The sequence below is a fragment of the Cucumis sativus genome, chromosome 7, assembly GCF_000004075.3.
Source record: "Cucumis sativus cultivar 9930 chromosome 7, Cucumber_9930_V3, whole genome shotgun sequence".
NCBI lineage: Eukaryota > Viridiplantae > Streptophyta > Magnoliopsida > Cucurbitales > Cucurbitaceae > Cucumis > Cucumis sativus.
The window spans coordinates 18,029,087-18,142,272 of NC_026661.2; the positions used below are offsets into that span (position 1 = coordinate 18,029,087).

The following is a 113,186-nucleotide window of genomic DNA, read 5'->3' on the forward strand; positions in this document are numbered from 1 at the left end:
TAAGTTAAAAGAAAAGTGGAATGAAACTAATTTTAGGAAGAATTAAACTCAAGACATAAATGGTATAGTCTCCGTAGTGATAGAAAATTATAAGACCAATAATTCCTTTAAAGCATAAAAACTTAATTCTAAATAACCTCACCAAAAATTATTAATTTTCGTTAAGAATAAATAAGATATTTTAAATTTAGTAAAATAAATTAAAATATAATAAATAATAAAATTTATTATATTTTATAAAATATATTTAACAGTTTCATCCTTTATAATAATTTCAATAAAATAGATATTTTAAATTTTTTTAATGAAGGTAAAAAAATTTACATCTCGTATCTTTCAGACATTAGTATATATTATATGTTAGTTGAAGTATGTTAATTTTACACGATATTATATAATAAGTCAAATAACATGTGGCACGTTTGAAACTTATTGAATTAAAATTTAAACCATATATAAAGCCAAAAACAATTATTGGTGTAGACATAAAGCGACCTTGGCAAAATTATGTTAATAAATACAACTCGAAGCCTTTTCCTAGATCATTTGGCTAACCCTAGACGCTATTGCCATACTTCCTCTTGCTACCAAATGCTTTTAAAAAAAGTTATTGTTCATCTAATTCAAATTAATATTACACGATTTAATCTCTTACTTTTTTCAATAATTTTTTTTTATTTTAATTTTTACACTATTTAAAAGATATATGGATAAAGTACTATTCCTACTTCCACGTGTCGTACTAATCAATAAAGAACTTAACTCAATTAGTATTCGAGTGTACTAATAACCACAAAGTCCGTGTGTTTGAATCTCTCTACCTCTACCTCAATTGTAGTACTGAAAAAATTCTCTATTTGTCAAATGTTTTATTAACAATATTTCAACGTAAAATCAAGTTTAAAGTAGACTTCCATAAAATTAAAAATTAAAGGTCAAACTGTGTATTAAATATATTTATAGTCAAAGTTAGTTTTCACATTTTCACATTATGATTATGTTGACAACATTCATACAAACACCACTAATCAACTTACTTGAACTTTCAACCAAAAATTTCAAACTAATCATATACATATTTTGTGTGTAGCTAGTCAAGTTAATTAGCTCAATAATTTTGAAAGCCTATAAAATCAAAAGTAACATTATATTATACCATTTTGAGTTTTATAATAAATTCTATTTTTAAGTTTCCAAGTTTCTTTGATTCACATTTGACATTAAATTTGGTAGGACAATTTATATATAATGGCCTACCTAGTCCTCTAGGGAATTTTGAATGTGATGGTTGATTATTTAATAAACCCTAAAGATATTTAAGACCAATGTTTGAAAATTGAGGGCACCTACTTTAGTCTAAATTTTGATATTTTATCTTACCATATAAAATCTCTATTAGTGTTGTGTGTGCATTGTGCTAAAAGTTGTTAAAATATTAATAACAAATAAAAGCACTTTTGACAAACAGAAAAAAACACATATTTATTGTAGAAGTGATTTAATATCAAATAAGTAACCTATAGTTTGGAGATTTTTGTTATTAGCCTAAAATAGAAAAGATATGAGAAAAGTTTTCCTTATGCTAAAAGTTCTTTTTTTTTATTGATCTTTCAATGATGAACTTTCATGTGAAGTTACATATGTGCCCATATATATATTAATAACTTATTGATTAAATGGTCTCTTCTCCACTAGTTGTATATATATATAGTTGGTCCAATCTCAATCTCAATCTAGATTTTCTCTTTTCCCTTTTTGTAAATTTCATCAACCCATTGAAAGTTTAATTATTACTTCTCATATTTTCTTTGACAATATCATACCTTTAACACACACTCACTTTCTTTTTTTAATATGTATATCTTATAGATTGGTGACCGATTAATATCTTATAGATTGGTGACCGATTAATATCTTATAGATTGGTGACCGATTAATTTGAAGCTTCAACTTCAAAACGATATATGTTTTAACAAGTTGGATTATATATATTGATTAAGTTAAATGTTATAATAAGATCTATAAGTCTATATCTTAGATGAATTTTTTTCACTAGAAGAAAATGAGCCTCGTCTCATCTAACCTAAATGAGACAGCTTTTACAAAAGAAAAGAAAAGAAAAGAAAAGAAAGGAAAAAAATTTATGATTATATATTTTTTAATGATCTTGTGACCCAATGTGAAAAAGAAAGAAGGTTTTTTTCAAAGAAAATTAAATGGGATTGATGTTTCTAATTTCATTCACGGATAAGTTCGATTTAGGTCAAAGATGATGATTTCTTTACTACATATCAAAATGAAAGAGAATGAAATTATTTTAAAATTAAAATATTGTGCTTTGAATAATGATTTTAAAATGACTAAAATTACTTATTGTTTTTATTTTGAATCAATTTCTTATAAGCTTGGTTTTGGTCCACAAAATTCACCTAATAATTCAAAGCTCTACTTAGACACAAATATATGAAACTCCTAGTAATAAAATCGAAAGAAAACAAGTATAATTTTTAATATGCCAATTAAAAAAAAAAAAAACTTAAAGTGTTATTACAATAAACTTTTACATTATTATATTATAAAAGGAAAGAGTTAATGGTTTATTTATATGAATAATTTCTCCATCTTGTGATCCAAACATGACGAAAGAAAAAGAAAAATATGGTTGATGTTCCCATCTCAATCACGAGATTATTATTTGTTCACATCCCAATGTCTAAGATGATGAGTGTTGCCTCATGAATCAAGGGCAAAGATAACGACTTTATTTTTTTATAATTATAATCTTACTTAATTTGATCAATCAAATCCAATATTTTACCCCATTCAAAAACTATATTTACATGCTAAAACATAGTGATTAAAAATCTAACACTTAATTAAAAGTCTACACATGTTATAAGGATGATATAATACTACATTTACTTTCATGGTATCATGTCAAAATGTAAAGAGTGAGGTTAGAACTTTAACTTTAGAAAGAGTTAAAGAGATAGTTTTATTAATTATTAGACTAACATCTAGAATTAGTATTATTTCAATTTTTTGTGGTATAAATAGCATAAAGTTGACGAGGGATCGAGGTTCAAGGCTCGAGCTCTTGAACCTATATTAAATTTACTAATAATGTCACCGAAATTAAATTTCATCTAGGTAAGTCAAACTCTAACACACACCTAATTGTTGGTCTCCATCCCAAATCAATCTTCTTAAGTAATAAAATGAGATAATATACCTCTATTATCTGTGGAAATATTCAAATTAAAAATTAAAATGTAGTTTTAGAGTTATGTTGTTTTTCCATAATTTCAATTTTAAAGATGGCAAATTTTTTTAAAAAAAATTAATTAGAATAAAATGTGTACTAGTAAAAACGTAGATTGTTTTCAATTTAGGTTCAAGTTTTAATCATTTCTAAATATGTATTTTTTTTCATCCGTTCAATTTCAAAAGTATCGTATATGTTAAAAAGATAAAAGTATCGATTATTTTCAATTTTTGAAGAAAAAAACGAGAATAAAACTATATTGCATGATTTAAAAATATATATATAGCTAGTTTTCATGCAAAAGGTGAAAGTAATGAGTAAAGGTATATAATTAACGTGACATTAGGTATCTATACAATAAATAAGGAAAAAGAAGGAAGTTCACAACTAGAAAGCAACAAAAGGCTAAAAAAACTCAAAGTGAAATGACACATTCCAACATTTAGGTATAGATATTATATTTATATATACTTGTTCTAGATTTTAAAAATTTTGTGAAAATAAAATTAATAATCAAGTATTACTCTAACGAAAATATATATTTATAAATGGTTAGAGAAGAATCTATAATTGTGTTTTAGTCTTTAGTTCATTTTTTTTTTTATGAATATGCGTGTTTGGTCTCTAAATTTCTAAATTTTAAAATTTCATCGTGGGATGAGACATTTGATCTATTGAATTTTTAAAATGTAATTTTTTTAATTTCTAAATTTTTAATAGATTTAAAAAGTCTTAAATAACTTTATACTTTCATTTAAAATAAATATATATCATTTTAAATTAGGAAAATAATTTATAAGAATCTTATTATCTTTAAAAATATTTTTTTCTAATTTTAAATTTATAATTACTTTTTAAAAAATCAAACAAAATTTTTTTTTTTATCATCTTATAAACTTATTTTCTAAAAACTTACATTTTCAAAACTCTCCTTCACCAAATGGCCTATTTTTATATCAATTTCAAGCAACTATATATTTATTTATTTATATATATAGTTTTGGCTAATTTATCCACTAATTTTAACAATTAGAAAATCAAAATTAAATATCAACAAACTCATTAATTCCATAACATCAATTTTTCTAAACGGATTTTAGTTTAATTAGTGACAACAAAACTTTGATAAAACTCACCGATTTTCTTATTGAGCTCCATCAATTATAGTTCATTTAACCTATTTGAAAATACCTTTTTACAATGGCATGCGGAAATTTATATATTTTATTTTAAGGTTTAATGTTATAATTGGTCTAAAGTGAATACTGATTTAACTTGAGAGAAAAAAGAGTTCCCTTATACATTATCATCCAAATCCAAATTCCCTTATATAACTTTAACACATACCAAGAGAAATTAATTTGAACATAATTTCTAATATAATTGGTTAGAGTATAAATAACATTCCCTGAAAACTCAAACCATATTATAAGAGAAAAAAAAAACCATTAAATACAATTTTCTATTATTTTCATGTTGAAATTTTGCTATATTTGGAAAATATTTTTGATATTTTTTTTTTAATATTTTTCTAAATTTTAATAATCTACTATTGAATGAAAAGGTGACCGTAAAGATTAAAAAAAAAAATTATAAGAGAAGTTTTTATGAACTAAAATATAATAATTTATACAAAAAAAAGGAAGTCTTTGCTAATATTATTATTTTGGCTTGAAAACAAAACCACGTGACACTAAAAAATAATGGAAAAAAGGTAGAAAGAAACAAGAAAAAAATCAAAAGAAAAAGAAAACCAAAACAAACATTATATTGAATAATTTATAGCATATAGTTTGTAGTACTACACAACTACAATTTCATATACAACAATAAAATTAATTTGTGAATAACATGTGACTATTTTATGTGATAATTTTATGTAATGTCTTTTCTTATGGGACTTTTATTTTTTTAAATATATGCATTTAATTTATATGTGTGTTGTGTTAGGTCTATTATCGTTTTACCGAATTGATCGATTTTAGATTTAAATATATGTTGAAATTAAAAATCATGAACTGACTAGTTTTTCTATAATGATTATATGAAAGAAAAAAAAAATCTCAGGAAAGAAATTTAAACTACGTACCTTTGATCACTTTAATACATACTATGTCTGTGTGGACCAGGGTTAACGTTAACCATATATATGAATTGTATATGTTTGTTTTGACTAGTGATATAAATATTAATTATATATATATATCAGACACACATCTGGAAAACAAATTTCATAAACATATCGAAACTTTCAAATTTATATATTCGGCGTTTATTGTACTTAAAACATCTAGATCGGTATAAAATACATCTAAATATCTCTAATGGTATGTTGTATATAAAATGTGTTGCGAAGAGGGAATCTTTAGTGCCTACTATGCTTTTATATCTTTTTGCATTATTTTACAATTGTTCGGGTCAAAGTGGTTACATGTCAAATTGTGTATTATTTCATGTATAGTGTGATTTATACATAGATATGAAACATCACAATTTAATGGTAGAGTTGTGTTTTGAATAGACGTTTATGTTCTTTTTCTGATACAACTATATATTTTGATCACTTGAATTGGTTACTAGACGAAGTGATATATCCTTTAATATGTGGTGTGTGATCTAGAGACCGTATATATAAAACATCACGTTGAAACAGTGGAGATGCATTTGAGTCGACGACAATTACATTCTTTTTCTTATTTACATTAATCTAATTGAAGTGGGTATATCCCGTCTTATATGAGTAGGATTTAGACTATATATATTACCAAGCATCATATCACCCACGTAAAACAAATGTTGCATTAATCATTATATATATTTTAATTTTTTCAATATAATTGAAATAAAGTTAGACGAAAGTGAAAGGAATTGAAACTTACAAATGGAAATTGAGAGTATAAATTGATATTAGATAGTTAATTATTGGAAACGGAATAAAATTCTGTTTATTTAAAGTATAATTAATAAATAAAATTAAAAGTTAAAGTTAAATTAATCAAAATACAAAGATAAAACGAAAGTTTTGTTTTTCTTCCAAAAAGATCCCCAAGAAAGCATTTGTTAATAATTTTGGTGAAATGATTCGAAGGGGTAAAAAAGAATAACTTTATCCATTCAACATTACGTGTCAACCCATCTTTTGGGCTTCGAATTAAATTCCTTTTGAATCATATTCTATTCTCTTCTATTTCTTTTTTTTTTTCAATTTAATAAATAACCCATTTTTTCTCATCAAACTAATTTTAAAATTTTGTTAACATTGATAAACTTTTATTACTATTAATAATTTTTGTTATATTTTTATTCATTATGTTGCGTTTAAAAATGTCTCTTTATTCTATATTTATTTCAAACCTCTATCATGATTTAATGAATTTCTATAAATATTAAGTTCAAATCAATAGTAATGGAGGTATTCATATAAAAATTATTAAAAGTACAAAAAAATAAATATTTTGAAAATAGTTAAAAAATCAAAAGGTATTTTTTTTTTATATATAAAAAGAAAGTACAAATCATATCCCCAAAAGCTTGGCTTATGGTTTATATTAAATATTGATGTGTGACATATCTATCTAGATGGAAACTTTTACTCTTTAGGAAAAAGAATATGTTTTTATTACATTATCAAATATAGGGTAGTTATTTTTGTTCATAGGTTGCTTTCCAATTAACACATTACCCAAAAGAAAGAAATTAAAAAAAAAAAAAGAACTATATAACTAAAATAGTTTTCTATGAATAAAGTTAAATGAAGATGGAGATGCATAGTTCTATTTTGATAAGGTTGGAAAATGGAGATAGTGATCTATTCTTAATTAGAAAAAGGAATTCAATAATTTTTTAAAGATATTCATCAATACTTAAACGATACTGAAATTTGATTATATTTGTAAAAATTTAAAAATAAGTTTCTTTTTATAAAATAATAATTTTGGAAACATCTATTTTATTTTATGACTTTTTTATAATCAAATGTTTTATTGTTGGGTAAGATGATTTAAATTTTAAATTTTGTTCGTTTCATAATGATTTCATTTATTGACCATGTTTCTAGAATTAATGTACAAAATTCGACAATGTTGTTTTAATATAAATTAAATTTATGGCCTATCATGCTAATTTTCTTATTGCAAATATGGTATAGAAATAAAAATGAATGGATCAAAATTATTAAAATCAAAGAAAGTATTTAAAATCTAAAATTGTTTCAAGACCTAAGTCGATCATCATAGTAATTTTTATCTTCGTCACACATTAAAAATCGACTATCTTTATGTCCTTCCATTCTAGAAGTAAGAGGTTCAATCTCTTCCCGTCGTTGTACTAAAAAACGGACATTTTAAATAAAAAGATTTTTTTGTTGCTAGTGTTATGAACCTTCAAATAAAGGACCATTTCTTCTTCTCTCTTTATTGTTTTCATATTCTATTCTTTCATTTAAACATATATATATATAGATATATAGAATTAATCCCTTTAAAAACTAAAAGCATCTATTTTCTATTTTATTTTACCTTTTTCAAAAGATCAAAGAAACTTTTAAAAACTATATATTAATGAATACCAAACATAAAAGAATTCCAAGTGGAATTGTATTATTCACGAATGAAGGGTTTCAAAGATTGCTTTATATTATTTTTCAATCATTATTATTCATTTTCATGACTTACCCATATATAAATTTTTATAAACTATACATATATATTTGAGAAGTACTTTTTCTTTTTGTTAGCATAAAGGAATCCCCTTTGAGTTTAAAGATAGGACAGTCACTTTCCTTATTATTCTTTTGCTTCAAACCTAATTTTTTTTGTTACTAAAAAGATGATCAAACAAATCCATCTCTCTCCTCTCTCTCTCTCTCAAGAAAAGAAATTAAAATTAATAACAATATGACTTCAAAGTGGAAAGCATTATTAACCTAATGGACAAATAATATTAGGATCCAATAATCATATTATTTTATGAAAAAACTAGTTGAAGACCTTACATAAAGTTTTAAAATATACATTTTTAATATCGAACATTTTAAAGATATAGATACATATGAGTTTTCAAATATCTCATTTAGTAGTCAATTTTCAATATTATGTAAATTCAATCTCTTTTCTAAGTAATTAGAAAAAATAATTTAGAAAGGATCTCCTCTCAAATTTTGTTTTTTTATTTAAAATGTTATTTTAAATCTATTTTTACCAACTTTGAACTAAAAAGTTGCATTCTTGAAACTCGGATTAAAATGTTAAATTTTGAATAAACTCAAAGCTAAATGCACTTATTTTTAAAACTTTGATGACATAAAAATGTATATTTTGAAAAGTAAAGCAACCAAAGATACCTATCCTCAAATTTCGGATATGAAAAGAGTAATTTTTCTCAAAGGTGATGTATTTAATTAAATAGTATTAACACACCAAAGATGTTATAAAAAAAGCACACACAAAAGATGTTAAAGTGATAAATTAGAAAGATTATATGCATATCTTTAAAATTATTATCAATAATATAATATAATTGGTATATATTTTAGAACTTTAGAAAGCTTTTTAGGTTAGAAAGAATAAAGATATAGTTATAGAACAACATGAGATGTCAATAACAATAATTTAGATGAAAGATAATTGATATATGTTAGGCACAAGTAGATATAAATATAAACAATAATGTGTGCACAAGTTATAATATGACATACCCAACAAGAGAGAGACAATGGAATATATATATACACACTAACATATATTGGAGGGGCCATGGAAAATTAAATTGTTAAAGAAATTGGATTTATATATATTATTCTCTCTTCTAAAATTAATTAAAATACTTGTAAAGTTATTAAAATGGAAGTCTTTAATAAAGTCATATAAAGATATACCCAAATGAATCAAAATATAACAAAATTTTATGTCTTTAATTGATAGTTTGATTATGGTAGATATAAAACTTTATTATAATTTTAAAATATTTTTAACGTTTTTGTCATTTACGATAAATTTTAAAAAAATTAATTTTAATATACTTGAATGCTTCTTACTTATTATTTATGTTATTCCAAAAGATGATAAAATTGAATATAAAATGTGTTAAATGAGTTATGCAATAATCAACTTGTGAATTAATTATATTCCTTCACAGATTAAATTTTACCTCAGTTAAACTATGATGTGTTTTTTCTTCTTTCTTTTAATTGTCTGATTGATTGAACATTTTGCTTTTTAATTGAGAGTTTAAAATTTACGTGAGTTCGTTAAACTATGTTGAAGTGAACTCTATAGCACATAACTATTTTCAAATCGAGTAGAAAAATATTTGAGTGGATTTTTTTTTTTGTAATGAGTGACAAAAAGGCAAACAAGTTGAAATTTGTGGCTAAAACCATTGACACTTAGAGGCCAAGATGACCCCTCAAAATTGAAGCTGTTGAAAGAAAGAAAAAAAAAAGAAATTCAAATGGAACTCTTCAAACACAAAAAGCCATGATTCTTATTGCCCCTTTTTCCCTTTCATTTCATTTCAATTTCAATTGAATTGAACAACAATAAATAAATAAGTGAAGAGGTTGGTCATGGGAGGTCCATGTTAAAAGGCCAATGCACAACACAGAAACACCTATATATAAAATAAAAAGGTAATGTTGATTTGGATGGTGATGGCATGGGCATGCTCTCATGACATAAACTCACACACCCACTAAAACTAACCAATATTATTTCCCATTAGTTTCTTTTATAATATTATACCAAAGTCAAATTCCCATTATTTCAACCCCCCAAAAAAAAAAAGAAAGAAAGAAAAAGCTTTGCTTTTTGCTCCTCTCCATATTTAATTTTGTTTCTTTTTGTAGTTTTGGTGCTATGGTCCCTACTTCTTCTTATATGTCATTATTCATTGCATATTTCTACTATTCTTCCAATAGGGTTTTCTCTTATACTTTTAAGGCCAACTTCAAAACACACTATTAGGGTTTTAAACTATTGTGTTTGCATTCAAAAACTAGGTTATTTCATCTTAGATTTCATGTATTTTTGTATTGTCGAATCACAACTTTGCCATTGTCATGTAGGAAACGATTCTTACTTCTTTTTTAAAATATATTTTTGAATTATTGTTGTAAGTGATTCAAATGAGATGTACTCAAACATGCACGTAGACGGGTGCATTAGTAATAGTTGTTATCGATATTCCAATTCATTCAAGTTTTTTTCTTTTTTTTCTTTTTTTTTTTTGGAAGGGGGAAGAGAGATGGTTTGATATATTCTTAATCCTTGCTATTTAAGATCCCCATCTTATCTTATCATTATTTATTGGTCTAAATTGTGTTTAACTTTGCTATCACATTCTAGAAATTTGTGCATTTCATGTTGAGATAAAAGGGGCATGACTTAGTGGCAGTTATATGTCTCCTTTAGTGGAAATATTTTAAAGTGCTAACAAAATTAAAATATAATAATTTACAATTTATAAAAAATAATAATAAGTTGTTTTCAATATCTATCAGAGATAGATACTATTAAAAAAAACATTTTCTTTCCACTACTCTAAATTATCTGTCGACGAATGATATATTCAAAAACTAGAGAATTCAGTATCGATATCAAAATTTAATGGATATCTTCGAAATCTATATTAAAAAATATATCATCTAACTATTAATCGCCAGTGTAAGTATGAATATAACTTATTTATATATTTAGAGAATGAAAGCATAATATAACTGTTAATTTAACTCAATCATTTTTATAAATGATTTGATTTACATTATCTATTAAATTAAAAGCAAAGGCAAAGGGGAAGGCAATGATATCCTTAAACATACATATGAAGATCAAAGAAACAAGGTGAAAGTGACAAATCACCATCACAATGCCCATTCTTATTAGATAGACAAAATATAGATAGCAATTACAAAAGAAAAACAATGTGAACTTCAAGAAACAATTTATTTGAAAGAAGAAAAAACTACTCTCAAAACATGAATCATTTGAGTATACAAGTGGGAAGTTTTTTGTCACATTGATGAAAAAAATTGAACCTTGGCCCAAAACAAAACCATACTTCTTTGTATCTATTCCCTCAAAAACCTAACTAGGAATCTTGGCAAAAACAATACACCAAGAATGGATCTTTTTTAAAAAAGAAAATTTCAAAATTTTAAAAAGTACATATTGTTCTTTCTCTCTCTTTCTCTCAAAGTGCTTTTTACAAACTTTATGTGAGCTAGTGAGTATTGGAGGGTAGGAAAAGCATCTAAGAAAGAAAGGTTGAAAGAGATAAATTATTTTGAGCCATCCAAAGTGAGTGGAAGCGTTATATACCACTTTATGCTACAAACTATTGAAACAAGTCATGTGAATTCATCCACACCGTTGAACATGAAATGAAAAAATAATAATAACAAAACAAAACAAAAAAAAAGTACAAAGATTTGTATTCCTTTGCATGATGGTGTAGAAGTTGCTTGAAAGGGAAGTTTAACCATATTTGGTTTCAATTTCAATCGGTATTTGATTTCTCTTCTTTTTCTTATATCCTTTCTTAAAACATCTCTCTCGAATACTCTATGTTTCTTCCCTGTAGCTAATATGTATTGTTTTCTTTTAGTTTTTAAATCATATTATAGAAGAAATAAGAGGGTGAAGATTCAAACATACGACTTACAGAAAGAAGCAGGACAACAAAATTAATGTGCTTATATAAAGATGTTAGAACGTTCTATACAGGGTTCAAGAAAGTTCTTTTTAATGATTTTGGAATGTTAATCTAATGGAAAAGTAAAGTCATGTCATAAAGCACTTTTTTTCCCCTCTACTAGTTGCATATTTTGAAATATCTCATCTCATTCAAAAGACTAGCTTTGTACTTAAAAGCTACTATTGTAATATCAGTGAGGACACTTTTTGTCTTATAATAATAATTTGTGCAAATTTAACACTCCTCCATTTCCATTATTTCTACGTTACCCTACTTTTAAAGTAACAAAGAAGGACTTAAAATTGATAGTCAAAGTAAGCTCGACTAAGTGATAGTCGATATTTTACAATAATGAAGTCAAATGTTCAGTCTCCTATCCTGCCGATATTGAATTAGATAAATAAATTTAAAAAAAAAAACCTAAGAATTGTTAACTATTTAATTTCATTTTTCCATTTTTAAAAGATAGGTACATATATAATAAATTATAAATAAACCCTAAAAAAACAAACAGAAAAATATTATATCTCTTGTTAAGGTTTATTAAACACAAAACCGAATAATGAAAGCAAAATTGCAATAAAACCAATTGTAAGACACCCAAAGTAATTCGTTTTAACTAACATTAAAATATAAACAAAATCACGATAAAACCCGACTCTGAACAACCTAAAGTTGTTCCATAATTTGAAGGTGAGTCCTACACCCTATTGTTCAACCCCTTTGTCCCTCAATAAACCTGTTCTAGAAAGGGAATGAAAAGTGGAAGAGATAAAAAAGGAACAAATCCTTATTGATCTGCCTGTGTCTATCTCACATCTAATTTGATGGGCCTTAGATGCCACCAACCAACCAATGAAGCCTAAAGAAATGTACCTAACATTATGCAATAATAAACACTTTTGACATTATCTCTAATGATTTCATGTTGCATCATACTCTGTGTAAAATCATGTAAACAATAATAAACAATTGATAGAAAAATAATATATAATTCCACTTCATCGAAGATTCAACTTCAATATTTAAAATGTTTTTATATTTTTTTTAAAAAAACATGAAGTGGATGGCCATCATTATGTGCTAGGTGACAAATATTGACTAAAAGAGGAACTAAGAAAATGGAAAATGAAAACCAGGAAAAGACATCCCTTCTGTCTTCTTTGTACACCTCTACAATGATTCAATAATTCAACAACATTTTTATAAATGAAAATCCTGAGTATTGTGATAGAGACTATAGGTTTGATTACAGATATACAACACATCAATGGAAAACAAAGTTTATTTGTTCATGCTGATGAAATGAATCAGCATGCATTTTTTAACTTTGAAAAGTGTACAATTCTAACTATGAAAGCCACAATAACATAAGAAAACCAAATAAAAAAGATAACTTCCACTCTAATTTATATTTTCTAAGCTCTGGCTAAATATTCTATTTTGCCCCTAAAGTTTCTATCTATCTATTTTAATATCTAAAATAGTCTTTTAGGCACTTTTTCAAGATCAAAGCTGAAATTTAAAGTAGAGAGATTAAAATAGAAGAATTAGAAGTTTAGGGACCAAAATGAAATAGGTGGTAGGAAAGCCGAATGAGTTCTTTTTTTTTGTTACTCCTAATGGATCCATATGGGAATAGTATACTAATATACATATAGACGGCCGGTTCCATTTACAATTTTACGAAGGAAGTTAGTACAGAGCAATTATGTTTAATTACCTTCTGAAGGAAGCTTTCAACTTCTTTTCGGTTGCAAATATAATTGGCTAGTGAGATTCTTGCACCATGTGACAAATGCCTTCGTGAAGATAACGATATGATAGCTTTTCAGATTTTTTAGTTCAGCTCCAAACATACAGAATTGTTCATGAAGGTTAATGAAAATGAGTCCTCAAAGCTGCACTCAATGGCGGAAGGTCTTAACTACCAGCTCAATTCGTCGACGACAGAGTGGACAGTTTGTTAAATGTGAACAACATGCTACACAACAGCACATATGGCCGCACCTGCAATCACAGCCAGTAGCCAGTTTTTTTTTAATTAAATTTTATTTAGGACAGATAAGGTAGAACAAAGGCGTATAAGTTCCTTCAAGTCTGATATGCTGTACAGGTTCAGTAGATATACACCATTAGGAAAAGAAAACTAAATGCATTCTATAATAAGAAAATAGAGGTATCGAGTAGATTCCATTATACATTAAAGGATAATTGAGTACTTAAAAAATTATCATTTATAGAACGAATTACAACGAACAAAAGAAGGGAAGAAAGGACTCATGATCATGTTTCCACAAAATATCAAAGAAAGAAGAGCCAGGAGCGGAAACATAAGCCAAGAGGACGGCCGATTAAAAAATTAAGAGAACTTTTCAGAAAAGTAAGCATAGTTTAAAAAAATGGGCTTGCAACATGGTAAAGGTAAAACTAGAAGTTGATGGTTTGGTGACATTCATGGGAAAGAGACACAAGTGTGCTTAGTCATGCTTTCATACAACAGTGGCCCCAATAAAGAAAACGAGGTGTATAATTCTAGTGCAATTAAGAGTGGACTTCCACTCTCGCACTAAAAACATCAAAACCCGGCGTATTACACATTGGGATATATTCTGATTCCATTTCCAAATTCCAATTACCACCTCCCACCAAAAGGAGACCAATTTTTTCTAAGATATCTTCAAAATTCACTCGCTTCTCAAAATATTGAGGCAGTGTTTCCGATAGTTGTTGGAACTAGTAAAGAGTATTTAGATAATTTCACTCCATCTACATCTCTAAGCATGTAATGTGTGTGTTTTAGGGGAATGGAGAGAAAAAGTTCTTACGGGACAAAAACAGCATTGTAGTCTCTCTCGAGACATATTACACAAAGATCTGGCATTGACCGGTCTCTCTTTGTACCATCTGTTCCATTGCTGGCCTTTTCAATTTCCCCTGAAGCAATATAATTTTAGTCTCATCCATGTGTATATTTACTTCTAGAGGCTGCCTATCAAAAACTTGGGATTCTACCTTCATTTTCTTGGCTTGATCTTTTGGCAGCTGCAGCGAGGACCCTGTACAGTCATAATATTTCTCAGCTAGCTCATAGAAAAATGAAAATAATAATAATTATTAATAAAAACATGGGGAAGAAAGAGACAGGAGAGATAATCCATAAGGTTGAATGGTATAAGCATAAAGTTGGTCCTTGGTCCTCTCTTAAAATGATAAAAATTATACAAACTACAAGTGCTTTCTGGATATTACTATACATCACCTCTGTTTCCATTCTACATTCAAATATCACAGATAAAAAGATCAAATGAAACAAATCTTAGTAAGTAAATAAACTAAGCACACCTTTTCTGCAATTCCCAGCGACGCCTTCTCTCCATGAGATAAAGAATGACATGCTTTGTAACCAGATACAAACCAAATATACTCAAGCCCATGGAAGCATACTTGTACCACCTGGTAAGTAGCCGTGTCATAACAAAGCATAGAGAAAGAAATGCCCAGCATATACATACATTATGGGAAAACAAAGAGATTAAAATATCTATAAAGATAAGAGGACATGACCAACCTGGCCCACTTCCCAAGATTGCTTATGAGTTGATCAATGGTTTTTGGGGAGACATAAAATGGTCCCTTGTGTGGACGTTGAATTCTGATTGTACCAATGTCATCTTTGGCTGCCTGATTACAAATTCAAGATCAAACACAAGAATCATAAGCAATTCAGAAGATAACCACGGTACTCATGCATTTAAAATAATCTAAGCAGACTCCAGAGAAACCCCTCTCTACCCCACTAAACTAAGTTTATCACTGCACTTGGGAAACCCCGTATTCTTAATCAACATTCATCAAAGTCACGTTCAACATTCTTCCTATTGAGAGAAGAGGAACCAAAGATTTTGGAGAATTAATTTTTCTTATTATTCAAAAGTCCAATCTGATGGTAAATATAAAATACAAGGAAAGAGCATTGAACTATCTAAGGTAACTATTTTTTAACTAAGTAAACCATTTCATTGATGTATGAAATTACAAAAGAGTGGAGGAGAGAAGCCTCAAACCAAAGGAAACAAAAGAAATCTCCAGTTGGTCAAAAGAGAATCGAAACTACAAGAATGGAATAATTTAGACAATTTACACCAAGAGATAGCAATGAAGATAACATGCTCTCTACAAAAAGGTAGAAGTGTTGAACTTGTCATTGAAGATATAGGCTATAGCTATTTCATTCAATCCAAACAGACCACAAAAAGGCTCAGTTGAGTTGCATCCAAAGGAGGCTCTTTCTACCTTTAAATGGATGACCCTTGATCATAAGAGATAGGAAGCTAGTGATATTCAGTGGAAAAACCACAGACCAATTTAGTGTAGAGAATGTGGTTCCAAAATGTGTTAAGAGAATGGGCAAGAGATGAATAGGTTCCTTTTGTGTCTCATTTCCTTCGTAAGTGTGCACCAGCTGGGGGAGATTGCCAAAGATGGTAATCGATGGTACAGCTAGTCATGTGTAACTTGTAAGAACACCCTTGTGTGGTAGCTCCCACAAAAAAAAATTAGTCTTTTTTGGGTATTGGGCTTTGGAAGGAACAACAAAAACATTGTTGATGTTAGTGATATATAATTAAATCTGTCTTCACCCACAAGCTTAAGCTTTTGCGTTGAGTTAGTGATTTAAGATGGTAATACAGTAGGTGGTCCAAGAAGGTCCTATGTCCAAGCACCTGCATTGTTGTTTCCTCCCCAATTATAATTGTTTTCCACTTGTTGGGCTTCAAGCCCACAAGTGTGAGGAATGTTAGTGATATATAATTAAATTTGCATTCATCTACAAACTTAAGCTCTTAGGTTGAGTTGTTAATGATGTTGATAATGTTGTGCTTGAGGGAAATCAAAGATTTTGTAGAGTAGATCCAGTTTGATAATTAATACCATTTGTCATCAGTTTGTTGAGGCTTTGTTAGAATAAGAACCTACTCACAAATTTGAGATTCCCACAAACCGTAAGGCCCCAACACCTCTACGTCACCTGCTAAAGATTAAAAATCGTTGCCTCCTTGGCAAGGGAGTGAGCAAATAAATTGAGGTAAGTCGTGTTTAAAGAATAGGAGCTCACCCAGGAATCAAGCGTCCGAATGTCCATTACCAAGAGTCACCACAACATGTTGATCTACCAGTGGTTGAAGGATAAAAATGGCCTTGCATGGGCCTTTGGAAATGGATAGAGAACAGGAGTCAGTTTTCGTATCACATATGGAGGAGCCAAATTTGGCAGCAATGACCCTTCTGCACAAAGCATGTATTTCCATAATGTATCTCCAGATCCATTTGGAGAGGAGATCCTTATTCCTCAGCTTTGGAGTAGTAAACCTCAGCCCACCAAAAAAGAGAAGAGAGATAACTTTATCCCAACTGACAAGGTGCATATTCCAAATCCTCCAAAGATGGAATGAGTTCGCAATGACAACCACAATCAAGACGCTAGCCCCTCGCATAAATTGCTTTGAATGGGTAAATCAATGAGCCATCCTCTTCCCTCTTCCAAAGAAAAGTTTGCTTTTCAATCAAAAGACTGATGCACAAAGTGTTGGAGATTATAAGCTAATAAGCCTCACCACTGGTTTATATGAAATCCTTGCTAAAGTTCTTTGCAAGCAGCTGAAGAGGGTCCTCCGATCAATAATTTTTTAAAACCAATTGGCCTTTTGCGAAGGGTAGACAAATTCTTGATGTTTCTTTTATCACCAATGAGCTTACTGACAAATGGAAGAGGAAGAAAAATAGAGGCATCATTGTCAGGTTTGACACCAAAAAAGCCTTTAATAATGCTGGTTGGTCTTTTCTTGATAAAGTTCTTGGGGCAAAAGACTTCGGGATCCATTGGAGGAAGTGGACATAGAGTGTATCTAGGCAACGAACAATTCAGTTATTATCAATAGTAGACTTCATTCGTTCAAGCAACTAGAGGTATAGGATAAGGTGATCCATTTGGTGCACTTGTGTCTAGAGCCAATCTAGAGAGGAAAATTAAAGGCTTCAAGGTGGGGCAAGACACCTTTTCTATTAGCCACCAACAATTCGTAGATGATATCGTTCTCTACTCCATTTTCAATGAGGAATCTATAAAAAACCTATTCAACACCATCAAGATCTTTGAGACATGCTCTGGACTTTCCATCAACAACCACGAATCAGAAATTCTGGGTATTGACCTTGAACAAAGTGCAGTACAGAAGGGAGCTGATTCAATAGATGCAAGGTTGGATTGTGGCCAAACTCCCCTAGGACTTGCTCTAAATGACAAGACAAGGGAATTTTCCTTTTGGCTTCTTATGTTTTTTCTTTTTCTTTTTTTTTTTTGGATAAAATAAACAATTTCATTAAAAGGAAAAGAAAAAACTGCATGGTCGACAATATGCAAGCCTTGAGAAAATCACGTTACAAAAAAGGATCCCAGCTAAGGTTAATAAGACCCAAAGAATAATTACAAAACGCTTTTGATAATGAAACCCAAAGTGAAACATGATAGTGAACGAGAGACCAAAGATCCTTAGGGTCCCTCTCTACACCTCTAAGAATCTTGTTATTCCATTCTCCCCATAAAGCCCACAAGATCACACAAACGGTAGCACTCCAAAGAAATTTGCCTTTCTCCCTAATGAGCGGATTGGGGAGGTATTCTTCAATCAAGTTACCAACTACTCTGGGGCGAGCAGTTTCCCTACCAGTCATCTGAGCAAAGTAATCACTAAATAGTCACATCTCCAAAGGAAATGGTCCTAATCCTCCGCTGCTTTACAGCATAGAGTACAGAAAAAAAGGCCAACTAACGAGGGTATGATCCTAGCGAGTTTGTCAAACCTATTGTTGCGACTGTGAATCACCTGCCAAGAAAAGAATCTCACCTTTCTAGAAATCTTAATCCTCCAGAGAGTTGAAAAGACTGACTCACTATAATGGGAAAGATCCACCAAGGTTTGAAAGAAATATTTGCAGGAAATAGCCATACACAGGGTTGGGACTCCAAATTCTAACATCCTTTTGGCTTCCTATGTTTGAAAATATTGAAAGAAGACTCGAGACTTGGTCCAGCTCATATATCTCAAAGGGAGTAGGCTAACTCTTATAAAAGCCACTTTGCATAATCTCCAAACTTATTGTTTAACCCTCCTCAAAATATCAAGCAAAGTGGCACAAATCATTGAAAAATTTTACAGGCTTCTACCAAAGGGAAGGAAGATGGATTGCATACATCTTTGTCTACTGGTGACCAAGTTATAAATCCTATCAGTCTGGGGGTTGGAGAAGAAGATGATGCACTCCTGGGCTACTAGCCAAGTGGGTTTGGAGGTTTCGGATAGAAAATTCTGCATTGTGGATACGATAAATAGTGGAACTATGGTTCTTCCAAACTGAAGACCAAAGTTGATAAACACTTCCTGCCCACTGGCAAAGAACCTCGGAATGCTATTTCTTTTTTCCAAAACAGGATGGATGAACGTGCTATCTGCAAATTGGGCAATGGGAAGGCAGCATAGCTTTCTGGCCCAAGGCCCCCAACTCTTATAGAGTAGGTGTGAACCAAACAACATCAGAATTACAATGCAGGCTTGCACTGATTTGCCTTTCTTTCCCTCACTCGCCAAAACTAAAACCATAAGGTCTCATTATACTAGTTTGAACAGAATGCAATATCATCCATTTACAATTCCCTCTAGTTACTTTGCAGCGTGTGTGGGCATGTGAATGTGTGTTCTCTCTCTATTAGACTCCATTACTAAAGTTGATGTCAAATAACATTCAGTTAGTTCTCCACATGGTAGACTAGACTTTTCATGGAGAAACTAGGAGCACAGGTGAAGGTGGTAAGTCTTGGACTGATAAATATGATACGTAATTGAAGCATCAAGATAATATGAATCAACATTGTACTCCCAAATATAAAATTGTCAGCTTCAGCTAGTTCTTGATTATAGCTTTTACACATATGAAAATGATAATGGCATACCTCACCAACAACAGTCAAGGAAGTACCGGTAGGTAGAACACGCTCAATTCGCTTAACTCCAAGCATCTTGAAAGAGAAATTACAAAATCAGTTCAATAAGACCACTGCAAGCACATTATACTAAATGCAACATTTTTTAACAAGACAAACCTTAAGACCTTGGAGATAATCTAAAGTGCCACGCATAAGGGATCTGCCAGATTCTTCAAATACCTCACTCACTACTGGTAATATAAAATTTGTGGCATTTCGAGCTCCCAGCACAAACGCACGACCAGTCCCATCATCCTGATAAAAAGAAGATGGCAACTTTATGGATCACACTGATCATCATACACGAAGGTTCAACTCAATCTATCAACTCTGTACACAGGTTGACCTATACGAAAATGGACTAAAAGAATTAGTATATCTCTAACCAGATACCAAGGAACTTCTTTGCTCATGGAGAGCATCAGTGCAGAATCCTGAATCCATGATCCTGCATCGTTGTGCTTTAGAAAATGTTGTTCTGCCTAAATAAAAACAAGCACACTTAAGTTAAATATCATGTTGAATGTACTCTAGCAAGGAAAATAACATCCATTACCGTTTCCTCCACAATTACACCCCTTAAACCACTAAATTCACAATTTATTGGTGTATCAGAGCTAACTCTTCCAGAAATTGCAACGACCAAAGGTAACAAATGTTCTGCCTCAAGCAATTGAGCTGAAATGGAAAGAGGTGTTTCTAAAATAAATAACACAAGTAGATAATGACAAATACCTTTAACAGCAAGACAATAGATGAGTATATAATATTAATATTAAATGTGCTCGGAACCTGCATCTGCGCTGAAACCTAGATTTTATTGATCTCAAGTGCTTACAATCAATGATCTCAAGTGAACAACTTCTGTAATATGCACATTTAGCCTGAGAATACAAAAGACTACCAAATTAACTGTCTGTGGTTGACTTCCCTTTTTTCCTTTAAATGATTGGTGTATCAAGGGGGAGGCCTTCTATTGTGCTAATTGTCATACCTCACGCCACTAATCCTTAACAGGCTTCACCATCCAAGGCCAACTCTGAGATGCAACAAGAGTCTTGACTTGTTATGTTCTCAACTTGAGGATTGACCAAGGCCTTTGAGGTTATCGCTAAACATCTCAAACCCTCACCATTCAGACACAACTCACCGTTGCTGATGATATACCCAACAGAAACACGAAGGGGAATGTAAAAAACAATAGAATAAAATTGTTATGGGGTTGTTTAGATTAAATAAAAGGCATCCAGCTAGACAAACTAGAGTCTAAGGCACAGTTACAAATTTAGTTTGAAACAGAAACTCAAAGGAGGCATTTGGGTGCCTGTAATGTAATGGGTTTGTGATGTAATGGTAATAAAAAAACCCAAGTTGTGATGGAGTGTTTTGGCCCAATTTATAATACCAAACTTATTTTGTAACCACGTTTTTCAATCCAATCCTCTTTTCCATGTTTTCATGCTTCACGGTCCCACATTTGTTATGCTCTTGATTTTTCAAGCATTCCAATTCCCAACACCTCTCTGATTTCCAGTAATCCTAATTACATTTTATCTCCTCAAATAGCCCCAAAAAGAAACATGATATCGTCGAGGAACCAAACCTCACCGAGATCCCTCCCAACTGTCAAAACACTTTGTTAGCATGTCAGCTCAAAACCCACAAATTTTTACACATCCCACCAAGCCACAAGAACTGATCTCTATCATGAAAAGGTAGATGGAGGAAGAACTCCTAGATCATAGCATGACAATCCCTATGTCAAGCCAACAAAAAGCCAAATATCAAGAAAAAAAGATTCCTAATGGATATTCTAAACTCATGTCTCCATGACAAACAAACAGTATTTCAGTCATTATGGGAGAGATAGCATTGCAACTAATCGAGCTCTTGTCTCCTCTTCCTATCCAACTCAGGATAGATGGATGTGATCCAAATCTTCCCCTGCCTTTCGACAGAGAATACAAGAAGACAGGCCCAACCAATGGAAACATCTTTCTTGCAAGCCAATCCAAAGTGTAAGGACGACCATTTAAGACTTGTCAGGTAAGGAACTTAACTTCCCTCAAAATCTCGATCCTCTAGAGAGTAGAAAAACCAACTCATTAATGGGAGTATGGTTCAACGAAAGACAAAAATGATTTACAAAAGAAGCCCTCCGAAGGGTTCAGGCTCCACAAGCAAATCCCTTCACCAAACCTAAACACAAATTCACCAATCAAAGTTTTCAAAAGTAAGAATATTGAAAAAGGGTCTCTAGTTCATGTTAGTTAGAGATTCAAAAAAATTATTAGAGAAAGAAAACCCTCCAAAACATGAATCCAGATCCTCAATGGCTTCTATACCAAAACATGCCAATATGAAAAACACAATGACCCAAGTCTCCCCAAGAACAAGATGCAAGGAGTTTTCGTTACTATTATCCACCAACCGAACAAAGAATTTACCCTTTCATGCAAAGTTACTTTCCAAAGCCACAACCCAAGAGAAAAATGACTTCCATAAAGGCTAAACAACCAAAACAGATGAAAATAGCACTATGAAGCAGTAGTTGGTCTAGTTTAGTTATTGTCTACACAACAAACAGAACGACCTTCTAGCCTTTATCAAATGCTCGTGATGAGTACCTTGAATCGTTAAATCATTAAGTCCTAATATTTTTAATGACTGAAAAAGGTCCCTGCCACTCTTAGGAAACATGATTCCAACATGAATATCGTCAACAAAACATGAACAAAAATGAAGAAACGACGGAAAAATCTAAAAGATAGTCGTACAGGGACTAAAATGAGAGACTAGGGCATCATTTTGAAATAACAACCGCATGGCGGACCCTGAACTTAATAGTATCTTACACCATAGAATTGATCTCTCTCAAACTAAAATTTTGGGAAATAGAAATCAAACCAAATCATAATTGAATCGATCCTATAATAGAGAATCACATACCCAATTCCTTCAACTGATTGACCCGCGTGACAGATTTCAGTAACTCCGCATCCCTATAACACCATAAAATAACAGCAACAAAAAAATGTGATGACTATATGCCAAAATTAAGAAGCCCGTGAGACTCGGATGAGTGTCTCTAACTTACAAATGAGTAATCTTTCCAATATGCAAACGCATAGAGCCCAAATTAAAGTTGAAAAAAGTAAAAAGCATACCGGCCACTACTCCTTCCAAGAAGATAAAGAGCAGCTGCACTCAAACAGCAGCTAATACCTCCCCACGGAAGCATTCTCAACAAGCAATAGCAGGTTCCAATTTCAGATTCCGAAGCCTGTACTCTACATAATACGTAAAAAACAATAGACTGAAATGGCAATTGGGTAGTTGGGAGTTGGAATTCTTGGTTGGGTTGTAGAATGAATGAAATCTGGTGAGGAAAATTGGAAGAAATGGGAAGGATTGAGATGAAAAAGGGGGAGAAGGAAGTGATGGAGTGAAGAGAACGGAGTAAAATATTATTCGATTGAGCTTGTTGCTGTTTGGTGCGGCAACTGGGGTGTCAATCGGGGTTTTTTTTACCTTACGGACTCCATTGATATTGCTGCAGCAAAACGTGTGGACGGTGACGATTAATGAGACCATCCGATCAAAGTAGACTTGGGTGTAATTTTTAAGCGGTAGTTCGGAGCCAACGCCAATTGATATCATCCAAACTATTTGAAGATCCTTTGGTTAGCAACAAAAATAAATAAATAATTCGAGATGGTAATATTTTTAGGAAAGTAAGTGCGGAAGTTGATAAGGATGTAAGAAATATTAGCATTTAGGTGAAATACCACTGTTGATAATAGTTGGAGATGGTAATATTTGTAGGAAAGTAATCGTCAACAACTCCAACTTCAACCCAAAAATTGTTTGCCAGATGGATCCAAAAATTTTATATAGAGCTATCGGACACTATATATTAAACATACTAAGTTTAAAAAAATATTTCGAAGTTCACTATGTTCCAATAACACTTTTTGTAAAATAAACATGTGAAATTTGAAAAATGCATGAAAAAAATAAAGAATAATACTTTTTATGGGTTTCAACTATTTATTGTTTATGTTATATTTCACATGAATGACATCTACTCGTTGTTCTTTTGTGTTTGTAGAATTTTTATGACATGGTAGAAATGGTGTTTCACCCCTCGTGTAATTTTGAACTAATTGAAATATATAAATGTCAATGTGTCAACAAAAATTCGATATTGTAGATTGTAACTATATTTATTTGGACACTATGAAACGGTGTAAAATGGAAAGTTTTGAGACTCAAGTTTGGATTTATGCATCAAATTGGCAGTTCTTTAAGTTTTTTTTTTTTTGTTCCTTTCGTTATTATAATTAAATAACAATTGTTTTTTAGTACTCAATCTGGGTAAATGATTTCAACCACAAATCTTGTAGTTATCATAACAATCCACTATCAATTAAATTAAGTTCATGTTAACATGTTGGTTTTCCTTGTGTTTATGTGATGTTCGACAAATTATACCATGCAATAGAGGAGGGGACGAAAAGTAAATACAATGATTTTTCAATTGACAGTATATTGATCTCCACGAACTTCCCATATGACGGTTTTCTAATTGCATTTAGATAGTCACTCAAATTCACTACAAACTTGCTAGAGTTGGCTTTTTATTACATTTAAAAGCATTATTTAAATTAACAAAAGATAATGCAAACAACGCTCATCCAATTCGTAAATGTAAAAAAAAGATAAAAAAGTTACAAATACTTTTCGTTATAATCTTAAACTTTTAATCTTTAAAAAACGAATCCATAAAGATAAAGATTGAAATATAAAACTTATATAATCATTATATTTTATAATTGGTGTAAGTTCCATTTTAAAATTTTAGATAATTTATACCATTTTTAATTATTTAAATTAAAGGCTATAATTGTTCTCATAATTATATAAAGGATAGTTACAAATTTAGTAATTAAATTTAAAATAATTAAGTATATAACAACATTTTTAAAAAATTATAAATATAACGAGACTTGTCAAATTCTATCGATGATAAAGTCTGTTTCTCGAAATGGTATAAAAGAAATGGATTGCGCTTATTTGGATCCATTTGGGCCTCAAAATTGGAATGGGCCGTCCAGACATAGAAAGTTAAGGCCCAAAAACTCTAAAACCCTCAGTCAGCTCGCAGAACAATCTCTTCCTAAAACCCCGAAAGAATTCCGCCAAACCCAACCAAGAAGCTTTGCTCTCATTTCTTCCACTGTCCACTTTCTTCTAGGGCTGCTTCCGGCGACGGCGAGCGATTTGAGTTCCGATGGCCTCGGTTGCACTCCGAAACTCCATTTCTAAGCGTCTCCTTGCTCACTCAGCTCCATTATCGTGGTGTTGCAGAGGATCCGTTTCTTCTCCTTCTTCCATCTCTGAATTGCTTTCCAGAAACGATGGAGCATCTAGTTCCACTCCTTCGTGGAGATCCATGGCTACTTTCACTCGCACGTAAGTAATTTCTATTTTTTCCTCCTTATTAATGCGAGCGACAGATCGCGGTATTAGTGGGGAGGATTTGTATTTAGTTGATGATTTTGTTCTTACTTGTTATATATATATATATATTGTTGATCATTACTATTTTTTGTTCATTTATCTCGCTTTACTTTCCTGCTGGACAGAAAGCCTCACGTGAACGTTGGGACAATTGGGCATGTTGACCATGGAAAGACTACACTGACTGCAGCTATTACGAAGGTTGGACGACAGATGCTTTTTGTTGATTGACCTAAGTGTTTACACACGTTTAATTGGCATTTCCAATGAAAACTACGACTTGTAGAAGGATCTATGTTTTGCTACTTGCAAATTACATGGTAAGGTTGTGTTATCTAATACTGGAGATGTCAAATTCCTTTAGGTATTGGCCGAGGAAGGGAAAGCTAAGGCTATAGCATTTGATGAAATTGATAAAGCCCCAGAAGAGAGAAAGAGAGGAATTACTATTGCAACGGTTGGATTTCAAATTTTCTTTTTGTTGGCCGCTTACTTCTCCATTTCCTCTATGGTTTATGTATTCCTCCCCCCTAACCATCACCTGACTTGGGTTAATGATACCTTTTAATTTTGCAGGCTCACGTAGAATATGAGACTGCTAAGAGACATTATGCTCATGTAGATTGCCCAGGACATGCAGATTATGTTAAAGTAAGCTTTGGATCGATACTTTTATATATTAGTGGAGTACAGTAATTTATCAAGTCAGGTCCATTGCATGCTAAATGCCATTTATTGGCGGACGGTGTACATATTGTTACATTTCTTTTATTGAGAAGAAAAGGTTTTCTAACTTCTATCACGGCGTTATAGATATACAATGTCAGTTTTTACATCCAACAGCAAGCCAATTACATCAATTGGGTTTTTTTTTTTTCTTTTTTACTTCTTCTTTTTCTGATTGTCTGAGAGTGAAGGATGATGGTAATTGGTGCAGAACATGATTACTGGAGCTGCTCAAATGGATGGCGGTATTCTTGTTGTTTCTGGTCCTGATGGGGCCATGCCTCAGACGAAAGAGCATATTCTACTTGCACGGCAGGTGTACATTTGTTCATTTGGAGCATATGAATTTTTTGCAGAGTTTAGCGTCATTTATGTGTGCTAAGATGTAATATTGATGCACTATAAATTTCTTTAATTGCATCAATCAGGTTGGTGTTCCATCACTCGTGTGCTTTTTGAATAAAGTTGACGCTGTTGATGATCTTGAACTGTTGGACCTTGTGGAAATGGAACTCCGTGGTATGATGATTGTGCAGTTGTATTTTGGTCTAGCTACTGTTTATAGGATGATAAATAATTGGGAATGTTTTCAATCTTGGTTTATATTTTTGGCAGAACTTCTCAGCTTCTACAAGTTCCCTGGCGATGACATTCCCATCATTAGAGGTTCTGCTTTGTCTGCATTACAGGGTACAAATGAAGAAATTGGTAAACAGGCTATTCTAAAGTTAATGGATGCTGTTGATGAATACATTCCTGACCCTGTTCGGCAGCTTGACAAACCTTTCCTGATGCCAATTGAAGATGTTTTCTCTATTCAGGTGTGGAAATTTTGCACTGGATTTTGTTGATGATAGATTTGTAGGAAATGGTTCGTTCTCTTGCCTCAATTTATTTTGGATGGTCAACTTTCTGTGAAATTTATTTTCTCTTAGTAAGAGGAATTGCCATCCTCTTATACTTCTTTCCTGTAACTATTTTCCTATGAACATGATCTTATAGACTTCAAGAAAATAAATTTAGAGTTTGCTCGTTAGACTTAGGCTGTATATCATCAAGTTTGATTTACAGCCAGTGAGTACTTAACATTTCTTTTGGGTGAAGACTGTAACATGTGTACCTACAGTTGTAATTATTATTATTGTTATTATTTAATTATTTTTTACTATGTCGTCCTTCATTTTATCTGAAAGATTGTCTAGTTTGCTTTACCAAGTCACAATGTGGAATACTTATACATTGAGTATGTGTCACTTTACTTCTGAATTTCAATATGATGCTGATGCTTTGCTGGTAAAGTACTTATGGGGAGCTATTATTTAAGTGTACTTTATACTTTCTCTTTGTTTTGAAGGGTCGTGGAACTGTTGCTACTGGCCGTGTTGAGCAGGGAACTATTAAAGTTGGTGAAGAAGTTGAAGTTCTAGGGTTATCTCAGGTAAAATGATGTTACGGTGTTCAATTTCTAACTACGTTGTGTGTGCGGGCATGTGCACTTGCACCTTGTGGCTCATTTGAGCCACTATTTAACATACACAACTAGCTCTGAATGATTACATTCATGGGGCTGGGTATTGTGTGTTGTCATTATGCTCCTTGTTTCTGAAAATTAAAGATTGTTTCAATAATATTTCTTCGTGATGTATTTTGCAGGGACCTCCTTTGAAAACTACTGTAACTGGTGTTGAGATGTTCAAGAAAATTTTGGATCAAGGACAAGTAATTGACCACTGTTTTCTTTTCTGACGAAAATAAAAGATTGTTGTTTTTTTGTACATTCCATATTTTTTCTTTTTAAGTAGGACAATAAAAGAAGTAAACTGCAAAGTCAAAGACAATATAAGCCAGAAAATTAGAAGCCACCTAAATGTGAATAACTTTTATGGGTTTTTATTCTAAATTAGCTAGGACCTATTTGTGTGCGTGTGTTTTTAATGTCTGAAATGAAATTTGATTTTAGAAATGGAACTAAAATATGAAAGAGCCTCCTTTTGGACTGGCCAGATGAGTTAATCTCTTAACAATATTTGTCTAATGTTAAGTTTGTGTGGTTTTATTAGGCTGGTGATAATGTGGGTCTCCTTCTCCGTGGTCTAAAAAGAGAAGAGATTCAACGTGGACAGGTATGTAGATTGGCTTCGCTCATGCTGAAATGAAAATTTTCGTCAAATATGGATTCCTTCACTTGAAAAATATCAATATCGAGAACATTATGACAATGAAGTTGAAGGTTTTTCCATTCTGCCAGTAACACACTCTCATGCTCATGCTTTTATCATTAGGCATCCAAACATTCTTATTTTGTAGATATTTGTATAATATCAGCTGGTTTGGTAAGTCAAAATGAGAAAATAATGCTGTGTACTACAAACTTATTTGAATAGAAACAGTGGTTTGACAAATAAAAACATTAGGAAAGCCTCTACTCCAAGCTAACTAGATTAAAAAAGTAATCTACGTCTCTATGCACAACATTGAAAATCATTCTATTCTCCTTTCCTTTAACTTCTGTACTTCCGCAGAAAAACATTTCGAAGGTGACTATCCTGTACCTGAGTATGGATGTTTGCAACTTTTCTTTCTTTCTTTATATGTAGGTCATTGCAAAGCCTGGAAGTCTAAAAACTTACAAGAAATTTGAGGCAGAAATATATGTTCTTACAAAAGAGGAAGGTGGTCGACATACTGCTTTTATGTCCAACTATAAGCCTCAATTTTACATGAGAACTGCAGATATCACTGGGAGGGTTGAATTACCTGAAAATGTTAAGATGGTCATGCCTGGTGACAATGTGACTGCAGGTTTTGAGTTGATTTTACCCGTTCCCCTTGAAAAAGGTGCGTCACAATTTAACTCTCTGGGAATATAAAGACTAAGCTAATAATTTCTTCTCTCTGTTTCTCTTTTACATCAATATATGATATTATCTCACTAGAGATTGAAAACAACAAAATATTACTATTTGAAAAATAACTTGAAGATAGTGTTGCCACTGAAAAGGAATATCACGAAGGGTTGGAAACAAGAAAATAGTACCATTAGAAAGAAAAAAAAAGACTATTTACACATGGATTTAAAGAACATGTAATAGAAGAAAGTCTTGAAGAATGAAAATAATCAGAAAGACTCTAATCCAACCATTTAACCTTGCAATTTATTTGGAGAATAAAATTTTCTATTCTCAGACTTCCCATAGATTTTGATGTTGATAGCGTTTTCTATTGAACTAAACAGAGTCTTCTTCTTCTTCTTCTTTTAGAAAAAATATTTAAAACTTTACTTAGTTCTTTTCATTTTATCAAATGTTGCGGGGGGTTAAGAAAGGTGTGCTAATTAGCCTGCCTAGGTTTCAAATTATTTACAGGCTTGATTTTTTACATGTAACCAACCATATCTGAATCTGAATCTGATGCTATTGGGTCACATCCATGGGTCACGGTGTTATGTTGTTTTGTTATCCAACAATACCCTCTAAAATCCCATGTTGTATTATTTACAGGACAAAGATTTGCCCTGAGGGAGGGTGGTAGAACAGTTGGTGCTGGAGTAGTTTCCAAAGTTATTAGCTGAGGGAGGTACTACATATCATTGTCCTTGAAAGCTCTTTCAATACCCATTGCAAAGGTGTGGCCAAACAATTTTTTGAAAGATCCTTGACAAAATGATGCTATTCGACATTATTTTACAGAGTCGGTGTTGATGAGTTTAACTTGTTTTAGGCACTTTGAGAGATTGTTAGAAATGTTTTGTAATCTGCAAAAATTATAAGGAAGTTCCATTTGTTGTTGTTGTTTAGAGCCCAAGCCGTTCAAGATGATCTTGGTCCTCATCTCTTTCTGCTTTCAAGTTGATCACCAATAATTTTAGAGTACATAAATGGGGATGGCATAATCAGTGCACGTTCAAGTTAACATCTTTTTCTTTGTTAGAAGATGTATTCAAACGGTTACATGTTTCACTTTTTTTTTTTAAATATAGTTCTTTGGGAATTCTATCATTCTTTTGTGAACACTTGTTTGTTAGTACATTAACTGGTCGAACTATATTTAGGTTAAGGCCCTCTGATTCATGAGGAGATTTTCTAGTTTCTAGATTTAGGCAAAGAACGTCGTCCCTTGTCTTCTTCGTTCACTCTTACAACGCTTTGTTTGGCTACTATGGAGGGTTTTCGCTACAGGTAGCAGGATTTCTAGCAACAATGGTTTTGGTTGGTGGGATTTTGATCCTATGCAATGAGGAAGGAGAATAGGGAAAGTGAGAGCGGGAAGTCTTGTGTCATTAAATCTTTTTTTGGACAATAAGTGGAGCGGTGAGTTATTTTCATTTTGGTGTGAACTATTTGGGAATTGTCCTAAAAGTAATATTATTACTATTAAAAAAAGACTCTATTTGTTAAGCACGAAATTAGTATTTTTATATGTAATATATTTAAAATAAGCTAACACATAATCTTAATTAATATCGAGAAGAAGTTATGCTTAATATTGTTTCAAGAAAATGCCGTACTTCAAATATTTAGAAATAAAAGCATATAGTTAGTTTCCAAAAGACTTTCGAACAACTCTTTGAGAATTTTGTTAATATACAATTTCTTGGATAGGGGTGGCAGATTCAAAGTTAAAAATTATTGTTGAAGTTAAACCATGTTTATCAGTTAGAAACATTAGTCACTAACCGATTATTACACTTAGGTTTATTTTAGTGATGCTTGATTTAATTGCAGAACATTGTTGAACATTGTTGATACATAGTTAACACAAAATTTTCAGAAAATCTTGTTTCTTTTAAAATAAATTTGTTTTGCGGAGTTGAAACTTGTGTTTATGTTGATTGGATGTCAACATATTCCCTAGAGTTTGAGTGGAAGAAGGTTTATATTTTCAAAAGAACTTCAATTTTTTGAGGTGATTGGAGTTAGGTAGTTTGACTCCTAAAAGAATACTTGTGGATTTTAAGTCTTATTTAGTATTTGAACTAAATTAAACTCATTTTTTTAACTCAATTGAACTCCAACTTAAATAAATAATAATTAATTATATCAAAATAACTAACTTGATTATAAAAACATGTGACTTGATTTAAGTCTTTGATTTCAATTTGTGGATGTGTGCATGGATCTTGCACATATGGATGCACACCCGCTCGCGCGACATACAGAATAGACTTCTTCTCGTTAACAATTGCTTTTTAACTTTTTAGTTAATGAAGTTTTCTTTTCAGTGATTTTGCACGGAACTAAAATACCAACCCTCTCTGTCTCTACCTCTTCGATTGTTTTATTACAACATCAAACTGTGCTTGACTTGTGTGTATTGTTTTGATGTTAAATTCACTTTAAAATTTCACCGGCAAGTCCACCACCAACTCGATGGAGATAAATGACAAAATTTCAAGCTATAACAAAAGATATATCAATCCCTCCCTAAATAAACAACACGTTTGTTATTTTAGTATCCTACTTATTCAGCTTATTTCTTAATCTCTATTATTTTTTCCCTTCAATTATATTTATTTCCTCTTTTATATATTTATTTCCATTGAAGGATTCACCCTCTTCTCATTAAACAAAGAAAGCATATATATAAACATACAAAATCAAATCATATCGATTGTTCTTCGACCTCAAAATAATCGCATATACAACTTTCCATAAATATATCTATATCTATATCTATATATATATGTGCTGTTTTTGCTCGATTTACATATATGTTTTCATTTTCATTGAGCAAAAGGGGGTATTTGGAGCTATTAATCACTTCCAATGGCGAACAATCAACAAAGCTCTTTTCCAGTAAGCACTTTTTCAATTCTTCTTCTTTTAGATTCTTTATATATATATATATATGTTCCAACTTCGTGGTTGTTATCTTTACATTTTTGTTCCCTTCAAAACAAAAGATGTTATATATATATATACAGATAGATATGTATATATATGTTATTTTTTAATTTAAAGATTATTCAAGGGGATAACATACTCAAATTTTAATAATGCTTACAAAAATAGTTTTTAAGTATTGGGAATGTGTGTTAATTTATGTTTACCTTTATGATCATATGAACCTTGATGGCTAAGTGGTCAAACACTTTGAATAATATCTTCTAACTAAGTGGCCTTACTTAACTAATTGTTTTCAAACCTACATTACTTGAGACGTAACCTTATGTTTACCTTATCATATGAGTGAGCAAAAGTTCAAATTTGGGGAGAATTTCTTTGAGTTTTTTCTTAAAAGAAAAATAAATCAGGGAGGGATTTGTTATATATAAAAAAAAAAACTAAAGAAAATTAAATTAGAGTAATGAAAGTATCCAATTAAATCTTACGTGTGTAACTTCATAAATCACAAATGGAAATTTCCAATTTCCACTTTTTTTTCCTATTAAAAAATATAATGTGTAGTATATATTAGAGTGAGTTTGAAAATATTGTTATATGGAAAATTAATCTCCATATATAAATCAGCAATTATTAGAAGAAGAGAAACCCTAATTACCAAATCTTCATTCTTCTTATTATGTTCTTGATTTTTTTTTTTTTTCATCAACATATGAATGTTCTTCTTTTTTGGGTATATAGATTTATGTTGTTGAAGTCAATAATCTTCATTGCTGCGATGCATGTCCCAAGAAAATAAGGAAGAAGCTTTTCAAAATTAAAGGTATTTTATTTTTCCTCAATTAGATATATGGATTGAAGTTAAAATATTCAATCATTTTATTTTCAGAAAAACTGTCATGAAAAATAGTTTTTCAATAATTTATAATATATGTACATATATTTCATGGATTGAATATTGTAAGAACTTGGTTTTGGGTGTTGTAATGGCTTCCAATGAAGGAGTTACTTCGGTAGAGATGAATATAGAAACAGGATTGGTAAAAATCAGTGGAGAAAAAAACTTCGATCCATTTATCTTTCTTAAAACAATTACAAAAGCCGGCAAAAAAGCTCAATTTCCGGCCATGCAGAACACAGCTGCACCGTCACCGATAGCCCAAAACCCACAATTTCCGACCAAGGAGAATATGACGTCGGCACCCGCACCGGCGCCGGCGGCCACCAGTAGTGACAATGCTTCGGGTCATCCTATTCATCACAGCCATTCTATTAATTCAAACAATCACTGTTGCAAAAGTGATGGAAATTCCGACGCCGGCAATTTTTCCGACCACCGTAGCTGGCCGGACAAGGTTCACATAAACGAGGCGGCATCCGTAAATCCGCCAGTGGCTCTGCCACTCCACAACCGAATGCTTATGCGACCGCCGATGCCCTCATTGCGACCCCCACCGCCACCGCAATATGGAGATCATATGGGTTTTCGTGGAAGTCATGGTTTTTGGCCTGGAATGTCGGAGCCATGGTCGTCACCGTCACACCCACCGCCGCCGCATAGCTATTATCGGTGGCCGGAACCCGTACCTTACTATTTGCAAGAGCAACAGCCACCGGTGGGGAATACGCCGAACCACTACGTATTCAACGACGAGAATACTGAAGGATGTATTATTGTTTAAGCAAAATATATTCTTATTTATTATTAGGGTTTTTCGAAAAATGTTTTGATTGTGTTGAAATTAAATTATTAGTTTATGACTCATAAGAGTCTATTAGAGAAATTATTTAATTATTTGTTACATTTGAACTTTATTTCAATTATTTATTAGATATTACTTTGGTTTGTTTTGAGAGGTTATGTGATGTTAAACATGTTTTGTAGTTCAATTGCTAAGACCAATATTGACATAGTTGAGAGTAATTCTTATAAAAGGATTAAGATCATTTTTAAAATCACTAATAAAAAATTGTTTTAATTGTTTAAAGCCATTTCTAATAATATAAAATTTGATTTAAAAGTAAAAAAATAAGTATTAAATTAATTTTAAACGATGTTTCGTACCGATTTTAAACATGACAAAAGTGATTTTGACAAATCTCAATATCGGTGTATATGTTTTATTCTATCAAAAGTAAGATATTAAAAAATAATAATAACAATAATAAATTAGATAATGGTCAAAAATAGTGAATTTAATCAAATAATTACGAGTTATATTCTATAAAAGTTTTGCTAATTTTAAAAATGTCTCAAATAAATTTCTTAATTTAAAATCAATTTTATAATTGGGTGAAATAAATTTCTCACCATAAATCCTCCGTCTCTACCTCAAGTATGGTAAGCACGAAAAAAAAGCACTTTCTATTGAGGAATTTTCAACCTCAAAGAATTCTCACACTACAAAATTTCCATACAAAGTCTCTCTTCATCTCTCTGTCTTTGCTGATTTTAATAAATCTCTTTTGTGTGGGAAAGTTTATTTTGAAGCTTTTAATCAGTTCCAATGGCGGATGATGAAACATCATCTTCCTCAGTAAGCAGTTTTCAGTTATCTGTTCTCTTAATTCTTCGCCCACCTTCTCTTTTATATATATTCTTCTTCAATTTGCAGATTTGTACCATAAAAATGAATATCAACTGCTGTCAAAAGTGCCCTTTAAAGCTAGAGAGGAAGCTCCTCAAATCAAATGGTAGGTTTCGTAAAGGGAAAATATTATTTTTGTCCTAGATTTTGAGTTTACTTCTTTTACACTTGGAATTTTGAATTCAACTTTTATTTGGTTGCTAGATTTCCGAATGCTACTGTTTGACCCGAGTTATGAATTTTGTTTTAATTTGATACTTATGTATGCTTCTACCCACCCTTCCAGTTTTAACCATGTACTTTCTTATTTAACTTAGGAGTAGAAATGTAATATTTTAAAGCATGAGATTACAAAGGTAACATTTTAAAATCAAATGGAAACTAAATTTAATGTGTTTTAAAACTATAGATCAAATGAAAACTAAACTAAAAAACGATTCTTTTTTTTTGTCAAGTTGCAAATTTGATGCTTATAGTTTAGAGAAAGTTAAAATTTAGTCTCTATGATTTGATAAAATCTTAACAATAGTCCCTATGGTTTAATAAAATCCTCTCAATTGATTCTCACACTTGGGACCAAATAAAACTTTTATCAAAATCATAGCGACTAAAATTTAATTATAAACCATTAGTACTAAATTTCAATTTTTTAGTTGGACAAGTCTACAATTTATCCTTTCTTTTGTTTCCTTTTTTAATAAGAATCGTTTCAATTTTCATCTCTTTCACCCTAATATAAAACTTGCATTTGTATTGAATTTATTCCCCCTTGCTGTGTGAATTTACTGTGGCAGGAGTGGAATCCGTTGCCATAAACCAACACAAAGGGCTGGTAACAGTGATAGGTGACATTGACCCTATTGTGCTCTTACAAAAAATACAAGCAATGGGCAAAGAAGCCAAGCTCTGGTTCTTTCAAAAGGAATCTGACCGCGACGACTGTTCGAAGAGTGCTTTGAAGATAGAACATGACAGCATTGAATCTGATAGTAACAATGAAGATGACAACAAACTGTTTGATTGGCATTCACAACACAAGTGTGTAACAGAAACAATACAAATGAAGGAAGCTACGTCTTCTGATGTTCATTCGTGTTCGTATTCACAGAGCCTGCCGCCTCCTTTGTTTTCTAATGTCCATGCATATCCGCATTCTCGGAGCTTGCTGCCTGCTATGTCTTCTAATGTTCATGTGTATTCGTATTCTCGGAGTTTGCCTCAATTTGGATACCAAACTGGGTGGCCATATCAGCAATCAGTTCCTGGCCATACATTCACACCTCACAGTTCCTACTTACAACCACATCCGCCGCCACCTGCTTATCATTATTTTCAGCATCGATCTCCCCCTCGAGATAATCCTATGGTGCATTATACTGACTACAGAGACAATTATAGGTTCTAGTTAAGTTCAAATGACATTATACTAAAGTTTTCCTCTTTGTTGCAAAACAAATGTCAGTCTAATGAAAGACAATCTTTTGATGGAAGAAACTTATGAAAATACATATATTTGGCTACAAGGAGTTGCCTTATGAATGATCCTTATTTGGCCACATTTGCTGTTTTATGTGTCTTATTATTCTACTTCGCTTGATATTCTCTATTAGTTACAATATGTGCATGATTTCAATCATTGGCACTTTTAGCCTCAAAAAGTGCACAACTGTGAGCTTGTATTTCGTAAGTAACAGATCCTGTCATTGGCACCAGCTCACCATCGGATGAGAAAAACCCGGGAAAAGGGAGAGCTGTGTCAACCACCCTAAACCAGGATGTACCTTCTAATGGTTCAGGTAAAGCAACACTTTCAGATTGGTCAGATGCATTGAACACCATGAATATGTTGCTTCGAGTCTTGGGATTCTCGGTGATTGATTCATTTTCCTCTTTATCAGCCCTCAGCATCACAGCCAGGAATTTGCAAGAAGCATCTTCCCATTGTGGTGGTGATTGGTTATTGTCAAACCAGTCTATGTTCTCTCCCTTCAGAAAGTTTCTGTTCTGGAAAAGGTCAAAACGCCTTGATCTAAATGAACTCAAAAATGCGATGAATTGTGTGGTTTGAGTACCGAAATCCGTTTTTAGTAAATCCCAATTGAATGACCTCTTATCATTGAATGCCACAGATCCCCCTGAAGATTGGCCACACTCGTCTCCCATGTTAAGAACAGGGACACCAAGTGAAACAAACAACACAAATATAAAATTACGAATTTGTTTGAGTCGTTTCTCTAGAACTTTAAGATTACTTGTCGGTCCTTCTTCCCCACAGTTCCAACTCAACTCTGAAGCTAAATTGCTGTTGCTAAAGCTCACAAGGTCGACAAGAGGAAGGCCAACGTTTCTAGCAATGAAATTGAAAGAGAATGCAGGGCCTCGGCCATCTGAGAATACATCTCCACTCCCACAAAGCCGGGTTGCAAGGCTACTAATAAGACCTTCTCCCCTGAAAAAGTCTCTTATATCACTACAGAACTTTGAATTCACCTCTGCCCATCTCTTCCAATGAGGGAAACGAGTTTCCTTTGATTCCAACTCCTGTGGATCCCAGAAGTCTGCAACTAGTTTAGTTTTTGATAAAAGGGGATCAAAAGCAATCGCTTCTACAAAAGGAGGGCGAGACAACAATTCGCCATGATGTCCTCGCAGCAAAAATGAAGCATTTACGAAACAAAAACCATCTACATGAAACTCAGTCACCCAATATCGAAGACTATCCAAAAGTAATTGCTGCACTATGGGATAATTGCAGTTCAGAGCACTTTTTTCTTCTAAATTTGCGACCCTATTGGTAAAATAGTAAGATGAGTCATCAATGCCTTGCAGGGCTCCATTCCCGGAAGTGTGAGTATAAACAACTTCCAAGATGACCTCTACTCCATTGGCATGCAGTTCTTTAACCATTTCCTTCATGGAGTTTATAGCAGAAATTGAAGCCCCAGAAGGACCATAATTGTTTGTCGGTGAAAAGAAGTGAAAGGGAAAATATGGTCCTTCTTTCTCATCAAATTGAAAGATTGGCTCTAGGAGAACTGCATTCACGCCCAAGTTTTTAAAATGCAACAACTTCTTGGTCAAACCAGAAAATGTACCGGCAATATCTGCTGGAAGCTGACTTGATTTGTCCATGGTAAAACGCTCCACATTTAACCGATAAACAAAAAGTTTTTCCATTGGCAAGTTAGGATGGACTTCACCATCCCAATCAAAAGTGGGAACTTTGGATATTTGCCCAAGAAATTTTGAAGGCAATCCAAGTCCCTGACCACTGGATTTAGGAATAGATGGTGCAAGGATCTTAGCATACGGATCCACGACAATCCGACTTACTTCAAGTCCATCTTGGTTTTCATGAGACTTCGACCCCTTGCATTGATAACCATAGCTTACAAATTTTGAGGCACCTTCAAATGAGGCATGCCAAATATTACCTGATCGGTTAATATATGGATCTAAATCTAGCTCTAATAGAGGTTTTTCTGATGTGCTATCATTGTACAGACATAAAACTAAACTTTCTGCACTGCTTGAGAAAATGGAAAAGTTTACAGAACCGTCACCAGAAATGGAAAGACCCAGCGGACTCGGATAACCTCGACCAAACCCAACAGGTACAGAAAAGCTAGTCTTCTTGTGACTTCTAATTTCGGAGCTGCCTGAATCAACACCCATTGGATATTTCAACACAAAAGAAAGGTAGAAAGGAGTGTGCTTAGCATCAAACTCCAATTCAACAGAAAATTTTCCTTCAGAAGTTTTTACAAAAGGGGTTTCAGTGGCTCCAGTTGTCTCATCTGGGGGTGAACTCTCAAAGTTGGGGGTTACAAGAGCTGAATCGGATCTATAAACCCCCCAACTAAGCAGTAGTGCTTCATCAATGCTCACTAGTTGCATGGAAGGAACTTCAATATTGACTGTAAAAGTAGACCCTTTCTTTCCAACAAAAACATTCACCAAATCCCCAAACTCTGTTCTAAATAGATAGGTTGCAACCCTTCTTTGTTCCTTACTTTTACCACCAATGCCCAATCTCTGCCCACTTTTCCCAACCGAAATTCCTGATTTAGCATATGTTTTACTAAGATTGCGATGTGAAGATTTCACAGCACCTACTTTATTTTCTCCATGAGCTAGCATTCTAGCCTCATCCATTTTTCCAAACTGATACTTTGTCTTCTGTCCATATGTAAGGTGATCACTTGCAGCAAGTTTTGGTGATTCAGTAACTCCACAATTATATACACAAAAGGGCTGTATGACAAGTGAAGACAGGAAAGTTGCCATCTATAACTGCACAACCATCTAAACCTGAAATTGTTCTGTGCCAAGCAAGAATAAACCATCAATTTTGTTTCCCGAAAACACCACAGCTCCTAGACTAAATACAACACTGTCCATCAAATAAACATAGAGAATCTGAGGATACATGTAAAATATTCAATACATTTTAATCTAACCAATCCTTTTTAGTAAGCTCATACCCTATCTCATTTTCTCCTCAACCAATGCTATCAGTTCATGATATTAAACTTCCATCTAACACGTTGACATTTGCATTGACATTTTCACATTTTCCATTGTATCGTGAAAAAACTTCATGAAATATAAAAGACAAGCAACAAAATGTTAAAATGTGAATATAACATAAATAACAAACATTTTAACTTGTTTAAAGAATATAAACTGTTTATTTACTAATTCCAATAGTTTATTTAAATTTCTTTTTTTTTTCAGAAATATCCCCAACATCGACATTTATCGATAATTTCATTAACATTTTCGCAAAACTAAGATCTCAACATCTCCACCAACATTGATACTTTTAAGCATTAATCAACATATACGTCGAATTTAGCCTAACCAACCCATTTTTGTGCGAATCAAAAGCTCATGACATAAGGAAAAAGTAAGCAAAAATCAAAATTGAGAAAAATCCAGATGGAAAAAGCTTCAAAACATTGAGAAATAAAAGCAGAATTGGAGAAATTGAACTTACAAGTCTTCGATTCTGCTGGGTGTGGTGAAGAACATAAAAGAAAAGAAATTGGAGACGAATGAGAGAAGAATATGGGCTTGTTGTTTATGGTAATGATAATAACAATCGAAATCAAAGGCTCCACAAATGAAAGGTAAGGCAATGGAGAGGGACAGGAGCGAAGGAGAGTGAGTTTCTGTAACTCAGCTTCGTCTTCTGGTGAGGAAGAGGAACCCACCAGCATTCCATCTTTTTAAGGTATTATTATTATTATTATCAGTATTCGTCGTTTTCTAATTTTTTAACTAAAAGAGTTCTTTTTCTTTTCAGATATTTTTTCCCCTAAGTTCAACCATTTTGAGCTCTAATCCAAACTTAGGTGAAAATTTACAATTTGAGAAAAACTTTGATGGATTGTACCAAATAGATGAATACATAATTAAATGACGTGTGAAATTAAAGACGTAAATGAAAACAGTAGTGTTATTCTTTGCAAAACTTACCTAATGAGTAATAATATCTTTTAATACTACGAAAGTATATTTTTCTTCTTCACCCTATGAATTTGTATCATTCTCTTACAAGGCTGTGGTTTTGTAGCATTTAGATATATGAGTTTTCAAACTCCACATTTTAACGTGAATGTTTGGATATATGAATTTTCATATTTAAAACTTCTTTTCCGTTATAGTGGGTTTGACTAGAAATTCATTGTTATTAATTTCTCACTAACGTGGCTAAAAATATATTATCCGTATATTTTAAATGGATGATTAAATAAAAACGTTGTTAATTATAATTTTCTTCTAAATTATAATCAAACTTATTACACATCATATCCTTTTAATTGTCCTTTTTGCTTTCTCCCTCACTCTTACAAACAACATATCACCACTCATCTTTCTTCAATTTTGGTGGTATGAAAATCATATTTAGAGTTGAAATATAACTCTACATTGATTTTGATAATGTGACCTTGTTCACTAGTGTCGATACGACATTCATTTCGGAGGTTCAATCTCTCACTCAATGGTTGATATACTAAAAAGGGATAAAAAAAACAATCTTAATAATATGAAAATTGCGTTTAAAAATGTAAAACTGCACTTTAAATTGACTTTGAGTGATAAAAAATGTCTTTAAATATATATTTCAAAGTGATTTTGAACCCAAAAAAAAGTAACTGAGAACAATGATTATAACCATCTCAATAAACATATCATAGCCTCCACTCTAAAAGGATAACATAATTTTGCGAGGCTCAAATCTCACAAGCAAAGAGGAAAAGCATATTGAACCTTTAAGAAGAACCATCACACAAATTGAACCACAAAGCGACACAAAGGCAAATTTAGATTTTGAGTAGACAATACATGATTTAAAACTTTCTATATGATTAGTGCAATTTCATGATTTCTAATGTTTGACCAAAGTCAGGCTACAACACACATCCAAAGAGCTCTAAAACGATATTTTTTCAGTTAAATATCAAGAATATGTATGTATATCTTAGCAACCTGCCTAAGCATTATCTGTCTCAGAGTTGTCTTCAGAAGGAAGTTTACTGCTTCTGTGAGAGTTTCTCTTTGTAGGAACCAAAGGATTGTTTTCTTCATCATCAATCAATGATTGTTGTTCTATTGAGCTGCTTTTGAAAACTGGGTGTACATAAGCATCCTTTAAATAGATTTTCAAGTCAAAATTTGGTTCTGTGGCCTTCTCCAATGTGTCCTTCACCATTGCATCCTGCCAATAGTAATCAACTTTATATGGATTTCACTCTATTGTGATAACCAATATGTATATCTAATATTCCCCTAAAAGAAACTATCTACTACTTCTTGTGGAGGATCGAATCTCAAACTTTGAGGTTGACTGCACTATAGTGACATCTTTTTTTTCTTTGATGATTTGTTAAGAAAAAATACTTGAATGTATCTTAGACAACACTTATGTTTTCATACTCTACCAAATTGTTCGATCATAATTTGTCATATGACAAGTTTTGTTTATTTATTTATTTTTTAAATATTTTAATAATTTTTATGTGAGTGATGAGAAGGGAGCACAACAATATGTGCACCATCTTGGTGCACCTTTTGTTAAGACAGTGTGTACATTGCATAAGGTTTTGGGTGTCTAATTCCCTAACATGCTGCCAGTAATACATTTTCTTGGCTTCATTTTGGGATTTTTAGAACACATGACATACTAATAAATCACAAAAATTCCAAACTCAAAATAAAGATAGTGTATATAATTTTTAAAAAATAAATATATATTATAAAAGGGAATAATCAATTGTGTTTCCCTTTCTCTCCACTTTGAGAGGAAAACATAAAAGAAAGAAACTGAAAATAGAGAACAAGAAATGACACCAAAATCTCTGACTATGCAATAATAATATGGCCATTGTGGTTTCATATTGAGTCATTGACCATGATGATACGTATACTGATTAAATAGGAAGGTTGACTGTTGCAAAAAATAAAATAAAACGTGTGAAATTAAATTGTTTTCAGAAAAACTTTGTATTAGAGTTTGTTCTGTGACTAATTAGTGGGAAAAAGAAGATTCGTTATGGTATATGAAAGATAAAGCCATAGTGTGGTTTCTCTAGGAAGTGGTTTGGTTTTATAACCCCTTTAAACGCAAGCATATTTTTCTGGGTAAAAGGCACTCGCAACATAATATATTCTGTGAGACCACTGACAGATATAGACGCATATCAAGAAAATTAGTAAGAGCTTAGTGGTAATTAAATGGGGGAGAATTGATAAAAAAAATAGAGGGAGTTTGAATATTTGGAGGGACAGGATCATTTGGTGGATTCGTCCATTGTGAAACTTAGGAGGGAGATAAGCCTCTCTATCTATATATTAGGTGAAATGCAAAATTGGTGCCGACCTAAATGCCATTGTGTCCTTCCTAATATTCCCAATATACCCCTATTAGTACTCTTCCAGATTTATTGCTACTATTTGGAGTTTCCTTATTGCATACCAATGGAAAAGCAAGATGGTCTCTCACAAAGATTGAGAACAGAATTAAAAGTGTTGTTAGTATTAACTAACCTGTAGAGGAAACCTGACAAAGGCAGATTCAAAACGCCCCTTGCAGAATTTGTGAACCCATATTGTCAAAATAGGCAATGCAACAAGAAACAGTGATGACTTCTCAGCCTCTCTCATGCTGAACAATCCCATCAGAAGAAGCTGGGCTAAAATTAAACCTATAATTACTCGACGATGAACATGCGGCCAAAAGGCTGCACCGCTCTCATACTTCTGATTGTATACATTAATAATCTGAAGAATATAAGCATCATAAGCACCATCAAACAGTAAAAATCCTTGAGCTATTATAGAGAAAACTTTGTAGTTTGTTCAAACTGTATTCAAAGTCCAAAAGTTATCAGAAGAGCAGGCACAACCTTTTAAGTATGTTTGTTCGATAATTCGTTTGTCAAACACAAGTATACTTAATTTCTTGTCATGAGTCATGACAAACGTAATATGGTTGAATAATTTGAACGCACGACCCTTCATGCATCTATAAAGCTCTTTAAAGTGAGTTCTCCAGAACTTCGAAGCCAAAAAGGAGTTAAAAACTATATGCTAAATCCCGAAAACCGTCATGAAGCAATGTTAATTGACAAGATGTAAAGTCTAATATTGCTGCTCTAGTTGACAATAAAAAACAAGAATATGATAGGCACCAATTCAGCAGACTCACCTGATGACGATAAACCAGGTAGGAGAAAGCAAAGAAGACAACGATGAAAGGGAGCAGTATAGGTGTGACAACAGAATACACAAACCCCAGCAAGATATAAAGCTGTATTCTAGGTTCAGATACGGGAAAGTCCAAGCAACCAGGATCCATTGCCTGATCCCTATCTTGGTCTGTCTTGACTAAAAATGTATTCTTCAGGTGGAATACGATCAGTGGAACCAACCTAAGAATCTCTGCAGCAATTCCAGCCCAGCCATCAACCATTATATAAGTAATGAAAAATGTAGCTTTCATTGGAATGGAGTCACCGACAGTTTTTGTGAACCTGAAAAAAGAGAATGAAACAATACATCATATTGGAGTATCCCCATGGTATAAGAAGTATTAAAAAAATATGTTCGCTCATCATCATTCCAAGTTGGGACCATGTCTCATACTTGACTACAAGAGTATAAGAAAAGGCCCAGATCTTCAAAGTGCAACAACTGAACGAGATTACTAATGTATTTATATCCCCTTCTTTCTTCTGTCCGGATATTAATTTTGATGTCTAGAAAGAATGTTCAATTTGAAAATAAACAAATAAGAATATAAAGTCCAAGACATGTATACTCAGCAATCTGGATAGCCATGTTTCCCTGCACATTCAATTCCTACATTTTAATTCTAAAAACCTTTGATAGATATCATAACTTTGAGTAGGCTCAATTTAAATGGCCTTACTGAATGACATTATACTTGATTTTAAATTTTGTCTTATTGACCAATTATCAAAATAACGTGTTTCCCTGGCTATAACACAGAATATTTTGTGGATTATTAACATACTTTCCCTAGGAATAAAAAAGAACATACTCTGTTGAGGGCTCGTGAAGGAATTTCTGAAGCTGCTGAAATGCTGTTCCTGTGATAACGCTTCCAAAAAATACATTGACCAGAATGAACATATGATACTTCTCAGCTGATCTCCTATCTAACGCTGAGAGGGATGTAAAACCTTCAATTTGCGACATGGTCATGAGAATTCTTGGGAGAAGAATTAGGAAAATCTTTAAAGCAATTCCTGGAAGAAATCCTTGGATGACAGACTTTATAACCTTCCTGCAACAAATGTTTCCAGTGTTTGAAACTGTAACTGTTAGGCCATAACTGCCACCACAATAGGATATCTACCTGTTGCACGAAGTTTAAGAGAAGGTAATAAATTGTCATATTGTTTTATATGCATGTTAAAGCCTATAGTTCATTGTAAACAATGGGGAACTTCCTGGCCTGGGTTATTATAAATTGCAGTTGCATTTTTTTTTACTCTGAGAAGCTTGAGTACTGAATAGTATTGAGAATTAGGCATATTAAACGGAAGAAACAAAAAAACTTAATATTGCTAGGAGGTAATAAAGGTAGAAAGAACTTACTTTTCAATAATGGGCTTCAAGAATGGAAAGACCTTCTCAATGCTCTCTATGTTCGCCAAGGATTGAACAAAAGCTATGGGTACCATAAAGCAAAAGGTGAGAAAAAATAAAGCAACTGCCATGATCAATTTTCGTATTGCAAGTTTTACATATGGAATAGCAAGATTATCCCAATAGATGTCACGTGGTTCAGGAGCCCATTCTGTCAACCAAATTGTAGGGTTACTGGACTGCTGTGTTTGAGCACATACAGCTGCTGCCCATCGTGTCTTAAATGACACAAATGCTGCTGGAATTATAGAATTGGGATCGCTTAAAACCTTCTCTCTTTCTACATCTTCCTGTACCGAAATAACACCTTAGACAATAACAAATTGTGTTATAAAAAGAAATTCGTATTCAAAGATGCAAAAAAATATGGCATCAATATTTTCTTCAAATTGGTACCACGTGTGGACGTTACTCAATCAAAGACAGGTTATTGATTACACGAGACTTGAAACATAAGTGCTTATGCAGGAAAAACGACGATTTAAGGAACATAAAGTTAACTACATCAGCTTTTCCTTTTTGCTTATGGGAATGGAAACGGGATGCTAAATAGACTGTGAAGTTTTTTCAAGATAAGTAGGTGTTCGGACTACTATCAGTTTGCATTCACGTTCCCTTTCTCTTATTACATGTGTGCGTTGTGTACAGTCTTTTCCTTGATTAACAAGTGTTGGTCATTGCCAAAATATGTTCCTTCTTATAAGAAAGGGCAAGTACTAGAAAATGGACCTACAAACCAAACACTAGCATTTTTGGCTACAGTCTGATGAAGAAAAGGTAACAACAAAAACATGGCAACAAAGGAAGTTTTGATGTGTTCAAAAGAAAGTTATACCAACCAGATATCAGATGAGGAATTGAAAGAAAGCTCGTTAAAATGTGATAAAAAAATACATGATTTGTTTACTCACTTCTGTACTTATCTTTTCCATCGCAGCTGTATAATAGTCAATTGCATCCACCGTGCTTCCCCAAAGTCCCCAGAAACCTGTCTATGAATACAATTCAATTCTTACAGGTTATTGAAAGTCTCGATGAGAAAATTCAGAAAGGCAAAGGACTTAAGTTTCTCGTGTGAAGAAAAATACCTTTGTAGTGGGCCTTTGTGACGGATTTCTCTCATACTTGTTCTCATAGTATACGAGCCAATTCTGTAGACCCTTTTTATTTTCAACCAGCTTCGCAAGATGGTTTGCATTATAAACAAGCTACAGTAAAGAAGACAAAAATAAATAAACAAAGTTGCTTTGACACTTGAAACCTCGGATGAGAGACAATCATATTTCTGAGATCCAGAAACGACCGTCCATCCAATATGACTAATATAGTTATTTTCTAAATTGGTATTGCAACATCATAGACTTATTTCCTTTGCAACGTAAAAAATTGATTGGAAATTTGCATTCTATTTATCTCGGTAAAAGTTTTCAAACCTGATGTGTCAGATAGCGATCGGGGTGATTTACACAAAAGAAATGCTCAATGTGCTCACTGATTGACTCGTCAGGATCTAGAGGAACATTCCTCAGAAGGACCTGTAAAGGAGCTTGAAACTAAGTTATCAACAATAAAAGTAATCAAATTACAGTTTAAAAACAAACATAATAATTTGATATTTGAAACTGATAATTTTAAAGGCTAGAAACAGTCATAATTCCCTTTGCCTTTCTTGTATAAAAGAAGGCAAAGGGAATTTCATGGAGGTCTAAACTCACTGAACTCTCTTTGCCTTTCTTGCATGAAATATAGAAAAGCTTAGAATCTGAACTCACTGAAAATTGATCTGGACGTCGTTTTTGAGCTGCTAAAAACCGTAGCCTCATGGAAGCTATAAGCTTGTACTCCTTGTATAGAACGTAATACGTCCAAAATGAGAAGACATAAAACATGACTATGTGCGCCCAAAATCTGGAAGAGAACGTTGTGTAAGAGTGAAAGAAACCTAAAATGATACTTACACCAAGGACTTCATTCAACGATTTATAAATACACTTCAAAAAACGTGCAACTACAAAATATTAATTTAGCATTACAAAGATACTATAAGCTAGAGTTTAAAACTGGAAATAACATTCAAGGAGCTTACAAGGACATGGAAAATAAAATTTCTCAAATAATGGATAAGGTTCTAGGTTGTTTCATAGAAAAAAAAAAGATAGTTTTGTCTTCAGGACAAATAAATTTTTTGACTTGTCTTAAAGTTGCTGTAAAGAATTCAAGAAAAATGATTATGGGGATTAATAACAATACTTGGGACTATTCACAGTAATTCTTACAATTTAGCTCATTTGGCACTTCAGAAAATGATGATTATTCTCTTGCAGAAACGGAAAAAGGGAAGTGGAAACAGATATGTCACAAACAAGAAGAGGAAAACCTTTTTGATGCTGGAGGAATGTTGGATAATGAGAGCTTGTCAATGTCACTGTATGCCAAGCCTTTTACATGTTCCAGAGTTTCTCCAGTCCAATTGACAGGCACCAGAACAGCAAAAGCAAGAAAAGTTATGGGAACAAATATCTTCAAGCTGCATATATGTTTTGTTAAATTCATTATCCTTCCACAATGTAAAATGTGATATATAAAATGAAGTTACAAACTAGATCGCATATAAGTTCCTCAAATGATCTATAAATGAATATCAGAATATACTTAAACTTTATAGTCTACTTAATGCACAGACCGAAATTCTACTGACCCAAGAAGGTAAATTCGAACAAACACAGCAGAATCAAGCCCTGCATGTTCGATGAGCTCAGGTTGTGGCATTTTCAATGCTGCAGGCATCCAATTGAGAAACCTAATATACATATTGAAGTCCAAGTTGACAACATTGTGCACATGTCCCGAACGTCTTGGACTGCCCCTTATTCCCTTAAGATACCATTTGGGAAAGTACACTCGATCATTGATTGGTTGAAGCCGTAAAAGTGCAAATGCTACGAGAAATGCCAGTGCGGAGAGAAGGTTGATTGTTGCAGAAACACCAATGTCTTGAAGATTGGCCATTATTTATCCCCTTGATCGTTGATCTCCTGAAAAAACACGATAAGGTTTAGTATGATAGTTCTGATGCTGGTTTATAAAATTATTCAGAGTAGAGAAACAAAGTGTCTTGCAATGTACAGTTCAAAGACATCCTGTCCCATCAGTTGTTTCTAATTTAGCAAACCAGATTAAAAATTGCCCTATACCCTAAACCAAGTTCCAGTGATTTTTTACTTTTACACTCATCTCCATGCCTTTTAATCTCAGATAATAAAGAATACGCAGGAAAAAAAGTATCATAAACATCATCTCAAGGTTGTTATCACAAGAATGATGGTGAGAAGTATTGGTCAGTTTAATTGACACAAGCCCAAATGGGAAAAGAAAATTAGTTCCAAGTTCTAATGGTCTTTCAACTAGAAAAAGAAAAAAATAACATAACAACAATATTCCCTTCTACATTTCAGTACTAAGAACCTAACCAAACAACAGTATCCTCTTCTCATCCAAATTTCATGAAATTAAACAGCAATATTCCAATCCCTCCAAGCATTTTCTCGGGGAACGGAAATGTTTGGTTAAAATGAATGCAAAATAAATTTCGAATTTACATAGCCCTGCACATTCAATTCCTACATTTTAATTCTAAAAACCTTAACCATACAACAGTATCGGTCTTCTCATCCAACTTCCATGCAATTAAACAGCAGTATTTCAATCCTTCCAAATATTTTATCGGGAAACAAACAGAAATATATGACTAAAACGAAACTGAGGAGAAAAAATAAGGATTTACATAGCCTGCACATTCACGACTACATTTCAATACTAGAACCTTAACGAAACAACAGTATCAGTCTTCTCGTCCAATCTCCATGCAATGAACAGCAATACCCCAATCCTTCCAAATATTTTCTCGGTAAACAAACAGAAATATTTGGCTAAACCAAATGCGAAAATTAGAAAAAGAAATTTAGGATTTACACATCCCCCCACACATTCACGTCCACATTTCAACACTGAGAACCAAACCAAACAACACTATCCGTCTTCTCGTCCAACTTTCATAAAATTAAACATCAATATTCCAATCCTTCCAAACATTTTCTCAAGAAACAAACGAAAAAAAAATGGCTAAAACGAATACAAAAACATGAAAAAATTTGCCGAAAGCAAACCTTTCAGCGTTGTAGAATTGAATATTGATTGATATTCTGAAGGAGCTCGATCAATTCGGGGGAGCTACGAAGAATCAAAACGATGAAATTGAGGAATTGCTTTTTGGGACAGAAATCAGCTCGAAATCCGAAGAGCGGTTATAATGGCTTCGAATCAACAGCTCGGAATCGGATCAGAGTGCGTCCGCATGAAATCGTTAAGCGCGCGCTATTTATATTATAACCGTTATGGACGTGACTAATTGTTTTGATTCGAATCGCATATATTACCATTTTGCCCTTATTCAACTTTATTGTTATTGTTATTATTTTTGTTTTTCCTTTCCTACATGAACTTTATTATTTTTTTCTATTTTAGTGATTCTATTTCTAGAATTGATTGCTTGATAATCAATTTGATAATCAATTTCCTAATCAAATTAATGATAACCGATTATAAATTATGTTTTACTAAAAAAAGTAAATTGTAAATGATGATTTGTTTTAGAAAAAATATATACTCTCCTGTTTTTTAAAAGTAAAAAATAAAGTTAATGCTATATGAATATGAATCGTTAATGTTGTGTGACTTCTCTTTTTTATTTTATTTTTCTATCTTTTCTTCGTCAAACAAGTTTATTTGATATTTTTAAATTATATTTTGAAGTTTAAAAGTATTTTTTTATACCAAATACAAATGACATTTTTTATAATTTAGCCTAATATTTGATTCAAATTAAAGTTGTAAAGCATATTTCGGTTAATAAAATCAGGGTTACAGGTGAGAACTTCTAGTTTAAAATGTCATCGAATTATAATTCAAAATAAAAAATTACTTAAATGACTTTTAAATTTATCATTTAAAACTTAGTGACCGGTATAGTATATTTTTTAAAACTTATGGAATACGACAAATTTTTTATGTTTTAAAATGTCTAGATGTAACACTCATTGTAGGTATAGTTTTAGATATAAGGACAAAATCATCATAAAAAGCCAGGTAGATAATAAAATGAGATGCTTGCAAAAATAGTAAAAAAGTTGATAATAGAGTTTATGTCATTACATTTTCTAAATTGCAAAAATAGCAAATTTAAAAGTCGATAACTCTTGGATAGTTGTCTGATATCACTGATTAATTGTTATATTTGCAAAAAAAAAAAAGTGCTACATGCGGTTTTTGTCTAAATGTTTTCTATCATCTAATGCAATTTTTCTAATAAAATAAATTGTGGAATGAAGACAATTGAAACTCCATTTGATGCTTGTGGCCGTAGAAAAACCAATAAAAAGGCTAAAAATGAGATGAAACTCATTCCAAGTGCCTCGTCCTTCTTTATTAAGGGTGTTTGTGGGTTAGGTCAAAGCACTACCCGACCCAGTTGTTTGGGTTATTAATTTATTCAACCCAAAAACACAGTTAATAAATAATGAACTCTACCTCACCCAACCATGAAAAATCTCGGGTTGGCGAGTTAGTTGGGGATATAAGAGTAGTTTGTTAAATTTTGTATTTTAAAATAAGTAAAATATTAATGTAAGGTTTTTCTTTTTTTACAAAATGAAATATATGATTGAACAACAACCAAGATAGATACCTCCAACCTAAGATCACAACGCAATCAAAGCACAATGAGATAAAACAACAGAACTACTTGACAATCGAATATACCTACTCACAACTCAAGGAAAAATGTCATAAGTAGAAAAGTCACATTGGTTCCTAAAGTAAAAATTCTTAACTACACTTAGAACTACATATAAAATATCTAGCTACTCACCGTGGGGAGGACTCAAAGACGCACCATTAATACGCGTACGGTGCTCACACTAAACATGTTAAAGAACATTGCACCAAATCCATACAATTTTGATTTATTTGAACACAAACCAACCTAAACAGATTTATAATCCAACTCATGTACGAATGGATTGAGTTGATTAAGTTTTTTTAAACAACCTAATATCCTATCATACTGGTTGGTTTAGTAAGTCTTACTCGTAGATAGACTCTAAAATAAAACCCTAAAAGAGATTTAGTTCACAGAATTATAAATAGGATTGAACAAATTATGCCTATTTGAATTAAGCATCTAAATGAATGTAATCCTTGTTACACCAATATTCATTACATTATTTTTACCTAACAAAAGAAAAAACAAATCTACCATATATGAATGACCAAATTTCCATAACACTTTTAAAATCTCCAGATTAAAAAGAAAAGGGCCAACTAGAATAATAACAATTTCAAAGTTGCCATTTTGAAAAATAGCAAATCCACTTTTTTTTTTTTTTTTTTTTTCATTTTGCAATACAATAAATAAGAATTTGTAAAAACCCTATATACACCTATATTCATTTTATAGATCCGTTGCAACGATCTTCATTTTTGTTTTTCGTTTTTCATCTTCTATTTTGAAAATCTTCCTTCATCTCCATTTTCCATTTTTATTTTTTGATCTCATATTCTTCGAGTGGGCAAACCCTAATCTTTCCACCTTGAAGCGGGCAAACCCCAATCTCTACCTTCTTCCATTTGAAGTTTGGGTTTCTTCTTCAACTCCATCATGCATTTTCAATAAGAATAATATACACATTTGAAGCATGCAAACACTGTCTTCATTTTCCATATTCCATCTTTGATTTTGAAGTCTACAACTTGCAATCTCAAACGCTTGGGTTGGAAGAACAAAAAAGTTATCTTCCTCGTCTCTTAGGAAAATTTTAGCTGATTTTTAAATATATATATATATTTTATATTAATTATTTAATAAAATGTAGATGAAATTTGGGAGATTTTATTCAAAAACATAATACCTTAGTCCATTTTATTGGAAAATTAAATTAAAATTTTAAAAATAAATTAATATCTAATTTTAATTTCTAAATTATTAAGGGATGAAAGATTAACTTATTTTGAAATAAAAAAAAGGTTGAGATTTAATTTTTAAATAAAAGAAGTTAAGATGTTAATACAAAAACTAATTTTAATTTTCAAATTCAAAATTGATCTAATATGAAAACTAATTTTAATTTAAAGTTATTAAAAGTTTATGAAAATATTCATCATATTTTGAAATAAAAAAGGTTGAGATTTATCTAACAAAAATTAATAATATAATTATGAAATAAAAAAAAAAGAAATTGTTAAAATCGAATGATGAAAAAAAATGAATAAAGTTGTTGATATTGAGATACTAGTAAGAGGTTTAAATTAATTACATACTTATAATTGCATGTTAAAAATTAATTATACTTAATTTTTTTTGATAAACTTAATATATCACAAATTAATTAAACATAAAATATTTTTTTTTCATAAGAACACAATATATTAAAATAATTACACTTTTAAACCATTATTGATATAAATTATAATTTAATCAATGTTATTAAGTCAAATAAACATGATTTAAAAGTTTTTAATTATATTTTAATTTTAATTCATTTACATAATTGTATATATATAATATATATACAATGATATATTTTTATAATAAGTTAATTATAATTTAATAAAAAACATACGGAAATAAACAAATAAACAACTTCTCACCTAAACAAAAAGACCCTAAGAAAATTTTAATTCAAAATAATAATTAAATATTTTTGTGATTCGACCAATTAATGTATTTTGATATAAAATTAATGGTTGAAATTCTCCTAAATTCAAAATAATAATTGGGTTATTTTGAAATCAATAGTTGAAATTATCCGATTTGAAAATTAATAATATAATTTGGTTATTTTGAATTTTATTTTAAAATAAAATTAGTGTTGAGATTATTCCAACTTCAAAATAATAATTTGGTTATCTCAATATTCAAGTCATTAATGTTATTTTGATAAAATAACAAGTTGATATTTTTTAATTTTAAAATTCAATTATGGTTATTTTGATTCAAAATCTTTCTTATTTTTACAATTTTAAAAATAATATTTTTTTTATTTAGAAATTTAAATTTAATTTAATTATTTTGAAATTAGTAAAATTGAATAAAGTTATTAAAATTTTGAATCAATTAGTTGAGTCCCGAGATATTAAAAGAAAATTATGATATGGATTGTTTTTTCTAGGTAAAAAATAATTAAAGATCGATACATGCCTAATAAATTAATTTGAAACCAAATAATTAAAGTTGAAGAAAGATGAAATATCATATACGTGTAAAAACAAAAGCTATTTGGTGAAATTCAAAAGAAGAAATAGTTTTGCCACCTTCTAAAATGACTACTAAAAATGTAGCTATATATCTTATTATTGGAAGAAGGGGTATGTTTCCCATCCAAATTCTCAATTGAAAATCCATGTGGGCCATAAATCATTAGGCATATTCCGGCCCACCCAAATCCCGGAAGAATGGGCCGAGCCGGAAGCGAATGATTGATTTGGTGGGTCACGTGTTATTTACATTTACACAGTATCCAAAAGCAAGATATTAATTCACACAAAAAAGCGCAGATTAGAATAATCAATGAAATTATTCCTTATTATACACAAAGCGTATTGTAGCATCTCGCCCACCTAACCAACTCATATCTCTCTGTGTGAAAGCGCTCCTTCCACGAACAAAAAAAAAAAAAACTCTACAGTCTGTTTTTTTCTTCGCCTCCTCTTTCTCCTCTTTCTCTCTCTTGCCGTGGAATTTTAGGGTTTTTTGGGGGGTCTTCTCACTCTTCTACTTCATCTTCCCATCACAACAACCTTCTTTTTTTCTGACGGGTTTTGCTTTCCAATGTCTGTTAATTACTTGAAGTTCTTCTGTCGGTGCAACAACTTCCAATTCTTCGGCCTATTTCTGCTGATTGGTGGTTTTGTGCTTTCAATTGAGTTGAAATAGTGGGGTTTCTTTCTTCAATCGAAGCCCTTTGTGCTTGTGGCCATGGCACCGAGTCGAAGAAAAGGTGCCGGTAAAGCCGCTATGGCTGCCGCCTCGCGCCGGCAGTGGAAAGTTGGGGATCTTGTACTGGCTAAAGTGAAAGGATTCCCTGCTTGGCCTGCTACGGTATGGTTTTAGTTTATTAAACTTTGTGTGTGTAGTTTTTTTTTGGATGGGGTAGTGTTTTCTTTTGTGCTTTAGCAAGGGTTTTGTATTGCATGTTTTTAGGGGTATTTGGGGTTTGGGGTGTTTAGTGGTATGGGAAGGTGTTGGAGATAGTTTAGCAAGACTGTGGTGGTTCTGATCGAGTAAAGGTTTTAACTTTATTGTTATTTAATGGGTTTTCAGTGCACAATTTGGGAGCTTTTGGAATTTTAGTTCACAGGTTTTGGGAAATACGATGGTTTTGTGGACTATATTTATTTGGATGGTTTATTGGGAAGTATGCTCACGATTATGGAACTGAATGGAATCTACAAAGTTTGGAAATTTCAGTTTTCTTCTTTGTTCTTCTTGTTGACTTTAATCTTTTTGCTGTTGGAAAGTAGTGGATGTACTGATAGTTGTGGCGACTTAAAATACACCATCAAGACAACAAACTTCTGGAAAATATTGGAACTGGAACAATCACATGCCACCCAATTTCATTATTTTTTGTCAATATTTCTAGATCAGATGTTCTCTAATCTTTCTTTCCATTTTTGGAAGACTAGATTAAGTTAGGAAAGACTGTAATTTTCTATTTTCACGTGCAAGCTGATTTTGATGACAGGTGAGCGAGCCAGAGAAATGGGGTTATTCAACCGATTGGAAGAAAGTCCTTGTCTATTTCTTTGGAACCCAGCAGATGTGAGTACTCGATTCATTTTCAATGCTTCTAACTTGAGTTATTTGGAACGTTAGTTTTATATTAGAAAAATTCCTTCCAACTTTGCTATCATTTGAAATTAACTTTTTTGGGGGAGTTTGTTGAATTTTTGTGTTTGCTTGTTGGCCTCACTATTTATGGTTTTCCGTTCTATTGCTATTCTTATTGGTACAAGTTATTATTAGCGATCATTTTTTATATGTTCACCATCAAATAATTTATGTTGACCCTTCACTTTCCTTTGATGTGGAACCCATCACATATTAATCGATTAGTAGGTTAAGACCAATGAACCTATGTGTCAAAAATTGAATGAATCAAACAAGCATAGGTTATAAAGGATAAGAGGAGGACATATTAGGCTCAAAGGGGAATATGAGTTTGTAGTTGATGGAGATGAGAAGATTTGGAGGTAGAAGTTTGGAGTGAAGTAAGTTCTTGAAGAAGGAGATTGTCATTTGTAGGAAGTTATTTTATGGGGTGTTTATTTTCTGGGGGTATGTTGAACTATATCTTGTTTCTTGTTACAGATGATGGACATGTTCTGTTGGGAATAGAGAGATGGAGTGAGTGATGATATTCTTTTTCTTCTTTGTGCATTCACAGGCTGTTCATCGACAGTTTAGAGTGGCTTGTTTAGTTAGGTAGCCTGCATTAGGGTGATGTGGGTACCAGATCTCGATACCTTTCACTTTGAAAGAGATTAAAGATGTGCTTAGTCTTAAGTTAAGACTGGTTCATTGGCATTCTCGACATTCATCAAGGATAATGGAATGTTATTTAGCTAAATTTGCTTTGGGTGTTTGCCCCCTACCCCTCCCATTAGTTCCTTGTTCAAAAAAATTTACTGAGTTGTTTGTAGTAGTGACACGTCTCTTTCTTTTTGTTGTCTATTGCTCTGAGTTAATTATACTCAAGGGAGGACAATTATAGAGGTGTTCCTGTCATTGAATCACAGGCTCAATAAGTTTCCAACTATTTATTATGCATATGCTCGACAAATTTTATTTGTTATTTGTGTTTTTGAGTGTTCAACACAAGTCATTAAAAATGCATACTATGATACTATCAAGTACCATCTCGTTCCTTTTAGTGGAGGTCCCTTGGAAGTGATCGTGTAGGTTGGATTGCAATTAGTTTTAAATAAGAGAGGGCCTCTAGAACTTTGGAGTTGTTCTTAAGTACTAGGTGTTTAGACCAACCTTTCATTAGATGCTTGGTGTAATTATTGAGCTAGCTCATAACTAATAGTCAGAAGTGTATATTTCCAAAAACCTAAGGTTCAACTTTTTTTTTGAAAGATTTTTTTTCGTGGATTCTGGATCAACTTTTATTTTTATCATGTAACTTCTATGAAAAATTGTCATTTTGCGGATACCCTCTTGCATTAAGGAAGCTTGCCCTTTCGCTTGTTTGGATTTTGCTGATCTTTGTTTGATAGGGAAATAACGGAGGTTATGACCTTCCTTTCTTTACTAGGGAGGTTGAGTTTAGATAGGGGAAATGACTTTTTTGCATTTGGAGTCTTGGCCTTTTTGATGTTTTTTCTTGTAGATCACATTTCATTCTTTGCATCTGATCCCCCTCCTCTTTCAGAATCAATTTTTTCATTTCTTTGGAAGGTGAAAATTCCAAAAAAGGCGAAGTTCTTTGTTTCGTAGGTTGTGCATGGGAGAATCTATACATTGGACAAACACTCAAGGAAGTTTCCGTCATTGGTTGGGGATTTTCACTGTTTACTTTGTCAATTGGTGAAGGAAGAGTTTGATACTTTATTTTGGAGTTGTGACTACGCTAGTTTGGTTTGATATTTGTTCTTTGAGATGCTTGGTTTTCAGTTAGCCCACCATAGATCTGTTGGTGATATGATGGAGGATTTCTTTCTCTAGCCCCTCTTTGAGGGGCATGGAGTTTCCTTTAGATGGCCAGTGCGCACGTGTTGTTTCGGTGTATTTAGGAAGAAAGAAATAATATTATTTTTAGAGGGATTGAGGGACCTTCTTGATGTACGATCCCTTGTAAACTTAGGGGGTGTTTGTTGGACTGTAGTGGAATAGAAATGTAATGTTATGTAATCGAAAACCCATGGTTGGATCGAGCGTTTTTGGGCTCGAATTATAATACTAAACTCATTCTGTTCCCACAATTTTTAATTCAACCCTCTTCTCCACTATTTTCTTGCTTCACGATACCATTTTTGTTCTGCCCTCAATTGTCATACATTTCGACACCCCCTCTGCTTTTCAGTAATTCTGATTTCATTCCAACTTCCCCAACAACCCTGCAATGTTTCTCCTAGGTGTCAATGACAAGTTCTTTAGGTAATTATTCACCATACTCTAGGTCTTATTTTGTTAGATTAGAGATCCTCTTTTTAGGGTGCTCCCTTTTGTGGAGTTCATTATTTTTTTTTCGTGCTTGTGTTTTCTTTCATTCTTCTCAATTCAAGTTGGGTTTTATAAAAAAAAAAAACATTCTCTAATTAAAAACAGCTTGTACAATCCTACTATGTTGTACCTGCAGTCTAGAACATGCAAATAACACATTTTTTTCGCATCTTTGTCATGTTTTTATGTGCAAGAACAACACCATAACAATCTAGAAAAATGAAAATGTCACAAGGTGTATTGTATGATTTCTATTTTCTAGGCCACTTGACCTATTTTTGTGTGCTTACTTTACTTTTATGAATTATATGTTAAAATGCCAAGAATGTGAGACAGCCGTATTCCAGAACAATAACCTTAAATCTTCTCATCGAAGTTTCTAGATTTGTCGAGAAGTTCTTTCTTGTTTAGGAAGCTAAACGATCTATACGACATGATTATGCCATAGTTTTTTTGAAGTTGGTAGTTGACAGGTATGTCTAAACTCTATTATTCCTAAAATTAAGTTAAATTTTTGCACCTATATATAGGCATGTTTAAGAAAACATTTCCATCTTTCAAGAAACTTTAAGGAAGAGAAAACTATAAACACAATGTCACCTTTTGGTGTACCCAAGAGTGAGAAAGAGAGTTCATTGTAATAGAGTTAAGAAAGTTAGTTAGAAGGGGAGTTTTGAGATGTTAGTTAGAAGGGTAGTTTTGAGATGTTTTATCTATACAGGACTTCTGCCTCAATTGGACCGCCTTCATCTGATGAGTTTCAATGTAGTTTCCCCCGATTTCCATTTCAGAATTAGTGCTTCTGTAGTTTGGATGGGCTTTAATATGTATTTCTGCCGTTATGTTTTTACTTTTCAGCCTTGATTTTGTCTACCGTAGATAGCTTCTACTGTTATTTAGGTTGTTACTTTGGTCTTTTCATGACCTTAGTATTGGTTTTGTTCTTTGTATTTTGGATATGATGAGGGTGATATGGGGTGTCAACCTAGTTGAGTTGTCTGGGTGCACCTTCTGATCCTCTTTCTCTCCCCCATTTCTTAACTTCCCTATTATTTTCATTGTATAGCTCTCTTGTACTTTGAGTTTATTAATAATAAAGAAGCTTGTCTCCTTTGAGATGTTAGTTAGAAGGGTAGTTTGGTACTACTCATATTTCTTTAGAAATACAACATTTCTCTCCTCATTTGGGAGAATAATTATTTGACAAAAAATTAGACTTTGAGCAACTCCAAGATTCGAACTGATGGCTTGAAGAAGAGCTAGTCAACTGATTGAGGAGGACAATTGTGTGGAAGAAAACCCCACCCTCCCTCCAAGAATATCAACCCAACACTTGTTGTCTGTTGAATCCTCATTGGAGGGAATTTATGTGACACTTACTGGTCTTCAAGAAGGCATTGATTTGGTCACTAGAAGGATGGAAGTGGCAGCGGCAGCGCAGCAAAACCAAGAGAATGGTCGACCATATGAGCAAGAATGGGCTGGAAGAGGAAGGAGAAGTGGGGGTGCAGTGAGACATGGAAGAATTCAACAAGAAGTACTTCAAGAAAGGCTTCCAAGAATTCAAAAACAAGTCCAAGAAAATTCAAGAAGGCATTAAACATTCAAGAAATGCTCTAAAAATCCCAAGATTCAGATTCTCAAGCAATGATGATCAAGAAGACAACTCAATCTTACAAGGAAGCTAAAGACAAATCTAGAAGAGAAGTTGTGTTTCAAAAGGGAGATCTTGTGATGATTCATCTAAGGAAGAATAGATTTCCTGTGGAGCCTACAATAAGTTGAAGAATAGAAAATTTGGCCCATTCAAAGTCTTGGAGAAGTATGGTGACAACGCATACCAAGTTGAATTGCCAAGTGATTTACACATCAACCTTGTCTTCAATGTTGTTGATTTGAAGACCTATTTTGCTATGATGAGTTCCAATTATAAAATTAGAAGGCCTCAAGATGAGTTTATTTTTAGGGGGTGGAATATGGTGTAACCAAGAGTGAGAAAGAAAGTTAATTGTAACGGAAAAGAAATGCTAGTTAAGAAAGTTAGTTAGAATGGTAGTTTGGACCTTGTACTCATATTTCTATATAAATACGACATCTCTCCTCTTGGTTTGCTCATATTTCATATTTGAGTGAATAATCATTTGATAAAAGAAATTAGACTTTTGGTTTACACTACCTTTAGAGATGACTGGTGTCTAGAAACTTGCTTGCATAAAACTCAAACCACATAAGAAGATATCTGGACTATTGGTGTAAATCATGAGGAACATGTTCAAATTATGGTGACCACCTGCATAGGATTTAAAATCCTAGGAGTTTTCTTGGGAATTAAATGCAATATGGTTAGATGATGCTTTATAAAATACTGTTGGGCTTGTAATAAATCTGAACAAGGGCTACATAAGGTTTATTGTGACTTTTTTTCCCTTTTAGTTTCTATTTTTCTTTGAACTTTAAAGTAGAAAGATTTTGACTGAAAGGGGGTTCTTGTATTTATAGTTATATTTAGGGTTACAGATATGCAGGGAGAATTCTCCACTCTTTCATAGTTTCATGTTTAGGAGAAAGATGAATAAATAGGTCGAAGTTAGGATATGGGTGGGTGAGGGCTAGTGGGGATTGGGTGCTAGTCATCTTTAGGATGTCTGTGATACCTTTTGTTGATGTGTGAGGAAAGTCTGAGAGAACCTTCTATTACTTTTATTTCTTTTCGAATTGGTAATGATTAGGGTGTGTTAACCAATTCATTCAGAGAAATTTAAGGTCCAATTCTGAATTTTTACGGACAACTTTACTCCAAAAGCCTAGGTTTGAGACATCTCCCTTTGAATTTTGATTGGAATGGTGTCTCCACAAGGGAGAATTCAACACTCATAGTACCTTTTCCAGAGTTGGAGATAATGGAAGCCATCAAGATGCTTGGCAAGAATAAAGCCCCTGATCTGGATGGATTTACAGCAGAGTTTCTTTTAAAATTTTGGGATATATGAAGCCAAACATCCTAATTCTTTTCGAAGATTTCTACAAGGATGGAAAGTTAAATGCTTGCGTCCAAGAGAACTTCATTTGTTTAATTTAGAAAACGGAGCTAGCAGTCGCAGTGAAAGATTTTAGACCTATTAGTTTAACTACCTTGTGTTACAAGGTCATTGCCAAGGTTTTAGCTGATAGACTTAAGAAGGTAAATCTATTATTGCCGAGACTTAGAGTGCTTTCATAGGAGGAAGAGAAATATTGGATCTCATTCTTATTGCTAACAAGGTGTTGGAGGAGTATAGGGCTAAAAGAAGAAAGGGTGGATTCTTAAACTTAATCTTGAGAAAGCATTTGATCGTGTTGATTGGGACTTCTTAGAGAAAATTATGTAGAACAAACAGTTCAAGTACACTTGGATTAAATGGATAGAATCCAAGGTACTCCATCTTCAACAATGGAAGACCAAGAGGGAGAATTTTGGCTCCTGGGGGATACGGCAAGGTGATCCTCTTTCACCTTTTCTTTTCCTTTTGGTGAGTGAAGTATTGGGGGCACTTGTAGACAAACTTCATTAGAATCAACAGTACGAAGGATTCATTGTTGGAAAAGATAAAGTCCACGCTTCTATTCTTCATTATGCAGATGACACATTCTTGTTTTGCAGGTATGACAGCTTAATGTTATATAAGTTAAAACAAGTGATAGAGTTTTATGAATGGTGCTTAGGACAGAAGGTGAATTGGAAAAAATTGATATTATGTGGTATTAATATAGAGGAAGATGAATTGGTGGCCATGGCTGCAACTTGTACCTGGGATTTCTGTTGGGGGTTACTCAAAACAAGTATCTTTTTGGCAACCGGTGATTGATAAGATGCATGTTAAACTTGATAAATAGAAAAGGTTCAATCTTTCAAGAGGAGGAAGAGTCACACTCTGTAAGTCGTTCCTTTCTAGCCTTCCAACATACTTCATGTCTTCTTTTCTAAGGCCGAAGGGGTCATATCTTCGCTAGAAAGAATTTTGAAGATTTTTTTTGGGAAGGACATAAAGGCAGCAAAGTTAATCACATAGTTAAGTGGAAAACAGTCAGGAACTCTGTTAAGGATGGCGGCCTCGGTCTAGGTGGCTTCAAAGTTAAAAACTTGGTCCTTCTTGTCAAGTGGGGATGGTGGTATTTTGAGGAAGAAGATTCATTGTGGCATATGGTGGTGCGAAGCATTCATGGAAAGGATATGTTCAGCTGGGAAAGATGGAAAGAGCTTAAGGAGTCCTTGGGTTGAAAGTGGAAGCTTTGGCCAAATTCAAATTGGGAAATGGAAGCCGAATCACATTTAAGTTAGATACGTGGGATGGAGATTTTTATTTTAACATTCAATTCCCCAGACTTTTCAGAATTGCATTACTTCCAAAAGGTTTGATAGCGGAGCACTAGGACTTTAAGTTGAACTCTTGGTCTATTAAGTGTCAACAACTATTAAAGGAAGCAAAGACTACAGAATATCGGGAGTTGATTGGTATAAATTCAGTAAGGAGGGTTGACCATCATGGGTTGGCCTAGTGGTATAAAGGGAGACATAGTCTCAATATCTGACTAAGAGGTCATAGGTTCAATCCATGGTGGCCACCTACCTAGGAATTAATTTCCTACAAGTTTCCTTGACACCCAGGTGCTCGTAAGCTGGCCCGGACACTCGTAGATTTAAAAAGAGGTTTCAGTAAGGAGGGTTTCAACACACTTGACAAAAGAATTTTGTCTATGAGAGTAACAAAATGTTCTTAGTTAAATCTCTCACAACTTATCTTTCCCCATCTCCACCTGTAGATAATGTCTTGCACACAGCTTTATGGAAGACTAAAAGCCCAAGAAGGGTGAATATTCTTTTTTGGGTTTTGATGTTTGGTCAATTGAATGTATCTACAGTTTTAGATAATGTGTTGTACATGACTTTATGGAAGTCTAAAAGCCCAATAAGGGTGAATATTCATTCTGGTTTGGGTTTTGATGTTTGGTCAATTGAATTTGTCTACAGTTTTGCAGCAAAAATTGCCAACTAGTTGCCTTTCCCCTTTAATCTGTCCATTTTGTCTTCAGCATGGAGAAGATCCGTCTCATCTCCTTTTCCTTTGCTCATATTCAGCCAAATTTTGGGAAAAATTGTTCTCCATTTTAACATGTCATGGGTGTTTAATAAGGAGTGTAGAGAATCGGTTAGACAAGTACCAGGAGGGCCTTATTTTAATAAGACCGTCCAGATATTATGGTGGAATGCGGTCAAAGCATTATTGGCGGAGTTATGGTTTGAAAGAAACCAAAGGACTTTCAAAACAGATCTCTTTGGTTGGATGGATGGTTTTGAAGTTGGTCATAGAAACGCTTCATCATGGTGCATTCTATCTAAGGAGTTTGATATGTACAACATTTATGAGCTAAACTTGAATGTGAGTGCCTTCATTTCAGCAAACTAACCAGGGTTTAGGGATAATTGGTCTTCTATTTCAGTTAATTCTGTTACCAGACAGATTGGATATTTTGTGTATTTGGGTTTGTTTCCTTGTATTTTCATACATTCTTATTCATGTTGTAGAGGCCACTTATTTTGCCTCAATTTTTAAGTACTTACTAGTTTGTATGGATATGATGAGGATGCTAAGGAGTGTCAACCTAGTTGAGATGTTCGGGTGCGTCTATGGATCCCTAGGTTCTTTTGCTCATTCCTCATTGTATAATTATCTTGTAATTTGAGCTTTTGTCTCATTATTATCTTCAAGAAAAGAGACTCGTTTCCCTCCCCAAAAAAATAGAACACAAATCTCTCTTTTAGAGACAACCCCTTTTTTGGTATTCTTTGTCTGAAGGTGGAGGAAGACTTGGATCATCTTCTTTGGAGTTGTCCGTTTTTGAGATCCATGTAGAATTCTTTCTTTCAAGGGTTTGATCTTGAGTTAGCTCGGCAAAGAGAGGTTCGGGAGAGGATCGAGGAGTACCTTCTCTGTCCATCTCTCAAATAGAGGTTGATTTTATGTTTTGTTGGGGTGTGTGTTATAGCGTGGGATGTTTTGGGGAGAGGAACAACTTGGTTTTTAGAGGTGTGGAGAGGGACCTTGGTGATGTTTCATATTTCTCTTTGGGCTTTGATTTCAAAGACTTTTGTGTAAATGTCCTCTAAGTTGTATCTTACCTAGTTGGAAACTCTTTCTTTAGAGGAGTTTTGTGGGCTTGATTTTTCTTGCCCTCGTATTCTTTCATTAATTGAAAATGTATCATATTCTATAAGGACTTATGGGTCAAGAACCGATTACCCCACATATTCCCAAAACCTCTTTAAGTTGGCCTTAGCTTAGCCTTCATGGACTTATAGTAGCGATGTTATTCTCTTTTTTGGAATTGTAGTATCAATTTTTTTGGGTTCTCATCTTTTTTTCCCATTTCCTTGGTTGCTCTTACAAGTTGAATCTGATAAAACATGATTTGGACAGAAAATTTATGTTATTCTCATCACTATTTCTTGCAGAGCTTTTTGTAATCCTGCTGATGTTGAGGCATTTACTGAAGAAAAGAAGCAATCTCTTTTGGTTAAACGTCAAGGAAAGGGAGCTGATTTTGTTCGTGCTGTACAGGAGATCATTGATTGTCACGAGAAGTTAAAAGAATGTGATAATAATGATGATATTATCTCATCTGATGATTTAGCTCGAGTAAATGGGGGCAGTGTTGTAGACTCGTCTGCCAATGTGGGATCAAAAGATGAAACAGAAGCTCCTGTAGCAAATAATAACAATCTGCAGTCAAATAATTCACTTTCTTCTAGAGACACGAGTGAACCAGCTCTTCCTTTAAAATTTGTTTTGGCTAGTGCACAAGGTAATTCTTTGCTTGATAGCGAGGCTCGACGGGATCAATCTACTGATGCCGATGCTTCTGAGCAACCCTTTCCTGCTTGTACCTCCTCAAGGAAAAGGTCTGGAGGATCAAGATTAAAAAGCTCTGTCACAAAGAGAAATGTATCTGTTCAAAGGTCTAGAAGCTCATCTAGGGTGGAGTCACGCAGGTTACAACACTTGGCAATCCCATTTAGTAGTGGAGACATAGTGGCCAATAACATTCCTGAAGAGTTATTGAGACGGAATAAGCGAAACAGAAAATCACCTGATGGATCTGACTGTGACGATGCAACTTCGGAAGCTTTAATTTCAAATGTTAGCATTGAAGACAATGCTTCTGAGATTGTTACAGCTGACTCTGATACATATAGCCTTAACGAATGCAGCACTATTGATTCTGGGTGTAAATTTGAACACTCTGAGACTGCTGTGGAGTGTTTGGAGAGAGATGTGGAGTTTGGCAAAGGACTTGATCTTCACATCAAGGCTGTTGTCATCAAGAAGAAAAGGAAGCCAATGAGAAAACGAGTGATCAATGATGCATCTGAGGATAATGGAGTTGCTCAAGACAAGGAGGAGATTTTAGAAGCTGTCGTGGATAACTCTAATCAATGTTTACAAAATGGTTGTGAAAATAAGACAGAAAAATGTTCCAAAGAAAATGGTGATGAACATCTTCCATTAGTGAAACGAGCAAGAGTTCGGATGAGCGAAGTATCATCTACAGAAGACTGTAAAAGACATTCAGATTCAGAAGAACAGAATAAAAAAGCAGTACCTATCAATCTTTCTGGAAAAGTCGGCAGTGATTCAAACTCTGCTGATGTTAGTAATGATAGAGTCTTGGATACAGCAAACGGTGTTCCCAATCACATATCACCTTCTAAGGCTTGCACTCAATTCTCTGCAAATTGGTCTCAGCTTTGTAATTATAAGAAAGACCAATCGTTTTGTTGCTCAGTTGATGGCGAATCTGTTTTACCACCATCAAAACGACTCCACCGTGCTTTGGAGGCCATGTCAGCTAATGTGGCTGAAGAAGATCAGGCTGCTGCTGAAACTGCTGTATCAACACGAACTTCTACAAATGGATGCCCCATAACTTCTACATGTAGTTCGTCACATTTCCAAATAGAAATCAAAGATGGCAATTGCTTAGGTCTACAGGATAGAACTTTTCATGGTGATCCCTCTGAATTGAAAGATGAGCTATTCTCTACCAGTGTGAATCAAACGATCACTGAGGAAAATGGAAAAACACCTCTTAAAGTAGACTTTGATCATCAAGCAGATCAAAATTCACAGAATCAACAGCATGATTTCAAGGATGATGTTATATTGGAACGTGGAGGAAAGCATATTGTTGTTGCAGATCATATTGATTCACAATTAGGTTGTCATTCAGATAGAACGGTAGTTCATATGGATAGTGTGAAAAAGGAGTCTCCTGGAGAATTGGCTGATATTAGATCTAATTGTGGTGAAATGGATCAGTTACTTCCTTTGGAAGACGAAAGCAACATCAATATTACTGGTCCACATATTGTTGTATCTGCAAATCCTGATGAAGATCTGGAATGTTCAGAGAACAGCAGGATGGGCTGTGAACTTATTGCTGGTTCCCATGATATTGGTAAGCTTTCCCATCAGAATGGATCTGATGAAGTGACGTGTTGTGCAGATGGCATCATGATTGCTACGTCCCCAAAGCCTGCACTTGCTGAAAATTGTGAAGAGAACATGTAAGCTTAATTATATGTTTTATATTTCCTTGTTTTGCAGGAATTTTACTATAATTAATCTTGAAATTCACAATCTATGCCTCTTTGCTATACCTATGAATTGCTTTGATTTTTCATGCTTCTTCCCCCTTACTGTCTCTGGTTTAAAGATTAAAAGACATTTTAAATTTCTCCCGTACCCATTCCTGTCGAAGTTTTCTTCGTCATATAACAATTTTTTGTGTGTATGTTGAGCATGTATAAGATGTAGAGGATGCAAATTTCTTAGATATATACTAGCCAATATATCTGAAAGAAAGACGATGTTGATTATATGGTTCTTTCTTTGATCTTCCCAAGAACTTCTTTTACTTTACGGAGGGTATATAGGGGGAAAATTTGGTATTTGGATATTATTTGCATGAATGATTTGGCCAATCATGAATGATTGGTTATGAAACCATGTAAATGAGAATTTTACTTAATAAATCCTCACGAGATACTAAAAAAATTCATTAATTTCTATTATGAAATGTTCATGACAGGTTTGTCTTCATTCATTTGTTGTGTTTATCCAAAAAAATCCAAAGATTTAGTTTTATATTTCTTCACATAAAGTCCTTTCCGGTAGTAGATTGAAAAACTTTTCATTCGTTTTTAAATTTGGGGCGTATGTTTAATTTGCAGCACTTTTGTTCATTGCAACCTCTTCTGGACCATTTTTAATGACTTTCTAGTTGGTCTTATGTCAGACATATACTGCTGATTCTGATGTAAATCTGAGATTCATCATTTTTAGATATGGAGGAAAGTCAAATATTAAAACAAGAGTTTTTTAGTGACTGTTTGGTCAAACAACTTAGTTTTCAATATATATACATAAATTAAATTGGATGATTCCTCTGCCCGGTCTTTTCTGAATACTTGTTTTATTCTTCTGTCCCAGGCTTGATGTGAAAGAGGTGAATGGTAGATCCCCCTTTTCTTGTGAGCATGTTATTCAGAAAGATGTGTCAGAAGTACGGTCCAGTCTGTCTGTTGCAGGCACAGACAATTCTCTTACAATGGATTCAGTTGATCCTGTTTCTATTTCAGATAGGCGTAGTCTTCTACAAAATAATAGTTATAGTCCTAATTATCATAAGAGAAGTTTGGGTACCCTTTCGGAGGAAGTTAAACTGGAATCTCCGGTGTCTCTAAAATTAAAACCCAAGGATGTTGAAGCGCGTGCTGCTCTTTCATCCTTTGAAGCCATGCTTGGGAACTTGACTAGGACAAAAGATAGCATTGGTCGAGCAACACGTGTAGCTATTGAATGTGCAAAGTTTGGTTTTGGCCCTAAGGTAATATAGTTTCTTTTCTGAATATTGTTGCTTTACTAGTTGTTTCCTTTTCATTATTGATTGTAATTGGCAAGGGATAGGGTTTATCTGACTACCAAGAGAGTTGCTGCTGTGAAAAATTCTTTGATTTCTTTCCATTCATATTTCTGATAAGATAGCTTTACCTACGCACATCCATAGAATATTTGCCTTAGGTTTTAGGGGAGGGAGATAGTGAGATCGAGAAGGTTATCCCTAAAATCATTTGGTGAAAACCGAGGGTATAATGTAGTTGAAGAGATGTTTTCATTGCAAAACATTTTAAGTATTATGGCTTTCATTAAGATTAAGCATAATCCACCAAAGGATATTAGTTTCTTATTTTTTGTATAGTTCTCTTGTGACATTTAGACTTTTTGATTGACCTGTAAGCATGTTTTCAACCATCATACGTCTAGCGGTAAAAAGGAGTCTCAGTAAATAGCAACAGGACATGGGTTCAATCCATGGTAGTCACCTACTTAGGATTTAATTTTCTAAAGTTTCCTTGACACTAAAATGTTTTATGGTGTGAGATCACTTGAGGTGCGTGTAAGCTGACCTAGACACTCACAGTTATAAAAAAAGTGAGTATCTTTTCTCCATTAGCATATGATGAGATGAAAGTTTTTACATAGAAAATACTCGAATCATGTGACCATCTTTGATGTCTCATTAGATCCAAAAGATTCTGTATATAAGCAAGCTCCCCATCCTTTGACAGTCTGCAAAGTTATTAATAATCTGCTTAGTAATATGCCAAGAGAGAGTTGTTGCGTGCTAATGAGATGTCACTTATTCATTGGAACTGAAATAAATTGTAAACAGCAAGTATAACTAAGCTTCAGGGAAGAATTATTTGGCCATGAGTCATTCCAAAATAATATTCTTTTCACGCAACAAGATGGAATGAAGTCGAGTCTTTTGAGTCTTTCTAATTAGAAATGAACTTGGATCTTGAGCGTCATATTGCGTAAGTTTTATGTAGTGCATCCATTAATTTTTTAGTTTTGTTTATCTGGGTTTTTTTTGTCCTTTTCTTTTCTTTTGCTATCTTTAATTCATGTGTGCAGCTTAGTTCTTTTATATATACTCTTATTGTCGACTTAATAACTGCCATTTCTGTTTATGTTTTCTTAACTTCTCTTTGTTGACCTTAAAAAAATGTGTTCGTGTATGTTTATGTTCAAGTTTCCTCTAATTATTATATTGCATAACTCGTCACGTTGTCACTTGAGCATTAGTCTCTTTTCATTTTTATTGATGAAAAATGTGTTCCTGTATGTCTTAAACATATCTGTGTCCTAGATTAAATGTTAAGCGTATTGTTTGAGAATTTCACATGTCCAACACCAATGCTGTGTGCAAAATAGTGTCTGCTTTTTTAATTTGATTGTGCAAATGGCATGTATTATCTTAAACTGTCGGTGACATTTTCATTATTTCAATTCATAAAAAAATGCTGAGACAAATTAGGAAACTGCATTAAGCACTTCAACAAGTTAGCATATGATTATAACATTACACATTCTTAGAACGGATTCAGTTATAGAATCTTCTATGGTTCTTTTGCAGGTTCTCTAGCCTCATTTAATGATTGATTTGAACATTAATAGTGCATACTGCCAAAGTTATCTCTACCCACTAAGCTATGTTGGGGGAATAAACAAATCCTTCCTGTTATGGATAATAGCTAAATTTAGTCCATGAAAAGATCTGTTTTTTTTTTTATGAAAAAGTCTTTGAAGTGATATCAGAAAACGGAGAAAGACGAATGTATATTATATGATGTGATAACCTGTTACAATAACCATCTTATGTTAACTATCATGGATTGTCCTAGTGGTAAAAAGGGAGATATAGTTTGAATAACTAACAAACTAACTAAAAGGTCAGGGTTCAATTCATGGTGGCCACCTACCTAGGAATTAATTTCCTATGAGTTTCTTTGACACCCTAAGGTTTTAGGGTCAGGCGGGTTGTCCCGTGAGTTTAGTCAAGGTGTGTGTAAACTGGTCCGGACACTCAGGGATATAAAATAAACCATCTTATGTTCCTGTGCCACTAGACTGCTTAAAAATTAAGAATAAGGCTTAAATTTTCTTTCTTGCACAATAAATTTCTAAAAATGCTGTCAAACTATGTTGGAAATTTCAGATGCTGCAAGCCTGCACCATAGGGCACTATTCAATAATATCTTCTTCTTTTCCTTTTTCTTTCAACTTTTAGTTATTATTTGTGACTCTTTTTCCATTCATTTGAATCAAAATTTTCTTTAGGTGGTCGAAGTCCTCACTCGAACTCTGGACACGGAATCAAGCTTGCATAAAAAGTTGGATCTGTTCTTTCTTATTGATTCAATCACCCAGAGCTCTCAAAACCTAAAAGGTAAGTCATTTGACCTTAATTATTGCAGTATTAATGTTATGATCTAATGAAGATTTTTTCTTTGTAAACTTCATATGAAGATGTTTGTTAATGCTCTAGGCAATGTTGCTGACATTTACCCACCAGCCATCCAGTTGGTGCTCTCACGACTCCTGGCTGCTGTTGCTCCTCCAGGAAGCAATGCACAGGAAAATCGTAAACAGTGCATTAAGGTCTCAATAATCCTAAGTACTTGAAATGATACATCGTTCAATCTCTTCTTTCAATATCCATGTTTTGGCTTTCTCACCCTTCATTGTCTTTTACAGGTTTTAAGGCTTTGGTCACAGAGAGGGGTACTTCCAGAACCTGTAGTTCGTCATCATATGCGAGAACTGGAGTCACTCAGTGGCTCATCATCCGTTGGTGCCTACTCTCGGCGTTCATCCAGAACGGAAAGGTCATTAGACGATCCTCTCAGGGAAATGGAGGGCATGCTTGTTGATGAATATGGAAGGTTTGAATATATTGTCAATTTTTCCTAAAATTAGTATTTTTTTAAAAGGAATCTATAACTGCTGGAATGTGTGCATTTATAACTTTTACCCTGGCAGCAATTCGAGTTTTCAAATCCCTGGTTTCTCCATGCCTCGAATGCTCAAGGACGAAGATGAGGGAAGTGATTCTGATGGAGGGAGTTTTGAGGCTGTTACTCCTGAGCACACATCTCAAGCTTGTGAAGAATTTGAGTCTGTTCCCATTATGGAGAAACGTAGGCATATTCTGGAAGATGTGGATGGCGAGCTTGAAATGGAAGATGTTGCCCCCCCTTGTGAAGTTGAAATTAGTTCATCTAATCCCGTAGTTGTTAATGCTGTTGAGGCTGTGGATAATAAGTTTGAGCAACATTTTCCTCCGCCTATGGCTCCTCCACTACCTCAGGATGTGCCACCATCGTGCCCACCACTTCCATCATCCCCTCCTCCCCAGCCGCCACCTTTGCCCCCATCATTCTCCAGGAATGATTCATGTGTCAGTGATTTTGAGTTGGACCGCTCCTATATGGAGACAAACGTTAGCACCTATTCTTTTGCTTAATTTGTCCTTTCTTTTAATTCTACTTAAAATTTTCTAATTCTTTCTCCTATGTGTTGTTATATAATGCAGAGTGTTCAAGATAATCTGATGCAACCGGTGGCTCAATCATCAAATGGATCTGGGACTACTCAAAGAACAGCTGACACAGTACATTACCCTGCTTCATCGAATGCATCTGGGATTACTCAAAGATCAAGTGATGCAGGGCAGTACCCTGCTTCAGAACGTCGAGATCTTCAGATGCAGATGCTGGAATCTACTTCTCGTTCTTACAGCAACATGCCTGGTAGAGTATTGAACAATGGGCAGCGAGATGATTCTACTGCATTGCACAATAAAGGATATCCCTTAAGACCACCCCATCCTCCTCCACCCCAAGATCATTTTACCTATGTTCATGGAGATCATCGTATGAAGCCTCGGTGGGAGGACCCACCTGCTTCTTATTCAAGTAGATTCCGTTATGCAGATGACCCAGATGGTGAATGCTTCTACAATGACCATGAAAGAATGAGACATTACTCCTATGAACCACATGATAACTGGAGGGTTCCACGACCTTTCTACGGTAAAGTTTATAGCATATTTGACACTAATATGAGAGAGATTTTAATTTTGTAGTTTTGGGTAATCCATGTTTCTCTTCTAATTTTGTTTATAATATTTTAATGTGGGTACCTTGTTTCTCTTTTGATATAGGTTCTCGGTATCATGATAGAGGTAGAACATCCTATGGCCCTGTTTCTTGTGGTGGAACTCCATGTGAACCGACATCACATAGCCAGAGGTGGAGATTTCCCTCTCGAGATATAAATAGTAGAAACTCCATGCCATATAGACAACCTTATGAAGGCCCCGTACGTGTTTCAAATCGAGGTAACCGTCTAAATTTATAGCAATTCTTTTCATCTACATATTAATAAAAGAATAAGTATGATGTCACTTTGGTGTATAAAAATCATTAAGATGAATGCAACTCTTCTGTAAGTGTAAATTACTTGGCTTAGACAGTGTTGTTTTATTCTTCGTAATTCAGGTCCTAGCTTTTGGCGACCAAGATGAAGTAACACGATCTAATTACTAGAAATGGTAACTAATTGTTATAAAGTTCGCTGTTACTATTATTTACTTTTGAAGTTTTGTGCTAAATGTGAAACCATCGGGGGGTTGCAGGTAGAAATGATTTTTTAGCTTACTCCTTGAGACGTTGGCACGGTTCTACAAAGGTGCAAACGGTATCAGAATCCACATGTGCCAATAGTGTACATAGGTAATATATCAACCTCTCCTCTCATGCAGATGCTGGGCGGGTAGGCCGGATCCACTGTAGAGATGGTTTGAGAACTGTAATTATGTAGGCTGTTTATGCAGTTTTTCCATTTTTCTTTTTATTTAGAACTCTTCGAGTATCCAATTTTTTTAGCATAATTTATCACTTGGAAAGCCCTTCACTGGGTGGTTTATCAAATATACAAGGGCAGAGTTGTTAAAAAGGATTCTTACCTCTTTACCTCCTCAGTAACCTTATGTCCCCAACCCCATGCCTTAGTTATGGAAGGAAAAACTGAGATTGTATCTTTTGCCTCTTGCTTCCTCTGAAGCAAAAGTAATGGCGAACTCATCCATTAACAATGCTTCTTTACAGCACCCTGTCTTCTCCTCTTTCTCCTTCTCCTTCTCCATTTGAAATTTTCAATTACTCAACATAATGTAAGGTACTTATGTTAGCAGCTACTTCTTGTTCGACATTAGAAATACACGGCGGTGTTCTCCGTCATAACTTTTGTATATTCATTTATATATAGATCTTCCTCTTCATGCCTGCAAGTATTCTGGTGGATATCTTGTTGTGCAAGAATTTTCTGGAATGAGGTTAATGGTGGCATACTCAGCATTTTGATCTATAATAGATATGCTAGCACCACATATTGACAAGATTATTTTTTTAGAATTTCGTTCAAACAATTGGTTAGGATTGTTTTGTTTGCAGTGTTTTTTGTATAATAATTAGGATTCGGTTCTTTGTTTATGGTTTGTGTATATTAGTGGCTGGCTTGTCTGTTTGAATGGGTTTTGAAACGAATCTTTTGGAGTCCTAGTTCATTGTTTGCTGTCTGTTGCTATTATTAATTATTAAATGTGATCTATATTTTGTCTAACAAAAGCTGTCTAATGGCAACAATGTGTGTTGGGTATCTAAATGGTCCGTGGTTCAAACCCCCCTTACTCTCCCTTTGTACTAAAAAAATTAATTGTGATCTCTTCCTTACCAATTAGTAGTATGTATTCCAAACTTTCTTGAACATCCTATCTTGTGCAACCTTGTGTGATTTCATTTTCGTGCTGGTTCTGGCGATTTTATTGTATTACTTCATTAAACACTTTGAGGGGTGCATTAGACAGTACAATAGTGTGCATATCTTTACTATTGCTTAAGTGACAAAAACAAGATTTTTTTTTTTCTAAAATGAAGAAAGTTGTATCAAATGTATGGGAAATAATATCCATGGGTTTGATTTTAAAAATGAAATGAATTCCAATGGAGTTAAAAACTATTCTAGAGTTCAAGGCTAAAGCAATGACTATAACGTTAGGAACATCCTTCTTTTCCCCTTGCTCATCTTTTGTTGAAGAGAGTAAAGTTTTCTATTTTGAAAGATATAGAAAAAACATACTTTAATAAAAGTAGGATGATGTTAGTTTTTTTAGCTACCATAGCGGGAAATTAATGACATATCTTTAATAAAGTGTTATGATGTAATAATGAATTGTAAAAATACAACCAATTTTTTCACGAATGCCTTAACTATTTTTTACTTTTTAAATTACATTTACTTGATTCTATTTATAGCTAAAACTTACTTTCTAAAAACTTGTTAGTATGTTAAAGTCAGGTTAACCACCCTACATTTATTGAATTTAGAAGAGAGAAAAAAGCTAAAACTTCTTTGAAATAACATTGCATTGGTCCAATGTCTTAGATTTTTAATTGATATTCTATTTTGTCAATATGAACTTGAATACAAAATCTTGTACAATTGATCTCTAAATGTTAATTTCTTCCCCTACATATATGGTGAAAAAAGGCACAAATTTTCTCTTCCGACAAAGAAGGTTAAACTAAAAGCCATAGTCCTATCATTTAAAGAAAGTAAGAATTTGAGCCTTATTATTAGATAAAACTTTCCAAATAGCATTTACACATGGATAAGAAAAGAGGTTAATAACATCTTTATTAATAATTTCTATACTATGAACCACTAAGTATTATGATAGACGAAAACCAAACCAAACTATACCGTGGATTGATGATAGACGAAAATAGACATATAAATTCTATTGTTGTTAATTATTGATAGATTGTTGATATATTTTATACATATTTTGGTTAGTATTGTTTTTCAATTTTTTACACAAGTCATATCGATATCAATGAATAGACAATGTGATCGATAACATGTAACGTCTACAGCCATCGAAGCAAACAGGAATCCAGCTGGGAATTTATAGGGTTCCATTAAAGGATCGATTCCAAATCCTTATTCACGATCAAATTTGAAGTAATCCCCAATCTTCTTCTTCTTCTTCTTCTTCAAAATCTAAAAAGATGGGGTCGTCTCAATCAGTGACCGAGAAATCCATCCATGAATTCACTGTCAAGGTTTTAATTTCCCCCTTTTCCCCTAAAACCCCACTTTTTTTTTTTTTTCTTCTCCCATTTTCTTTGTCACGATCTCTGTTTTGTCTCTTTCCATATTGGGACCTCCACTCTTTTTATTTGCTTAATGAGATTGTGCTTATGGGGTGCAGGATTTTAGAGGCAAAGACGTAAACCTCAATGTCTATAAGGGGAAAGTTCTTCTTGTGGTTAATGTTGCGTCTAAATGGTTTGTTGGTTGCTTTCTTTTGTTGATTGTTTCTTTGTGGGTCTTTGATGTTTGGCTTTATTACTTATATTTTTACTTATTTTGTATTATTATTATTATTTTTTTTTTTGGCGTTTGAACAGTGGGCTTACAGATTCGAATTACAAGCAGTTGACTGACCTTTACAATCGATACAAGGATCAAGGTTTTATTTCTTCCTTTTTTTTGTCAATCTTTTCATAGCTTTTCCTGCTGCTTGATGAATTGAATTTAATCCCCATGTGATACGGAATTATGAATATTTTTGTAACGGCGTACGCATATAGATAAACCTTCTTATGCATATTGGTTGAAGAAAATATCTAAGGGGTTTTGTGAACCACACTTAACAACTAAAAAGGAAACAATGAAAGGGAAATACAGGAAAGACAGGCATTATTCCTTTGATTGTGGTACGTGTCTGAGCCCTGTCTTGAGAAAAGACAGGCCTTATTTCTTTGTCACTCTTCTAGCAAGAAACAATTTCACGTGCAGTTAAGCTTTCTCACGAATGGTGTGGTCAATTGAAAGAAATGCAAAAGAATAACTTTTCTGAACGGGAGAGAAGGAAACGAAATTTCTCATTTTTGGAGACAAGAACTTCCTACAAAATCCACTCTCTTTTTCTCTTTAGTTTTTCAAAAAGGTGTTCTGTGTGGGGGTGCCTTTTGTTTGTCCATTCTGCTCGGTATCGCTGTTGTGAATTCTAAACTAAAAGACCTTGAACCACCATGGGTTACCAAATGGTTGATAAGAATAATTTACCGGCCTAGGATCTCATGTTGGACACCTACTTAGGATTTAATATTTTATGAGATGTTTTGTAGTGTTGGCAATTGTCTGACACTGTTGGAAGAAAGTGGGTTTTGACTTGTCACTGAATTGTAAAAGTAAAAATAAAAATCTCAAATTGTATGATATATGGATATATCCCTGGGTTACCCCTCTTTTTTGGAACCTAGATTATGGTGTTAAATTTTACCTTATCTTCTTTTGGTTTTTATTTGCTGTCAGATTTTGAAATACTGGCATTTCCATGCAATCAGTTTCTGAAGCAAGAGCCTGGAACGAGCGAGGATGCTCAAGAATTTGCTTGTACAAGGTACAAGGCAGAATATCCAATCTTTCAAAAGGTAATGATGCTTTTCTAAATGTTACATAGGGAAGCCTTGTTTTTGGTTTTCACTGAATTTTAAGAATCATATTTCTGACTATGTGCCCATTAACTCGGTTATATTCAAAATTTCAACGATGAGTTTCTGTTCTTTGGTATGAACATTTTGGATGCATGATAATAAAGTATCACCTTTTGCCAAATACTTCCTACAATCCCACATAAGGTTTGATGTCATTGTTATTTGAGCAGCTTCGTGGAGTTCCTATGATTTAAACTATCACAATAGATAGAATTTATATAGAGTATGAACGATCAGATTTACTTACGTTTCAACGGCATATGAGTTTGGTATTTGGGTATTTCCCACCTTGAAAACTAAAACAACGTAACAATATTTCCAAAAGCTTCTTAAAAATCAAGAATTTTGTAAGTTCTCTTTTGAGAGTCCACAATCATATACCCGTTTTTTTGTATCATTTAGGTAAGAGTGAATGGTCCAGACGCTGTGCCTGTCTATAAGTTCCTCAAAGCAACTAGCAATGGGTTCATAGGCTCCCGGATAAAGTGGAATTTCACCAAGTTCTTGATAGACAAGGAAGGGGTTGTCATCAACCGCTATGGTCCGACCACCAATCCATTGGCAATTGAGGTATGTTGTCCAAGCAGCTCCATAAAACCTATTTCCTTGAAAATGAAACTGATTAGTTGCTGATTGTAGTTGTGGTTTTTCTCTCTCTTAACTACTGAACTCAGGTTGACATCAAAAAAGCGTTGGGAATTGCTTCAGTTACGGCTGATCTTTGACCTCATACTCTAATGTAAGTTCACGAATTAAATTAATTGAATACATCAATAGACACAATGAACATAACTAAATGGTAAAGATCCTTTCAAAAAAGGGGAAAAAAATGGTTATGTTCTTTGGCTGTGATTATTGTATAAACAGTATTAATCCAAGGTGTGTGTGTGTATGTGTGTGTGTGTGTGTGTTCTTTTTCTCTTGAATTTGGAGGGAATGTAAGTAGTAGCTGTTCTTTGGTTTGTGTAATATTATTGGAGACTGTTATTTGGTATGTATATTTATTTGATTGGTATTAGCCTTTTGGAGATGCATTATTATGGACGGCCAAGTCATTAGAAAAAAGGTTCTCTCCACTCTACATGTTATGTAATATTGTCACTTTTAAGATGAGAAAAAGAGGTTTGAATAAACGAGTGAATAGTACAAAGCACATGAAAAATAATTGGATTTATCATGTTCGAAAAAAAAAAAGTAACAATACAAGCCCGGGTATCTTGAAGAACGAAGCACAGTTTCTCATTGCTGATTAAATCAGCTCTTCGAATCTATGAAGCCAAAGTGAGTAAAGCTAAGTGGTAGATGAATCTATGAAGCCAAAGTGAGTAAAGCTAAGTGGTAGATGACATGAATTACCTCTTATGAAGTTAGAGGTTTAATTTCCATTTTCATATTTGTTCTACTTAAACAGATCATATATCTAAATTGAGGGTTAGACATCAATATCAATGATGAATCGATTTCTTTGCTATCTTGTATTATTAAGTTGAACTACAAGTTTAGTTTCTTTCTATATTTGGTCTTCCAACTTTCAAAAGTATTCAATAGACTCTTGAACTTCCAATTATGCATTCAATTTAAAGTAGCCAATGGATTTCTAACTTTTTAGTTTTGTGTATAATTATTCAATTTTTTTATAAGGACCTATTTGACCTATTTTCAATTATACATAAAATTCAATTGTGTATTAGTAGATTAATAATCAAGTTATTTCGCTATTTTTTTTAATTTAATATATTAGAAACTAGCTATAAAATTGAAAATTTAAAGACTGTTAACAAATTTAAAGATTGTCTTATACTTAGTTTATGGATGAGAGTGGTATTTCTATCACAAAATAAGATGTAAAATAGCCATACAACCTACTCATTTCGACTCATAACACTTCATAAACTCGTTTCAATCCACAACACTATCTCTAAGAACTTCATGATTAGATTCTAATATACCTAATATGAAAATCAATCTCACTTTCATACACATTCAATACCATATTAAAAAATAACAACCTTCATGAGATATTGGATTCTTCTAACATCATTTAGGTGCTATTATATTATTGATTTGTATGTGCATGCATGCATTCACTACTAGACTAATTTATGTTATTGAAATTTTTACTGGTTTTTTGTTATATATATATATATGTATATGTACTATATAATGAGTATAAAGTTGAGGGGGTTAAACCTCTCCGAAGCCCGTGCTATTATTGAGAATGTAAAGTTGAAAAGTTTATAAAAAAAAAAAATTGAATACAATAATTAACTATAAATTAAAGATAGCGCTAAAGTTGAATACATTAACCATAATGCTAGAAAAAAAAATGAAACGTTTCCCAACACATCTACAATATTTTTCAAGAGAAATTAAACTTTGTATTGTAACCTGCAAGAAAAATAGAGTAAGGCTATAGCTTCTACAAGCTCGAGTTGCATGAGACCAAATATATATAATCATCATACTTTCAAAAATTCATTCTCAAAGTTTACTTCTCCTCTAAGAAAAATTTATATTAATATGTATATTTAAAAGTTCGACCAAATATATTACACGAAAATTACATTTAAAATCTATAAGTTGAATTGTCAATTTAAAAAGGTTTGCTCGAATCATATGAATATTCGACTTGATTAACAATTGCGTTACACTTATAAAATATCATAAAATCAAATCTAACTAGACCCACAAATCCATGTCATAAGTGCCCGACATGTCGGTCCTAGGGGATGAATGGCTAGGCTAGAAAGGTACATTATTAGATGTATTTATAGAAGAATTAATGAAGAACCATCCATTAGAGATGGCAATGGTTAATGAAATGTCACTCTCATATAAGCTTTGTCAAGGAGACAACTTTGTCTACCTTGTTATCCATTGAACAACCAACATTCTCTCAACCACCATACATTAAGAGTTAAAGAACTTTTTAAAATCTCTCCCAACACCACTAGATTACAATGTTGTTTTTATCATTGTTGTTATTTAATTTTGTGGTATTGTAAGAATTAATATATCTATTAATTTTATTTGACATGATCATATCTTTAGCATATACATATTTAGTAGTAAATAAGTTTGTGTAGAGAGAGTGTAATAATTATATAACTTACGAAAATGTATCGGAAGTGATTTTGAAAGGATGGATGCTATTTTAGTTAAGTTCAAATTATCACTTCTCTACGGTTCTTTCATCATTCAAAAATCAAATTAAATAGTAAATTGCAATATAAAATTAAAACATAGAGCAAAAAAAATATTAAATTAGATTTTAATGATTAAAGGTTATGTTTAGAAATTATCTTTTTTTTTAAAAAAAAAATGGTTTTAATTACATTTAAAAATGAGCATAACAATGCTTTTAATTATATTGTAACTTATAGATCATTTCAAAATTTAAGATAATATAGTCGATAATAAATTATAAATTAGAATTAATAATTTCCTCTTTATATTTTTTAGTGTACTTTGATACTATATCCTGTTTGATAATATTCTTATCTTACTTTTAAAATTTGAACCATTTAGTTATCATTTACAATATTTACAAATTAAAACTTACTTATATCAAATTTGAACTTGTATTAATTATGAATTATCAATTCGAGATTAGGGATTTGATTCTATGTAAAAATGGGAAAGAAACTTTTCGAGTCTCATTTTTATGTTAATAATAAGAATCGATCATCAAATATATTTTAACATTTTATTCGATATATATATTAAATTTCAAAAAGGAAACTTTTTTTTTTTTACCATTTTGGTATATTTATAAATAAGTTGATAGTTTTGCTATATGTAAAAAATAAGCCGAAAATACAAACTAAATAGATGACGCTCCATATTTGTAAGTAATTTATATAAGTGAGATTCATTGTCTTCAATACTAATTAGTTGTATGTCTCACTAATTGATTGATCTAGCGGAAGAAATAAATTAAATTTTTGCATTATGATTATTCTATATTTTCATTTTCGTAAAATAAGTTTAGGTTTAGAGATTATTTAAATGACAATTAGATGATGTTACATGAGCACAGTTTACTTCAAAGCTATCAAAGTGAAATTATTGTTTACTTCAAAGCTATCAAAGTGAAATTATTGTGAATCAAATGTTGCACAATAAGTTTGATAGTACTTACAACTATTCTTGAAGAGGATAAGGAACATATTGAACATATACTTTTGCATAAGTTTGATACTCTAGAGAAACTTTAGGTCTAAAGGGAAAGTGTATCTCAAATAAATTGCAAAGATTGATGTTGCCTATGTTTTTATTTTGATATATAAAGCTACTTTAGTATTTTGAAAAGGAAGACAACTCTAAACCATATGACATTTAAAAGCTACTTGAACGAAAGACGCTACAAGAGATTTTGACACCAAACGACAAGGGCGAAAGATACGTTACGATAGATATTGAGCCAACAACATATAATGTCGTTTTCATTGGTTGAATATATTTGTTTAAATTTACATTATTTACAAATGGATTTTTTTTCTTCTTTGTTAATTGATCAAATTATATATATATATACTTTTTTTTTTATGTGGTTTAACATTCACTTGATCACATCAAAATATCGAAATCTTGTGACTCTTACGTTATCAAAAAGTCGATATTTCAATAAGGATTTAATTGGATGATGTTGTGACGGATGTCAATTTTCGATTTGTGACATGAAAATAATTATAAATATTAAAAAATGAAAAAAATAAAAGCTACAAGAGCAGTATATATTTGAACCCTAAAATCCCATCACAAACACATCACTCAAAAACTGAAGAATTGAGGGTCTCATTATTTGATAATTTCATCAGTACTAATGGCAGCAGCAAGGAAAGAGCAAAAACAGTCAAAGAGCTGTTCATGGGGCCAAGTTTCAAGGCACTTGAAACAACACAAAGGAAGGCTTTATATCATATGGAAATGTGCAATTATTCTTCTTTCTTGGAGTGATTAGCCAATATGATATATATATATATCCAAATCTCTCTCAACAAAAAGAGTTCTTCTAGTTCTTGTTGTCAAATCAGCTGGTGGAGAGTGGAAATTTAAGCTTAAATCTGTGAAGTAGTAGGAGTTTAGTAGTAAACTACTTATATTTTTTTTTTCATTTTCTTTGCTTTGCTTTCTTTCTTTCCTTTTCTTTTGTACATATATAGAATTATTTTCAATTAATTGTATGAGTTGAGTTTTCTTTCATTTTTTTTGTTGAATGCCCTTCAGTACTTAAATTAACATTTCGGTCTTTTGTTAGGCAAAAAAGTATAGAAAAATGTGAAGAAAAAAAAAGTGTAGGAGATAAGTTATCACAATGAAAAAGTTTGGTTAAGAAAAGCATTCTATTGATGAGAAAACTACATGTGTTGCCAAAAGATAACTACTTTAGTTGATGATCTTTATTAGTGTTGACATTTAATTTCTCAAGGAATAGCACATCCATAACTTGCCTAAGATATGTTGATTTGGTGACCAAATGTGATAGAATAAAGAAAGTATAACGACAAACCAATACGTGGTCATATTGTAATGCCTAGGTATGATGGCAAGCTTTTTGAAGGTGATCTTAATAGGACCTCGTGTTTAGACACCTACTCACCATTTAGGTTTAGTGATTTATAACTCTATTGGTTAAGTGATGACTTATGTTGTACCTTTGTATTCTTGTTCAATTAGGATGGAATTCACTATCAATATTCGTTTTTTTTACAACTTCTTCATGTTACAAACTCGCTATGACCAAAGTGACTATGTCTCACTTGATTTAATTTAATACACACAGTGAATTCTACTTCTATTTGATGACTTTTGGGACTTTAGTTTGACTTATTAACTTTCTTTTTTATTTGGTTGGACTACAATTCATTGATAATTAACTTATATGATGATTTTATGCTCGATTGAGAGTTAAATTGTCAATCTAAACATAGTTCAATGGATAAAGAAACCAAATTACTTTCCTAAAGGTAGAAGTTCAATGGTTTGATCACATTCACTACAACATTTGAACTCAAAACTTCAAACAAAAAATAGAAAGAAAAAGAAAAGAAAAGAAGAGAAAAAGATGGAGTGTTAGATTGGTTTTGGGCACGATATTGATATCATGCTTCAATTCTACCAATAATGCAATAGGTAGCAACTCACATTGTGTGAAATCAAATACTTTATAGGAATCATCTAAATTAATACTTAAGTTCTTTACAACCATTTATAAATAAGTTATAAAACTTATAATTAATAATTAAGTTTTATAAATTCACATTATAGCTAACCGTCGTTAAATGTTGACATGAGATATCATCCTCAAAATTTTAAATTTACTCTCGAGTAGTATTATTGTCATCCTCAAAATTTTAAATTTACTCTCGAGATATCAAAGTATTCCATCTCAGTCCCAACTCAATAAGGCAGCTGAAATTGAACAAAATGTCAGGACAGAACAATCCAAAGTGGCTATAGAACCATTACATTTATGATCACAAAAGAACATCTAATTTTCAATTCATTGTATAATTTATATTGTATACTGAACCAAAACCAATATGAGAAAATAAATCTGGACCCCTTCAGAAAAGTTCCCAATCCATCTATATGTACAAGAGATTGAAGTTTGATTTGGCCTTCCTAACTACACAAATCTACGTAAAACTGAAGCAGAAAGCATAGAGCCAACCTAACAAATTTTCAATTCTGGGCCCTCCTCAAAACTCCTTCAAGCTTTCTTTTGCATCCACGAAATATGCAACTTCGGAGAACTCAGCGTCTTTGTCAAATACATCCCACCCATCATCTGAAAATGATGATTTTAAATGGTTTCTTTCTGATCCTTCTTCAAGATTGTTCGACGCCAAGCTAGAGCTACTGACAGAGGATGCTTGGCTTCCTTCCGTTCTGAGATTTAATGATGTGCCCTTCTCAGCATCCGGATGGGCTGCTGTGTCCACTGGGATTGAGGAAAAACGAGGCCAATCGCTAGCTGCAGTGGTTTTTAGAGATGAACCTGATGAAGCTAGGATGAAGCTTGTTTGACTAGAGGAAAGAGATTTGCTTAGTGGTACTTCCAAGTCAAACTTCTCTTTCAGATGCCTCACGTCTTGACAAATAACAGAAATTTCTCCCCTGCAAGTACACAATGTAGTGTTCTCATTCTTTTCATACTGAGATAGAAGTTCCAACATCTTAAAGCAGTTAACGATAGTTTGACAGAGAATTTATTGCAAAGGAACAACTAACAGCACATATTCATATTCGTTATGCAAATGCTTATCATTAGCATGCAGGTTTTTGTTTTTCATGTGTACAACAATGTACCAGGACACAAAGTCTACAACACCATTTAGTTGTCCAAGATTATAGAAGATAGAAACTTACTGTAACACGTCAACTAAATGTCCACGTTCAATTAGGAACTCCTGCAACTGCATTGAAAAATATTATTAATGTCAGTAGTCAAATAATCAACTTCCCCTCTGAAGGATGCATTACACACAGGGCGGTGCAAAGAAGCTGTCTCGTGATTCATCTTAGGTATTCGTATTCTAAATATATACAACTATGGTTAGTTACCTTGGAATTCTCATTTGCTTCATGTTGTAGCATCCTTGATTCCTGGAGTACCTTCTCCATGAGGGCCTCCTGCTCAGCAAGAGCGTTTCGTGCATGTTTTTCCTTAGCCAACTTTTCTTCCTCTAATGCATTCAGCGTAGCTTCTAATGAAGCCATTCTAGATTTAAGAGTGGTTTGCATCTGGATGACAAGTTATACCAGTTATTCTTCAGCTAGTAATCTTTTGTAGAAAATGACTCTCGTGGCTATGAATAACCCGATAGAAATAGAGACAAAAAGACTAAGAGGTTATGGGTATGACTCTAAGGTGTTCATAAAGGGTAAAAAAGAGTTCGATTCTGGAAAAACCAAAAAATATGTTTAAAAGATGTGGCTTTAACATTTTCTTACAAACATTATCTAGTGGAACTTTAGAACTAAAAACTGAACAAGTTATTTTAAACTTGAAATATGAAAAATGAAAATTGAAAAACATAATAATTTTGAAAGACGCCTACAAAAATCAAATAGTTTTAACATGTTTTAATCAAAGAAAGATGCGTAAAAAGACTTCTACTACATGCAAACAATTCCAGTTGATTAAAATTTTAAAAAACCAAAATTAATTTGTTATCATGTATATATAAGCCCACACAGACCAAATATTTCCCAAGACATGGGTCCTTAATCTTATAAACAAACAATAGCCTATGGCCAAAAAGGTTTCAGATAAAATGGTAACCAATAACGTATCATTGAAGTAGAGAAACACCTCATCAAGAATTGATAGAGAACTGTCTCTTTCATCTGACAAGCTGAGGAGACGAGATTGGAGTTCTCTTGTTTCTGTTGCTAAAATCGCCTTCTCTCCATAAACTTCTCCAGCATGCTATAGAAGAAGAAATTTCACGGGTTAATTAAAAATACAAGCATAATCCATACAGTGCCTAAAGGATCTAAAAATAATAATGTTTTCACCATATCATTTGCTTCCTTAGTACGTGCTACTGTCTGTTTCATTTCCTCTACTTTGGCCAGAATTTCTGACTCTGTATTGACATTGTCTTCTTTGACTTTTTCAACATACTTCTCCATATCTTCCAATTCCTTCATCTTATTGGTAACTGATTGCATTGCTGAGAATAATGTTATCTGCAGAAAAATTAATTGCTTAGAACACAACAAACAAGCTCACATCACTAATCCTAGGCATCATATAAGCCCTTGGAGTGTGGTCTTCTACCAAGCCTAACCTTAATCAGAGCTTCTTACATTTCAATATCATTTCATACAAGAATCCAAATCTTACATGGATAATCAAATTAATAACAAAGTGATACTTCATATTTGCAAAGATACTCAGTAGCATGGATATTGTAATGATATGACAGAGTGCATGTAATTTCTAAAAATCTAGGACACAGACATGGCAATTCAAATTCATAACTTCTTTCTTGTTGGCATCTAACTTCTACAGTTCTCCCATGGTTAGTCAGTAAAGTTCACACAAGACAGACTTAAAGCAATTACAGAGTTACCGACAAACAATACCTTCACATCTCATTGCTATTTGGTGAATCGATAATATAATGTTGCCAAGATTAGTACAAACTTTGCAATATGAAACAGCTAACGATAATGGAATATGTGTTTGAGCACCCAATTTTCAAGTAGCAAATTCTCCCCGACAGATGGCTAAAAAGATCCAAATGAAAATGACACACCAAAGTATAGTGGTTTTATTTAAACCTAATAAATGAACAGAACCAAGAAAACAAAAACTAAAGGAATATAGTGAAGGCTCTATTGTGCAAATGATCCACAACATTGAGCATTACCATATTTAGAATTTTCAATATCAAGTTAGTAAGTACCTTGTTGCTTTTAGCATCCTCAATGATCTCGTCAAGATGATCAATACTACACGGTTGGCCTGATTCAGTGAGTATGGAAGGCCCCATCAACCTTTCTTCAATGGTAGTCATCTCACCGGTGGAACTCTCTTGCTTGGGCTTGGGATTTGAAGTGCTATTTGCATTTGATTTCTTGTAGACAGATTCTGAGTGATCATGGATTATACATTGAAAAGGAGAATGATTTTCAAAAGATGGATTGGCAGTCTGACCATCAGAATTCTCATCCACAGGGATGGGTCGATCATCATGGTGTAATTCCTGCACAAGAAAGGAGTTCAAATCACAAATGTTAAGAGAATGATTGACTCCATCAAACAATGTCTTATTCTGTTTGATATCCTCAGTAACCTGGTTCCAGATTTTGGTAAATTGAGGACTTTGTTTGTGATCATTATGTTCACTATCTTCATGAATCAAACCATTTGATTTTTCAGGTGCTACACGATTCAATTCTACTTCACTGCGGTCTTCTTCTACGTCGGCTGGTACAGAGAGGCTTGTAGTCTCAGTATTCTCATGTCGTTCACAATCATCATCAGCGACATAATTATTTACAGAGGTAGATTGATTGAATGTTCCATCTAGATGTGCCACACCACTCTCGTAGGAAGTACCATTACATGATTCATCACCAACTGTACCTGTTTCCGAAGAACCCAAACAAAATAATAAATAATATAAGACACGGACAGGGTGTTCGGCATGTCTTCTACAGCGCTTTTCTAAAAAATTGGTAGCGTTGGACTGAAATTTTTAAGAGTGCTAAGAAGTGTTTTAAACCATTAAAAAACACCTTTTAGAATTTTCAATAATCAATAGTGGTTTCAGAAATTCTAAAAACTATTTAGAAGAAGCATTTTACTAACTTTCATTCAAATGTGTTCATACAATAAGTGAACCCTTAAAAACAAAACACACACTAGAAGTCAGAAACAAAACAAGGTTATCAACCTCGCCAAGAAATTGAAAAATGCTACAAGAAGACAATTCAATTCAGATGGGGTACCTTCTTCTAATTTAGATGCAAACTCCACACGAGGATCCTGCAGGGGTAATTTAATTTCCGGACGACACCGAGGGATAACCTCTGTGAGAATATCATTAACAGCTAGATGAACATCCTTGGGATTTTCAAGGGCTACAGCCCTTAGTATCCGATGGTCAACCTGAGAATGAACATATTTTCACCAGGGGACTTAAAACAATTTCGCCTATAACATAGGCAACAACTAAAAACTAGCAAAGGCAAAAGGATCAAAATTATATCAACGCAATACCTCCGGAAAGAGTTCCTTCAGAGACTTGTAAACACTATCAAAATCCATTCCCCCAATAGATTAATCTGCAGGAAACAAACAAACAAACACAGCCTTGTCAACCAACAAAACCACCCAAAAAGTTTCCAACAACAAAACCCCAAACAAGAGTTAAATTTCACACATTTATTCAATTAAGGCGATAACTAACGCATTCTCCAAGCAATAGAGTACACAAAACAACGCCACAGAGCAAGAAAAGGTGTAAATTGAAGCTAATAATGCAACCCCAGATGAAGAAATTTCAAAAGACAGATAAGAAAAGAGGTATGAAAAAGGAATAACAAGACAAAATCTCATGTGGGTTTTAAAATTAATCAGCAATCAAACGAAAAATAGAAGAGAAAAGTGATGAAGACTAACCAGTGATAGAGAATCGGAAAAGTTGGAAAATGGGAATTGATGATCAATTGGGTTTAACGAAGCGGGGCTACTTAGCAGGCAAGGAATTGGGCATTATCGTCAATCTGCTTCATCACCATATCATTGATTTTCTTTTTTAGTACAAAAAATTTCGAGTTGATAAAAGAAATTTAGTTTAAAAAAAGTAATGATAATTTATTTGACCAATTAATAGAATTTAGGAGGAAAAGTCATCTTGATCCCTAGATTTTGGAGCAATAGTTGGGAGAATCACAACATATACTATCTTTATCTCAATACACATTAAAAGTTTTATTTTTACACTTCACTCTTAAAATTGTTTGAAAGTAATCATTTTTACCATTTGGATGTAAGTACAGTTGGAACAACTCATCTGGTTGATACATTATCCCTTCATCAAATAGGTCAAAAGTTCTAATTTTATTCCACATATTGTGGAAGTCACCAAAAAAAATGGAAAGATAAAAAAATATAGGCCTAGTTTTGGATTTTAATAGCAATATTGATAAGATAGAATATAGACTTGAAGAGAAAGTTTTGGTTAAAATTGGGAATGAAGCCACAAATGGTAAAAAAGAATCGAAAATGAACTCAAATTTTGTGAGATAATTTATTTGTAATTGAGAGAAGTCATCGAGATGGAGAGTGTATATTCGGCTTTGCTCCCACCTCATTACCAACTCTAACAACAATATAACATGAGAAAAATGAAAAATAATTACTAAATAATTGACATAATCTTCACTCTTAAAGGTGGAACGTTCAATCTCCGATAAATTTTGAGATCATAAGACTAAATCAAATTTACTCAATACCAAAACTTGAAGTTATTAGTACAATTTTTTAAAAGAAAAGTTCATATATCATTATTAAGAAAATGGTAAGGAAGCTACATTTTCAAATTTCAGTCTAACAATCTCTCAATAACCCTTTGTGTTGCGAAAGCTAGGGGTCGGCAACCCAATAACCACTGATCGCTCTCTCGTCGTGGGCAATGTTCTCCACTCCCAATTCACTCATCTCATATCTCCGCGGCATCAAATCTCATTGCCCCTGTTTCCTATCCCAGGAAATCATTGTTCAGTTCAGACCCATTTCGAGTTTGAAGGTTGTTTGGCGCAAAGATTACAGATTGGACGAAGCCATCGAGAATGACAAGCGGTACAAGCTATGCGCGCGCGTTGTAAAAGAAGTTCTCAACGAACCAGGGCAGGTAATTCCACTTCGATATCTTGAAAAACGACGAGAGAGATTGCGCCTCAATGTGTCAGTCAAGGCGTTTTTGGGTTTTAATCCAGGTTTGTTCGATACTTACTATGATAGAATCAAACCTAAATCTGAACCCGTTTTGTTCTTACGCGCGAGCGATCGACTTCGGGGGTTTCTTGAAGAAGAGAAGAGGATTATGATGGAAAATGAAGAGTTGATCGTTTCGAAATTGTGTAAGTTATTGATGATGTCGAAGGATAAAATGCTTAGTGTTGATAAATTAGTGCATGTTAAGAGGGATTTCGGGTTTCCGAATGATTTTTTGGTCAATTTAGTGCCGAAATACCCTGAATATTTTCAGATTGTTGGGTGTCCAGGAGAGGGAAAATCGTTTCTTCAATTGGTTTCTCGAAACCCTGATTTTGCTAAATCAGTGATTGAGAGAAGAGCTGAGGATGAATCCATCTCGACTGGCATTCGTATGCGGCCTAATTTCGACTACAAGCTTCCTCCTGGATTCATTTTGAGAAAGGAAATGAGAGAGTGGGTTAGAGATTGGTTAGAATTAGATTACATATCGCCATACGAGGATGTGTCCCATTTGGCACAATCTTCACCGGAGATGGAGAAGAGAACAGTAGGAGTTTTTCACGAGTTGCTATCACTTTCATTGTTCAAGAGGATTCCAGTGCCAATATTGGGGAAATTTGGTGGCGAGTACAGGTTTTCAAATGCATTTTCCAGTGTGTTCACAAGGCATTCTGGCATTTTCTATTTGTCTTTGAAAGGTGGGATTGAAACTGCGATGCTTCGAGAGGCATATGAAGGTGGCCAGTTGATTGATTGTGACCCATTGCTTGAAATAAAAAATAAGTTCGTGGAGTTGTTGGAACAAGGATGGAGGGAAAGAGCTGAGCAGCGAAGGCAACAGGCAAATGAACTCAGGAAGGACATGGAATTCATGTGTGCAAGGGCTGTTCACTTGAAGGGCTGAGTTTTGCAATGACAATGACTGCGCTGCCAGGTAAATAGATTTTGGGAAAATCTTTATTTTTAATCATATTTATCTCTAAAGTTTTAATTTGATGGAGTCGAATCATTAACTTGAATAAGTTGTGAAATTAATGTTTTTTTAGATCAAATGCTGTATTATACTGATAAAAGGAGGAACCTCGTAGTTCTGCTCAAGCTTAACAAATTCGGATCGATAACCTTGCCTTGTAAAATATAGCCAAAATGTTTATCCTAATTATGACAATGTCCGATTGGACAGATTAAGGTTGTAGATTCAACCTTTATGATCTTGACCATTTTCATAGCTATGTGGAAGTTCAACTCAACCAAAGTCCTGCATACCCCAACTCAACTAAAGTCAAGGAAACTTTGAATTGTTATTATTTTTGAATTAGAATAATTTGAGGTCAAACAGAAGAGCTCTACTAGTTTGGATGAAAGCATAGCAATAAAAATAGGATGTTCCTTGGAAATCTATGTTTTTCTTTTCCTAAAAAGAGAGGACCTGTTGTTTCTCTGACCAAAATGTCCCCCAAAATAAAGCTCTGGTGAAAATTACAAAGTTATGGCAGGAACCATCTAAGTATGCCTTTCAGAGCCGAGGAGAACTTTGGTGTTCGGAAAATTAGCATATAGGTATTTAGTGGCAAATCAACAGCTGATATAGTTGCTCTTCATTGTCTGCCAAACTAAACCCTTAATTATATTTTATATGGAGACACTTATAAAAATTGATGATTTTTTATTTTATTTTATAAGAATTGATTCCCCCCCCCCCCCCCCCCCCACCCAAAAAAAAAAGAGCAATTTAAGGCTGTAATTATTGTTCACCACAAAGAGGCCGTATGCAGTACTAGAGCCCAAAAAGAAAATCAAAAGAACTAAACTTATTCACAAACACCCCTCTATTCCTTTCATTCTAGAGCTGCCACAAAAGTGCGTTAGTAGCACAACTATTACAGCCTCCTCGATTTTTCCTTTTCCATTAAAGCTCCCACCATTCAATCCACCATTGAGATTTAAATCTATACAACTATTAGTTTGGGGTTTTTAAATTGACACAACCCCTAAAGATCAAGGTTTAAACTGATACAATTATTAGTTTAAGGTCTAAATTGATATAATCCCACAGTTTAAGGGTATAAATGGATTTTGCCTTTTTTTTTGTGGTTTCCTCTATTTTAACTAGTAGTTTCTTACGAACCCACGATGAGTTACCTTCTTAATTGTCATAGTAGTACTTAAGGTGTGGTTCATGTCATGGTCTTTGAATGGCACCTAACTTCTAATAATTATTCTCTTGGGTCGAAATTGTTCTAACTTGATATGTAGTTCAACTATCATGGGTTGACTTAGTGGTCATTAAAGGTCATAAGTTTAATAAAGGATTTTAGTGCACCACCCTAAGTTTAGATGGGGGATATGAATGAATCGAAATCACTTTTGAATGAAAGGGATCCAGAGGATATGAAAGTAGGATTAAGAAGATTTGGAAGAATTCAAATAAAAAAAATAAAGGCTTCGAAGAATTGATAGTTCCTACCTATAGAAACAAGGTGTCAAGCCCTCCTTTTTTTGTGACTCAACATAGGAATTCCAAAGTTAAACAAACATGCTTAGCTTGGAGCAATCCTATGTTGGGTGACCTTAAAATTTACCTAGAATACATGTGAATGAGAACAAAACATCTTAAAAAGACATCGGTTGGTTTTTGGGGTCTAGTAGTGTTCACTGCTAGAAGTAGTTCGAGACAAGCAAGGATGGTGTTACCACGTCGCTAGGGGTTCAAAGGAATATCAGGGCTGTCAAGTGTCGAATCCAGACTTCGAATCTTGGGCTTAGGACTTTACATAGAGGGAATGAGTTTAATCCATGGTAACCACCTATCTAGGATTTAGTATCCTATGAGATTCCCTTGGCATTCATGGTGGCCAGAACCAGTTCACACAATTACTAGGTAAAAATCTAAGAACCAGATGAATAACAAGTACAAAGGAAACAATAACCTTCAGCTATTTGAGAGAGCATAATTCTCTCCTTTGGTATTGCTACTCACTCCAAAAACAATCTCACCTTCCTTCTTCAGCAAAACCCTTCTTAGACCTCTCAATTCTCATCCTCACCAATACTATGCTCCTCAACTTGATGCTCCACTAACGATTCCCTGTGAATGTATTTTCTTACCCCTTCTTGGATATTGGTGCCTAATTGTTGCCCGTTGGTCTCACGTGTTCTAGAAGTGGAATGTTCAACAAATTAGCCTTCAAGCATTTTGGCAGCAGATGACCTAGCATACCCAGGTTGAAAATTGAAATTCGGTATCCTTATTTCACTTGTCAAACCCCTGTTAGTCACCTTGTACCCAACATTAGACATGTATTATCATTCAAACTACCTTTAGAAATGGCTTCTCTGTTTTACGCAAAATTGCTTCAATGGTTCCGAAATTCATGAAGCTGAAATGCCTATGGAAATCAGGTTTAATCTTGCAGCACCCTTAACCATCCATCATGGAAGGTGGTGTAGACCATTGTATCTATATTTGGGCCTATATGCATAGTTTTGTGAATGATAGATTCAGAATGGTTTCATTATGCCTATTATTTATGATATAATTGACAATATGTGAAGTACTCGATCAATCAGGTAGGGTTTTGTCTACTAAATAATATTGTATTCATCTTTGGAATGACCTTTTCGCACCCTTTGTATGTTGTATGTCCTTCTTAATGAGGTGAACACTTCAGGTGAACTTTGCATCATTGTATTCAGAATAATCTAGTGTTGTTCCTGTTACAAGTGTTGCATGGGGGAAAAGAGTTGAAGTTTTCACTGGATGGAAAAAAATTCATCTTGAGTTCTAAGAAGAAAATTTCTTAAATTAGATCTCCAACCACGTAAGATGGACCTATTTTGAAGCATTAAAATAAGTTTCTCTGAGAGTTCATTTTTCTTATTTCATATATTGCAGGAACAAACTCAACAAGAATGTGATGAAGTTTATTCACTCATGAGGTCTAATTCAACTCTTGTGTGCCACCTAACAAACTGGTCTCAAAATGAATGAGGCCATAACAAAATACCAACCAAACAGAACCTAAAACCTCATTCTTCCATAACTTACTTCTCCCCCATAGAAAAACAAAGATAATAAAAGCTGCAAACAAATACTGACCCAAAGATCTTATGAATTATGGTATCTATAAATACCATAGCTTTCATTCAGCAACAGCCAGAAAGCCTTCCTGGATTCCTTTATTCTTGCTTTGACAAGGAATAGCTAGATAGCCTGTTCGAATGGGGAGATTCAAGATCCTTATACTTTCAGTAGTATTGTTCTTGACTCTGATTACTGATTCAGAGAGTCAATGGCAGCCACCGGGCGTTGCTCCTCGACCACTCTGCGCCTCCCAGATTACGCTTGCAAACTATGCTTGTGCAACGTTGCCTTACGCCAAACTCCCGCCACCTCCGCCCCCATCATCATCACTCTCTAATAACCAAGATAGCCAAGGCTCTCCTGTCCATGGACACCATCACGGACACCATCACAGACACCACCATAAGATCCCTCTAACGCCAATAGAGGAGAATTGTTGCAAGTGGGTGCAGCAGGTGGATAGTGAATGTGTATGCGAGCTGTTGTCCCGATTGCCTGCTTTCTTAAAGAGGCCTATACATAACTTTTCCGTTACCATCGGTGGCTCATGTAATGCTACATACTGGTGCGGAGGAATGAAAATCTAAAGCAGCATTCCTCTTGTCATTCTTGAGTTCAAAGTGTGATTCAGGCACATCTATCTTTCTTAGTGTTGGATTTTCCTGTCTGTGCTGAATGGATGTTATATGATTATTAACTACTTGGGTTAAGAACTCTTCATCTTTCCTATTCTCTTATGTTTTTTTCTTTTATGGATTATGGTATTAAAGTACTTCGAAATATGAATTAAAACAGTTTCATAATGGTCTTTAGAAGTTCTTGGACAATCATACAAAATATTGAACTCATGTTGGGGAGATCTTACAAAATCAAAGGAAGAAAATTCAATGATGTTTGTACTTTCAAATTTCTTATATGAGCATTTGACCTTTTATTAGGTTTGTGTATTATTCTCACCATGATCATTCTCACAAAACAACTGGAGAGACGAAATGATTTTTATCAATGCTTATTTAGAATATTGTCTTTATATCTGCTTGTGTTGACTTTAGGTCATAATGCTCCACTAGTGCCATGGTGATCTTATAAGGACTTTATGCAGATACATATGCTTTGTATCATTCTTTTGACTTTACTCTTTGAATACTTTGGCGATCCTTGTTGTCATTTCACCTTATTTATTTATCAACTTTAGGACTTTGCATTGGATGGTGGAAGTGTGATAGGATCCTCCATAAAATTAATATTATCCTTCAATTCTTACTGAAAAATATTTATAATCACAATTGTAATCATTTTCCATCTATATTCCTTTCGGTATTTAATATCTTTGGATAGGTAAAATATATTGAAGTATTCGTAAATGAAAGGATTCAACATCGCTATTAAATATTAATGAATATCTCCAACAACTTTTATAAATACTTGTAAAACAATCTTTTTGGTCTCTTTGAAGTAAAAGCAACTTATTTATTAATCTAAATAAATTTTTTAAATCTGGTGACTTATATAAATATTTGTCAATATTGATATTTTATTTGTTTATATATTTGTAAAATTGAAAATTTGATATTGATACAACATTTTAATCATTGGATCTAACCATGATTTTTGTAAGGAGTTGATTTTTTTTTTTCTTGAAAAAGAAATCTTATTTTTCAATGGTTGCTTCATCTGTGATGATAAGACATGTCACTTGTCATATCGATGCTCTTCTTCTAACAACAATTTTCCTTTCATCTCCCTCAAACCTAACATTCAACTTTAATTTTCATCCAAAACATTAGAAAATGTATCGAAGTGATAAGTGCAATCTACCATACACAAAGAGAATTTTTTAATTCGGCTTTTAAGGCTTTACCTCCATTTGACAATCCAAAGTTTTCCTTTTAACTTTTCACCATGTATAACTCAATGCCATAATTTCTTTCACTCTTTTAATTTTGCTTTTAATATATATTTTGTTCATATATATGTCTGTATTAAATTCATAACCAAATAATAAAATAAAGAAAATAAAAAGCACAATCGAAATAATTGATTGAGCATATAACCAAATCAAATCTATAATGTATATCCCAAAAGAATTTTCCAATGATTGTTGGATGTTGACAAGCTCCCATTTAAAAAATATAGATACATACAATTATATTATCATTATTTTGTGCATGATATGAGTGGAATTGGTATAATGATATTTGTCAAATAAGCCTCTCTTATGATTTGAAACCATTCAATCTATAACATCTACAACTTTTCTGATTCATTCCATCTTCTTAAAGTCGATTTGATGATATACGTTGATGTTCAATTTTGACTCGGTATAATGATATTTGTTAAATGATTTTGATGTCCAAGTCAGTAAGAGATCAACTATAAAGTAGAAAAGAAATCATAATTTTTTAGTTACCTTTTTTTGTGTGCTCTTACCACGAGTTTCTCTGCCCAACCACTTTTCTCTCTCCCAATTCTTTTAGGAGTGGAAGTACACTATTCCTTCTTTACTAAGAAATTGTGTAGGATGACTTCTTTCGAGTCGATGTCAACTTAGATTGAGGCCAACCAACCCTTCTATGGAATTTCTCTCGGCTCGACCTTGACTCGAGTTACGAGGTTTTTTCTTAGGCTCGATTTCGACTTGGGGTGAGGGTGAGTACAGTGGTATGAGCTCTCCTAATGTCACTTTTCCTTCTCGAACCTTGTTTTGTCGTTGGTGTTCCTTTCTTTTGATCATAAACTTATTATCTTGTACAAAAATCACTATAAGAAAAATGGTTTACGATGACTATTATTTTCTGTCGTAAATAAAATTTGTGACAATTATTTACAGTCATAGTGTTGTCTGCTGTGGAAAGTTTTTTTATGACAGTTTAAAAAAAGTCACAATAAGTGTTTTCATGACAGAAAATAAATGTCATTATTTAATATTTTATGACGACAAATAACTGTTATCATTTGCATATTGACGACAATTACGAAAATGTCAAAAATTCGTATATTATGATGCTTTTTTTCCTGTCAATCATAACAGTTTTTATAAAAGCAAATGTCGTTGTTTCGATATTAACGACAATTACAAAATGTCACGAATTTCTCAGTTACAAAATATCATAAATTCATCTTGTTCTTTAGTCCAAATTAATCCATAACGATCAATATGTTGGAAATGTTCAATGTCAATTGATAGACTACAAAATTTTGTCATATTTATAAATATTTTTACCAATTTTATCAATATTTAAGACATTAATTTTCCTTTTAATTGCTTATTTAGAATTAGTTGTATTATAATTTTGTTGGGTACTTCTTTTGGTAGATTCTTTGGTGTAAAATAAATTTGCTTAGGTAATTTCAATCGGTTCATTTTAGAGAGAGTTACAAATATAGGAACCAACCCCTAGATATTTTTTTTATACAATGCAAAACAAAATTAGATTTAAATACAAATATTTTTTTTTTCTATTAATGATAAATACTCTTAAAGCTATTGATGATAAATTAAACCATGTTATTAATAGAAGTCTATTTTGATGAAGTTTTTTTAGTAAAAACAAAAAATCTATTAATGATATAGTCTATCACCAATAGATCGATTTTATTTTGCTGGTAATTCTCCTTAAACTTTACTGTATACACAAGATTGATTATTTTTTAAATGTGATTTTAATTCATTGATTCTACTCAATATAGGGTTGTGAATTGTTTTTTCAACCTATAATACAATACGGACATAAACAAAATTAAGACATTTTTAAAAATAACAAAATAAATTAAATATTTACAAGCTATAACAAAACTTTAGATTCTATCAACGATAGAAATTGATAGACTTTTGTCACTATTTATCAGTGTCACTAATAGAAGTATATTAGTGTCTATCAATTTCTATTATTGATAAAAACTAAAAGAAATTGTTATATATTGTAAATATTTTGTCAAATTTTCTATTTTTGATAATTCTTCGACAAAATTTATTGTTAATAGTTTTTCTGTGAATTATTTTAAATATATAATTACTTTACATAATTCTTTTCACGTATTGTTGTTATTACTATTATTATTTAAACCATTTTGAAAAAATAAAAAAATTAAATAATGTCTAATTTTAATCCAATGCAACAGTAAAACGCAAATAAAATAAAATATATAGGACTAACATCTATATACATCAAACAAAATTTCATTTACACTTCTACGTAGGTTTTAGAGTTGTATCAAATTTAGACCCTAAATTAAACGTCGTCAATTAAACTAAATTAAAAAAAAATCATGTTTAACCATATTTCATAATTAAGTTTTAAAAAATCCCTCTTAATTAGAGTACATTTAATCGTTTAGTTTAATGCGTAAACGTTTTGAAGTGTGAAATTAAAAAATAGGGGACTATAGTTGATGTGGCAGAAATGTTAGAAGTAAATGTTATTTGATAGTATAAGATGGGAAAGTTAATGTTAGATATTATAATTTAAAGATTTTTGAAGAGATAAAAATAAAGTTAGGGAATAATAGGTTGAGAAGAGAGTGTAAAATATGATGGGACAGTTTGAAAGATATGTTGATTGATTGATTGAAAGAAATGAATGCATTAGAAATAAATCTCTATCTATAGTGCAAAGCATGAATGATAGAGTGATGAAGTAAATGCTTTAACCCACTTCTTCATTTTATTTCTACCATAATTACATTTAGACTCTTTTCATAATAAATATTATAATTATTGTAAATGAAACTCAACTCTTAAGTTTTATTATTATTGAAAAATAATCTCAATTCACTTATTTTCTCACAATAATGACAAAAGAGGAAATTATTTATTTATTTTCAATGATTTTTTTGTTTATTTATTTATTTTTAAATAATGCTTCAATCTTTTCCCACATAAAAGCAATTGATTAAGAGCACCAAATAATCCCATCTTTTCTTTTCTTTTTTTAACAAATACAAATCAAATAACGCCACGTTCCTCACTCTACACCCACATATTTATTTTTAAAAAAATTCTTCATTTATTAATTAATTATTAAAATAAAATATTTTTTTTGGTGTTCGGTGAGTAATAATTGTATTAATTTAAAATTTAAAATTATATATTTTTCGTATATTAAAATGACAGTGTGAAACTTGTAATTTGAAAAAAATTAAATTTTAGATTAACTTTTTTAAAAAATTGTGTAAAGATATAAAATGATTCATTTAGTAATCAATTTCATTTAAACTTGTGTAGATTTAGTAAATGCATAGATTACTTTTACAAAATATTTTGTAGGAGTATTCTTATTTGATTCGTTAAGGGAAGTTTAACGTTTTAATTAATACAATTATGAGTTTTGTAGAAAACGAGAATGTAACTTGATACATTTAATAAAGTTCAAGATGGTTAAATTGGTACAACTTTGAAAACTTAGAAATGTAGAATGACATTTTTTTTTCATTTTATTATTAGAGAAATTTCTTCTCTATTTATAAATAAGTAAGGATTAGGAACAAGATTTTGAAATAATTAAAATCATGTTTTTCATTTTGAATTCGTGTCTAAATATGTTTTTAACCCTTTAAAATCAATTTTGGTCACATAAAAAATTGCATTGAATATTAATTTGATTTTTGAAGGTTACAAAAGTTATTTAACTTTTTTTTTTTTAAATCACTCCTAATTAAACATGTAATAAGAATTAAGAAGGTTGGGGTCCAAGAATGCTTCTATATATTTACATAGCCATCATTTCAACTAAGTGAGCAATTAATATAGGTTTGTAGGACTCAAATTTTAGACTTTAAATCACATAAACCAAAGTTCATATTACTTGTCTTTTAGTGTTATTAACATTTCTAGTGATGTGACCAAAGCAAATTAATTTCTTTTTAAATAAGAAATATTCACTTTACCCCAATTCAATTTAAAAACCCAATATTACTTTTTAAATAACTATTTAAAAATTTGATCCGCAAGTTGATCATATTTTTATTACAATCGAAAATATAAAAGTATTCAATTATAGTTACAAATACTCGTATGAGAATTAACCTATACATGGCTTAACTTTCAACACCAATTTTTATAACTATTAACTCTTATATATTTATAGATATTAACGAAACGCAAATAAGTAAGGGTTGAGATCCTCATTTTTAATCCCAAAATTAAAATAAGAAACTTTCTTGTTATACTCTATATATCCAAAATGAAGATTCTAGACTCCATTCGAATTCAAACCATTAGAAAAGAAGGAATTGTTCCTAATTTGTTACAGTATAAATAAAATGAAATTAAACTTTTTTTAAAAAACATTGAGTAGGCCATTTTTTAAAAAAATAATTGAGAATAACCAAAGATGAAATTTATTAATAGAATATAGTAAAATTTCAAACTTTTATCTTATAAATTTATATAAACATGTATTTTATAAATAATTTGGTTCAATAAACTGTATTGTAAACTATCCATGGATTTTTTTTAAAAATAATGTAAAATTTGAAACATATTTCAAAAATAGGGTAGTTGCAAAACTATTTTCAAAAATAGGTGTTTTGAGGTGAAGTCGTGGACGGGGTACACGACTTCTATGCAGTGGCCCCCACATACTCTATTTTTTCCTTATTTTTATATTTATACTACACTGGGCCCCACATTTTTTAATTTTCTCATTATTTATATACGTGGGTCCCACACACTTCACTTTTTCTCATTATTTATATATACATACTCACATATAATATAATATATATATTATACATTTAAATTCTAAAAATATCTTTCTTTATTAAATTAATTTATTTTTTTTATTTTTTTCTTTATATATATTTAAATATCACAATCTTCACTCTTCAATTTTTCTTATTAAATTTATTTTTCTAATTTAATTTAATTCTTTCTTAATCAAAATTATACATATATTTTTTTTTCCAATTTTCAATTTTTTTAAAAAAATCTCATATATTAACAAAACATGTTATTAAAAATATATTAAATAAATTAAAAGAGTAATAATAATAATTGAGATAAGTTAAAATTACTAAAAAAATAATAATAATAATAACACTTGAAGCCACACACATTGATAATTGAATAAAAAGAAATTCATGTTTATGGTAAAAGGAAAAAAACAAGAATTGGTTCGATTACAAATTAAATTTAAAAACTTAATGGATAATTTTGAATTGCAAATTTATTGTTATTATTATTTTTAGAGTACGTTTCAACTTCTTTCAATTACTATTATTATTTTTATTTGTTTAATGTATTTTCTAATAACATATTTGGTTAATATATGTGTTTTTTTAAACAGAAAATTAGAAAAAGATATATATAATTTTGGTTAAGAAATAATTAAATTAAATTAGAAAAGATGAATTAATAAGAAAATTTGAAGATTGAGATATTAAATAAATAAATAAATATATATATATATAAATTATTATTATTATTATTACTCTTTTAATTTGTTTAATATATTTTTAATAACATGTTTTGTTAATATATGAGATTTTTTTAAAAAAAATTGAAAATTGGAAAAAAAATATATGTATAATTTTGATTAAGAAAGAATTAAATTAAATTAGAAAAATGAATTTAATAAGAAAAATTGAAGATTGAAGATTGTGATATTTAAATATATATAAAGAAAAAATAAAAAAATAAATTAATTTAATAAAGAAAGATATTTTTAGAATTTGAATGTATAATATATATATTATATTATATGTGAGTATGTATATATAAATAATGAGAAAAAATGAAGTGTGTGGGACCCACGTATATAAATAATGAGAAAATTAAAAAATGTGGGGCCCAGTGTAGTATAAATATAAAAATAAGGAAAAAATAGAGTATGTGGGGGCCACTGCATGCATGGAAGTCGTGTACCCCGTCCACGACTTCACCTCAAAACACCTATTTTTGAAAATAGTTTTGCAACTACCCTATTTTTGAAATATGTTTCAAATTTTACATTATTTTTAAAAAAAATCCACTATCCATCTTTTTTATAGAAAAAATAAAAATAATACATTTTGATTTTGACTATAAGTTTTTATTTGCTCCATAAATTTTAAAAGATAATTATAATAGTTAAAAGAATTATAATTAATTAGATCTATCTTTAAATTTAAAGAATTGATAACTAGACATTCATAAAATTGATAACTAGACATTCATACCAAAGATGATTAATTTGTAAAAAAAAATTAAGGTTAAACTAAAAAGTTTGAAACCCAAAAACCAAGTTCAAATATATCAAAAGAAAAAGAAAAGGTTGAATTAAACTCAAAACTTAAAAATAAATTGTTTAATTTAGAGAATTTGGAAGACGAATCATGAAATCGTAACGCATACAAACAATAAAAAAAATATAATTAGACTAACCGGATTGAAACCACAAATGAATATTGTATTATGTACTGAAAACGTTCAATTCAAGTATATGTTTTAAATTAGATTAGAACATAAACACATCCAACACCAAACTAACCTAGAAGCTTAAAGAAATGTATGGAAGCAAATGTATATGTATATATAATAAGTATTAAAAAAAGAAATAAAATCTGAAATTGGTTATGAGAATCTGAGCACTTAAACCGTCAACTGAAAACAGCGCCGCCCACTAGATTGGCGATAAAGTCAGGTGTGCTCCGAGCCATGCGCGGTGGGTCATGTCTCATGTGGTGTTTGACTCAACCCTTCTCCCGCCCGCACCGCCGCACGCCACGCACCATATACCAATCTTCATATATATTCTACTTCTTATCTAAGAATCCCTTGCCTTTTCTTCCCCTTCTTATTATTATTAACATTTTCGATCTTTCTTTACTCCTGTTTCTTTAACACCAATTTGGATTTCTTTTTCTTTCTCACATGTTTTGTGTGTTCTTTTTTTAAAAAAAAAAATTAGAATGCAAAAACGCTTACGTGATTAATTAACACATCTATTCAATCAAACCGAAAAATTTTGGTATCATTTCTTTGCTTCAAATCTATTCACATTGCATTGGTTGACAAATATTTAATTTCGTTACAATAATCCAAATTTGAATTGAATCAACACTCGTTAAAAACGAAATTTTAGATTACGTTGGTTCGAGTTTGCATTTGGTTTAGTTTTGTCGGTTTTAATGAGCACTTCTACTTAATAATATGTTTTTTGAACTTCACATATCTTTTGACTAATAATTAAGTAGGGCTGGAGGAGAAGAAAAAATTATCTTAGTTTTTTTTATGATAATAATTACAAAGACGAGGGATTGAACTTCCAAGTTCAATAGAGAGAGTATACATGCCAAAATTTTATTTTCAAATGTTCAATTTTAGTTATTGTATATATACCATAAATTTAATCGAACAAAGTTAAAAAAATTAATTTAATAATAATAAATTTCATGTAAGAAAAAAACTCCAAAATTTATAGTACAAAAAGTCAATAGTAAATTAGTGGTTACCAAAATTTTAAAAAGTAGTAGATTAGCTGAAAATAAGCTTAAACTATTAGAACTAAAATTGAACCAGTTTTAAAGTTCAATATATATACTCGAAAATGCTCTTTAAACAAAGTTTTTATTTCTTTAATTTGGAATCCCCCGTAGGTGCATGTATATGTATATGACTTGTTGATTAAATAATGACTTTTACAATTAAGAAACTTAATCATATGATCAAATGCACATAAAATAAAAGTGAGTAGGGATAAAATAAATAAACAAACAAATAATATGGTGACAAAATTGTAGAGACTATACAAATTTGACCTATTTTTTAATAGATACGATTAAAACAAAAAATTTGGATTGATATAGATTTTGAAAAAAAGTCATAAAGGTTTGCAATTTCACTAGATTAGGTTGTAGTTTTACTTTTGGAGCTAAGTTTGTGATGGACAATGTGAAACGATGTGTTATGAATAGATTCATACATACCAAGAAAAATCTAGAAGTTAATTCTACATGCAAAAAAAATTCTAAAAGTTAATTCTACATTAATCGAATTAATGATTGAGAGGAAATTGGAACTTGTTCATAAATATGGGAATTTATCCAAATTGATTTTGAAAGAGATGTTTGTCCATTTATTAATATTGTACCATTTTTATTGTTTATTACAAAGTTAATTATAGTAAAATAGAATTGCAAAAAAGATGATAAATTTATTATAAAAAATCTATAACGAAAAAGTTTTTATTTATTTTTATTTTTTATAAAGGCCATCTAATTTAAAAACTAAATCATCTTAGCATAAAAAAATAACGGCTAAAAATAACTTTATCTTAGCATAAGTCGATCTTTCATCTTTTAGAAAGCATATCTCATTTATTATTATTATTAGTGATATGACTCTATTTTTTTTTCCAAAGTTGAGTACGATATCTATAATAGAATAGAATGCATTCACAACTTTTGTCCCAAAATTAGATGCAATAATTGATAAAGCCTATCTATATAGTGATCTCACTAGACTCCTATGTGAGAACAATATCACTTTTCAAAAATTATATATATATATATATATCACTTCAATTGCTTCCTTAATTTTGTACAATAGAAACAAAATTATATATGGAGGATTATATTAGGTAGAGAGACACATAGATGTCAAAATCAATAGTTATGATAGTACCACGGACACTTTTTTTTCTTTCTTGTGATTAAAGACCATTAGAGATGAAAGGATTTGTACTATAAAATGAATGAGTCATTTGTACCAACTTTAACTTGATTGTTGTAGCTTGAATTAATTGTTTTCCATGTAAAATACATATAAACATTTATTATCATTATTATTTAAATAAAATTGATGATATCATGATAAGATTTTATGGTTAGATTAATCAATCTTTCACCTACATTATTATCGTTACTGTTTAAGCCTAAAGGTGACTAAAAACGATAATGATAAAAGTAACACTGAATGTAGCAGATTTATAATTTTCATACTACTATATTAAAATAAATATAATGGCGCAATAATTTATGTGGTTATAATGTTAATAGCGGTAAAGGTATTGTATCACACGTAAATAATAATCAAATGTGACTGGATTGATGACTCTCCCTTTCACACATTACAAAATCTCTGTAGTGATAACCGACGTAGACAAATATAGCTCATATTTTAAACTATCGTTAATGGATTATGTTTATGATATGAATTAAACATAGCCCATTTTTGTTAATTTCGGAATGACGTGACCTACTTTATTAGGGAGTTTAATACCCTTCTTTGATTTTCATCTATAAATTGAATTTTTTGTATTTACTAGTCAATCAACCTACTTTTCTATTTTGTTTGAGTATGAATGTTATTTTTAATTCGAATGACCATATACGTTTTAGAACCTTAGTAAACATTATTAGTGTAAAAATATTTATGGCAAGGTAAATGAGACAATTAAACTTGATGATTGTTTTTGTTTATTCATTGTCAATGATTAATTCTTCGTTATGGGTAGGAAGTAAATAAATTGAGTAGGTCTTAAAGACATGTCTAATCACTTAGTAAAAAAAAAAAGAGTAGATTAGGGATTAATAATATGTCAATCATACAATATTTTTATATAATCAAGACAAGATTCTTCAGAATATCATATAAATATGGATTAGATATGAAGGAGAGACTTTTTCTCCTTTTCTTTCTTAATATAATCAATAGTTTCTACGTTATTGCAACAATTATTATAGATGAAAAAAAATGAAAGATAGTAATTAAAAATATGCAATATATAGGGAAAAAAAAAAGGTTAATGGATCTTTAAGACATTTTCAAAAATTAATTTGAATATAAGAAATAGATTACTCATTCTATTAAGAAATTGAAACAAATATTTATTGTTGACATTATTAATTATAATAATGTTTAGTATCTTGATATATACAATAATTGGAATCAATTTCTATATAATATATATCATTGTGACATTAAATAATTTTGAGAGAGAAATAATTATGAAACTAACACTAGCAAGAACAAAATTTCATTATATATATATGTATGTATGTAAGAAAAAGAAATAAATAAATACACACATTATATGTAGAATAAACCATTTCCCATAATCACACCCTTAATCTAATTATTTGATTTTACTAAATGATCCAATTGAAAGATCCCCAAAAAGACCTCAATTTTACATCACTAAACAGATTGGAAATGGGACTTTTATCAAATTTTCTATTATTTGTAGTCTTAATTTTGTAATGTATATATTTATATATTCCCTCTTGTAATTTTTTTCCACTCAAAACTATGCTTGTTTGAATTTTTTACCCTCTAATATTTGATCATATGTCTCAAATATATATAGGCAATGCTTTGTTCTTGTTCAAGGAGTTGCAGCTGCCATGGCTGCACTTTTTTTCCGGGGCACGCCGATGAGGGATGCTAAGTTCGTTGGGAACTTTGTGGCGATGACGTTTTGGTGAAGAAACTGATCGATTATCGTCGTGCTCGGTATGGTGACGTGCTTGTTCCATGCTTCATCTGCTTCTTTCCCTTGCTTTGTAAAGGCCTCTGTAGCATCCAATCTATGTATGTTCCATCCTTTGACGTTTCTCAGCCGTTGGATTTTTCCCAATTGCCTTAATGCTAGCTTACATGTATGCTCCTTCACTTTTGCTATGGATTCCTCCAAAAGTTTTTCTTGAGCTTCCTCATCCAACAATGACCTGTATCGAAAATATGAGTCGAACTCGGGAACTCCAATCGCTCTTTTGATTCCTCGAGAATAATCTCTAGCGGGATCGAAGAATTTTTCAGCCTCGTCAACCATTCCATTTGCTACCATCTTGTCTACTCGTTCAGATACAAACGATTGCAATACTTGCATTGACACATCTACCCAAAGAAAGCAACATTCATATCTCAATCGAAAATTTGAGTCGATTAAGGCTTCGATATAAGAATTCGAGCCACCGGCGATGATCGGTAATCGGTCGTGGCTAGAAATAGCATCCAAGGAAAGCATGGCCATATCTGAGAAGTTGGAAGCGGAGAAATCCAAGAAGGGATTGATAATTCCAAGCAAGTGATGAGGCACTCCACATTGTTCTTGCTTTGTGATCTTATTGGTTACTATGTCAAGGCCATGGTAGACTTGCATCTTGTCGGAGTTTATGACTTCCGATGGGAATCGAGTGGCGATGTCAATCGACAATCGAGATTTTCCCGTTCCGGTGGGACCGATCACGATCACAACCTTCTCTTTTTGCAATTTTCTTAGGGTGGAGAAAGGGTTGGTGGTTAGTCTTCCTGGTGGAAGATTTATCAATGGTTGTTGAGTGGTGATCTTGCTCATGAACATGGAGGACACATTCATGCTTAAGTCTAATAATTTGATCATGAAAAACAAATAAATTAAACCAAAATTAGCCAATAATATATATAAGAAAACAAAGAATAATATATAAAGAGAGAGAGAGAGAGTTAAAGAAAACCCACCTTTTGAGAGAACTTTGAAAATTAAATGAATGAACTTTGAATTTGTTGAGTCTTTTTGGTGATGAAATGTGAAAGAAGAAGAAAAAAAAGTAAAGTCCAATAATTCTCTCTTTTTTCTTCAAAGTTATGAAAATGAATAGAATTGCAAATGTCTCAAGGATATCAACGAGTGGTTATGGCTTTTTATAGGCTTCATTTCTTAAATCTGAGTCAAGCTCTCTCTCTCTCTCTACATGATATTCTTTTGCTTACTTTCAAACTTTCATATCTTGTACAAGATTTTCTATTTTAATATTTATTTTATTTAATATGATATCAAACCTAAACGTTTCGTATTTGAATCTATATATCGTCATTACATCCTCGATTTGTCTTATATGTAAGTTTGTAAGTTTGCATGTGATTAAGATTATGGTAACCAACTTAAACCAAAATTAAACAAATAATAATATAAAAAAACAAGTAGAATGTTAAAAGTTGTAATAAATCTTAAATTTAAACTATAGGGTTGATTTTTATTATAAAATTTGAAAAATATATCCACATTTTGTATTTTTTTCAGTTTTAGTTTTTTTACAATTAGGTAAATAAAATTATTTTTTAAAAATGAAATTTAAGGTTGATTGAAAATAGAGTAATTGAAATCATAATGGTTAATTATTTTTTAAAGGTTGAAAATAAAGGTTCTTTGGGTGTGATTGATTTGATATTGCTATAATGCTATGCGGTAGAGTACTAGCAAATTGCTCAAGAATATATGACTTTTAACTTGAGAATATTGAGTTTTTAAATGACAAAAAGATATAATAATTTAATAACTTTCTTAATTTTAAAAATGTCCATAATATACTCATTATTTTATTAGAAATAATTTTTTTTTAAAAAAATCTCTAATTAATTTTTTTAAAATTCATTGACTAATACTAACTAAAAAGAAAAAAATAAAATCTATTGTAATTGAAATTTTTATTTTAAGTTGAATAACTATTTTGTTTTTAAAAAAAAAAAAAATTAAAACGGTATATATTATTTCATTTCAAACAATATATTTCCTTAACTATTTTTTATGAATGTTTTCAAAAATTGAGTTGAATTTGAATTTTATTTTATTTTATTTTTTAGAATTTAACTATAAATTCAATTATAAACGATTGAGGGATAAATATGTTTAATTTTAAAAATCTAAACGGTTATCAAATAAAGATTTTAAAGTTTTCTCCTCTGTCATCTACTATGTTGATAGGTACATTAAGCTGCAACAGCTATAACACACTGAAAGTACAAAAAGTAATTATATAAATTTGATTTCGATATGCTTAGGATCAAACGATCATAAGCAAAAGTCACTTCATTCTTTTAAGAAAAGTGTGAGTGTGTGTAACAATATGATATGAAACGTACATCAAAATCAAAATCGGATAATTTTAACCACATAATCGTGATAATGGAGAAAATATTTAGTCCTTTCAACGTACAAACACTTTGTGGTTGAATATTTTTAGATGAAGTATAAGGTTATTAACTTATTATTTGTTTGTGACAATCTTTTCATATTAGTTTTCAATGTGTGTTTGTAAGAGATTCTTAAGTTCATAAATGGCCAATTATGATTGTAGTAAGTGGGATAGAGACCCTCAAATATAATGGAACTTTTTTCTTCTTCTTTTTCTATTCTCTTTTAAGAGGAAAACACCATTTGATTCTCTTTTCCAAGTTGTTATTTTGACAGAAACCATGATATGTCTACTCTTAGATATGGTTCTATATATTTATACATATAAATTCAAAAGGAAAGTGATCTAAAGTTTTATTGAAAAGGAGCATATGGTTTTTAAATTATTTCTCTAATAATAAAATCACCAATTCTTTGACCTAAAAGTTCGTTTCTTGACGCGGCAACCCGCATCGAACTAGTGCATACACGTGTATTCATTTGGTTGGTCACATGATAATGTAAAGATATCGATTCTCTAATATTCAATAGCATGAACTTTAATCATACCAACTAAGTTGTGTTCATGTTGATATCAATTTTTTTCTTTTATGTTTAACTTTCTATAAAAAAACCGACTAAATTGAGTTTGGATTTGATTTAGTTTATTTTAAAGAGTTAATTCATAACTAAGGATTAGGAGATAACTACCGCTCTTCTCTTGTTAAATGATTAACAAAATGAGAATTTCTCACTACAATTTAGATTAATTAAAAGTACGCAACCACGCGGTTTTTTTTAATAATGCAATTAACTTCTTTAACTAATTAATTCTTGGAGTAAACATAAATATAATTATGATTAATTAATGAATTTGAATCAATTAGCTAATTGGTTTGCAATAGGTCAAAATTTCACTTCCCTTCAAATAAACTTGAAATTATCTCTTTAGTTCATAATTTTGGAATGATGGTTTTTTTTTGTTACTATATTTTCAAAATGTATATTTAATTTAAATTATAATTTTTTTCTTAAAATATATAATTTAAATTTTCTAAAAATATGTATATTTAATTTAAATTATATGTTTTTCTAAAAAATCGTATATTTAATTTAAATTATAGACTTTTCTTTAAAAAATGTATATTTAATTTAAATTATAATTTTTGAAAAGATACGTTTTTAGTTCCAAAATTTTAAAATAGGATGAAAAGGTTCTTCCAATGATTTATTATTATTATTTTCAATAATTATATTACATTTTAAAATAGAAAAATCATTTTAAAAATAGCAATTTTCTAATTAAAACCTTAGGAGATGTTTGGAATATGAAGTGAGTTATTATTAATTGTTACAAGTTGAGTTAAAATAGTTTGTGTTTGAGGTGTAGATTATTTTAGTTTAAGTTATAATAACATTTTGCGTAGACTATTTTAGTCTGATAAGAAAATAGTAATTAACATTGCAGTAAAGAATAAAAAATGAAATATGAAATAGTAAAAAAAGTGACAAATAGTAATACTAGAATAAATTGAGAGTTTCGAAATAGTATTTATAGTAACTAATTAGAAATTTTTAAATAGTATTTACCGTAACCAGAAGTAGTTATTATTATCTAACTAATAATAATAATTTATAATTTATAAATTAAAAACACACATTCTTCAAAAGTTAGAAAAAGAAATATGATTTTTTTTTAAAAAAAAAGAAGAAATAATTGTGAGTACAAAACCCTAAAAAATGAACAAAAGAAAAGCTATAGAACAGAAGGTTGTATTGCTATAGATAAGCAATTAATTAAAGTTGGGGGAAGATTGAGATCACAAGATCTTAAATATATATCCTCTTTAGAATTTAGTGGTTTTCCAATATAAAATATATCTATCACAATTATTCATATACCTACTTTCCTTTGGATTATCATTCCCAACTTTTCAATCAAATCTTAGCTTAGCTACCCTCTTATGAGCATTTAAATCACTTAGAAAGCTACACACAAAAAAAAAAAGAAGAAAAATCATATGCCAAATGATTGCAAAAACCAATTATGGAGCCCTTTTAATTAAAGAAATAGGAGATAAATTATATTCAATGATTAATTAATTCATTAATTAAGAAAAGGAAGATGAGGTAATCTTTCCCAATTTTGAATAAACTAAAAATATTTTTTTAAAAAAAAAACCTTAATTGCATATATTGTCTTTCCAAAACAATCATTATCGAAAGAAAGTGTTAGTTATGATAAAGCATAGGCTTATAATGATCATATCACAAAAATGAATGGGAACAAATTGACCAAAATATGCCTACAAAGAGCCTTTGGCATACCCACAAAGTTGAAAGAGGAGTGGGTATATGAGAGAGTAATTATGACTATATCATATATATGGATTGGGTTTTTAGCCCTTCTTTTTAATAGGGATCAAAGTGATTATTCTTTCTTCAAATCATTTTTCATATAGCTAGCTATAAATGGATCATAATTAATCCTACCATTTTAAGTTTGTTTGATCTTAGATTTTGTATTTTTTAATGTCCTTAATTTTAATCTTAATATTATTTAACATCTCAAATTTCACATATGATATCGTCTTCAATTGTTTTTATAAACAATAATATTTCAATAATTTAATTTAAGAAGATCTAAAATTAAAATAGAGATGTCCCTTTAGGTTTCTCTTTTTTTTCTTTTGTTAAAGAGATACACCTAGATTGCAAGAGATTAGAATTGTAGCTAAATGTGAGCTTCAATTATTCAATTGGCATTATTTCTCAAAATAGCTATAAACTAATATAGATTACATCTAGGATGGGCTTTCACATCTTAAAAAAAAAAAAAAAGTTAAAGTATGTTATATATTGATGAAATGCTCAAAAAAAAGTTTGATATTCAATTAGCCCGTTTTACAATACTCTTATTTATAAATTTGGTTGCAAAATCATTTATTGTTTAAGTTGAATGTATATATATAAAAAAAGAATCGTAATAATTTCTCTTGAATTTAGCTCAATAGTAATTGACATGTATTTAAATCTTTGTATTCTATTTTATCACAATCTCTCAACAATATATTCAATCTTAATTGATTAAATGTAGATGTTATTTTGGTACGTTTTGAAATAGTTTACGTTGTTTGATCATGATTCTTTGTGTATTTCTATATTTTTTAATGCAATCATACGAGTAAAGGATAAATATTAGTTTTACCTAATTTGCATGTTCACACACATATTATATACATACATATATAAATAATGGGTTGATATAAGGTTGAAGAAAAACCCTCCTTAATTCACATGACCACTTTTTTATTTTGTTCCAAGTTGTTTATAAAAACAAAATAGAAAGAAAAAAAACAAGAGAGAAATACAAAATGTAATTATAGATGTAATCATGTATATGGAAATAAAAACAAACTTTTTACAAATGTAGATTATGTTCATTTTCCTTGGGGAGAAGTATCATAGACTTTGAAAACGCTTTTTGAAAAATTTAAATGAAACGTATTAAAGGAGAAATGTGAATTGTTGAATTTTGGAATATTACAAATTGGTATGTGTCGTATTGTAAAATGAAAGATACACATGTCTTTGTTAGAGTAATTTAAGCTTGACTTGGCTAAATTGATTTATATCATGAAATTAGAAAACTGAGACGAATGGTCTAGAATTAGATAAATGATTTGTTTAACGATTACAAGGTGATGCTTAATTACGTGATAGAACTCAACTGTCGTAATTTGTAAAGAGTTTACTCCTAACGACGAGTTTAAACGCTCTTAAACTTGAGATTTTTTTTAATGCACTAACCTAGGTTCCGAGACTTCTCCTCTTGATAAACATCACTCTTTTTATTTATTGTTTGAAACATACTGTCTTGCTTAGGTAAAAGAGAGCAAGAAAAAAAATTGTATTTATAACATTTATTTAAATTTCATAAACTAAAAGTGCTTAACTATTTTAAAATTTCAAGAACTAAATAGATATCAACTCTAAATTCCGTAAACGGAAAATGTATTTTTCACTTAATTTTCTTTTCTATTTGGCTTTTCTCTCATCCTTTCTCCATTTCTTCTTCCTTTCAGCTTCTTTCTTCTTTGACTCTTTACTTTAAAGTTCATTTTTTTCCTTATCCTTTTATTCTTTCTTTTCCACTCTTTTCTTTTATCCCTTTCTTCCTACCTTCTCTCCTTCCTCACATTTTTTTCGTTCACTTTGTCAATGGTCGCAAAAAAAAGATAATATCCACATACCATTGTATATTACTTTTACTTCAAATTTACTAGTTCGAACGAACCGTTGAAAATATTTATAAAATATAACAAAATTTTAGACCTATTTACTCTATCAATGATAGAAGTCTATCGACGTCTATCACTACAATGATAGATATGAAATTTTGTTAATATTTTGATTGATTTTGCTATATTTGAAAACATTCTAATTCCTAATATAAAATTTATATTAAAAAAACTTTAATTTTTTAAAATATGCATGCAACATTCCAATTTTATAAAAAACTAATGGAAATATCATCAAAATTAGACTAATTAAGTTCACTAACAAATAAATATAATTAGGAAACATTAGTGTAATTATAATATAAATAATAGATATATTATTCTTTTAAAATCGTAAAATTTTATTTACTAAATTTACATCGTTTTTATAATTTTTCTATAAATATCTATCGAAATCAAACTTTGTGGAATATTTCTATCAAAACTTAGATAAAATTAGGGTTTCAATATATATTTTTATCAAGGTTGATATTTTAAACACAAAACAATCATGGTAAGAAAAACATATATTCATGGTAGGAATTAATAAATTAAAGTTAATGTGAGAAAGCTCTCTTTATTTATATGGCAAACTTTATTTTAATGTGAAATCCCTATCTTAGGGAAAAGTAATATGAAGACTGTACTATTAAAGAAACTTTGAATATGCCTTTCAAAGAAAATCTACTCTTTCATAAATACTTTCAACATATTACTTTAACATTATTTCATCATTAATAGTCAACAAACAAACAAACAAAAGAAAAGAAAAACAAAAATGAACATTTTCAAAATATATCGTATTTATCTTTAATAAAATCTAAAATTTCCATATATTTTATAAATATTTGATTCATTTTTGTTATTTACGTTAATTTTTGTCTAAGGTATATTTATTTCCTACTTGCTATGGTATAATCATGTCGAATTTTCTATTGATTAAAAAAAATTGAAGATTCGATCCTCATTCCATAGTTATTGTATTAAACTTAATTATGTATGATTTTTACAAATGAGTATTCAAACCAACTTACAAACTCATAAGATATTAAATTTTAGGTAGCTAAGTGGCCACACCATAGATCGAACCCTATTAAATCTTTTATGTCTATAGGTCGTACTAAATTTATGTAGCTAAATGAATTGAGTACACATGTCTAAGGTAATTTCATTTTTCTAAACAATTTACGTAATGAAATGGGTTTTCTTTTCATGCAGAAATTTTTAAACGATGTTTTAAGATTAAAGCCAAATTTTAATTTAGAAATTACCTCACCATCAAACATACCACTTTGTTTAACTCAAAGATGGTGAGTAATATAATATTAAATTTGGAATGAACCTATTGATCATTTAGCAAAGGTACAAACTTAAATATAATAAATGAGGAACCGTCGTAATAATATCATAATAATATGTTATTTTTATGGAATGAACCTCTATTTCATTTATCATTTAGCAAAGGTACAGGCCTAAATATGTTAAACTTGGAATTAATAAATTTAGATTTAATGCAATGAAATGGTTAAACCAAATGCATACCCCTAATTAAATCTAAATTTAATGAGAGAAATATACATTTAAGTTTTAGGAATAAAAAAAACATTGAAAATGAATAATTCTTCTCTTAATTAAAATATTAGGAATATAATATGACATTGAATGGAATAATTCATTTAATTAAAATAATCTAACAAATTTTCAAGATATGTTAAATTATGTTACATTTAAAGGGAGAGCTCATTGTTAACATATGAAACTAATCAATGGAATAGAATATTTCATATTTATAATATTGTTTTTTTCTTTTTTATAAATTCGAACCATTTCTTTATCTCGATCTGTTATTGTTGATTA

At 31.8% G+C, this 113,186-nt stretch overlaps 10 protein-coding genes across 13 annotated transcripts; 5 read left to right on the forward strand and 5 right to left on the reverse strand.

Moving 5' to 3' along the window:
- Window positions 1–13,226: 13,226 nt before the first annotated feature.
- LOC101218196 (E3 ubiquitin-protein ligase SP1) lies at window positions 13,227–23,625 on the reverse strand. Its single transcript, XM_004136018.3, has 11 exons — window positions 23,168–23,625; window positions 22,950–23,002; window positions 20,557–20,678; window positions 20,387–20,482; window positions 20,118–20,255; window positions 19,968–20,033; window positions 15,528–15,640; window positions 15,302–15,412; window positions 14,972–15,015; window positions 14,785–14,893; window positions 13,227–13,966 (listed from the first exon to the last, which is right to left on the reverse strand). Exons 1-11 carry the CDS (start codon window positions 23,239–23,241, stop codon window positions 13,864–13,866), a joined length of 1,029 nt encoding a protein of 342 aa, XP_004136066.1. The 5' UTR covers window positions 23,242–23,625; the 3' UTR covers window positions 13,227–13,863.
- Window positions 23,626–25,188: 1,563 nt separating this feature from the next.
- Window positions 25,189–30,247, forward strand: LOC101217959 (elongation factor Tu, mitochondrial). The gene is made up of 12 exons (XM_004136017.3): window positions 25,189–25,475; window positions 25,649–25,724; window positions 25,888–25,980; window positions 26,100–26,174; window positions 26,461–26,565; window positions 26,678–26,768; window positions 26,865–27,070; window positions 27,604–27,687; window positions 27,903–27,968; window positions 28,310–28,372; window positions 28,847–29,087; window positions 29,750–30,247. The coding sequence occupies exons 1-12, from the start codon at window positions 25,294–25,296 to the stop codon at window positions 29,818–29,820; spliced, it is 1,353 nt and encodes a 450-aa protein (XP_004136065.1). The 5' UTR covers window positions 25,189–25,293; the 3' UTR covers window positions 29,821–30,247.
- A 4,193-nt stretch (window positions 30,248–34,440) lies between these two features.
- On the forward strand, window positions 34,441–36,203 carry LOC105436166 (hypothetical protein). The gene is made up of 3 exons (XM_011661027.2): window positions 34,441–34,629; window positions 34,708–34,786; window positions 35,475–36,203. The coding sequence occupies exons 1-3, from the start codon at window positions 34,600–34,602 to the stop codon at window positions 36,083–36,085; spliced, it is 720 nt and encodes a 239-aa protein (XP_011659329.1). The 5' UTR covers window positions 34,441–34,599; the 3' UTR covers window positions 36,086–36,203.
- Window positions 35,570–39,901, reverse strand: LOC101207395 (isoamylase 2, chloroplastic). The gene is made up of 2 exons (XM_004136140.3): window positions 39,680–39,901; window positions 35,570–39,002 (listed from the first exon to the last, which is right to left on the reverse strand). The coding sequence occupies exon 2, from the start codon at window positions 38,965–38,967 to the stop codon at window positions 36,310–36,312; it is 2,658 nt and encodes an 885-aa protein (XP_004136188.1). The 5' UTR covers window positions 38,968–39,002; window positions 39,680–39,901; the 3' UTR covers window positions 35,570–36,309.
- A 1,079-nt stretch (window positions 39,902–40,980) lies between these two features.
- On the reverse strand, window positions 40,981–49,194 carry LOC101207153 (CSC1-like protein At4g02900). Its single transcript, XM_004136139.3, has 12 exons — window positions 49,026–49,194; window positions 47,558–47,894; window positions 47,237–47,386; window positions 46,632–46,767; window positions 46,293–46,394; window positions 45,948–46,067; window positions 45,771–45,851; window positions 44,809–45,149; window positions 44,249–44,494; window positions 43,394–43,718; window positions 42,733–42,966; window positions 40,981–41,404 (listed from the first exon to the last, which is right to left on the reverse strand). Exons 2-12 carry the CDS (start codon window positions 47,866–47,868, stop codon window positions 41,180–41,182), a joined length of 2,271 nt encoding a protein of 756 aa, XP_004136187.1. The 5' UTR covers window positions 47,869–47,894; window positions 49,026–49,194; the 3' UTR covers window positions 40,981–41,179.
- A 4,363-nt stretch (window positions 49,195–53,557) lies between these two features.
- Window positions 53,558–76,715, forward strand: LOC101206915 (protein HUA2-LIKE 2). Of its 2 annotated transcripts, XM_011661030.2 has the most exons (16): window positions 53,558–54,013; window positions 54,660–54,736; window positions 63,633–65,744; window positions 66,670–67,066; window positions 69,364–69,472; window positions 69,572–69,684; window positions 69,781–69,968; window positions 70,066–70,525; window positions 70,619–71,117; window positions 71,249–71,431; window positions 74,140–74,210; window positions 74,360–74,436; window positions 74,559–74,620; window positions 75,469–75,587; window positions 76,053–76,220; window positions 76,325–76,715. In XM_011661030.2, exons 1-16 carry the CDS (start codon window positions 53,891–53,893, stop codon window positions 76,373–76,375), a joined length of 4,809 nt encoding a protein of 1,602 aa, XP_011659332.1. In that variant the 5' UTR covers window positions 53,558–53,890; the 3' UTR covers window positions 76,376–76,715. The 2 variants fall into 2 exon arrangements, with proteins under 2 accessions (XP_011659332.1, XP_011659330.1); XM_011661028.2 differs by lacking the exons at window positions 74,140–74,210; window positions 74,360–74,436; window positions 74,559–74,620; ... (1 more) ...; window positions 76,053–76,220; window positions 76,325–76,715 and adding exons at window positions 71,586–71,638; window positions 71,723–72,417 and having other exon boundaries at window positions 71,249–71,425.
- Window positions 76,716–82,082: 5,367 nt separating this feature from the next.
- LOC101217720 lies at window positions 82,083–86,936 on the reverse strand. 2 transcript variants are annotated; one of them, XM_004136016.3, is made up of 10 exons: window positions 86,794–86,936; window positions 86,392–86,456; window positions 86,121–86,280; window positions 85,463–85,755; window positions 85,073–85,372; window positions 84,177–84,350; window positions 83,971–84,087; window positions 83,220–83,399; window positions 83,025–83,071; window positions 82,083–82,772 (listed from the first exon to the last, which is right to left on the reverse strand). In XM_004136016.3, the coding sequence occupies exons 2-10, from the start codon at window positions 86,437–86,439 to the stop codon at window positions 82,355–82,357; spliced, it is 1,737 nt and encodes a 578-aa protein (XP_004136064.1). In that variant the 5' UTR covers window positions 86,440–86,456; window positions 86,794–86,936; the 3' UTR covers window positions 82,083–82,354. The 2 variants fall into 2 exon arrangements, with proteins under 2 accessions (XP_004136064.1, XP_011659333.1); XM_011661031.2 differs by lacking the exon at window positions 86,794–86,936 and adding an exon at window positions 86,555–86,709.
- Window positions 86,937–87,684: 748 nt separating this feature from the next.
- LOC101217486 (protein WHAT'S THIS FACTOR 1 homolog, chloroplastic) lies at window positions 87,685–92,157 on the forward strand. 2 transcript variants are annotated; one of them, XM_031889103.1, is made up of 2 exons: window positions 87,685–89,047; window positions 91,785–92,002. In XM_031889103.1, exon 1 carries the CDS (start codon window positions 87,809–87,811, stop codon window positions 89,015–89,017), a length of 1,209 nt encoding a protein of 402 aa, XP_031744963.1. In that variant the 5' UTR covers window positions 87,685–87,808; the 3' UTR covers window positions 89,018–89,047; window positions 91,785–92,002. The 2 variants fall into 2 exon arrangements, with proteins under 2 accessions (XP_031744963.1, XP_004136063.1); XM_004136015.3 differs by lacking the exon at window positions 91,785–92,002 and adding an exon at window positions 92,009–92,157 and having other exon boundaries at window positions 87,688–89,047.
- Window positions 92,158–92,303: 146 nt separating this feature from the next.
- On the forward strand, window positions 92,304–93,088 carry LOC116405195. Its single transcript, XM_031889104.1, has one exon. It carries the CDS (start codon window positions 92,335–92,337, stop codon window positions 92,782–92,784), a length of 450 nt encoding a protein of 149 aa, XP_031744964.1. The 5' UTR covers window positions 92,304–92,334; the 3' UTR covers window positions 92,785–93,088.
- An 11,057-nt stretch (window positions 93,089–104,145) lies between these two features.
- LOC101217256 (adenylate isopentenyltransferase 3, chloroplastic) lies at window positions 104,146–105,779 on the reverse strand. The gene is made up of 2 exons (XM_004136014.3): window positions 105,618–105,779; window positions 104,146–105,503 (listed from the first exon to the last, which is right to left on the reverse strand). Exon 2 carries the CDS (start codon window positions 105,493–105,495, stop codon window positions 104,503–104,505), a length of 993 nt encoding a protein of 330 aa, XP_004136062.1. The 5' UTR covers window positions 105,496–105,503; window positions 105,618–105,779; the 3' UTR covers window positions 104,146–104,502.
- Between the last annotated feature and the right edge of the window lie 7,407 nt (window positions 105,780–113,186).

Excerpts from the sequence above, each read along its gene's own strand:
- LOC116405195 (XM_031889104.1), top strand. The coding sequence starts at position 92,335 with ATGGGGAGATTCAAGATCCTTATACTTTCAGTAGTATTGTTCTTGACT.
- LOC101206915 (XM_011661030.2), top strand. The coding sequence starts at position 53,891 with ATGGCACCGAGTCGAAGAAAAGGTGCCGGTAAAGCCGCTATGGCTGCC. Across the intron at positions 67,067-69,363 it reads AGTTTGGTTTTGGCCCTAAG|GTGGTCGAAGTCCTCACTCG; the intron begins GTAATATAGTTT and ends AATTTTCTTTAG. Across the intron at positions 75,588-76,052 it reads AATATCCAATCTTTCAAAAG|GTAAGAGTGAATGGTCCAGA; the intron begins GTAATGATGCTT and ends TGTATCATTTAG.
- LOC101217486 (XM_031889103.1), top strand. The coding sequence starts at position 87,809 with ATGTTCTCCACTCCCAATTCACTCATCTCATATCTCCGCGGCATCAAA.
- LOC101217959 (XM_004136017.3), top strand. The coding sequence starts at position 25,294 with ATGGCCTCGGTTGCACTCCGAAACTCCATTTCTAAGCGTCTCCTTGCT. Across the intron at positions 27,071-27,603 it reads AAGATGTTTTCTCTATTCAG|GGTCGTGGAACTGTTGCTAC; the intron begins GTGTGGAAATTT and ends TTTGTTTTGAAG. Across the intron at positions 27,688-27,902 it reads AAGTTCTAGGGTTATCTCAG|GGACCTCCTTTGAAAACTAC; the intron begins GTAAAATGATGT and ends TGTATTTTGCAG.
- LOC101207153 (XM_004136139.3), bottom strand. The coding sequence starts at position 47,868 with ATGGCCAATCTTCAAGACATTGGTGTTTCTGCAACAATCAACCTTCTC. Across the intron at positions 47,387-47,557 it reads GTTCGAATTTACCTTCTTGG|CTTGAAGATATTTGTTCCCA; the intron begins GTCAGTAGAATT and ends ACATATATGCAG. Across the intron at positions 41,405-42,732 it reads TTGTCAGGTTTCCTCTACAG|GATGCAATGGTGAAGGACAC; the intron begins GTTAGTTAATAC and ends TACTATTGGCAG.
- LOC101218196 (XM_004136018.3), bottom strand. The coding sequence starts at position 23,241 with ATGCTTCCGTGGGGAGGTATTAGCTGCTGTTTGAGTGCAGCTGCTCTT. Across the intron at positions 20,256-20,386 it reads AAGAAGTTCCTTGGTATCTG|GATGATGGGACTGGTCGTGC; the intron begins GTTAGAGATATA and ends TCTTTTTATCAG. Across the intron at positions 14,894-14,971 it reads ATCAAGCCAAGAAAATGAAG|GGGAAATTGAAAAGGCCAGC; the intron begins GTAGAATCCCAA and ends ATATTGCTTCAG.
- LOC101217720 (XM_004136016.3), bottom strand. The coding sequence starts at position 86,439 with ATGGATTTTGATAGTGTTTACAAGTCTCTGAAGGAACTCTTTCCGGAG. Across the intron at positions 83,400-83,970 it reads CTCTATCAATTCTTGATGAG|ATGCAAACCACTCTTAAATC; the intron begins GTGTTTCTCTAC and ends CTTGTCATCCAG. Across the intron at positions 83,072-83,219 it reads AAGCAAATGAGAATTCCAAG|TTGCAGGAGTTCCTAATTGA; the intron begins GTAACTAACCAT and ends TTTTCAATGCAG.
- LOC101217256 (XM_004136014.3), bottom strand. The coding sequence starts at position 105,495 with ATGAATGTGTCCTCCATGTTCATGAGCAAGATCACCACTCAACAACCA.
- LOC101207395 (XM_004136140.3), bottom strand. The coding sequence starts at position 38,967 with ATGGCAACTTTCCTGTCTTCACTTGTCATACAGCCCTTTTGTGTATAT.
- LOC105436166 (XM_011661027.2), top strand. The coding sequence starts at position 34,600 with ATGGCGGATGATGAAACATCATCTTCCTCA. Across the intron at positions 34,630-34,707 it reads ATGAAACATCATCTTCCTCA|ATTTGTACCATAAAAATGAA; the intron begins GTAAGCAGTTTT and ends TTCAATTTGCAG. Across the intron at positions 34,787-35,474 it reads GAAGCTCCTCAAATCAAATG|GAGTGGAATCCGTTGCCATA; the intron begins GTAGGTTTCGTA and ends TTACTGTGGCAG.